Here is a 137,868-nt window from a genome sequence, read left to right as displayed (position 1 = left end):
TTCCTCTTCAGGAACTCAAACTGCGTCGAACCGCTTTGGGGAACGAGTACCAATGCTGCCAGACTACCAAACCCCTGCCTAGTGTGTATCCGAAGAGCACAGCTTAGGACTAGAGGACTGAAGCGCCTGGAGTGACTGGCATGTCTAAGCCATAGAATCTTGCAAAAGAGAAGGCGTGGACCACCCCGCAGCATTGGAGATGTCCACCTCCTAGGAAGGCCTTGGAGGCCGCCCGTGTGGAGTGAGCATTGGCTCCCGACAGCGGGGGACGACCAGAGGACTCATAGGTGGCGTTGATAGTCTCGACTATCCAACGACTAATAGTCTGCTTAGAAGCAGGAAAACCCCTCTTTGGGGGACCATAGCATAAAAGCAATTGGTCTGTTTTTATCCACAGGGCAGCTCTGTGGATGTATGCGTCCAGCGCTCGAACTGGACACATACAATTTAGCTTCTCTTGGTCGGGTTCCTGAAAGGGAGGAGGACAGAAGACCTGCAGCACTACAGGTTGTGGTGTGACAGAGGGAACCTTAGGAACATATCCTGCTCAAGGGTATATGAACGCTTTGGTCATGTCAGATGCAAAATTTAGATAGGTAGGGGCCACTGAGAGGGCCTGTAAATCTCCTACTCTCCTCAGAGAGGTAATGGCCAACAGAAAGGCGGTTTTAAGAGTCAGAGGTCGGTCTGAGATATCTCCAATCGGCTCGAATGGACATTTGCAAAGAGCCTCTAACACCACAACCAAGTCCCACGGGGGAATACGGGACCGTACTGGAGGTCTCAGCCTCAGCGCACCGCGGAGGAAACGTGTAACTAAGGGGTGTCTTCCCAAAGACTGACCATCAAGAAAGGCATGGTAGGTCACAATGGCCACCACATAAACCTTCAGCGTGGAGTGGGTCAACTCTGCAGAGAGCCTGGCCTGTAGAAACTCCAGAACTGTACCAACTGGGCAGTTTGCTGGGTCAAGCTGGCAGTCTCTGCACAATGAGGTGAAGAGTTTCCACCTCAGGGCGTACAGTTTCCTCATTGAGGGAGCTCTGGCTTGGAGGATGGTCTCAACAACTTCGGTTGAGAGACCGGATGCTATGAGCTGTGCCCCCTCAGGGGCCACACCCACAGCTTCCACAACTCTGGGCGAGGGTGAATTATCGTGCCCTGCACCTGTGAGAGTAGGTCTGTCCTGATCGGTATCTTCCATGGAGAGCCGTCGAGGAGCGAGACCAGATCAGCGAACCATACTCGGCCCGGTCAGAACGGGGCTACTAGCAACAGACGGACCCCGTCCCGGCGTACTCTCGCCAGAACTCCCGGGAGCAGAGCAATAGGGGGAAAGGCATACAGATGAAGCCTCGGCCAGGACTGTACCATAGCGTCCAGTCCCAGAGGAGCTGGATGAACTAGAGAGAACCAAAGGGGACATTGTGATGTCTCTTGAGGTGCAAAGAGCTCTACTTGAGCTCAGCCAAAAACTCTCCATAGCTGCTTTACCACCTCGGAAGTTTCCAAGGGAAAATCCCTTGGTCTTGAGCCACCACTGTAGGGGTCTCATGTACAGCAGGCCAAGAGGTATCACATTGGACGCAGCTTACATCAGAGCCAGCAGTCTAGAACTGCTTGACAGTGAGTGACTGGCCTTCTTTGACTCTCTTGACTGAGATGAGGATCAACTCGATACGAGCAGGGGACAATCGTGCCTGCATCGCGGTCGAATCCCATACTACGCCTAGATAGGTGGTTCTCTGAACTGGAGAAAGTACACTCTTCTTGGCATTCAGTCTCAAACCCAGCTCCCCCATATGTGCGAGAACATTTGACAGTAGTTTCCACACTGCTAAATAATCTACTAAGGGAATCAGACTGACCTCTGGTGTAAGAGGCCCCCGAAGGGGCGGCAAGCATCTCAGCTCCGCTACACACGCGGGCAGAAAATACTGAGGACATTGCTCGCTGGAGGCCGCTGCGACCTGGAACTCTGGCAGGGTTGGCATACCAGCCCCCCAGAGGGCGCTGAGGCAAGACGGGGCACCATGTAATGCGGTGTACGCCGCTCTACCCCAGTAGGGGCCGCCCTCTGCAGTCGTGACCGAAACGTGTCAGGACTTCTTAGCCGAGGGCCTCCCAGCCTGAAGTACAGCCCTCAGATCCGCCTTAGGCTGGGAAAACCCTGGTTTAGAGCGTTGCTTCAGCCTCCGGTTCCGACGCAGGGAAGCGCGGGCAGCAACGCTTTGACGATAGACTGAGAGGGCTGCTGCCGCCCAGCAGCCCCTCCAGTATATATAATCTCTCAGAGTGAGATAAATGTCATTATATTCCTCAGAATTTAATGCAAACAAACAATCAGACGAGTAAACACAGTCTGCCTTGTTGATATAATTCATATCTAACTTCTCATAGTCAGATATATACTGAATTTAATTTCTCAGAATTAATGCAGTTAACCAATCAGACGAGTAAAGATGGTCTGGTTTTGGTAAGATTCACATCAAAACTGAAAATGATGTAATACACGTGTTGACTCGGCAGCATGCGAGCCCCTTAGTCACACTGACAATATTAATCTCCTCGGAGATACGTAGCTGCAGCTGCGAGTTCACAGAGGGGCAAGGAACCGCTGCTCGTGCTTCCAAAACCTCGAGAACGAACTCTAGATCTAGGGAACACGGGTGGAGATAGGCAGAGCCGTCTTCAACCTGTCCCCAGATATGCGAGAAGCACAGTCAGCCCCCTTATTTTTCCCGAGAGCTGGCTGCGTGGGCTGCACTCCTCATTAATGCTGCTCGTTATAAAGTTAGGCATAATATGCTTGTGAAACTGATGCTTGTGCAACTGTTGTCTATGCAACTGATGTTTATGCAGCTTATGTTTGTGCAACTGCGAGCTCATCAACGACTTCTGTTTCAATCTCCTCTGAGAAAGAAAGGCGGTGTGTCACGGTCGTCACTCAGGGGGAAGGACCGCAACACTCGGGCATCCGAACCCGGAGATCGGGCAGATCTGGCAGGTGAGGTAGGAGATAGGGACGCGCCCGTCTCCATACCCTCCAGCAGATCTTATCTGCGAACCCAGCGAATGCAGGTGCCGCTCTGCCTCGGCGAAAGCGGGACCGACACCACGAGGAACGCTGGTGAAGACTCCCTCTCGAGAAGAGTCCTCCGGGATCGAAGCGTCCACACTGGCTTGTACCAGGTCAGGCAGTCGGCTCCCTCAAGAGCCGAAACAGCGTGCCTCGATCCCAGGCAGACCGCGCACAGACCGTGTATCCACACTCGTGATGTAGCGAGGAACACACACGATCTGGATTCGCCTTTCAGATGTCTCGTCTTAGCTTTGCTATTTGACAACTGCTTACTCTTTGAGGAGCTTATAGTGACAAACAACAATAAAGAAGACTGACAAGACAGAATGACATGCACACACAGAGCGCTTGCTGAAATACGCGAAGCTGACGCCAGCTGGATCACAAATGATTCGTACAAACATAGATGTATTTAGTTAGATCGAGGTTGCATTCCCTTTAAAAATAATCGCACTCTAATGCGTCTTTAGCGGCTCAGATGTTGGGAGTAAATGTCGACTGCTATGTGCATTATTACATCCAACAACAAAACACCTCAATCTCTTAGTCATTCTTGTCTACATCTGCTGGGATGGGCCTGTGCAGAATTACATTACTCTGCCACCTGAAAACACAAGAAGTGGGTTTGGATTAATCAAGATAAAACAAATAATCACTTGTAATTATAGGATGGTTGTGTACACACACTGCCAACACACGTATGTTCAAATAACAAGTAAAAGTGACATCCAACGACCCCTTTAAAGTGTTACGTTTGAAAGAGGAAAATTGTTAATCCTGCTGAAGTACAGGCAGTGAACTGCAGTTATTAAGGGTTCAATTATTTGTAAATCAATTTACATTCTGACAAGGAACACTCCACAATTTTTGGAAAATTTTCAACTCCCCTAGAGGTAAACAGTTGAGTTTTAACATTTTTGAATCCAGTGATATTATGCAGCACCTGAAAATAGTCCCTAGTAAATAAATATCACTGCGCCTGCTGCCGCCCATTATTATGCTGGAATGAAAGTATAGTTCCTAGCCATATCGGCCTAGAGAAACGCAACTTTTCATTTTCCATCAGTCTTAGCATAATGTAACTACAGAAGAGTCAATTTTTAAATAGGAAAAATACCAAAACTCTAACGCTAATGGTCTAATCTGATTCAATGATCTATGCTAAACTATGCTAAAAGTGCTACTGCCAGACACAGAGATAGACTGAATGGATTAAAAAACGGTAAGCTTAACAACCTTCTCTGCTTTCCCTATTAAAAAATTTAATTGTGCAAAAAATGTTCTTTATTATTATTATTATTATTTGGGTATCATTTTCATTTGTGTATTATCCACAAAATGGCCTATGTTTAGTTACGTTGAGGTTGAACTGGAATATCCTACATAAAAAAAAAGTCTGTGGCCGGCAATACAGATAGTGCTTCCCTTTTGTTCAAAAATGTTGCATCTGATTTGTAACAAGCATTAGTGACAGAATCATCAGCCAATCAAATTTTGATGTTCAATAACAGCACCCCCTCTGTGTCTAGCGAAGTTCTCATTGCTACCCCCAACCAGGGTTGCCAGGTTTTCTCAACAAAACCCACCCAGTCGCGTTTCGAGGGGGTCCATTGTTAAAAATCACGTTCCAGGAGTAAGATATCAGTGACAGAGATGTGTAAGATAGATGTGTAAGGGTGTGTAGTTTACAGCTGCCTACTGAAGGCCCTGACTGATACCCCACAGTACGCTACTGCTCTAGGGGAGTGGGAAAATGAGCCTTTTTCAAAAATAGTGCAGTGTTCCTTTAAATAATGTTGTGTCCTAGCTCACTGTAGTTGGCCAATTGTTATCAACCTTATAAATATGCAAATAAGTATCTATGTTTACCCTAGTGTGAAATCATGAACTTCTCTATTCAGGGTTAGAGGATAACACACAGAACAAGGCAACACAGGATTACAGTTTCTCAGACATTCGTTCTGTATTTCCCCTTAAACGTTCAACATAATGAGAGTAGACTATTTATCCCCTGGCTGCTGTGAGGGAGGTTTCAATATTAAATTCATACAGTGTGTTTATGAGTAATGCTGAGTCAGGGAAGATGATTCAGGTCATCTGGCTCCAGCTCACTGCTGCTTATTGTGTGATTTGTATTATCATAGTGTGCTCTAGATATAATAACCCCATGCTATTTGAGCCCAGGCAGGACAGACTCTTTGTGTCTGCTTCACAAGCTTTGAAGTTTGTTGATGACACATCACATGTGGCATCAGTCCACATTCCTGCCCTGTTTGGGTTATAATAAAAGAACAGACCCTGTCCTGCTCTGGTTTTATATTGTATTTTAATGTAATTAATTTTAAAAGCACCTAATTGTTTTATTTTCGGACAGCATTTGTTAGTTTTTGTCCCTTTTCAGTCTTTGAGAGGAGATGAGGAAGTCCATCCACTATTGTGCTTGTGATGTAGATTTGAGAAATAACTAGAAAATTCAATAATTTTTAATCTACATGCATCTATCTATAGAAACTATCTTTAATTATAGTAAAGCTTGATTACACTAGAAGCATCTGCATGAGTCACTTTTACAGGCCTCAACCGGCCTGTTTGTAAAGGTATAATAATACCATAATATCCATAACTCTAGTGCTCCATCTGCTGGGAAAAATGTATTATACAGAGACAACAAAGCACTATTTATTTTATCCCCAATTCCTATATAACAAAAAACCGATGGGATATCACCTACAAATAGTCATTTAATATATTTGAAAGCCATAATGTAAAACATTTAATAAGCCTACACTGCAAATCATACATTTCATTTTTTTTATAACTTTATAAACGTTATAAATAATTGTAAAAAGCACTAAACCTTTACAAAAAATATTTTTATATATATATTTTATATATATAATAAAACTATATAAATATATAATAAGTGTATAGTATACAGTACTAAAATATCACTGCATTAGCAAACGTTCCATGATTTTTGGACACAGTCTGAGAGGATCAAATATTTAGTCAATATTTCAGACTATAGCCTGGTTAAAAACAACAGAGTAGACTTGATGTAGACTAAAATAGCACAACTTGAGGCCATTTTTCTAAAAATAAAAATGTTTATTAATGTTGGATGATAATTTAATGCTCTCTCACTACAGCAGAGAGATAGATTATCAGGAAAGGCAAAAGGCACTTGCAACAATCACATAATTTTTCAGAAATAAGGGAAGGAAATATGATCTTATGTTAACAAGCAGAAACGATTGAATAAATTCCTTTCAGAACTGAAGAGGAAATAAGATTCTAACATGTCTAATACATGCAGAGAACAACATGGCAAATAAATATATTAAAAAGCACTCACCTTCTACTAATAACATGATTGTTAACCTGATGTTATTCATCTAACAAACAACAGTTCGAAAAATTGCATAAATATATAACATTATAAAACTCTTTATGAAAAATAAATCTTTATAAAACACACATGGTAAACTCATCTGACATTAAGTGCTTAAAAATCTCCTTCAGTCTTATGACACATGCCAACATGTCTACAAAATACTCTTTTAGCTTCAGAAATATCTGAGATCACTGGTTGATCATAGCTGACCAGTTTTGCTTGTGATTGATTAGATAAGCTTTTTGTAGCTTGTCTGTTTATTAAAAATGGCTTTAAAGAAATGTTTTCTCCTGGAGATGAAATGTTCATGTCGTTCAAGTCCCATACTTTCTTTTTGTTTAACACAAAATTAGATATTCTGACAAATCCTTTTATCCGAAGGAGCCCCAAACACGACATGCAGAGAAACACAACAAGATAACGGATTTAAAGGGGTCATATGACGATGCTAAAAATAACATTATTTTGTGTATTTGGTGTAATGCAATGTTTACGCAGTGACGCAGCTTAAAAAAACACATTATTCTCCACATATCGAACATTATTGTTTCTCCTCTATGCCCAGTCTTTCTGAAACGCGTCGATTTTTACAAAGCTCATCGGTCTGAAAAGCTGTGCTTTGATTGGCCAGCTATCCAGTGGGTTGTGATTGGCTGAGTTCCTCAAGCGTATGACGGAAATGTTACGCCCCTTACCATATTTGGAAACACACCGAATCTCCACGACAACAATACTACACCAAAAATTTAAGTTACACATCCTTTCTTTTCGTAAAAACATCTGTGTGTTGTTTATGCAAATCTCCCCACACAGTGATGTAGCTTTGTGGAGGCGTGAGACGTTTTATTAAAGAGTGGACGAGTATTAACTTTTATAAAGAATATCTCTTTGGGTTTAAGACTTTCAGATGTTATATATGCACAAACAGCTTGTTACACTCCAAAAACAAGGCAAACTTAAACTCGCATTACATGACCCCTTTAATAATGACTTCCTACCACTTATTCATCCACCCCCTCGTTTTAGATAAATTGCTGCTACATTTGTTTCCTCTCTTTGCTTGAAGGGTTAGTTCACCCCAAAATTAAAACTCTGTCATCATTTGTTGACCCTCATGCCGTTTCAAACCCTTATGAGCTTCTTCTTCTGTTGAAGATTGTAAGTAACCAAACAGTAGACGGTAAGCCATTGACTTCCAGTATTCTTCAGAACATCCTCTGTGTTCAACAGAGAACGAAACTCATACAGGTGTGTAACAACATGAGGGTGAGCAAATTAGTGTTCATTCTGTCAGCTACTTTCCATTTTAGTCTTAGCCTTAGTCCTATGTTAAAATCTCCTTGTTAGTTTTTATCATATTTAGTCAACCTTATCCTACTTAGTTTTAGTCAAGTTTTAGTTTAGTCAACATTTTAGTTTAGTTTTACTCTAAAGTACTTTAGTCAAGATTTAGTCTTATTTCGTCAACAAAACTGCATGTTGATATAGTCATAGTTATAATTTATTGACCTTAGTATCATCTCGTCTTTATCACGTCTTAGTCATGGGAAAAAAGCTGGTCAATGAACATTTTTCGTGATTGTCTTTGTTAACAAAATTAACACGAAAATTATGACAGAAGTTTCAGAATTTGCTCACTTGTGGCGATTTGCTCATTGCGACTCTCTGATTGGTTGAATTTTCTGTACAGTATCTTGGGTAATGTAGTTTCTCACCTGGGATTCCACCGTTAAACGTGATTATATAAAACATAAGTGATGGCTTCAACAATAGCATATAGCATCAATTAAAAACTTCTGAGCGTTAAATAGATCTCTCTTTGAAGGTTATACATTTTTGTTTAAATTCAGTTTCCCTATGGAGAACATGAATGGCTTTTTTGCTTCCAGAACCCGACTGTTGTGCTCTCTAGAATACAGGCTTGGCTGTAGTTGCACATTCAAACATGATCATTTGAGTATCCGAACCTCTGTCCAAGCTGCTGTGTGGGCAGAACATTTCGAGACTAAAAATCCAAAACACTGACATTTTGGGTGACTTGTATCTTTACATGTGTTGATGTTGTGGACTCATCAGTGGGAGGAGCTTCGGTTGTTGGACACATCCTGCAGGCGTCTGATTCTCCTGGCAGAGCCTTTTGGCGGGAGACTGCTGCTCTTCCTCCAGGGTGATACTTCGCTTCTTGGTGGGCGTCTCGCCCGTTCGGATCATGCTGTTAATCTCTCGCAGCCGCTGAGGGATAAAGTGAAAAATAGTTTAAGTACTACGTTTTGATGAATCTGAAGAGTGAATCTGAACAGGAAATGTTTTTATGATAGCATTTCAACCTGTCCTCCAACCAATACGCTCGTATCCACACTATTCCTACGCCCCATGACGTTTTGCGCGAATTATGGGCGCGACTTCCGGTGCGTACTGTAACTGAACCGGAACCGGCGTTTTCTATGGTTACGGTCATAAGCGGTAATTTAAACATGTGGGAACACAGCTTGTTACACCTCAAACAGAATAATGTTATTATACCTCTGCCTTCTACTGTTGAGGGATGGGAGGACGATCTGAAGAAGTGGCCTCAGATAACTTACACGAGTATATTTAGCTACTTTATTGACTCCGTTGCTACGGACGATGAAGCGATGAACAATCTGAAAAGCTCCGAGGCTTATCAGTACTTCCACAGCAACAAAGTCGGTCGCGTTTTGTTAAAGGAGGTGGGACACAATCTTGTCTATCTTAAAGCAGACGTAGAGCCTAGTCAGAGCCTTAAAGTTTCACATCACCAGGCCTGCGGGACCAGGGCGATCTTGCAGCCACGCAGCTGCAATACTTTGGAAGGTAAAATGTTGATACTTTGGATAGTTTTGTAATGTCAGTTACATCTTAATAAATTGTTATAACCTATTCGTTAATAAACATGTATTCATTACTTCAGTGAGCTCAGTTAGACATTTCATTTGACTAAAAATATATAATTTTTATTTTTCACACATGCTTCCAAGATTAGTGGATGATTTTGTTGCAAAGAAATTGAAGCTCTGCCCTAAATACCTGGATCTTTTGAAAATACAGTAAGCAGATGCCAGGTGTTATAACTTGTACATAGTACTGAGAACAGGCACGCTCAACTCCCAAATCATTTATGGGTGCGAGTTAAAGAAGTTATCAAATAAAGATCACACTCTCTAGTTATATCTCATATATTTATTTATACCATGTCCACACAGACACGTTTCAGCCTAAGCCATCATCAGTGTGTGGTATGAAACACCAAAAGGATTGCTTTTTAAACATCACAGGTGAACCCCATTAACATCATCAAATCATCTGCACCATCAGGTGCATCAGGTTACCAACATTGTAGAAACACACAAGGAATAACACAACAAACCAGGCCAGACTATGACCTACTAATAAACTACAATGTTGGTAACCTGATGCACCTGGCGGTGCAGATGATTGGATGATGTTGATGGGGTTCACCTGTGATGTTTAAAAAGCAATCCTTTTGGTGTTTCACACCACACACTGATGATGGCTTAGGCTGAAACGCGTCTGTGTGGACATGGTATAAATATATGAGATATAACTTGTACATAACACAAACATCAAGAGTACTGAATGAAAGCATCAATAGGAAAACAAAAATGTAGTTAAAATAAAAACAAGGAAAAAGTATTAAAAGCGCAAGGCATTAGAAAGGTTTATTACATGTGTTGGATACAAAAGTTAGATAATACATTGTACTGTATCATAAAAAAAAAAGTGAAATTAATGTGTGTGTGTGTGTGTGTGTGTGTGTGTGAGTGTGTGTGTGTGTTGGAGTGCAATAAAAAATGTCTTCTCGTTCTCACTTTTCACTTGAAATAAGCTCACCTCTTAAATTCACTAGACCAGCACAGATCTTGAGCATTTTATCAATTTTTGGGACCAAGCTAATTGGCACTGTTTGCGAAAGAATCTTGTACACCTTCAGACGCCTTATTACCCGTTCAACATGAATGCAGGCGTGAGCAATGCGCCGTGTATGCGTTAACTCCTCGTTGGTCAGCTGGCATCCTTTGCGTGTAAATGCTGGAATGATTAAGTTCACTCTACGCTCTTCCAGCAAATCCCTGATTGTGAAACCACGATCCCCCATCACCTCATCTCCAGCACGCAAATAGTCCAGAAACCCTGAGTTCTGTGTGATGTACCGATCACTGCATTTGCCACCATAAGCATCTGAAATGAACATGATTATTCCAGAGGGAGAAATTGCCACTAAATATTTCACAGTGTTGTTGGCATAGTAGTGGCTGTATGATTCACTTCTAGAGTTCAGGTTTTTGGCTTTCTGTAAGACAGTCTCTGAGCAGTCGATTACAGATTCCAACAGTCTTGCTGACCTGACCTTGCGATGTTTTAAATCTCCGTGCTAAATCAGCCATGACAAAGTTTTGCCTTAGTTTCATTAAGGTCAATAGGATTTGGTCCACAACAGGCATGGATGAAGAAGTAGGAGCAAATGGTTGTAGGCAGGTTACAAGGGTGTGAAACGCAATGAGTGGAATCCCTGTATACAAGAGGGAGTCTGCATCACTCTTCAAAATACTATCTGCAACAGGGCATGATAATTCTGGGGATGGTGTAGTACTCGCTCTGCAGGTGATGGTTGGCCCTTTTGAATAGGTGTGGTCCTCCATCTCTGGGTCTGACCACTGTGTTTGGGCATCACAGGAGGGCTTTAATGTAGAACATGGCTCCTCATCTCGATCCATCTCTTCTGACCCATCAAGCTCATCTGAGGGTAACGATACAGTTCACAGTTATTAGGGCATTAGAGATATAATCACTTGATCATTATTGAATTGTGCTGCTAACACATTCAGTTTTTATGATATGCATTTTAGCTTTAGTTTCTGAGAAGGGTAATTCTGTGTCAAATCAAACAAATTTCAGAAACTTCCCCCGCTAAATTTTTTGATATTGTATATATTTTTTTCTGAAGAAAGACAAAAACATAAATAGTGATTAAAGTCAAAATATTAAATGTCATAGAATTATATTTTCTGAATAATTCACTATTTTGTAGAGGGGGTAATTTTTATTTTATTTTGAAATCTGAGATTAGGAGCCAATTTACAGGGTTGTAAAAATGACTTTAGAAAGATGGCAGCATCATATCATTTTGACACAGATTAGTAGGTCGATTAATTAAATAAATAACAGTGAAACTAGAATTGTTTCTTGTTTCTCTCTATCAAAACTCCATCAGCGTTTTTATTACACTTAAAAAACTGTGTACTGTAAACATACTGCCCTGCAATCCGTTCCATAAGCTGCTTTACATTTTAAGATGTACAGAAAGTAGTCAAACTAACTTGTTGCCATCAACATTAACGTTACCGGACAAGCACTACAATGCTGTGTCCTCCCTACATCTGAAATCATACCTGATGTTCTCGTGTTGTCAATCCTTTTGAGGATCCGACGTCTCTTTTCTGATGGTCTTTCGTAGCCCAACCACAAAGTAGGATGTGGGTTTTCCTCCGTTGGCGTTTTGTCGACAAAATGAAATGAACACACATACAGTGTTTTGGGTGGTCTCTTCAAGTTTAGGTTTTTCAGCCAGATTTTTTTGCATTCCTCGTCTGTTGGTAGGCGATGGAAACTGTACCGTTTGTCACAAAAACATTCTCTTTGTTCTGGGTACATGTTCAACACACTGTTGTTGAAGCCACAGATTTAGCTTAGTCTGGTTGTTAGTACAGCCGCGAACAGCGCACCAGGTACCAGAGCTCCGCAACGACATTGTAAAATAATACAACACAAAATAATAAACACAAAATAATAAAAATAAAATAAAACAGTAACGTTATTTCTCAAATTGCAGTTATTTTTTTACTCTAGAAAGACTTACTTCACGCAGCACAGCCACTGGGACTAACTAGCTTACTTCTGCTTCCGCTATCTAACCGGAAGTTTCACCCATAATCATTTCTACAGCAGCGCCCCCAGGAATAAGGTGGATAGGTCGTTTGTCCAAATCCCTGAAATACGACCCATAAGAGCGTATACTACAATTGCGCCCCTATCGGCAAAACGTCGTTTTCATATTAATGTTTTGTATTCTTTTATTTGCACTCTGGTTTGTGTTTCGTGTAGCTCAGTTGGTAGATTATTGCGTTATACCTTGATATGTAATCATGCTATCATGGGTTCGATCCCACGGAACGGATATGCACGAAAATGTATATGCTCAATAAATCACGACCTGCTACGATAAATGCTACGACCTATATGGTCGTTTTTTGTTGGAGGACAGGCTCTAGCATGTTGTTCTTTTACGTTGGATGGGCTGGAGCTGATGTAGTAGAAGATCTTGTCTCGAGGAGTAATTGGGCTGCCGGTCTTGTGTGGAGAGATGTAGATGGAGTGATTGTGGGACAGGAGCACCCGGCGTGGAGAGCCAATGCGGAGGGACGGATACGGACATAGGGGCGGAGCTTCAGCCTGCAAACACACACACATCTGCAGATATAAATCTGAATCTACACTTAACTGACTGGAGAGGAATAATGACACTTGTCGTTTGACAGCTACTTTAAAGCAGAATTTGACTTTGTCTTTGAATTTGAAGAAGTTTGTGTTATTGATTCAGATATTTTCCTGTGAATCAGTCAATAGTTACCCCGTTTTTTAGCGAGTTGCTGGAGTAACGCAGAGCGAATTGTTTGATCTGTTTGATGTAGACCTGGTTATAGAAACGGATGAGGTCTCCCCTCTCCTCCTCCTGCTCTTGGGGGCCCCCAGGGGCCCGGGTCGGGGTGGATGGGGCACAGTTGGGCTGGGGAATGAGCAGAGTGCTGCTGGAGCTCATGGACACTGGACTGCTCTCACCGCTGGCTGCAAAACAGAAAAACAGGAAGTCATTGTAATGAATTCACAACCTGCAAACGATTTCAGCATCCCCGGGTCTGGTTGGACCTGCTGGTTTGTCAGCCTATAAAAGAGTCATCACTTAAATATTTTTTCAACTAAAACCAGGCTTTATCTTCTCATTAATGAGTAAATGTGCAAAAAAAAAAAAAAGGTTTTGAATGTTACCGTGTTATTAGGCTGTTATTACTACAGTTGCACATTTCTAATTCTTAAAATAATTGAGAAATTAATTTACATTTCTCATTTTACATGAATAAACTACAGAAATACCGCTGGGATGCAAGAAACCCGATGTATTAAATATGAAAATATGAAATTAATAAGACTATTCAATCTGAAAATTCCCAGTATCAATTTTGAAATCAGCTAATTTAATTTAATTACTTTGACTTATGTCACATGATTGATAAAAACACTCAAAATTTATGAAACCAACATATATATTTTCTAACAAAACAACATCAATATCACTCTGGGATGTTTTCAAACACAATATGTAATGTAATATGGTGTAACAATCAATAAATCAATACAAATAAATAAAATTTGTAATTTGTTTTTTTGCAATGGTTAGACATGTCATTCCACCAAAATAGCAGACTGTCCAGTGTCAAAAGCTCTAAATTATGTGTGTTACCTTGTTGTTGTCCTCCCTCTGTGTGTGAGCACTGTCTGCGGCTGTTTTCACTGTTTCCTGAGTGGCGTCTCTTCCTTCCAGAGATCAGCACACTCCTGTACACCTGAGATACTATCTTTATTAAAATCTTTGTCATGTTAACTTCTTCCTTACTGTTTGTACAGATGCACTGAAGATACACTTACGCTGCTGCTGGCCCGAGGTTGAGATCTGTAGCACTTCATGATGTTCTGAAAGGACTTATCCTCTTTTGTCACCTGAACAAATGGACAAAACAGTTAAAGCAGCCATTTTTCTTACTCTTTGATAAAAAGTTACGTGTGACACACTGTAGCATGCAACCTTGATTTCACACATGCGATTTTGACAGAGATTAAACTGTACTTTAATTTGTGGGACAAAAACTGCTACAGAAGTCTAGAACATGACCAATTACATATAAATACACATATGAATACCTATATAAATACCTATAAATAACGTTTAAATACCTTAGTCATGACATAGATGGCACACATGAGGAGCTGGTCCAGATGTCGGTCCATCATGAGATCGGTGCAGTGCACTAGCGAATACTCAAAACATGTCCAGATTTTCCTGCGCAGATCTGCGCTGATGTCCAGTTTAGCACATAAGTCTCTAAGGCGCACACTAGCAAGGTGATATACCTGATGGGGGAAAGAGGCATTATTTAGGATTGAATGACATCTATTATATTTTATATTTCTATTATGATAACCTCTGAACAGTTTAAGCATGTTGATAAATATGACAATGTGGTAACACTTTAAAATACGGATCCTTCGTTAATGAATAACTACACAGGAACAAATGAGTAACACAATGTTAACAATCTAGTAACTACAGTTAACTAACAAGTAACTCTGATTAACGAATTAATAAGTAATAGCACACAGATTTAAGTGGTAGTTCACTATTAACTAATCAATAACTACTATTTTTTAATACTTCAAAGAGAACTACTGATTTTTTTTACAGATTTAAGTGGTAGTTCACTAATAACTAATCAATAACTATTAATTCCTATAGAAGTATGTAGTAACACTTGAGTCATTACTAGTTAGTTAACATGGTCTTCACTTTAGAATACGGATCCAAATAATTTGTAAGTCCTATAAAATTATGCATTAACACTTGAGTCATTACTAGTTATCATGATTCCATGCTGTAGTTACTAATGAAGAGCCAACCCGAAAGGGTAGAATCATCTAATCATTCACAGGATATATATACACACACAAATATTTACATATATATATATATATATATATATATATATATATATATATATATATATATATATATATATATATATATATATATATATATATATATATATATGAACAAAGAGACATACATAAAAAAATTTTGAGAGGTAGGTTAAATAATTATTTATTATTTAGTTAGTTAATTAGTTATTCAAAGCCAGTCCAGAGGAATTCCGGAAAATCGGCCACAGGGTAAGTGTTCCAGACAAGTGCATTTATAAAAACAATTCTTAAAAACTATTTAGTTTATGAATAGTTCTCTAAAAGACAGCAGTGCATAGGCTAATTATTGACAGCTTTCCCAAATAATAAGTCTGCTACGCTAATACATATTGATAATTAGTGTACAGTATCTAGCAGTAATGTTAATCTAGTGCTAGTAATTTTTCCTGCATTAGTTATTAAGTTTTGCATGAATTGTGAATTTTTTTCATTATTTCTCTGGGAAGTATTAAAAAATTGTAGTTATTGATTAGTTATTAGTGAACTACCACTTAAATCTGTAAAACATTCAGTAGTTCTCTGTGAAGTATTACAAAAATAGTAGTTATTGATTAGGTAATAGTGAACTACCACTTAAATCTGTAAAACATTCAGTAGTTCTCTGTGAAGTATTACAAAAATAGTAGTTATTGATTAGGTAATAGTGAACTACCACTTAAATCTGTGTGCTATTACTTACTAATTCGTTAATCAGAGTTACTTGTTAGTTAACTGTAGTTACTAGATTGTTAACATTGTGTTACTCATTTGTTCCTGTTTAGTTATTTATTAACGAAGGATCCGTATTTTAAAGTTTTTCCACTTTGTTAATACATTTGGCTTTTGGAAGACTAGATTGGCTACACACTGCTGGACTTGCTACTGCTAATAGACACGCTGCTGTGAGCTTGTTAGATATACTGCCGCTGCATAAACAGTCACAAATAACTGCTTTAACAGATGTAGATAGGAGGTGCTGGGGAGGTGGAGGGTTTCAGAAGAACAGATCTTATTGTACCTTGCGGAAGAACAGACAAAGGGAGCCAGTCTTCTGTGCTCGTTTGGTGGGTGTTCCCTGATGAGGCCTCTCCCTGTCCGGTTTGGCAGGGCTTGGGCTGTTCAGCACTGTGGCTGTGGGCGTTTCTGTCAGCTGCTGTGTGGTCAGGGTGCCCTTCAGAGTCGGGGTACTGAGCGTTGGCAGTGCCCCCCCACTCTGACCCATCACGCTCACCTGCACTGGGATGAATGTGATGCCACCACTCACATTTGCTATTCCTGCAAACAGTGAAAACAAAGATGTAAAAAATATAAACTGTAATTGAAATACAATGTTTGCTAAATATATTCTGTATTTTTACTGTTAGAAATTAAATATTTATACATACTTTACAGATCAATAATTGTCAAATAATTTACAGAAATATATTTATTTTATTTGATAATTTCATACATGGACTCTGCTCCTTCTGCCAATGAGATTGATTTGTCAACATTTACATAGTCTGGCTCAGTGTTTGCTGTAAGCTGGTCATTATTCTGAAACCCTCCACCTCCCCCAGCACCACCTGTCTAGATCTGCTTAGAGATTTATATACTATATGCCTATGCACGAAGCAGCAGCATATCTTATGATCATAGCAATGTATAGATATGTGTGTTGTTTTTTACGGGTATTTTTTTTCTTTAAAGAATCAATGGGGGTTTTCTGTGGCATCACCTACTGAATGACAGATTCATAAAGGTACTAATGATAAACGGACTATTTTGTAGATAGTTTTGCACCTTGAACAGGTATGGTGACCGTCTGGCCATTGTTTGCTGTGACAGTAGCTGTTGCCATGGTGACCACAGTCTGTCCAGCTGGGATGGGGCTGACCAGAGACGGCTGAGCCACTTTGACAGGTTGAACAGACTCAGAGGTTGAATTTCTATCGACAAAGAGGCGGCGACAGGCCGTGCCTGTAGGGGGTGAGCTGTAGTGGTCATGGAGAGATTTAGGGGAGGGAGAACCACCTGCAGTTGAAAAAAGAAACAACATATATTAAAATATGCACATTCGGTTTGTTTCAATAAATGTACAGACATCATCTTGCATTTAGACACAGTGCTTGTTTCATTCATAGTAAGTCAGCTTTTCCTGCTCCGGTGATATTACTGCTGAACTCACTTTTGTTGGGAGTGTGTGTGGTGCTTCCTGAACTGTCCTCCAGGTGTTGAGGAGACATTACCTGTAATATATTTCACGCTAAAGTATATTCTTTTAAATCATATTATTTTTGTACAGTTTTAAAGTATCCTAAACTTTACTTCTTTTTCAAGAAAGTCACTGATCAAGTTAATGTGGTTATAAGCGGTTATATTGTTCTGACCTCCTGGCAGGCAGGAATGCAGTTCTTGGCCTCACGGATGCTTTCCCACAGTGGAGAGTTTCCATTCCATGCCAAAGATTCCAATACCTGCTCCTCAACATGGTTTAGATATTTAACTACTTCCTGACAAAGACCCTCCTCCGCCCTCACCAACACCTCAATCACCTGTGAACAAAATAGAGAGGCTTTGACTTTTATGAATGAATGCATACCATTTTATGTTTATTTTCTATCTCTATATTCGTCTACCTTATAAAAGTGATAAGCAGGGAGGTCAAAGATTTGCAGGACTCTGGGAAACTCTCCCGGTGGTCGATACGAGAAGGTGACGATCTCCAGGCAGCAGACGATCAGTGACCGGTGAAACACATCTCGCTCTAGAATGCCCTGAGACACGATATGACATTCAGCAGACGGAATACCGTAAAGTGTGCTGCTAATATTCAATAGTTTTGCATTCCTCATTGCTTAGTTAAGGCATATAGTTTGATTTGTGATGAAACATACAGACAGGTCCATATCTCCAAGTCGTTTCTTCTCCTGGTTGATGATCACTTCCAGTGATTTGTAATAAAGTGCCTCAGCCAAGCAAAAATACGTCACTGCAACATCTGTGAAAAGGGATGCCCCAATTTTTTTGGATCAATGAACAGATGACCATTGTTTGAATTGTGGAGAAAAGCCTTGAGCTACAAATTAAAGAAAAAAAAAAGAGAATAATATGACATAAGGAAGTATGAACATGCCTACCTCTAGCCAGAGTCTTGTAATCTTTTCCTGTTTCCTCATAATTCTTAAGAAAAATCTCTGACATCTCCTTCAGTCTGGCTGCTATGGACTCACTGGGGTCTCTTACACATGATCTGTTACACACAAACAGAAAACATCAATGATTCCTGGGCACAGAAAATTTCACTGTGACTTTAACAGTTCACTGGAATCACTGCAGCCACAATCACTAGAATCCCAGTTCATTGCAAACTTTAGTATCACATTTTACTTGAATTCCTGTAATCAGAAAATACTGGAATCGCTTTTGTCATATTTTTTTTTTCTGGAAACAGTGCTATCACATTTTACTGTGATCATGATTCAATTGAACAAATGTTTGTACTGGTATCACAATTCATTGGAATCACTGGAATCAGTTCATAGGTGGAATACTGGAATACACAGTTAACTAATCACTGCTAAAATATTTATATTGAAATAACTGGAATTACGTCAATTCATTGGACAAAAATCTTACTGGATTCACAGATTTACTAGACTCTTTGGAATTACAGATTTACTGGACTATCTGAAACACTGTTTATGGAAGAGTTTTACTTTACTCCCTGGAATCCCATTTAACTGGACTCTTGGGAATCACAGTTTTATTGGACTATCTGGAATCACATTGTAACAATATAAACTTCATAATCACAGGAAGGAGACGGGAACCGGCAAAAATTCAAATGAAAACTTTAATAATAAAATAAACACAAAAAAAAAAAAAACACAAACACAAAATAAAGCCCAGACCTGGTCCTCTCTCGTCCTTCTAAGAGGGAAGAATGCAGTTTTTGTAACATGGGAAATATGATTTTCAAAAGACAAATTGCTGTCTAATATAACACCCAGATTTCTGACTGTAGAGGAAGTAACAGTACATCCGTCTAGTTGCAGATTGTAATCTACAAGATTCTGTGTAGTGTTTTTTGGTCCAATAATTAATATCTATGTCTTATCCGAATTTAACAGGAGAAAATTATTGGTCATCCAATCTTTTACATTTTTAACACACTCTGTTAGCTTAGATAATTTAGAAGTTTCATCTGGTCTCGTTCAGATATATAGCTGAGTATCATCAGCATAACAGTGGAAACTAATCCCGTATTTTCTAATAATATTACCAAGGGGCAACATGTATATTGAAAATAGAAGGGGACCTAGGACGGATCCTTGTGGCCCTCAATATTTTACTGGTGATAAATAAGATGACTCCCGATTTAAATAAACAAAATGTTAGCGATCGGACAGGTAGGATCTAAACCATCTTAGAGCCTGCCCTCGAATACCTGTATAGGTTTGTAATCGATCTATGAGTATGTCATGATCTATGGTGTCGAACGCAGCACTAAGATCAAGTAAAACTAGAAATGATATGCAGCCTTCATCTGACGCAAAAAAAGGTCATTTGTAATTTTAACAAGAGCAGTTTCTGTGCTATGGTGGGGCCTGAAACCTGACTGAAATTCTTCATACAGATCATTTTTTTGCAGGAAGGATCTCAATTGAGCAGTTTTTTGGACTCTCTGGAGTCACCGTTTAACTGGACTCTCTGGAAATATAGTTGTACTGGATTCTCTGGTATCACCGTTTTACTGGACTCTCTGGAAATATAGTTGTACTGGATTCTCTGGTATCACCGTTTTACTGGACTCTCTGGAAATATAGTTGTACTGGATTCTCTGGTATCACCGTTTTACTGGACTCTCTGGAATTAAAGCTTGTTGGAATTACAGTGGAATCAATAAAAGGACCTTCCATCTGATTACAGTAAATGTGATTGTAGTGGTTCTAGTCAACCGACAGTAAGTACAGGTACTCTGCTTCTTGTATTTAAGTGTATGCAGCAGATTGTGAGTAACACAAAAGCTACCTTGGGCTCACCTGAATATGTCTCTGAGTCTAATGCTGGGTCTGTATTTGAATCCTGTCAGCACAGTGTGCAAACGGCCCGCACTCTGCATGGCCGTGGAAACAGGGGTACCCACACTGTTTTCTGGCACGTACCTCCTTCCTGTCAAAGGAGTGGACACTTTCAGAGCAGATGCCTGTGAAAAACCCCCCACAAGTTTATTGATATTTATTGATAACATGATTGTTAATCACTGAGAATTATTTTTAAGCATATTTATGTTTGTTGGACACACTTACTGTCATTGAGTTCTGGAGGGGGTTAGTCAGTCGTTCCTGGGCTGCCAATGTCTTCTCTGGCCGCTTCTCTCAGAAATACCCTCTCATCCAGAGAACCGGATGACAACACGTGTTCCTCATACACACAGTTCAGAGAAGCACTGAAGAAACAGAGAGAGCGAGGAGGCTGTAAACTATTTAATTAAGTATTTAATTGAAAAAAAATAATAATAAAAAAAAAAACACTCACAGACTGTCACCAAAATGTATTGGCTCCAAAAAACCTGTCAGCGTGTCTTCTTTCCCCCTCAAAAGAGAAAAGATGGGATATACCAAACAATTGCTTATACCAAACAATTTGAATACAATAAACAATAATAATAATAAATCAAACCACATCATAATAAAATTTCAAGACATAAAATATGATTTAACATGCCATAATCTGAATATTCCATAAGAAACAATGTTGGATGATATCATGTAAACTTTAAAATCTTTTGACTACCAGAATAATTTAAAGATTAATTTTAATAATTTAATTTAAATTGGTAATGTTTTTGTAATGTCTCTTATGCTCACTAAGGCTGAATTTACCTATTTGTTTATTCTTTTTTTTTAATCAAAAATCCAGTAAAAACTGTTATATTGTAAAATATTATTGCCATAAAAAAATAAAAAAAAATAAAAAGAAGTAATAATAATTATATATATATATATATATATATATATATATATATATAATTGTAATTTATTCTTGTGTGTCAGTGTGACAAAATCTTTCAGAAATCATTCTAAAATGCTGATTTGGTGAATATTTATTAGTACTCAGTTATTAATAATAGTTCTTATTATTATCCATGTTGGAGACAGTTTTTGCTCTTTGAAATGTTTGTGGAAACTATAATGATACTTTTTTCAGGATTTTTTGATGAACAAAAAATGCTTTTTTTCAAAGTATTTATTTTAAATCGAAATCTTGTGTAACATTATAAATGTCCCTTTTGGTAAATTACTCTAAAATCTGTGTATCACTCCACAAAAAAAATATTAACAACTGTTTTCAACATTGATAATAATCAGAAATGTTTTTCGAGCTGAAAATCAGAATGATTGAATGATTTCTGAAGGATCATGTGACACTAAAAAGAATGAAGACAGGAATAAACTACATTTTAAAGATATTGATTTAATAATAAACAACTATTTCTAAATTTCAATAGCTATTTCACTATATTATACTGCTTTTGCATATTGTTGTTTTAATATAATATTGATCATCTTGAAGGCCTTGGTGAGCCAAAAAGACTTCTTTCAAAAACATATTGACTGTAGTCTACATCATACTGTATGTCTGGTGTATTTCCAGTACTTTGCACTCAAAGAGTTTCTTAACGAAGGGTTTCCAGAAATGCTCCTTTGCTCCTTTGGCCTCCAGCACCACCCCATACATTAAAGAGGAGTAAAAAGGTGTTAAAAAGTATCAATAATATGATATGAGAGTTTCAGAGGTGGTTTTACAAGGATCTCTTATGACATTCGACTTAACACATTTTTGGTTCTGATTGGAAACTTTATACTAACTTTGGTATGAACTGAAACTAAACAATCTGTCAAACATATTACAGTAAAGTGCTGAGCAGGAAAACACTGCTGACCACACTGCAGACATACAGTATATCAATCAGACAGGTGGCCAACTTTACTGTAACAACAGGAAAAGTGTTCAAGAAACAACAACATGCTGTTAGGCCACAATGCCTGGATTTATCAATTACTGTTTAATTCATTTCAAGAGTTACAGTACCAGCGTGTACAATGCAAAGAAATCATTGAGTCGTTACAGCAATCTATATTCATAGAGGTGCTGTCAAACAATTAATCTTGATTAATCGCATCCAAAATAAAAGTTTTTGTTTACATAATATGTGTGTGTGTGTACTGTGTATATTTATTATGTATATATATAAATACACACACATGCATTTATTTCAGAAATTTTTTTTTATATATAAAATATATTTATTTATAATATAAGTTATATGGACATACATATAAACATGAAAATACTTAATTAAAATAATAATATTTTCAAAATAAATACTGTATGTGTGTGTATATATATATATATATATATATATATATATATATGTATATATATATATATATATAATTAATATACAGAGCACACATACATATATTATGTAAACAAAAACTTTTATTTTGGATGCGATTAATCGTGATTAATCGTTTGACAGCACTAATTCAAAGCAAATCTCAAGTGTTTGATTGCTTCCCAGGTTAGAAATTTAGGTTATAAAAACATTTTTGGAACATACTTTTGAAACACTGAAATATTCAGTTCCCCTTCAGGAACTCGAGCTGCATCGGTAAACACTGAGGGAATGCCCCCAGCATGACCACTGTCACGACCGGTGATACAAGGAAACCACGGAGAGAGAACCAATAGCAAGAAAGTCTTTTATTAAAGGGTAATCCAAATAGAGTAAACAGTCCAGGCAGGGGTCGAGACCAAAACATCCATCCAAACATAAACAAGACACGAACACAAGGCAAGGACAAGAGCTGACGGACATGAATTAAACATTCAACAAGGACTCCGTGACACATACTCAGACAGACCGGGTATAAATACACAGAAGGTAATGAGGGAACTGGAGACAGGTGGGGACTAATCAATTAACCCAAACAAGGAAGGTGACCAAATAAGGGAACAGACAGTTCATAAAGTGACAGACACCGTGGGAAAGGAGGACATCTAGTGGAAACCCAGGGAACACAACCCAGACACTGTGACAACCACGTTCTGAATCACATGTGTAATCAGTCCAATGGAAGGGCGAGACGTCATAGGCGGGTGACATAGCAACCCGGAAGCTATAAAAGCATGTGAGGTGGAACTTGCATCAGCTTTCTGTCATTCAGAGATGCATTCTGTGTTGTGTCAGTCAAAATCTCTGTTGTGAGTTGTGAGACAGTAGAAACAATTTCTAAGGCCACAGAGAAAACAAAGAATAAGGGTGAATGTGGACAGCATTTTAGGCTGTGTGTTCTTCCTTGCACTCGCTTCATCACAAGCAGGGGTACACACAGTCTGTGCGTTGTTTGCTTGGGAGTAAAGCATGCAGACTCAGCTCTTGAGGGAGCTGACTGCCCGCATGGCGAACATTTGTTACTGCCTTGCTTCACTCTCAGAAGGATCTCTTTGAGGAGGGATCCTTTACCGTCGTTTTTCCCGGTGCCATCCATGCTTTCGCCAAGGTGGAGCAGCGGCTGTGCTCGTGGGATTCGCATATGGATCCAGTGGAGGAAATGGAGTCGGGTGAGTACCTATCTTCTTCCTCACCCAGCAGATCCAGTGCCCGCTCTTGGGGTTTGGAAGCCCATGCTGCAGTTCTTTCCCCCAGTGAGAGGGCTCGACGCTCCGCCTGTCTTCCTCCGAGGAGGCTGATGTGGAGGGCATCAATGAGCTCGCCACCAGTTGTACAAGCGCCAGTTTCACAAGTATATTATGCCTAATATTATAATGAGAAGCATTATTGAATGAATTAATGAATGAATGAGACATTAGTTTAGCCCTTTTACTGTATATTGCTGTATATTATTACTGTACAGTGCTTTACAGTCGTGTGAGGGGAGCAGAGCTTGCACAGTTAGCTCTCAAGTGGGCTGATTGAGCTTTTCCTCTTGCAAAACGCTCTATTCTCTCTATTCTGGGCACGCTCTGAGGTGTATGTCCATGCCTGTGTTCTTGCAGTTCTGATCCCGCTGCTGCTGAGACACAGTGGCGATTGAGATCACGGGCATCGCACATGATCTGGCAGATGGGTTGGAGACGTGCTCTCCCTATCTCCACCCACTTTCCTCAGATCTAGCGTTCCCTCTCAGGGTTCCGTTTCTCGGGGTTCACATTGTGGTTTCTTCCCCCTATGAGTGAGAGCTCACTGCTGCAGCTATTTTTCTCCAGGGACACTGATATTGCTTGCGTGACCATCGGCTCACGCGCTACCGAGGCAATGCGTATGTTACATCTTCCTCCGAGGAGGTTGAGGTTGTCAGCAGGGGCTTCTGGGCGGGAGCAGTCCCAACCTACCGTGTTCCATCTCCTATTTCTGGGAGTGTCACTTTTCGTATTCCCAAGAATTTAGAGTCAAAGTGGTGCTTCTAGCGGAGCGGAAGGCAGTTCTACAGACAGTCATTCTTGCTGGATAGTCTTCATCTAAAACATGATGCAATTCCATAGCCTCGAGTCATCTGATCTCCCCTCGCCTCTGGGGGTCAAGGCTCACTTAATTAGAAGTGTGGCGGCCTTTCTGGCAGGTGTGTCTATGCAGGACATCTCCAACACTGTGGGTTGGTCCACGCCCCTCTCGTTCATCAGGTTCTATGTAGTGATGGGAAGTTCAGATCATTTTATCGACTCAAGACTTTTGAGTCTCGTTCAGCAAAATGAACAAATCTTTTTCCGAGTCATTTCGTTCATGACGTTCATTTTAGCAAAATGTAAATAAAATGTTACGTTATCTCGCCAACACATCTAGTACTTACACAAACGTTGATCACACTACAAACAACACAAAACTAAAATGCTATAAGATACAGAAAAGATTAATTAATTCTTTACCTGGGTCTTCAGTCTGTGATTAGCTCACCTCACATCTTGTCTGACAAGTCTTCGGGTCGAGTCGTTCCTTAATCACGTGACAGACCCGTATGCTATTTCTGACATGTGTCACTGTTTTTGTTTCCGTATCTTGAGGATCTGTGGTGTGTTATCATTTTTTAAATAAATAAAACGCTGTTATAAATAAAGTATTGATTTTTAAAGATTAGAATCCATTGTAATCAACATACAAACAAACAAATTAAAGTGATTTTGCCATCATATGGACAAAATTTAAAGCATAACCAACTCTTTATTACCACATTCGGTACGGAAAAGTACCATCATCACAGAAATTAAAAGCAACAATTTCAAACCAGAAATGCATCACGTAACTGTAAGAGTAAATAATAAATATCATTAAAAAATAATAATAAGTACTATGCACCCATTTGTAAGGAAGGTTGTAAATTAATTAATAGCCAATGCTGTCACGTCATGGGACAAAATAACGAACAACCCGAAGACCCGAACTATGAACTAATCAATTCTCTTTCCGGCTCAGATTGCATTGGGTTTAGCATATGGGTCTGTCACGTGATTAAGGAACGAGTCAAAAACCCGAAGACCCGGACTATGAACTAATCAATTCTCTTTCCGGCTCAAGACTGCATTGACTGACAGGTGAATTACTACTAGCAGAATAGAACCTATCGAATATTGCGCATGCGCGACTGAACGAATCACTCCCCGAGACAACTCATTCTTCTTGAGTCACATTAAAGATTCATTCAAAATTAACGAATCACTCAAGAATGACACATCACTACTATGGCCTAGATATGCAAACCACTCCAGACTCTTCTGTTCTCTTGGCCTAGCTTCCACACTGGGCAGGGATTTTTAAGACTGGCAGTGTGGGCATACTCATTCCCATAGCGTTTTGACGCTATGGGAAGTTCCCAAAGGGGAACGTCTCCAGGTTAAGTATGTAACTATGGTTCCCCGAAGGAAACGAGACACTTCCGGCATCCCTGCGAGCGCTTGCTTCATTCCTAGAAGCTGATGCCGGTTCCACCTTACATGCTTTTATAGCTTCCTGGTTGCTACAGTATGTCACCTGCCTATGACGTCTCGTCCTTCCATTGGACTGATTACACATGTGATTCAAAGCGTGGTCATGCTGGGGACGTTCCCTTAGTGTTTACTGACGCAGCGTCTCGTTCCCTTCGGGGAACCATGGTTACATACGTAACCTGGAGATGTTTTCTTATCATAGTAAAAATGTTATTTAAAGGTTACAAAAATGTTTCTTAGAATATACATTAAGTACAAATGACATCTTAAGTGTGTTACGAGAAAGTTGTTCTACAAACATTAAGTTTTAAGATTGTTCTTTAAGTAAAAATGATGGTTATGCTTTATTTTAAGGACCAATTCACACTATTAGCATGCACTTTACTAACATATTGGCTGTTTATTAGTATTTATAAAGCACATATTAATAGTGCTGGGCGGTTTGACCAAAAATCTATATACCGTTTTTTTTTAAAATTATACCGGTTTTCCGGTTTATGACGTTTTTTATTTTTATTTTTTATGCATAATCAGGTGTACAATGCATTTTCTGCTGATTGATATTCCAAGAAGTGCTTGCGGCTAAGGTGCTGGAGCAAATTGCTCGTGTTGCCGCCTTTGGCGACAATTTTAGCCCGACAGCACTTGCATAAAATGGATATTATATATGCATAATCTGCCTGCGGTGCATATGCAGTCCACAGCACGGACTCATTGTGCTTTCACACAGGACGTGTTTGCAGTCCTCTACTGATCCGCGTCTGTTTAGTCCACAAACACAACATTTTCTATTATAGACCAATGGAACTCAATTGAAACAAGTGGAGCCCATTTTTAGCGATTTTTAGCACTTCCGTTTCTGACGCGCAGACTCAAACTAAGCTTGATGACGTCAGCAACCTGTCTGACAGATGTAAATCTTCTAGTAGCTGTTCGTGCAAACTGCCATCGTTAATCTTGCAGAGACGGCGAGCTTGAGCGGGGAGTTCTTTGGCGTGAGTGAGCAGGAGTAAGTATTCTGATTAATTATTTTGTATAGTATTTTAAAATGTAACGCCAGGGCTTGTATCTATGGGCTTCTCTCTTGATGTCTCCCCGACAGTGTTGCCAGATTGGGCGGCTTCCCGCCCAATTGGGCGGTTTTGAATTTGATTGTGCGGGTAAAAATTGTCTTGGGCGGGTGGACAAAATTTGGGCTGGTTTGGGGTCTGTTTGGCGGTTTTCAAAAATATAAATTGTATAGGCTAATTGGCTAACAAACAAGCTCAAGTGTGCATATACTGCATCCGAACAGTCATCACGTTGTTATAAACTGCAGTGCAGAGGTGCTGATGCTGATGTGGACGTCGCGGCCGTACTTTTAGCCAATCACTAGTGATCTACAGACACACGTGATGATTCATGAGCAATAACGGATTTAATTTTAAATGTATGAACTGTATGAGTGATCATAATGCCTAAATATATGTTACATTGATGGTAAAGAGTGGGAGAGTGTTTAACCTAACACTCAAAACGCGAATTACACCTGTTGAGGGAAAGATGACACCAAGACTCTAATATTACTGCAACTCCTAAAATAGAGCATAATTAAATTATTTAATTTATAACATAATCTATTTATATCTAATCTATATCTAAACGATCTTGTCTTTTATCTTTTAAACAGTACAGATTGGTATATCTTCTTAGTTTTGACTGTGCAAATGTAATGTTCTACAATATGAACTTCACAAAAGACTAAAGCCCCTATTAGGGCGGTATTGTTTCTCATGTGGACCGCTGTGAAAATAAATTTACATAACACCTCAGTGATAAACTCATGGATTCGGATGGCGATTATTATTGTTGTTGTTAATTTTCATACAGTATTTATCAATGAATGACAACACAGTTTTGACTGTATATGTGTGCATAAACAAGTGTGAAATACCTAATTTTTGTGCTTTTTCCTATCACTTATATTGGACACTTATGCATTTAAATTCTGACTGTTGACATTGAAAATAATGCATATGTTTTTTCGAGGGTATCTGTAAATCAATTGTAAATCAATCAAATGTTTTGACGGTGACTGCTTGCATAACCTATTTTAATCATATTCGGTAATTGTCTTTAATGTATTTGCCACCATTTGATACATGGGAAATTTATCTAACGTTATTATTTATTATTTAGTTTTGAGGAGTTAAAATGGCTCTTAACACCTTTGACTGACATGTTGTATCACATTATTTTGTTAGTTAAAGTTTTGGGCGGTTTTTTGTTGGAGTGGGCGGGTTTTTGTGAGCTTTTGGGCTGGAAATCGTCCATCCAATCTGGCAACACTGCTCCCCGATTTCCTGCGAGCTCCTCCTCTTGTCTGTACGGTAATTTCTCTACTGTGCGACAGAGAGTCGAGTGGTTATGACGCAATCGTTAGCCTATTTATTCAAAAACTGTTTCTACGGGGCCATAATGTAACATAGAAGGTAATGGAGCCCTTTATACATTGTCGTGTATCTTTAGAAATAAATAATGGACAAATGGAGTCTTTAAACGCCTCAGATGTAAAGTTATTCGCTGTCAAAGTGACGCCAAAATGAATGGGAGTCAATGGGATGCTAACGCAAGTGAAGTTCTGCTACAAGATGGCGGCACGCGGCCCACTTCAACTTCCGGTCGACTTCCTTCCCGCCTGGTCAATCCATGTTCATTTTTCCCGCGAACAATGTGTTTTCACTTTAATTCAGCGCCTGCAGCACAGCAAAAATAGACTCAGTACATTAACAATCGCTGCACTGCTGCAGAGCACCGCTCCTTGAACACACTGATGGACCGCAACCTCATGCAGCTGGAATCCGTTAATACGACTGTGTGAAACAGTGTTTCGTGGCCGTGGCGAAAGCATAACGTTTGTTCCGAACGCTGAGTAATTAAATACACCGGTATGGCGGTATATTCAAAATTAACATCGTAACGAAAATATACACCGGTTTTCGGTATGAACCGGTTTACCGCCCAGCACTACATATTAATGACCTATTCTGCATAACCATATTTTAGCTCTCTTAACCCACTGCATGCCTAAACTTAACTACTACCTTACTGATATTAATGAGCAGCAAATGAGAATGCTCTTCTAAGAATATTTTCTCTCAACGTTATCAGAATGTATATCAAATATTGATGAAATTATAAGAACGTTCCATCAACATTAAATGTAATGTCCTGACATTTATATAACCTAAAATAGTTGTTAGAACATTCACTGTTAGCTGGGTGGTCTATATACAAAATATGAACTCTACTTCTGTTCAGCTCTAACCTAATAATCATGAAAATTATGTGTATTTTAAAAAGCACTATACAAATACATTTGACTTGCCTTGTAATTACAGTGCTTAAAAACAACAATGCAATGCATTCAATGCAATACTTTCAATTTCCATTGTGATTTGACTGAATTGCTAAGACACAGTTTTTACAAATAATCAAACAAACAAATATGCCAGCCTTTTTAACTTCCCAAATATTACTTTAAATGTCACTCACTTGAATGCATGCTGCTGTACCTGCAGGCCAGAAAACATGCACTATGCACCTTTCACATCTATATGTTTTAGATTTCCATTACACAACATCAAGTTAAGCTGAATTAAGTCTGCTGCACTTGGTACTTACATGCATTTTCTTATTTTATTCCCCAGATAACATGACTTTGCATCTTTAACCAGCAGCAGGCTCTTTTCCCTGCATTGAGTTCAGCAGAATGAGGGATTTTGCTCCATGATGACAGAATATAGAGGGACACAGATCAGCCTCAGTGACCTGCTGATCTTTACTCAAACACAGACAAGTCCTGACTTGTCATCTGGGCCGGTTGCATTGTTAAGTGACTCACGCAGCACAAGAGGAAGTAAAGCACTCAGCTGTCATACTCTTGCTCTGCTGAGCTAGGCTTTTTAGGCTTGAATTTCACAATTTACTTATAAAATATTTTCTCAGAATATACCTGTGTAGAAAAGAATGTGTGCTCTATTTAGATTTGAAGGATTATGAATTGCTCAAAAGATTACATGAAAAAAAAAAAAAATATATATATATATGTATATATATATATATATATATATATATATATATATATATATTAGTGCTGTCAATCGATTAAAAACTTTAACTAGATTAATCACACATTTTTTCTGTGATTAATCGCAATTAATCGCAATAAAAAAAGAAATGTTTTTGTACATTTTTTAATATATTTTTTAATGTAATAATTTCACAGTTAAATTTAAATACTTGTTTAAATGACATCTTTTTATGAATGAAGGCCAGTATTACTGATATTAATACAGCTACTGATTTTTTTTTTTTTTTTTACATTTATTATTAGGCTTCAAAAATATAACAGTTTTTAATTTAAGTAAACTTAAAACAATGCTAACATAAACCCATAATAAATGTCATGTTTACTCCTGCCCTTCCTGTCTTAACAGTTAGGAAATATACAGAAATGTAATAAAGTTATCAAAGTTATATGCAGTCTGCACTGCATAAACTATAAATTAAATAGTTAATCCTTATTAAAGCTACAAAAGTTATTTAGTCAAGAGCAGCGAGTCATTTTCTCTGTTCCCTTTGTTCTTTAACTTTACTGACAGGAAGCTTTATTGGCTGCTGTCCCTTTAAGAGCAGACAGACACGCGGATCTCACCGTTTATATACTGTCTATGGATCTCGCCTCATTCTCTCACAACTCTTTTTGTTCATTTTAGACTTTATATAAATCATTTAAGATTGCTCTTATGAGGATAATCGACAAAACTGGCACTTTGGGATGTTTATTGTTAGTTCAAGCGCTTAAGAGAACTGGATTCTGGCGCCCTGTCTATGCATTGTGTGTGTGTGTGTGTGTGTGTGTGTCACATAAGGGCATTCACAGACAGCGCATTCTCTTTTGTCTTGCCGCGCTTGAAATGTTTAAAAGCATTTAAATGAATAAGAGCGTGATCATATAATGTAAAGCTAGCCAACGGATGGCAGAAAATACGGATGCTGCGTTAATTGCGTTAAATATTTTGACACGTTAAACCAGACAAAAATTAATCGCATGCGTTAACGCGTTAACGTTGACAGCACTAATATATATATATATATATATATATATATATATATATATATATATATATATATATATATATATATATATATATATATATATATATATATATTCGAACATCTGAATCTGACATCCTGTACTGTTTTGGCCAGATTGCAGTTGAAAAACAGGATCTAGGTAAATGTCTCTGAATAAAAGTGTTTATTTGCTTCTGAAGATGAAGTGAAGACAAATTCAGCAGAAACATTTGTATTAGCTAAAAAAAAATAAAAGTTAATATATAAGTGGAAGTGGAAATATTACAAATCGTGTGAATCTTATGAAACCATTTAACACCATATCCAGGCAATATTTCAAGAAATTTGAAATGTTATTTTCAATAATTAAAAGCAATACTTAATAATAATAACTATTTTAGTATTAATGTGTGTGTGTGTGTGTGTGTGTGTGTGTGTGTGTGTGTGTGTGATGTTTACAATATTGTAAAAATGAAAATAATACACTCAAATAATTGTATCAATATCAGTTCTTTAATCTGAATATTGATTTTTAGACTGTGCTGTTTCAGTTAAATAAAACTTCACCACACATTATAGTGTGCCTCCTGTCTAATCACAATTAGATTTTATATATTATAAAGCACAATGTAATTTCTAACTCTTTCTCTTTTGATTTTCACCATGTTTTCTACTTGATTACCTTCAACCTCTGATGAAATTATGCAGCATGGCTGATCTTGCAGCTCAACACAAACAACTACACTATCCCTGTTCAACAAGCCAAACTCACCCGCAGCATTACCCCAGTGACTCTGCAGATGAGATGGGATTGTGTGTTCATGTGTGTGTGAGCCTGCTGGCCTCTGACCGAATCAAACATGCCTGCACATGCCCACATAATGAGCACAGGTCACATGATCAAGCTGTCTGCACTCTCAGCCAATGACGGCCTGCCCTTCTGTCAGACACTGACCCTCTGCTCCTGCTAATCTCTTCAGTATCGCTCTTCTCCTTCTGTCCAGCCTTTCTACCCTCAGTCCACTGTTCTTTAGCAATGACTCATTACAGCATAAAAGTCTTGCTCTTATGAAATCAACAATTGCTGCACTATGCAGACATGATCTAACTTTCACAAAACTCCCTCTCCAATGCATTCAAATGATTTCTGAAACAAAACAAATCAAGCACCTGATTAAAATGCTTTATGATGATGACATTACTACAAGCTCATTAACATTTTTTTGTAATTATAAATTTTAGGTGCATTTTAAGTGCGTCTTTAGCCCTGTTGTACCCTATATACTGTATATATATATATATATATATATATATATATATATATATATATATAAAACACACATATAACACTCTAATTCGTTGTCCATGCTTTGTTTTTTTTTGATAGTTTTTTTTAAATGGCATTTTTCATATATTTTACCACTGTTTCCAGGCAGGTTTTATGTAAATGTTAGGGTTCACGATATCACAAACCAAGGAAGAAGCTTGCTGTAGTCCCTTTTGTTGTAGGCCTTAAAAAGCTAATCCTGTACAAGAAAATATCTCACTTTGCATTGAACTTTGCAGATGTTGTTTACGCTCAAACAGGAACATTACACATTAAGTTAAAAAAGTGAAATCATAATCAAGAACCCCTGAGATTTTATAAGTGTCACATTTGCATGTTCACAGTTCAGTTCCTTTACAAACCCCAGTTTGGGAAACTTTGATGTAATATTATGTTTAATACACTTCATGTTGTTAATTACAATAAATGGTATATATTTTCTTACTCTTTCTATTTTTAAGGTTATCTTATTAAAATCAATGTGATAAATAATTTACGACAAAGGTAATCTGAAAGTGATCAAAAAGTAGTCTGATTACCTAAAATATGTAGTGTAATGGATATACACTCACCTAAAGGATTATTAGGAACACCCGTTCAGTTTCTCATTAATTCAATTATCTAATCAACCAATCATATGGCAGTTGCTTCAGTGCATTTTAACTCCAAACTGAATGTCAGAATGGGAAAGAAAGGTGATTTATGCAATTTTGAGCGTGGCATGGTTGTTGGTGCCAGACGGGCCGGTCTGAGTATTTCACAATCTGCTCAGTTACTGGGATTTTCACACACAACCATTTCTAGGGTTTACAAAGAATGGCGTGAAAAGGGAAAAACATCCAGTATGCGGCAGTCCTGTGGGCGAAAATGCCTTGTTGATGCTAGAGGTCAGAGGAGAATGGGCCGACTTTGCAAACTTTGACTGAAATAACAACCGAGGTATGCAGCAAAGCATTTGTGAAGCCACAACACGCACAGCCTTGAGGCGGATGGGCTACAACAGCCGAAGACCCCACTACCCTTACGAAAATTAACCATGGTTTTACTACAAATAAAACCAAAAAACCATGGTTACTATAGTTAAACCATGGTAACCAAAAATTAACCATGGTTTTGCTATATTGTCAATGTCAATGTCAATGTCACCTTTATTTATATAGCGCTTTAAACAAAATACATTGCGTCAAAGCAACTGTACAACATTCATTAGGAAAACAGTGTCAATAATGCAAAAATGATAGTTAAAGGCAGTTCATCATTGGATTCAGTTATGTCACCTCTGTTCAGTTAAATAGTGTCTGTGCATTTATTTGCAATCAAGTCAACGATTAACCATGGTTTAACCATGGTATTTGTAGTAAATCTGTGGTTATACAAATGGTAGTGAACACGCCAAAAAACCATGGTTTACTACAGTTTTACTATAGTAAAACCATGGTTATTTTTCGTAAGGGTGGGTACCACTCATCTCCACTACAAACAGGAAAAAGAGGCTACAATGTGCACAAGCTCACCAAAATTGGACAGTTGAAAACTGGAAAAATGTTGCCTGGTCTGATGAGTCAGGATTTCTGTTGAGACCTTCAGATGGTAGAGTCAGAATTTGGTGTAAACAGAATGAGAACATGGATCCATCATGCCTTGTTACCACTGTGCGTGCTGCTGGTGGTGGTGTAATGGTGTGTGGGATGTTTTCTTGGCACACTTTAGGCCCCTTAGTGCCAATTGGGCATCGTTTAAATGCCACGGCCTACCTGAGCATTGTTTCTGACCATGTCCACCCTTTATGACCACCATGTACCCATCCACTGCTGGTTACTTCCAGCAGGATAATGCACCATGTCACAAAGCTCGAATCATTTCAAATTGGTTTCTTGAACATGACAATGAGTTCACTGTACTAAAATGTACCCCACAGTCACCAGATCTCAACCCAATAGAGCATTTTTGGGATGTGGTGGAACGGGAGCTTCGTGCCCTGGATGTGCATCCCACAAATCTCCATCAACTGCAAGATGCTATCCTATCAATATGGACCAACATTTCAAAAGAATGCTTTCAGCACCTTGTTGAATCAATGCTGCGTAGAATGCCCAGCATGCTTTGCATATGGCTGGATATGGAGAGTAAATTGTAAAATTAAATGCTGTTTTATGTTTTTGAGTGAAGGGAAGCATCTATTAATGTTTACTGTTCAGTTATGTTTGACATTTGAAAGAGTTTCTGTTACACTGAAGTTTCAAGAGTAGAGCTTGTGGTTATGGATACTAAACCTTGTTTAATGAGCAGTAGCTTTGCTAGCACTAGTGCAGTACTTTCCAGTATTTGTCAAGTATTTTCCTACTTGAGCTGATTGGCTGTATACAGTCTTTTCAAATGTATAAAATAACTCAAGTCAAACACAAATAGACCTCATTCAAAATCACAGACTTTTGAGAATCAATTTAAAATAAATTTAAAGCACATTTCACTAATTATATTAAATTCATTGTGTCATAGATTCATTAATTTAGGAGATTTCACATGATTTATTCAGGAAGATTCCAATAAAAAAAATCAAGCCTGAAAAACTATTTAAAAATATGTGTAATATTGTTACCTTAATTTGTTTTTAAGTAATTAACTCATTAATTTGTTTTACAGTGAAACAGTTAATCTGGCCGTTAATTGTAATAATCCAGTGAGCTTGGTGTCTGACAGCAGCCAGTGCTCCACACAGAGATCTGATCTGATCATCATCAGTCTGTCTGGAGTGACTTACAATCTGAGAGAGAAGAAATCCAGAAGAACTGTGACAACGAGATGATTCAAGAAACATACTCTTTAATTCAATAGCAAATGTTCATTTAGCAATCAGAAACAAGACATACCTTTGGAAGTTGAAACAGAAGACTTTATTGATTTTAAAAGAATTCATAACTTTGAATGTCAAACGCATTCAGAACAACCACAACATTCCTCTAGGGGGCAGTAACACTGGAGACTCTATGGAAGGCTGCGCAAGTATGGGGTTATATTTCAGTCAGAATTCTGCGCGCGCACGATCACATTTTGAGCATGCAAAATGGCATTTCGCACGCGCGTGAACTGAGTTGTGCGGAGAAATTTTCGTCTCGCAAATAAGAAAATATTACGAGCGAACGAAAATCAGTTTTGTATTTAAAATGAGTATTTGTATGTGCGCGGACGTTCTCTTTCGCCTGTGCAAAGTTTCACTTTCTTGCTCCAGTGATACCAGCCGTGCGTTGGCTGGCTTGAAAACCAATCACAAGACTGCCTGCATCACCGACTGCGGAAAAGGAAGCCCCCCACACACACAACACGAGAACCAGCTAGAACGTGTGCTGAAAAGGAGAGTTTAATTTTAATGTGCTAATTTAAAAAAAAGAAGAAAAGGAGAGAGACGATCTAATAAAATCCAACCAGGAGGGTAATACACCGCAGCGCCAAGTGAGTTGTTGGTTTGTTTACTATTGGGTAACGTTAGCTAGCTGTCTAGTTAAGTTAGCAGATGAGTAACGTTACTGCGATTTTTATGATTAGCTTATAGTATCCTGTTAGCTGCTATATCTTTCAACTTGTAATGATCAATTTTTTTTCGGCAGTTATGGAACATTTGGTAATACTTTACAATACGGTGTTCAGTAGTTAACGGTAACGTTACATTAGTTAGCATGAACTAATAATAAACTGCACTTATACAGCATTTATTAACCTTTGTTAATGTTAATTTCAACATTTACTAATAACGTTACTTTAATTAAATATGGTTAACATTAATGTACCGTAAACTTACATGAAAAAAAACAACGAACAGCTGTATTTATATTAACTAACGTTAACAAATATGAACAAATACAGTAACTAATGGATTTTTCATGGTTAGTTCATGTTAGTTACTACATGAACTAATGTTAAATAATTAACTGTATTGTAAAGTGTTACCGAACATTTTGTTGCATAATTTTAATATAATGGTCAATCTAACTGTTTATAGTTGCTCTGATTTGGATAAAAGCTTCATCTAAAGACATGCAATTGATGCAAATGCTTCAATTTATTCAAAATGATTTAGGGTTTTGGAGAAATCGAGTCAGCAGCAAGGAACCTCGTGTCGTTGCTACTCAACTCAGTGAGCTCTGACATGCAGGCAGCAGAACCTGAGAGACCAGGCCAAAGTGTGACAGTGCAGAGACCAGGCCCAAGTGTGACAGTGCAGAGACCAGGCCCAAGTGAGACAGTGCAGAGACCAGGCCCAAGTGAGACAGTGCAGAGACCAGGCCCAAGTGAGACAGTGCAGAGACCAGGCCCAAGTGAGACAGTGCAGAGACCAGGCCCAAGTGTGACAGTGCAGGAGGAGATGGCTAGGTTCATGCTCACACTTTGTTCTGAAGGGATATTATGAGCTTAGTCAACATTGCGTTTAGTTTCTGCAGAGAGAATTAACTTTAGAAGTCCCACTGAAGTTTAAGCTTTACTTGAAAGGAAAGGAATATTTCATAACCTAATTTAGTAAACAATGTTTTAATGTTTAGAAACATGGTTATGCTTTTCCAATTTGATATTGGATCTATTAGACTGTAATTCACATTATTTTCATGTCTTCTTGCAACATTGACAATGTATATTTGCACTTCCTCATGTATTTTCCTTCCTCAGGTCTTTTCCGGGATATTTTAGGCCGGGCATAAAGCGGGCCAAAAAGAGAGCATTATCTTTCCCTAAGCAAAGTAAATTAAGTAAGGTGATTTCACTAAATTTTTACCTGCTACCAAAAAACACTTCAATTACACCACTGCCAAATGAGGAGCTTGAACTCTTGCAAGCAGGGATGGGAAGACGGACCGTTTCCATTTCTGAAGACAGTGACCATGCAGAGGTACAGTTTACTAAAATGCTTTGAGACATTGTGGGACATTAAATGTAATGCCTCATAAATTAAAGCAACCTTTAATCCTGTTATATTCCTTTGACCTCTTTTATATTGTTTGCAATTATTCAAGATCTCAAGAATACTAACTCAAACATATCCAAAGATGGAGGGCCTTTCTGGAGGGTGGCTTTTACACAAGGCAACAGGTGTGCAAGATTTTAGCTGGTCTAACATGGTATCCTCCTAGCCAGTATGTACAGGTAATTTTTTTTTTTAAAGGTGGTAGTGGTAGAAGAAAGCTGGTGATCATTCCTCCAGAGGCAGAGGGATACTCTGCAAAAACATTAAAGTCTGTGTCCTCTGGAGGGAAAGCCATATTCTATATTGTGCCACTCCAGGAGTCATTAGACACCTCTCCTCTAGCTCCTGACTCGCCTCACTTTTCAAAAATGCCTAAGACGACCTGCTAGTGAGGAGATGCCACTGCAAATGTTAGCAGTGCACATAAAAACCTGCATTGGAAAATTGTCCTCTGATGAGGATCAGGTGAGAACAACTAAAGTAACCTCTTTTTTTAATTTTTGTTACTGGCAACAGATTTTTAGTGTAAGAATTGTCTTTAATCCTGCAGACCTCCGAAGATGTATGGGTAGTTGAGGACGAGAGTAAGGTAATCTCAACACATTGACCTCCAGTTTTACAGACAATGCTTAAGCTAGTCCCAGACAAAATTTAATGTTTGAGATGTTTTAACTGATATAATCTAAAAAATATATCAGTAATGTTTTTATCTAAGGCATGTTTATAAAAGCTACTTAATGGAATAGTTCCACCATAAATGAAGCTTCTGTCATTTACTCACTCTCATGTTTTTCCAAACATGAATGAATCTCTTCTGCTGAAAACAAAACATGGTATCTTGAAGAATATGGACAACCACCCAAGGTTGTGTTGACCTCCAAACTATGGGGATAATAATATGGAAGTCAATGGAAGTGCATTAATGGTTTGCTCAAAGAAATGTTTAAAACATATAATCTTTTGTGTTCAACAGAAGAAAGAAACTCGGTGAAACTTTCGGTGAACTATCCCTTTAAATGCCCTATGAACTAAGGCCTAATCCTGGCTTAATCTAAGCCCTGTCTGTGAAAAATGGCCCAATAGTATTAAAAGTGAAGTTTTTTTATTTGGGCCAGTATTCTCAAGTCTGTCATTGTTTGTAATGCATTGCTTTTTTTTATTTGTTTTTATGGGAAACCATTCAGGTGTCTTGTCCAATTTGCTACAGAGAATTCCTGAAAGAGGATATTACACTCCATGCAAGTGTCTGTGGAGAGAGGTGATTTGCATTGTGGTGTTTTATGTAACATGTTTGTATGTATGCCTGCCTAAATTAATTTACGAATGTATTTTTGCATTTGGTTTTATGTAGTTTGTGTACAGTGACTTCTGCAGCAACTTGCGCTGATGAAGTTATTACAGTGCACACACCTGCATATACACCAAAAAGGTAAGAGGTTTTGTAAATTGCCATGTCTTTCCTTTCATTGAAGAAAAAAGTTAGGCTGTTAATCAATGCATTATACACTAATATTACATAAGTAACCATATTTTTAATAACTCCAAATACACATCATTTGATTTACATTTAGAAATGTGTAATTGGTCTAATATTATGTTCTTCACAGCCTTGAAGAGGTTCTGACGCTCCTTAAAGACAGAGTTGACACAACAACCGAATTCAAGTTGTGTGTCGACAGAGATTGTCTTCCAGAGAGAGGCATCGCTCAATGGAAGAGAAAAAAACAAGCATCTCCTGTCAGTCTGCTCAAGGTAGTCTTTATAGGAGAGTCAGGGATTGATACTGGGGCTCTCAGAAAGGAATTTCTTACTGGTGAGTTATTTTCTTATTTTCTATATTTTTATCTGATGTAACAAAGCAATTAACAAAAAGATTTCTCTTTGCTTAAGACATGATTTCAGGTATTGAAACACGGTTCTTTGAGGGAGCTGGCAGCCAGGGGAAAAATCCCAAATACTCGTTAACTGACCTTGATGATGAAAATTTCAGGTGGGTAACAGTCTTTTATTAGAGTTAATTTAACACATTGTAAAGATGAAACGGGTTTTGTAGTTTTATAATTGGTTCTTTTGGTTTTTCTTTTAAAAACAGAATAGTTGGAGAAATATTTTGTGTCAGTCTTGCACAAGGGGGCCCTGCTCCTGCATTCCTGAGGGAGTGGTGCTACAACTTCCTTTGTGCAGGAGAAGTTAACTTCAGATGTCTGAGCAAGGAGGATGTAATGGATCTGGAATCTTCTCTTCTCATCTGTAGGGTAAGTAATCATTTGTTGAGTGTGTGTCAGGTTAATATTATATTTATGAATCTTAACCATCTCTTCCACTGTTGAATTTTGCAGGTTGAAGATGCTGCAGATACAGAATCTCTAATGATGTTGGCTGATGAAATTGTTAGTTGTGGGTACACTAGTCCGATCAATCATGAACAGAAAGAGAGCATCATTCGGTGAGGTTTTATTATTATTATTATTTTTTTTTTTTGGTAATTTATTAGTTTTTAAAAACTGTTTATCTGTTTTCTTTAAAGGGCTATTGTCTTACACTCTACAACAAGGCTAATTCCAATTCTCCAGCAGCTTCAGAGTGGCATGCAATTGTATGGCCTGGTGGCTCAATTGAGTAAAAACCTTGATTTATGCAAACCACTGTTTGTTCCGGGAGAGATAACACAAGTATTTAACCTTTTTTTTATTGTTTCAATTCCAGTACAATTTTCTGTATTTATAGAAAAGTAATAACCAATTTTTATTTGTATAGCCTGATGCAGACTTCATCATGATGAACTGTCAGCCATTATACAGTGAGAAGGGAACGTCAAAAGAAAGAATTGAGAGGAAGGTGACTAACTTCCTTCAAGACTTCCTGCAAGAGCTTGAAGTGGCAGGTAATTAGTTTAATTAGTAAGTAGTTGCTGTACTTTTCTAGCAGAATGATCTTATGTACTGATTTCTTTATGTAAAACGAGGTTAGACACTACTTTTATCAAAGCTGTACTGCTTTGTTTGAAGACCTAAAACAAGAACTTTGTTCCGATTTTCTATTTGAAGTTGATGCGTCCATTGCTGATGATGGAGATACAGTTCTGGGTGACACACAACTGCTCTCTGTCCAAAAGGTGCTCCAGTGGATGACAGGGCAGTCCCACATTCCCATCCTTCCAGATGAAAAGAGACGGTTTAAAATAGCATGTCATTTTGATCATGATTGCATAGAAAGACTAGGAAGTCACTCTGTATGTTATCCAGTTGTTAGTGCCTGCACTTGTACAGTAACATTTCCTGTTAAACACCTGAGCACATACGAGGAGTTTAAAAGAATTATGAGTGATGCTGTTAGATATGGAGGAGGATTCTTCAGAGTTTAAAGCATAGTCAGACAGATCTATCAACACAGCTCATTGTTTACTAAATTTATTTTATTTTATGCTGTTTAAAAGCAGCACTTAGACGATGTTGCACTTTTTCCTGTTTCTATAACATTTCCTGTTAAACACGAATTATGAGTAATGCTGTTTGATATTGAGGATTTTTCAAAGTTTAAAGCATAGTAGTCAAAACAGATCTCTCAACACAGCTCATTGTTTACAGCATTTTATTTTATTTTTTGCTGTTTAAAAACAGCACTTTAGACAATGTTGCACTTTTTCCTGTTTCTGTAACATTTCCTGCTGAGCACATACCAGGAGTTTAGAAGAATTATGAGTAATGCTGTTAGATATTGAGGATTTTTCAGAGTTTACAGCGTAGGCAGACAGATCCATCAACACCGCTCATTGTTTACAGCATTTCTTTTTTGCTTTTTAAAGCATTTCTTTTTTGCTGTTAAAAAAACAAAAAAGCAATTTAGACAATGTTGCACTTTATCCTGTTTCTGTGGTTAATACAATAATAGGTCTTTGGAGATGTGCATTGCTGGAGATTTGCATTACTTAAATCTCTGCAAATTAGACCTGCTCTAACTATATACATTCATGTGCCTTGACCAAAACTATTTAGGTCTGTAAACTCTTTTCTTTTTTTACAACTGTTTTCAAATGACCACTATTGAGAAGTCTTTTTGAACAAAAAGTAAACAGTGTTTGTATGAAAAAAGTGTGTAGTAGTTCCTTATTGACCTATACTATTGAGAAATTGGATGTACAAGTCTCGACCATGTGAAGGAGAGGGAGAAAGAGGATCAACAACTCTTTGCAGCTCGGTCAATGCTTGCTCGTCAAGTGGGCATTCAATTTCAGGGACCACAACTGCACCAGTAGCATTCTCTTGCAGTATGGCACTTTCCCAGTCTATGCCTGGATCTTGAAGATCCTATAAATTCATAGAAAAATAGAGTAATATTATAGTTCACTGATGGTTAAAGACTCAACTACTTCTAGTCTGCTGATATGTAGCTTAAAAGCCTTACAATTGTGTGTCATATCACTTAAAAAAAAAATCAATTTAATTAGTTCAACTTCCCAAAAAAAAAAAATCTAAATTCTATAATTTACTCACTCTCAAGTTGTTCCAAACCTGCATGTTTTTTTCTTTTTGTTGAAAACTTGTGACTTATACATTAGGAGAAAATAAAATACTATGGAAGTCAATGGCTACTATCAACTGTCTGTCTGGTTACCAAGATAATTTAAAATAACCAAAAAAAAAACTCATTTAGGTTTGGAACAACTTAAGGGTGGGTAAATTACAATTTTAATTGTTGGGTTAACCAAGTAAAAACAAAATATAGAAAATTTGGGACCTGAAGTCTTTCCTCTTCCAGATCTTGTGCATCTCCCAATAGCCATAGTTGTTCAGGAGAGAGATGTCCTTCTGTCCGCAGAGGGTGGTTGTTCCATCCTTCAATGAAGCAATGAAGGTCTAACCTAATGCGGGGAAGAAAGATGTAATGTACCCCAAACAGGTGGAAGATGTCCGAGATGTCCAGCAGCCCGTCCTCCTCAAGAGTGTGCAGGACATCATAGTACTTGCTTGTGACAGCCACCCAGACATCTCGCCAAAGGCGCTCGATACTAAAATTAAATGAATTTATTGAAATTAGATTTTAGGGAAGGACTGTTTGAAATTCCTAATGCTAATAATACAAATCTGAATTTGTCAAGGCCAATAATTTAAAGGATGCAAAAAAATACAGCTGATTGTGAACGCTCTTTCCAGAAATAAAGTTTGCCCTTCCTGTTCCACGTGTGGAAAACATGTAGTGAGCAATGTCAACATTTTCCACTCCCTGATCTCCCCTAACCCTACAAAACAGAAACTAGTAAGGAAGAATTTTGGGTGCAGTATACAAAAAAGCCATTAATGCTGGTTTTATGACTATAAAACTATGTAAATCTGTGACTTTATTTATATTTTATAATTTCAATTATGTTTCTGAACTGAGCCAAATACCTTAATGGCAAACCATGGAGGTGTACAGATTTCAGGAAAAATGAGAGTGCTGTTGAAGCTTTATTATTCGTAGCAGCGTCCAGGTACATAATCTGCAGTTATATAACAAATGAAAAGTGGCAAAGTTTACTCAGCCTTGTGTTTCAAATCTATGACTTATTTTCCTATTTGAAACACAATTGAGGTGGATTTCGAAGGCCCTGAGGGCCCTAATGAAATAATCTTAAAAAACAGTAATGGACTTAAAAATTTAACAATCAAATCATGAATGCTTACCTTCCGTGAGTAGCCATCTACTCCACCAAATACAACAATATTGTACCTACATGGGATGAAAATAAGAATAAATTAATTATTAGGCAAAAGTTTAGTCCTTTGATTTTTAACTAGACTTGACTAGCCGTAGCCTCTAATTTTCCACCACCAGTAAAATACAATATTACACTCAAAGACTTAAGATGTATTATGCCCTCAACATCTACTTCATACATTACTGTTTACATTGGAATTATACTATACCTTATCAGTTTATGATTGGTATCAATATGGACCAAGGAAAGGGGGCCTCGCGGACACGGTGTCCCATTGAAACCAGATGTCCCTGAACCATGCGGTAACCAGCATTTGGCATCTGAGACTTGATGTATGATATTACATTATCTAGCTCAGGGTCTGTGATGGAGCTGTATGTTCCTCTAACAGAAAGATCATATTCTTTCATTCTCCTTTGAACTGTACTTGTAGAAACACCAAGGCATTTGGCAATGCAAGAAACAGGTAGATGTGTATCCAGCAAATCCTTAAGATTTTCTCTCTCAATTAAAATTTTTGGGCATCCAGCACCTGGACCAACCACTCTTTCCACTTCCACAATTGGCACACATCTGGCTTCAATCTCAGACCTTACCAGGTGATAAAGATTTCGTACTCCATCTATAATCTCTGGGGGAATGTCTATCTGTCCAGAAAATGATTCAAGTATAACAAGCTCATGGTGGCTCATGAACTCTAAGTAATCAAGGTTAAGTGGTTGCTGACTTATTGCAGATTGCAATTTGTTTAAAAGTCTCTCAAGAAACTGCTGTTTCAGAATATCCTGTGAAATAAAGGTCAAATTATGTTTGTCAAATTACATTTGCCTTAAAAATTACACGTGTATATTTGTCATATAATACTCAAAATAGCAAACATGACAATGTAAACAATTAGCTGCCCGGTTTTGCATTAATTGTGTATATTAGTCTACTGTAAAAAAAATAGACTGGATTAGTAATCTTAAATACTATTTAGTATGCACATTGGGATGCAGGCTTATTCTCCCTCACTGCAAAACAATTTATAAAACCCCTCACTAATATTAATTACATAAATTGAAGCTTATGTCTCGGACATGCCATTATGTACAGCAATAGTACGATTAGATTTTGATTTAAAAATAAAGAATTAAGCTACTTACGTGTGGTCTTCGAATGGTAGACATTTTAACTTAAATTGAATTGATGAAAGTTATCAAACAAACATCTCTTCCACCCATAGACATATATCTCTTCCACAGGCATTTACCCTCTTCCGCAGTCGGTGATGCAGGCAGTCTTGTGATTGGTTTTCAAGCCAGCCAATCAGAATTTAGCAGTCTCATCTCTGATTGGCTGGAATTATGACATATTGTAACGCTGGGTTTGTGTTGAGCAAGCGAGCCGTCTGCGCTTGGAGAGCGCGCACGGCTGGTATGACTGGAGCAAGAAAGTGAAACTTTGCACAGGCGAAAGAGAACGTCCGCGCACATACAAATACTCATTTTAAATACAAAACTGATTTTCGTTCGCTCGTAATATTTTCTTATTTGCGAGACGAAAATTTCTCCGCACAACTCAGTTCACGCGCGTGCGAAATGCCATTTTGCATGCTCAAAATGTGATCGTGCGCGCGCAGAATTCTGACTGAAATATAACCCCATACGCAAGTGATTTCTGAAAGTCAATAGCGTAACTTCTGCATCACTTTTGACAATGGAAACTACCGCTCAATTTTCCATAAGAAATCTGTAACAAGTCACAGCCTTTATAGCTGAAATAGAAGATTGTATGTATTTAAAACAAAATTATGTATTGGTAACTACTCCAGTTCTGTGGCTAAAACCACCATCAAAATGTTCTTCTAGAAACCACTAACAATGAGATGGATTTGAGAAAGATAACTTCATGCATTTTACATTTATTTATTAAAAGGGTTTAAATTAATTCAATAGTATGCATTACGATTTACATATGATAGTAAAAGATGGATGTAAATAATTCTTTGAACAAGTAACAAGACACACCCCTTGACGTTTACATATCAAACTCTATGCATTCTAAAATTTTTTCAACTTCTGAATGTCAAACTTGGTCAAGACAAGTGCAGTATCTTCTTCGAGGGGGCGGTAAACTGCACACTCATTGTAATGCTTTGCAAGCTTTTTTAATAGTATGTTCCTTCAAAATCGGAGGCTGCAGTTTTTGGACCCCGGCTATAGGACCCTAGTTTTTTGTGACAGCACCACCTACCGAACTGGATGATAAAGCAACGGTTGCAGTTTCAGGACCGCAGTTATAGGACCCAGGTGGTTTAGTTTTTACATACATAGTTCAAAAGACATTTAAGAGTATATTTATTATATTTTATAAAATGTGTTTTTTATTCAAAATCCATCAGAGGTTAATTTTAAATTTAAACAAATTATTTCACACAAAATAAATTAAAAATGTATATCAATCTTTAAACAACTGAAAAAGTGGAGTAAGTCTTAATTATACTGTATATTGGTTTACCTCCTTAAGTTTAACTAATTAGCTTATTATCAGGTAAACTAAAGATGGAATCAGCATATGCAGTCACTAAATGATATAGCCAGATATTGTAATGGTTGTAGAGAGGCAAGACAAAACTCGAGAATGATTAAAGAATGAATTTATATATATATATATATATATATATATATATATATATATATATATATATATATATATATATAATAATTTGTGCAAGAACAAAAGCATCAAAAAGCCCCCTTTTCCATCAGCTGCTGCACAGACAGAATGGCTGTAGGCTTCAACTGAGAGAGAGAGAGAATTAAATAAGAAACATTTTTTAACATGTTCAACTGAAATATATATCTTTGATTTCACACATATGAAATGTTGGAGATGTAGAGAGAGAAAGTCAAATAGAATGTTCATGTTACTGACATCTAATTCCAAACTCCAAATGTGTAAATATATAAGAGCAATACCCACCAATTGAATGGTCTCCCTTCTTTCCTCAATTGTTTTTCAGTTTGCCTTTTAAATTCTTCCACTTCACTGAAATAGTTATCAGAGAACAATCACTGTTGTGTTAACATAAATATCAGTAACAAAAGGGTGCACGGGGCATTGCTCAAAAATCATTAATAATCTACTCTGACCTGCAATGATAATCCAGACCTGAAAGGAAGATGTGCTCAGCCTCCTGTACTGAACAGCAAGCCATTATACAGTAGTGCTAGCATCCAGTTTATGCAGTACATTGTGACCGCAGGAGCAGGACACACAACACACATTACATGGTTCGGCATACCTCTGGAAAAAGAACTGCACTTCATCTGTGACACTCAATTGTGTTGGTATCCTATCCACCTCTCCTCTCAGATATGAAGACAAGATGTCCTGTTGTTCCTCACTGTCTTCCTCACTATCGTTTTTTTCATCATTTGTCCTACAATGATCCTAACTAAATCCATAAAATTCATATTGGCCATGCAGAACATCACAGAAACTAACACATGATAACCATGGACTGTGTGTGTCGTAGACCGTAGAGATTAGGCTAAATTCTTACAGACTGTTAATAATGATGATTACATTATTTTAAATGAGTCCACCCCCCAAGATTACTGTTATAAACATGAGCCACGTCTAAAAGGCAAAGGTGGAGGTGTTGCTTCAATTTATAACAACGTTTTCAGGATTTCTCAGAGGGCAGGCTTCAAGTATAACTCGTTTGAAGTAATGGTACTTCATATAACATTATCCAGAGAAACAAATGTTAATGATAAATCCCCTGTTATGTTTGTACTGGCTACTGTATACAGGCCACCAGGGCACCATACAGACTTTATTAAAGAGTTTGGTGATTTTACATCCGAGTTAGTTCTGGCTGCAGATAAAGTTTAATAGTTGGTGATTTTAATATCCATGTTGATAATGAAAACGATGCATTGGGATCAGCATTTATAGACATTCTGAACTCTATTGGTGTTAGACAACACGTTTCAGGACCTACTCATTGTCGAAATCATTTATTTAATACTGTCACATGGAATTGATGTTGATGGTGTTGAAATTATTCAGCCAAGTGATGATATCTCAGATCATTATTTAGTTCTTTGCAAAATTCATATAGCCAAAATTGTAAATTCTACTTCTTGTTACAAGTATGGAAGAACCATCACTTCTAACACAAAAGACTGCTTTTTAAGTTATCTTCCTGATGTAACAAAATTCCTTAGCATATCCAAAACCTCAAAACAACTTGATGATGTAACAGAAACTATGGACTCTCTCTTTTCTAGCACTTTAAATAAAGTTGCTCCTTTACGCTTAAGGAAGGTTAAGGAAAACAGTTTGACACCATGGTATAATGAGCATACTCGCACCCTAAAGAGAGCAGCCCGAAAAATGGAGCGCAGCTGGAGGAAAACAAAACTAGAGGTATTTCGTATTGCTTGGCGGGAAAGTAACATATCCTACAGAAAAGCATTAAAAACTGCTAGATCCGATTACTTTTCTTCTCTTTTAGAAGAAAACAAACATAACCCCAGGTATTTATTCAATACAGTGGCTAAATTAACGAAAAATAAAGCCTCAACAAGTGTTGACATTTCCCAACACCACAGCAGTAATGACTTTATGAACTACTTTACTTCTAAAATCAATACTATTAGAGATAAAATTGCAACCATTCAGCCGTCAGCTACAGTATCACATCAGACAGTGCACTATAGACCCCCTGAGGAACAGTTCCACTCATTCTCTACTATAGGAGAGGAAGAATTGCATAAACTTGTTAAATCATCTAAACCAACAACATGTATGTTAGACCCTATACCATCTAAGCTCCTGAAAGAGGTGCTTCCAGAAGTCATAGATCCTCTTCTGACTATTATTAATTCCTCATTGTCATTAGGACATGTCCCCAAAACCTTCAAACTGGCTGTTATTAAGCCTCTCATCAAAAAACCACAACTTGACCCCAAAGAACTAGTTAATTATAGACCAATCTCGAATCTCCCTTTTCTGTCCAAGATACTAGAAAAGGTGGTATCCACACAATTATATTTCTTCTTAGAGAAAAATGGTATATGTGAGGATTTCCAGTCAGGATTTAGACCGTATCATAGTACTGAGACTGCTCTTCTTAGAGTTACAAATGATCTGCTCTTATCATCTGATCGTGGGTGTATCTCTCTATTAGTTTTATTGGATCTTAGTGCTGCGTTTGACACAATTGACCACAACATTCTTTTGCATAGACTTGAATACTTTGTTGGCATCAGTGGAAGTGCATTAGCATGGTTTAAATCGTACTTATATGACCGCCATCAGTTCGTAGCAGTGAATGAAGATGTATCCTATCGATCACAAGTGCAGTATGGAGTACCTCAAGGCTCAGTACTAGGGCCGCTACTCTTCACGCTTTATATGTTACCCTTGGGAGATATCATCAGGAAACATGGTGTTAGCTTTCACTGTTATGCTGTTGATACTCAGCTCTATATTTCTTCGCAGCCCGGTGAAACACACCAATTTGAAAAACTAATGGATTGCATAGTCGATATAAAAAACTGGATGACGAGTAATTTCTTACTGCTAAATTCTGAAAAAACAGAGGTGTTAATTATAGGACCTAAAAACTCTGCTTGTAATAACCTAGAACACTGTCTAAGACTTGATGGTTGCTCTGTCAATTCTTCGTCATCAGTTAGGAACCTAGGTGTGCTACTTGATCGCAATCTTTCCTTAGAAAGCCACATTTCTAGCATTTGTAAAACTGCATTTTTCCATCTCAAAAATATATCTAAATTACGGCCTATGCTCTCAATGTCAAATGCAGAAATGTTAATCCATGCATTTATGACCTCAAGGTTAGATTATTGTAATGCTTTATTGGGTGGTTGTTCTGCACGCTTAGTAAACAAACTACAGCTAGTCCAAAATGCAGCAGCAAGAGTTCTCACTAGAACCAGGAAGTATGACCATATTAGCCCGGTCCTGTCAACACTGCACTGGCTCCCTATCAAGCATCGCATAGATTTTAAAATATTGCTTATTACTTATAAAGCCCTGAATGGTTTAGCACCTCAGTATTTGAATGAGCTCCTTTTACATTATAATCCTCTACGTCCGCTACGTTCTCAAAACTCAGGCAATTTGATAATACCTAGAATATCAAAATCAACTGCAGGCGGCAGATCCTTTTCCTATTTGGCGCCCAAACTCTGGAATAACCTACCTAACATTGTTCGGGAGGCAGACACACTCTTGCAGTTTAAATCTAGATTAAAGACCCATCTCTTTAACCTGGCATACACATAACATACTAATATGTTTTTATTATCCAAATCCGTTAAAGGATTTTTAGGCTGCATTAATTAGGCAAACCGGAACCGGAAACACTTCCCATAACAACCTATGTACTTGCTACATCATTAGAAGAATGGCATCTACGCTAATATTTGTCTGTTTCTCTCTTGTTCCGAGGTCACCGTGGCCACCAGATCCAGTCTGTGTCCAGATCAGAGGGTCACTGCAGTCACCCGGATCCAGTACGTATCCAGACCAGATGGTGGATCAGCACCTAGAAAGGACCTCTACATCCCTGAAAGACAGCGGAGACCAGGACAACTAGAGCCCCAGATACAGATCCCCTGTAAAGACCTTGTCTCAGAGGAGCACCAGGACAAGACCACAGGAAACAGATGATTCTTCTGCACAATCTGACTTTGCTGCAGCCTGGAATTGAACTACTGGTTTCGTCTGGTCAGAGGAGAACTGGCCCCCCAACTGAGCCTGGTTTCTCCCAAGGTTTTTTTCTCCATTCTGTCACCGATGGAGTTTCGGTTCCTTGCCGCTGTCGCCTCTGGCTTGCTTAGTTGGGGACACTTCATCTACAGCGATATCGTTGACTTGATTGCAAATAAATGCACAGACACTATTTAACTGAACAGAGAGGACATAACTGAATCCAATGATGAACTGCCTTTAACTATCATTTTTGCATTATTGACACTGTTTTCCTAATGAATGTTGTTCAGTTGCTTTGACGCAATGTATTTTGTTTAAAGCGCTATATAAATAAAGGTGACATTGACATTGACATTGACATTGTTAAAACTGCCAAACAACTCATTCATGATTGCAAAACAATGCCAAAATGACAGGCTAATTTGTAGTACAACCAGGCAGTTGAATTATGAAAGGTATTTTATACTTAACTAATAAGGTAAAACAATGATTAAGCAAGTTTTCACACTAATACATTAAGCTAAATCTTACACATTTAACATTAGCATGCTTTCATGCTCATCTTTTAAGTTAAATGAATGTGCTGGCTAGATTTACTAATTATAAAACTCAACAAGGATTTATTAAATCATGGCCACGAATAAAGAACGTCGTAGTAATTAATATATCTAGAACATGGATTCTGAATTCGTGGGAATAGTTATTAATTCATAGTTAGCAGCTCTCACTTTGGCCACGTAACTTTTCTCCGTATAAACGTATTATAATAAAAGTTAAAATTATATGGGTACTCACTGTCTGATTGTCCATGTCATCCATCTTAAATTAGTGTTGTTGGTGATGCAGTTCGGTAGGTTTCACTGTCACAAAAAACTAGGGTCCTATAACCAGGGTCCTAAAACTGCAGCCTCCGATTGTGCAGGAATACCCTACTCAGCTTTTTCTCAATCGGTACATTTCAATATCTTTTGTTGTGCTACAATTCTGTGAATAACAGCTAAATGTTCTTTTATGAACACATAATAAGTCTCACCCCTTTGATTTGAGATTTATTATTCATACATTTCACAAGTAAAGCATTTAGATGGAATAATTGTGCAAAGCTTCTGGCTTTGCTACCGTTCGCAGGTTCTAGCTTACTGCTCTGCGCTATGCTTCTTATTTCTGTACTTTTCTCAGATTTTTCTAAGATTTCTACATCAGCAGATCAGCACAGTGCTCAAAAAACAGATTTTTGGACAAATGCTAAAACTAAAAACCCTTTGGGACTGGAATAATACTACAAAAAGAAGACTTTGCCTCCCACTGCCAGCAGCTAACATTCCGGAGACGGGAAAACAACTGCCTACATTCAAACAGAAGAGAGAAAAAATGCCTCCTGTTGGATCTACTTGTTGCATGAACTGCTGCAAACTTCTACAAAGGATTGTGATTCTTGAAACAAAGTTACTTGCTGGACTTCCAAAACAGACGGAACACTTAGAGCAGTGAACACACACACACACACTGTGAGCACACACCCGGAGCAGTGGGCAGCCATTTATGCTGCGGCGCCCGGGGAGCAGTTGGGGGTTCGATGCCTTGCTCAATACCACGACTTAGGTGCCCTTGAGCAAGGCATCGAACCCCCAACTGCTCCCCGGGCGCCGCAGCATAAATGGCTACCCACTGCTCCGGGTGTGTGTTCACAGTGTGTGTGTGTTCACTGCTCTGTGTGTGTGCATTTCGGATGGGTTAAATGCAGAGCACAAATTCTGAGTATGGGTCACCATACTTGGCTGAATGTCACTTCACTTAGCAGACTGTCGTCATGGACCCTCTCAGCATACAGCCGGTGAGTCCCATGAATCTTTTCTTAATCTCAACAGTTTATACCAAGTGTAGAGGAACAAGCCGAAACAGGGAGCAAGACCCAAAGGAACACGAGACATCAGATTGTTACAAGTTTCTCGTATTGCTGCTGTAGCTTCCTCTACCCCAAATTTGATTATGACAAGGCTTGTGAATACTGGCATTCAACCACCCCTATACATCTTGAGAACAGATTTGAAGCATTAATGAATGTGGGTGAGTAATCCCGAAATGTGATTAAACATCTATTGGATCAGCCAGCAGCTAACACTGCTACTAACAGGCGCTCAAGGACGAGCAGACAGTGGCATTCAGCTCAGAGCGCAGCCGAGCCAAGGACTCTGAAAGTGGGTGACTCTGTTATCAGAAACATCCATAGCAGGACTACAACAACATGCTGCCTTCCTCAAGCAACGGTCTTTGATGTGAACAAGGAACTTCAGATTATTCTGATGAAGCACAAGACTGCAAATCGAATCATCATCCATGTGGGGAAGAATGATATTCGGAAAGAGCCGTCAGAACTTCTTAAGAAGGACTTCAGTGAACTCTTTGAAACACTTCGAAGACTCAAAGTTCAGTCGTTCATCAGTGGACCACTCCCAGCAAGGAGAAATAATGTTTTCACGGTTGATTGGGCTAAACACATGGCTACAAAGATCTTGTAATATAAAAAGAGTGAATTTCATTGACAACTTCAATCTTTTCTGGGGCCATAGACAATTGTTTAAACCGGATGGCCTCCACCCAAACAAACTTGGTGCTAGAGTGTTTAAGGACAATATCTACTTTTCCCTCCGTAATCCTTCAGCAGAGTGTGTCAATCCATTCAGCACACACACACCGGGTCCGAGTCATCATGTGGTTGACATATCCCACAAGGACAGTGATAACACCATGCAGCCAAAACAAGCACTGCTTATAGACACTATCCCGGCTGAGCCCTGCCCCACAGAGCTCCTCACAGACAGACTGTGATGTTTCAAAACAGCTACAAGATTCAGCACGCAGGGATGACTTTCTGAAAAACAGCCAGGGAAGCCAGGACAACATATCACAGCCACCGGAAACACCAGAGACACAGCCCATCTCACCAGACACATTATCCCTTTCTCTAGCATCTCCACTTCTGTGTTTTTCACAGAAAATGGAGGAATTGGTGTATGCTGGGACTAAACTCTCTCACTCATTTGCTGCAAGCCCGCATATATCAACAAAAAAATGGGGGGCCCCACAACCACCAAAGCCTGTGGTCCCTGCTCCTGCGAGAGCTCTTCGACCACTGCCACAACGCCAGGGCTCAAACCCTCTATCTGCTAAAGGTGAACCAAAAACAACTGATAGCAGCTCTCAGTGATATGTGTCGGGGCCCACTATAATAACAGCAAAATTCATAAATGCTTACAGAACAAGCGGGAACCCAGTGTGCCTGTAGCTTTTTCTATTTCAGTTTTATCACGTGATAGAAAGTCTAAGGCCATCTCAAGCCGAAGGGCAAACTCATCTAATCTGCGGCCTATTATGCATCAAACTAAGATTAATGTAAAGACACAAAGCACAGCCATCAAGTTAGCATCTTTAAACATTCGCTCACTAAAAAATAAATCATTTCTAATCAATGACTTTATAACCACAAACAATCTGGATTTTATGTTTCTAAACGAAACATGGCTTGAAGACAGCTGCAATGCAACAGTCCTTAATGAAGCAGCCCCTCCTAACTTCACTTACATGAGTGTCTGCAGGACTGTTAGGAGAGGTGGGGGTGTAGATGCTCTATTTAAAGATGTCTATCAATGCAAGCAAGTGTAATTTGGTCAGTACTTGTCTTTTGAATATCTAGGGATTGTGCTGAAAGGTGCTCCACGCATTCTGTTTATTATTATTTACAGGCTTACAAAATACTCTCCAGCCTTTGTTGAAGAGGTCACAGAAATGTTACACAGAAATTTCCTCAGAGTTTGACCGTTTTGCTATTGCAGGGGATTTTAATATTCACATAGATAATGCAGAAAACAAAACTACAAAAGAAATGATAACGGTTCTAAACACCATTGACTTGACTCAGCATGTGCATGGACCCACACACAAAGGTGGACACACTCTAGACTTAATCATCAGTAGGGGTCTAAACATTTCATCCATTGTTATTAAGGACATGGCACTATCTGATCACTTCTGTATTTTCTTTGATATTTTGATGTCTGCTACAACTGAATCTAGATCGGTCTCTGTCAGAAGGAGATGCATAAACGAGAACACAAGTGTACTATTTATGGAGGCTATATCTTTAACACCAAGCATTTCTGCAGACTCTGTTGATATTCTCCTTGATTCCTTCAACTCAAAAGTTAAGAATGTTATTGATGATATTGCTCCAATAATAGTCAGTAAGAAAACAAACAGACAGAAATCAGTTTGGAGAAGATCAACAGCAGTTCAGACTATGAAAAGACAATGCAGAAAAGCAGAGAGGATGTGGCGGAAGACAAAACTTGAAATTCACTATAGCATCTATAAAGACAGCCTTCATACTTTTAATGTGAAACTAGCCACAGCTAGACAACATTTCTTCTCAAACCTTATAAACAGTAACTTAAATAACACTCGTACTCTTTTTGCCACTGTTGAGAGACTGACAAACCCCCCCCCCCCCCCCCCCCAAGTCAGATTCCCAGTGAAATGCTCTCAGACAGCAAATGCAATGAGTTTGCATCCTTCTTTTCTAAGAATAGCATCAATATCAGGAAGGCGTTTAGCACATCCTCAAGTAATGCAGAGGTCAGACAGATTAGGCCACAATATCAAAAAGATACTATGTCTATTTTTGAAGCAATTGATAGCAAAATTCTGGAAGACATAGTGCAGCACCTAAAATCGTCAACCCCCTATCTTGACACACTTCTCACATCTTTTTTCTAAAGTGTGCTTAACTGCTTAGAAGCAGATCTTTTAGAAGTGGTGAACGCCTCACTTCTTTCTGGGACATTTCCAAACTTCTTAAAAACTGCAGTTGTTAAGCCCCTCCTGAAAAAGAGCAATCTTGATAACACCATTTTGAGCAATTTAGACCAACATCTAATCTTTCTATTTATAGGCAAAATTATAGAAAAGGTAGTTTTTAATCAGCTGAACAAATACTTAAACTCAAATGAATACGTGGAAAAATTTCAATCTGGTCTTCGACCGCATCACAGCACAGAGACAGCACTCATTAAGATAATAAATGATATTCGCTTAAATTGTGACTCTGGCAAAATATCGGTGCTGGTATTGCTAGATCTCAGTGCTGCGTTTGACACTGTCGATCATAACATACTACTAGAGAGACTGAAAAACTGGGTCGGGCTTTCTGGGATGGTACTCAAATGGTTCAGGTCATACTTAGAAGGGAGAGGCTATTATGTGAGTATAGGAGAGCATAAGCATAAGTGGACGTCCATGACATGCGGAGTCCCACAAGGGTCAATTCTTGCACCGCTCTTGTTTAGCCTGTATATGCTCCCACTAAGTCAAATAATGAGAAAGAACCAAATTGCCTATCACAGCTATGCTGATGATACCCAGATTTACCTAGCCTTATCTCCACATGACTACAGCCCCATCAACTCCCTCTGCCAATGCATTGATGAAATTAATAGTTGGATGTGCCAGAACTTTCTTCAGTTAAACAAGGAAAAAACTGAAGTCATTGCATTTGGAAACAAAGATGAAGTGTTCAAGGTGAATGCATACCTTGACTCTAGGGGTCAAACAACTAAAAATCAAGTCAGGAATCTTGGTGTGATTCTGGAGACAGACCTTAGTTTCAGTAGTCATGTCAAAGCAGTAGCTAAATCAGCATACTATCATTTACAAAACATTGCAAGAATTAGATGTTTTGTTTCAAGTCAAGAATGCTGCTGCCAGGATTCTGACTAGAACCAGAAAATCTGAGCATATCACACCAGTCCTCAGGTCCTTACACTGGCTTCCAGTTACATCTAGGATTGATTTTAAAGTACTTTTACTCGTATATAAGTCACTAAATGATCTGGGACCGAAATATATTTCAGATATGCTCACTGAATATAAGCCTAACAGACCACTCAGATCATTAGGATCGAGTCAGTTAGAAATACCAAGGGTTCACTCAAAACAAGGGGAGTCCGCCTTCAGTTACTATGCCGGCCGCAGTTGGAATCAGCTTCCAGAAGAGATCAGATGTGCTAAAACACTAGTCACATTTAAATCTAGACTTAAAACTCATCTGTTTAGCTCATCTGTTAAGCACTTTGAATTACCATTGTGTACGAAATGTGCTATATAAATAAACTTGCCTTGCCTTTTTTCTCTTCGTTTTGCACTTTGCTGACAGTCCTTGTCATGCACTTTTACACTATAAGGTCTATCAGTTATAATTCCTTAAGGCAGATTAAAACCAATAAAACACAATGTGTGTTCTCTTCAACATTTGAAAACAATTACAACACAGCGTGTTTCTGGTCATTGTGCTAAATCATGAAAGAATTATTGAAGATTTCTGAGGCTGAATCTCTGTCAAATTTCAAACGTTGAACCAACTTTATTTCAGTCGTTATCAGATCTTATTCATGTATCAGTATGGATGCAAGTATCAAGTACACAAGTATCAAATGGTAAAGCCTCGCTACTTTGATATATAACATGTTCATGTTCATATGTGGTAATATTTACTTATGATATTAATATCATAACACATGTCCAAAGTGAACATTAATACCATTGTATCAGTTGTTGTTTAAAGTTTTAATAAAAGTAATGTACTATAATTCATATTTCCACATGTGAGTTCTATTTGCTGTGTTTGATTTCAGTCTGAATGATGAGACAGCTGGAGATATTCCTGTGAAAGACATCACTGTCTGGCCACTGCCTGGTCAGTATTAAAACAAAAGTACCATTATAACTGACAATCATTGCTTTAGTGAAGGGCAGGTAAATGAGTAATCCTGTTTGAAACTGTTTGAATACGTTTTTAGAGGCTCTGCTGTCCCAGAATGCCAGAGAGAGGCAGAATGTGTCCAGGTTCAGCAGAGAGGACCCGGAGGACGAAGTTGTACGGCTGCAGTATGAAAACCTCACACTTAAACAACACACATGCAAACAAGAAGACAGGATCCACAGGTTTAATCCACCATTAGATTCTAAACATGCAGATTATCTGGTTTATTTGTATTCTTCTCAAAAATGGATGAGTAATGTTGGAAACTCTGCCCCTGCAGAGTTTTCCTCCCAGTTCTTTGATTCGTCAAATGATAAACTGGAGACTTGTATATAGTTAAGAAAATCTTTTAATAAAGAATCAGAATTGTCTTTTCTGAGCTCAGGATTACAGTCTACCAAAGATATAACATCTGGGCAGTCCAGAATGTTTTTACAAAGCATAAGCAGTTCAATATATATTCTTGCTTCACAGTAGCTCCTCCTTGGGTACTTTTCCACTGTGCAGGGCGCTGACATTCACAGGTGTCTTTCTGATATTTTCTAGCCTTGCAGTTTCTGCTGAAGTTAGACAGAGAGAAAGAGAACAACACCTACACACATTCTTCTAAAAGACAGTTTGTTCATTTTATATTTTTACAATTTAATACATAGACACAATAATATTTTCCACAATTCCCTCTCTTGATCTCCTACTAGAGATCACCTAACATTTCTACCACCTCTTCGTCTTCTTCGCTCTCCTCACTCCTTTCTGCAGCTAGTAAGGGCATCTGGTATGGCGGAGGATCTTTTTTCTCTATTGCTGTTGTAATTAACCTGTTCATCATGCTTCTCATACAAGGGATACAACAACACCCACAGGTCACCAGGATCCCCAGGAATATTCCCATAGATGTTAGTATAGATATTATTACTCCTTTCCAGGCCCCAAACATGTCTTCCATCCACCTAGTTACAGCATTATCCACCCCTGAATTCTCTTTCATTTCTTCAGAGAGTGCTCTCAACCCATCTAAAGCCTTAGACACGGAACCATCAGGGGCAGTGTTGTTAGGTATTGCTGTACAGCAGGTGTCTTTGAACATGGAACACACTCCTCCCTTCTCTGTCATGAGCATGTCCAGTGCTTACCTGTTCTGGATGGTCATCAAAGAGGTTGCTGCCAACTGGGCCCGTAATCCTTCTACAGCATCTCTGGTGAAGTTTGATAGTCTCTGTACATTGTAATGAATGTAGTTAATTCTGTCTATATTTTTGTTTGGGGTAATTGGAAATATGGCAGAGATTATGGGTATGTTTTCAAAGCCTGCAGCTATATTGTCTGCTATTTTAAACTCATCAGGTACCCCTCTTGGTATCCCTATAGCATCTATGTAAGTGGGGGTATTTTTGGTGAGGTCAAAATCAGCTATGGCCCTCCTTTTTCGGGTACCAATCTCAGGGGCCTTCCTGTTTCCTATTAGAATCATAGGTACTGCTACTCTGATCATGGCGCAAAGGCCCTCCATATTGGAGTATATTCTTACTATGGTTATTTTCTTCCCACAGGCATAATAGAGTCCCTCTCTCGGTATGGGACCGATTTTTTCATGCCCCCCTTGTTCAATTTTTGTACACCATTTTTCATTGAATTTTCCTACCAAAATCTTGGTTGTTTGCTAAAATCTTGCTAGTTTGGGAAGTAAAGTTGAAACAGGTGTAATTAGCTTTCTGTCTGATTAGTGGCACTCCCAGAGATGACCTATTCCCAGTAATGGGGTATATTTGGGTTAGAGCGGAGCAGTTAGTAGGATTTTTCTCTTGTGTTAATTTCAACATGCATTTATATCCCCATTCATCGTTCTGATGGAGAGGACCTGGTTCCGTGTTTAATTGTGGTCTACCAGCAGCACAGGCTATACATCCTTCAAACCCTAAATCGGCAGCTGCACTATATACCCAATCTAACCAGAGGTTGGACTCATGGTATCCTGTTTCCATGGTCATTAGATCTAAAGGAGTGATTGTACTATAATCTAATGCTTTTATTACCCTTTCTCTTTTAGTCAAATCAATTATGTTGCTACCCTTAGTGGGCGTGACTCCATCATTTGTCACTATTCTTATCAAATGCAGGGGGTCAGTCATTCTGATGTCTACTCCCAGAGTGAAGTATTCTTCGTAATTCCCTCCTCTGTAATTTTTTAGGGTTATTATCAGTCTATTTATTGTGCTTTTTGTCTGGCCTACTCTAGTTATTTTTAGTGGTACTTTTAACATGTTTTTTAATTGTCCTAATACTACCCCATCTCCCATTTTACTTTGCCCTACATTCTTTGAGGTCCAAGTTACATTATTCCAACTGGGACACCATGCTTCGGTTGGCGGTTTCTCTTTTGCCCAGTAACATCCATACACTATATATCCCAGCCACCCCTTTTCTCCATCCCCTCCCCTACAGTCTATAATTTTACACAGGTCCACTTCCCAGTACCCATCTTTCCCTTTCAATTTTTCTAGGGTCATTCTTACCCCAGAAGACCCTCCCTCCCATATTTTGTTCCTTTTTTGTCTTTTCATACCCACCATGTGATACCCCACAATTACTATGCAAGCTATAACCGCCACTCCCCATACACATACTGCCACATTTATTTTCCTCATTCTTGCACAATTACCACTATTTGTATGGTCTCTTTTTCAAACACCCTCTCTAGGATGCTTCTAACCTTTGTAAAGTCCAGTTTGTCTAGCCCACAGCCTAATTTGGGAATGGCTAGTACTTCAATTTTGTCTTTGCTACACTGTTCCTTTAAATTTCTCAGGCAGCTTTCTAATGTTTCATAAGTGGGTAGGTCCCTACACCACAATTTGGTCACTAAATGGTAGATGTGTTTCCTACCATGCTCTGTTCTTATGCACTGACCTGGTCTGCTTACTGTTGCATTTAGCTGCTGGACTCCGTATTTTTCCCTAATCTGTCTGGCTACTCCTGCTCCTAATGCATAATCTGCGCTTATGCAGTGGGCAATGGGTATGTCCTCGGGAATTTCCAACAAGTCCCCTTTCCTGAGTAAAAGTCTTGGGCTTGTTTTTGTTTCTGTCAGGGTTAGCTGGTTTGGAGCTGTGTTAGTTGCATTGGTCTGACTCTGTCCTTCCTCTGCTTCCTCTGTTTCACGCTGCTCCTGTTCCTGCTCCTCCACGTCTCCCTCTCTTTGACCTTCCAAAAGGTAAATTCTGGTGTCTGCTAGGGTCCTAGAAGGAGGGTCACAGAACATGCATGCAGACAAATGAAACCATGTTTTACCTTTTCCAGCTACCTGTACACAGTGGGAGGTTCGTGCTGTCACTTTCAGCGGTTCTGACCACCTGGGAGATGACCATTTTCGTTTTAGCTGTTTCAATCGTACCCACTGGTTGTCAGATATTTCCTTCGGGGCTGGATCTGTGCCAGAGGAGTCAGGCCAATTTTTCTGTGGGCAAAACATGTTAATAACCACATTCACTTTAGTAGCAAAAGCAATTGGTTTGTCAGTTTGCCCCTCCGTACAGAGGGGAGCCCATGGGCCAGGAAATTGTCTGCCAGTGGTCAGTTCAAATGGTGTAAACCCTGTGGTTCTATTGATTGAGCATCTGACAGACATTAATGCCATAGGCAGAGCTTCAACCCAATTCATGTTCGTATATGCACATATTTTTGCCAATTAGTTTTTTAGTGTTAGGTTTAGCCTTTCCACCTTCCCCTGGCTTTGGGGGTGGTATACTGCCCCATACACATGTTTCAAACCCAATTGTTTTTCTACCATCTGTAGGTGTTCGTTTTTAAAGTGTGAGCCATTATCAGACCTGATTAATTTTGGGAAACCATGTTTTGTTATGTACTGATTGACCAGGCACTTCACCACAGACGTGGCATCCTCCTTTCTGCATGGAAATGCTTCAGGCCACCCACTGAACTGGTCCACCATCACCAACAGGTACCTTTTCTTGTTCACTGGTATCAACATATCAGTAAAATCAATCACCACTGTGTGCCCTGGGCCCCTGTCTGTGGGGAAGTGTCCAGCCTCAGGCCTAGCAGTAGGTCTCACATTGAATTTTACACATGTCTCACAGTTAGCAATTGTATTACTGATCAAATGAGGCATAAAAGGGTGCCACCATGCCTTCATGCGTTTTGTCATGTCTTTCTCACTACTCTGTGCCAATGAGTGTGCTTCTGTTAATATGTGAGCTGCTGTGTTTGCAGGTAGTACCTGTCGTCCATCAGGTCCCACCCAAAGCCCTGTGTCAGCCATTGTTTCTCCCTTGCTTACCCAACTACTACGTTCCTCAGGAGAGGCTGCCGTCTGTCCCTGTCTGATGTACTCAGTGGTTATTGCTGGTTCTAATTCCATCAGTTCATCTGTTGCTGTGACTACCATCTGCAATGTAAGGTATCCAGCTGCCTGTTTTGCTGCCTGGTCTGCTGCATCATTCCCTTTTGAGACACTGTCCTGACCTTTTGTATGTGCTGTACATTTTATGATAGCCAATTCTTTGGGTAGCATGATAGCCTCTAATAACTCAGAGGCTTCTTGTGAGTGTTTTATGGGTTTTCCTGTAGATGTTACAAACCCTACCCTGGCCCACCCGGTTAGTTCTATCGTTGCAGCTGTTACTGTATAAGCTGAGTCTGAGTAGATCTAAGTAAAAAGGTAATGCATGGTTGGGAGTTTGCAATGTGGCAGCAGTAGCCATGTCAGTTTTCAGGTTCATGAAAACCTGTTCTTTCTGTACTGTCCACTGCAGTACAGCCTTACTGTTTTTCATGCCTACTTCTTATTTAGAGAAAAATCAGCTGGGTTGTTTTGGTCTTAAAATCATTGCTCTGTTTTGGTTACTCTTACTTAGCAGGCCAATAAGAGAAGCAGAGCACCATCCCTGCCTCCACTCAAGCACCACTCTCTCTCTTACTGTGCAAAATATTCGTTATTTATTTATTTAGACAATTTTCGCCAAACTTTAACTTAGACTATAATATCAATTTTATTACAACATATAACCCTTAATCATTCAAATAGGTTAAAATGTCAAAGTTTCTATATCTCAAATCTCAGTTTAGACTGTTTAAAATACATAATGCTAGGAGCATTTCTTTAAAATTATTTTTACCTTACATGCTTAATTCCCTTAACCTTTGTTATCTAAACCATCTCTTGATTAAGCAAAAGTAGTCTTCATTTTTAGCCACCACCATATCTTGTAATCATCTTATGCTATTCCTAATTACCTGCATGAGTAAAGGCTATGATATAGACATATTAGTTCAATATTGTTTTAGCCACATAAGAAATTTTGTCTCAAAATAATGTCTGTCATCACATGGTCTCAGATGGTTCTTGACAGCCCATTGCCATTAACTCTTTATAAATAAGCCTCTTTTCCTCAGGGTCTGATCCCCTGGCATAGTTGCATCAAGTTGTGGACGCTTGTCACAACAAGCAATCAAGGAATGTGGTTGCTGGTGATCAGGTCTGGAGGAGCTCACGTTTTTGAGGCAGATTGCTGTACTTTCTACAGTTCCCCTCTTAATGATGCTCTAGGCCTATCAAGCATCCGCTCAACTCCACTACCATCTCACATATAACACCTCCCTTCTGGGCAGGTGCCCAGTGGCGGTGACCCCCTGCCTTAGGTTGTCCCCTATTGGCCAAAAGAGGATCTTACCCGTCATTGAGAAATCACCTCATGCACACTGGTAACCACTCTTTCCCGTTGCAACATCCTCGACAGTCTTCTTCCAGAATCCAGTATTTCCTGCAGCTTAGGAAAGGTACACTCAAGAACCATGAGAGCCATTGACAGCACCTACTAGTGTTAAAACATTGAGACAGGTTAATCAAACTAATATTTAATCGCTAAAATCAATTGGATGCCTCCAAACTATCATGCTGAGATTACTCAGTGAATTTATTTTTCACACCCGTCCATTCATTGTAATTTTCTGTTGCTTCTGTAGCTGCAGCCATCAGGCCCTGTATGATGGTGGAGACTAAAAATAAGACAGATAAGTTACTGGTCATAGAACAAATAGCAATACAACTGTTTAACTATTCAAAATTATTACCTCTATAGCTCAGGGTCTGTATCATTATTTTAAAGACCTCATGTCTCTTCAACAATTGCTCCTAAATTGTTATTCATTATTTTTAAAATCTCTTATTTCTTAAATGCACTGGGCAGTTGAACATTTAACTACCAATTGCCCTCTTAATGCATTAAATCTGAACTCTTTTTGTCATGTCCTTTAGCATCTCAGTGCCTATGATTTGACTGAAACACTGTGCTGTACTATAAATAGCTTATCACTTAAACACAGGCTCAGATAACGGCATCTTAGCTTACTTTGAATGAGAGAGAGAACTCTGAGGGATTCAGGACTCGTAACAATGCATTTTCATTCATTTTTAACATAATTTCATCGTACTATCATTTTACTCTAGCCCAGTTTAAAACTTGTCAGAAATTATATGCATTTTAAAAATAAACATCTTTATATTTTTATATTTACTTTATTTTCGCAACTCAAATGTTTCTCAAAGTTCTTTGCAGTCATTGTCATTACTTTTACATCAAATTTGTATTTATTCATTCACTTAATTCTGGCCATGGCTTCGGAATTTACTCAGCACAGCATTCATGTCAGAATGGCCCCACGGTTTGTATTCTGGATAGTTGCCATTAACCCTCATCAGTGGCATTTGATATTTTGAACTTTTTCGTCTTACGTCGGATAATGCTTATAAAGAGGTGGTAAACCTGGGGCAGGACAGGTGAGCCCCATCTTCTGCCATTACACTGTGGTGGGTTTCCCCATAAAAATGTGGTATGGTTTGTTCATATGGTTCAAACTCACTCCTGATCTCATCCTCTTGTTTTAGTTTTCTCTGGTTCCAATCAATGTCTAAGTCATATCCTGTGATGGTTAAGCTATCTTTATTATCTCCTACCATTCTGACTGTGGTGCCCCCTGGAGACATTCCTCTTATGCTGCCTTCCCCTACGCTGCTCTTCCTTTTACCACCTTCCCTCAATGGTATACTTCCTCTCTGCAAACTTTCTCCCTGTATTTCCTTCATTATATTCTGTACTTCTTCCAATCCCTCCTCTATTTCTCCTTGCAATTGACTTATGTTTTCTCTTTTTTTATTGCATCTTTTACTTTCTGTTTCACTTCTTGTACCTTTATTTCATACTGTTGTAACTGGTGTTCTCGTTCTTTTTCTTCCCTATCTCTCTCACTGAGAGTTACATCTATTTGCCCTTTCGTGATTTTAAAAGTACCGTCACTTTTTGCTGTTTTAGTTGTGGTTTTAACCACCCCTTCATTTATTTCAAACAATGGCATTTGCTTTGGGGCTGATGCCGTTACTTTATTTGTGGGCGGGGCATAAGGGGGTGGACTCCGATCTTTCTCCTCTGCCCATGTAGCACTTTTTACCCTGGCTGCCATAGCAGCCGCTATTCTGCTCCATTTTCTCAATTCTGCCTCCTTCTCTGCTATGAGATATATATATATTTTTTTTTACCATACAGAGCCCGTTTCACCCTTCTTTCGCGTTATTTCTAGTTCACCGTTGGTTCTTTTCTCCTCCTCTAAGATTGCCTTTAGCAACTTCCCTCCATTTTTTGTATCTCTTTCCCACCCATATAGGCTACTCAGCTTCTCCCATGCCTTTCCGAGTTGTTTTCCTATTTTATCTCTGTCTTTTGGCTCTGAGTGTTTAAGCATTTGTTTACATAATCCCTCCCACGATTCCCCGTATGTAGCCATCCTAATAGGGGTACTGTTTCCCTATCTGAATCACACCTTTCACAATACTTACCATGCCCTAGTAATCTACACAGCAAATTGCTTGGGGGTAATTTGACTCTTTCTCTGTTACTCGGTAACAATAGTTCTTTAAATGATATGTGTCTTTCAGCCATCAGCCACTCATTCACCCGTGTTTTATTTCTTTCACACTTATCCCTTTATACGAGGGCTTATCTTTCAGTTTCTCTCTCTGGGCCACCAGAGTACTGCGTCCGTTCCTACCAGGGCACACTTAAGTGACGGTCCAGAGAAGGTGCGCAGCACTCTGACCTCCCAAATACGAGTTATATTTTCATGCAATCACACATACACATACATCAGACCAATCCTAGTATTTAAAACAGTCAACCACGCCGCGGGATTTTCTCAAAGGTTTCTTGAATTTTACATACAATATATAGTAAAACCACGCCAGGTTATTCTCACCCTTAAACCATGCCAGGATTTTCACAACAGTTTAAAATATTTTATTTTACCTTTTTAGTCCAATTCTGACTCTTTTTGTTTTAATTAAAATACTGATATTCACCTCTTCCTCAGTCTATAAATTTGGTAATTGCCAATATGCAGTACTTTTGTTAAAAAGGTGTCTGCTTACCTTTGTTAGTAGTTTTCCAGCTGGTTGACTGAGAAAGAGATGTCCTTCAGCGTCCAGTCTCGTGACGAATCCGGGTGCCCCCTCCAAATTGTTGGAAACTCTGCCCCTGCAGAGTTTTCCTCCCAGTTCGTTGATTCGTCAAATGATAAACTGGAGACTTGTATATAGTTAAGAAAATCTTTTAATAAAGACACAGAATTGTCTTTTCTGAGCTCAGGATTACAGTCTACCAAAGATATAACATCTGGGCAGTCCAGAATGTTTTTACAAAGCATAAGCAGTCCATTATATATTCTTGCTTCACAGTAGCTCCTCCTTGGGTACTTTTCCACTGTGCAGGGCGCTGACATTCACAGGTGTCTTTCTGATATTTTCTAGCCTTGCAGTTTCTGCTGAAGTTAGACAGAGAGAAAGAGAACAACACCTACACACATTCTTCTAAAAGACAGTTTGTTCATTTGATTTGTTACAATTTAAAACATAGACACAATAATATTTTCCACAGTAAGAAGAACAGTGCAGTAAGTTTACAGATGTCTTTGTTGTTTCAGGATGTTCACCAAGTTGATTGGTCTGATGAAGGACCGAGAGCAGAGCGAGGGCACTCGAGACGATGGAGGAGCTGCAGGAGAACAGAGCATCCCACCACAGACTCAGAGACAGAATCACCACCACACACTCCCAAAGCAGGTACAGAATATTCTATTCTATTCTATTCTATTCTATTCTGCAATGTATATTGTTATGCTCTGTTATTGTTGTTTGATCTCTATTCTATTCCAGTATATTCTAGAATCTAAATTATCTTTCATTTCCATTTTGCAAACTATTGTGTTCAATTGTAATTCTACTCCATTATGTTCTGTCCATTCTATTGCGTTCTATTCTGTTATGTCATTTAAATAGCATTATGTTGGTATATTCCGTTTACTGTTAAATTCTACTCTGTTTTATTGTTGTTTATTGTTCTCTTTTCCATTCTATTATAGAATATACATTCTATGTTCTATTTTATTTGTACAGTCCTTTATTCTTGTCTGTAATCCATGTTTTCTTTTCTATTCTTAAAACTACAGTATGTCTTCTATTGTAATTCTATTATATTAATTTGTCAGTTTATATGATATTCTGTTCTGTCCCCTCTGTTGTTCTATTCTATTCTATAATTGAAACTGTGTTATTTTGTTATATTCTATTCTATGTATTCTGTTTTGTTGTCTTTGTTCTCTATTCTATTCTGTTTTATTCTATTCTCATCTTTAATCTATCTGTTATGTTGTTTTCTGTTCTACCAAGTGCCAACTATGCTGTGTTCTATTGTAATTCTACTCTGTTCTCTTCGACAAGTTCTATTCTATTCTATTCTATTCTATTCTGTATTTAAAATGATATTATTTTCTGTGTTATCAATCAATTCTAGTCAAATGTAGTAATTACTTTGTCGGGGGTTAGAGTGTTTTCATAACTTCTAAATATATTCTCAAAGTGTCTATTTTTAGTATTTAGTGCTATCTAGGATGTGTAAAAACAGAGGTACTGGAGAAAATTCTGAAGACTTCTATTTAACCCCAGGGTTTGTTGCCCCGCTGTGGACACAGTCTGCTGGATGAGGCCCATGCTGAAATCCAGAACCTGTGAGTGCTGACAAACACACAACACTCGTAGAATGGATGGCATTACATCTGTTCAGCCTGTTTTATCTGATGACAGAGAGAATGTGATTGAGAGCCAGCAAGCTCAGATGGAGAGATCAACTGAACAGGAAAGAGAGAGAGCTTGAGGAATCACTCCTCCAGATGAGAGAGACAGAGGTGCTGCTCGCTCGTTTTATTAAACTCATATTAAACTGCTGTAATGATTACAGCAGAGTTTGAACTTTAAACCCTCTTGTACTCATGAGATATGTGTGTTGTGCAGGTTAACTTTAAAGGATAATGTGGAGATGACCAAACTACAGAAGCTGCAGTCTGAGAAAGCAAACACACTCACAGTGCTGGAGGGCAGATTTCTATAGCATCAGGAGGTACGACTGACCGCCAGCGACGCCAGTGACAAAAACAGTAGAGTATAACCAATAGTTTATCCGTTGCTATAACTGTGGAGTGTGTTCTCTGCTGTTTCCTGGATTCGCACCTCTATACTGTCTGACACGTTGCATTTATATTTTTGTCACGGTTGGTAAACCGTGATCTCTAGGTTTTGCACTTTGTGGGTGAAGTCTGTGTGTTACGCGTCAGCACTGATTAGTTTGTGGGCGTCTCCGTTAATTATCATCAGCAACAGCTGTCACTCATTACTCATCCCTATATATTGGCTTGTCTAGCGTCTTGTGTTCGTGAGAGCGTTGTTTCATGTTTGTAACCTATGCCTTGCTTTCTTGTGTGTTTCTGCGTTGGATGTCCGTGTCTCCCCGGAACCCCGTCCACTCTACGCAAAACCACTTACCTTTGGCTCGCTTCCCCGCAGTTCCTGTGTCACCCTCTCCTGCTGCCAACTCACCTCCGCATTCCGGATTCGTCATTCCTCACCACCATCTTGGACTGTGCATTCCTCCCAGCGTTATTTGTGTCTCAGTTTTGTATTGTCTCTTTGTCTTCATTAAATTTTATTAATCTCGCACTTGCTTCCTGCCACTCCTTCACCCAGTCGTTACAATTTTTACATTTACATTAGTCATGTAGAGGCCAAAGTACAATTCATAGTAATGTGAATAAGAATTGATGTTAAAAAGGTAAATAATTTCATTAAGAAGTTCATGTAATGGTTAAAATGTTAAATACTACTTAAAAGGTTAAAAGCATCTTAGAATTCATGTGTTTATAGGATTTGGTACATATTTGTAAATAGTGTACTGCCTCTTTAAGAAAAGGCCAAATATGATTCTCATTATGTTATTCAGATCTTGAGAGCTGTGGAAGCGAACGGTTTTCTTACCTGCTAACTGCTAACTTCTAGATACTTTAATTAGTAATCTTATATTTAATCTTTTTTGTAAATTTGAAACCAAGGAATAAAACCGGAGATTTTCATCTTTTATTTCAACAACGTTTCTGAAGTGGATTTATTGAACTGTGTTGCTGGGCTGACAATGGACACTACAAATGGGATTAGCTGCTTGGAATAATATTAGACAGTTATTAGTGTAAGCCATTGCATATCTCAAGATTTCAAACCTCTATATTAGTAAGAAAACCTGCTTGACATTGGACAACGAGCCTTTGAAGAGGTTTGCGGAAAGTGGAACATGAATGAAAGTTCAATGAAGGGCTAACTTTCTCGACTAGCCTGATCATGTGCTGTACTCGTGGCTGGTGAGTGCTAAGTGGATTGTTAACGTCTCAAGGAGTTCGTCGTTGCTGCTGGGCGACTGTTGCAAGTGGAATCTGTAAACAAACGGACTGACTATCAAAGCAATCATGACGGAGACAGGATCAGAAGCAACGGTAAGCCTAACTGAGAAAAAACGAGTGGTTAAGCCAACACTTAAAGCATTGGAGTATAATCTGCAAACGAAAATAAGCTCCAGAAAAGCCATACTAGGACAACTTACTGAGAAAAAGAACGAATTGCATGGTTTAATGGATGATGATGCAAATGTGGAAATCATAGCAAAGGAGTTGTTGGCCAAGTATGAAACACTGATAAAGGAATTCAGTAAAATAAATTATGACGTTAAAGACATATTCTGCCAGATGGAATGCATAGAGAATTTGAACACAGATCAAAGGGATTGGTTTGAGCCAAGAAATAACGAGCACAGACCAGTTGTGCAAGAAGTGACCGCATGGATACAGAATGCAATACTACGCAGAGAAGAGGCAAACAAGGTTAGGCTAACTCATTTCCTTCGAGTTCAACTTCAGAACATGACGGGGTTTCGTTTTCAGCGGTGTCTGCACCACTAACGCCTGTTTTGTCCGTCTGCATCTTTCTTGTGATTTTAGCGCCAGTTTGCCCTCCTGCCCATTATGCCGTAGTTTCCAGGGAGCAATTTATTTTTTTTATTTTATTTTTTTTTACTCAGTAATTAATGTGTTTTAAAATGTAGCGAAGTACAATACTTCAAACAAAATATACTTAAGTATAAGTAAAATTACAGATTAAAAAAATTACTTTAAAAAGTATTAGTACACAAAAAAGCTACTCAATTACAGTAACGCGAGTAAATGTAATTCGTTACTTTCCACCTCTGAATATGATACATCCAGTTACAGTTCAGAAAACTAAACAATTATAATACGTATGGTACATTTTAAATTTTACAACTTTTAAAAAATAAACAAAAAATTTTAAAACAATTTGGATGATTTTATATCACATTGATGCCTGAATCTGATGCTGTTCTCTTAAGGAAAGTGAAATAGATGCAGCTGAACTCAGTGAAGCCCTGGTGTTTATAAAGGTAAATCCAAACTACCAAACTACAGTATATGCAAATTACTCACAATTTATGTATAAATGAATTAACAATTTACTACCACTCAAACGTTTGGAGTCAGTAAGATTAGCAAAATACTTAATTATAAGTGAAGGCACAAGACATATATTATGTTACAAAATATTTTTATTTCAAATATACCGGTATGTTGTTCTTTTGAACTTTCAAGTCATCACAGAATCATGAAAAAAATAATTATTGCAGTTTCCACAAAAATGTTTTCAACATTCGTAATAATAAGAAAAGTTTCTTGAACAAATCAGCATATCAAAATGAATTCTGAAAGATCATGGGACACTGAAAACATCTATTTTGAATTGTTATAATATTTCACAATATTACTGGTTTTACTGTAGCTTTGATAAAATAAATGCAGCCTTAGTGATCAGAAGATATTGAAAAGAGAACATTTTGAGTTCATGCAACATGAACTCAAAATGTACCTTCTTTCATTCATTAAAGGGATAGTTCACCCAAAAATAAAAATTATCCCATAATTTACTCACCCTCAAGACATTCTAGATGTATATGTCTTCCCTTTTTAAAAACGAATCCAATCAGTATTGATTTAAAAAATGTCCTGGCTCTTCCAAGCTTTATAATGCCAGTAAATGGGTGTTATTTTTCAATAGTCCAAAAGTAGTCCAATAAAGCGCATCCATCTATAATAAAACTTGCCTAGAGCCCCATTCAAACCAAGAACACTAACTATAATAAGTCCACAGCTATAATGACAGAGAAACTATATCGTTGGAATCACTTTCAAAACACTTTTAAAAACACTGACACAAAAACATAATCAATTCTACTGTCACGAGTTTGAGAATTTAGCATGCATATGGTTAAAACAAACAGAAGATATCATCCACTAGTGTGGACACTAATATCGTTATCTTTATATTTATCGTTCTTGGTGTGAATGGGCCTTAACACAGTTCCGGAGGGTGAATAAAGGCCTCCTGTAATGAATCGATGTGTTTTAGTTAGAAAAAAATATCCAGATTTAAAATGTTAGAAACAATAATCTCTAACTTTCGCTAACTGTTGTATGCACGTTCACAATAGAACGCCATTCCAGGTGGATGATGTAGGAATTATGCATCGCATTTCGATATAAGCCAAGAGGAGACTGGTTTTCTTTTGCTAAAGTAAGAAAACTTTGCTTCCTTTGCTCATGTAAACAAATGTTGGTTTTCACGAGACTAGCATATTCTCACTGAAATTTACGCTACATCCTTCGTAAACTCCAGTTGGATTAATCTGAAAGACAAAAGAATAAAGTCATATACACCTAGGATGGCTTGAGTTTTAGAACTCAAAACTTTCTTGTTAGTCTAAAAACAGCTTATATTGAAACCAGTCTGTCAAAAACATCAGCTTGTGGAATGTGCCACTCTATAATGTAATAGTGTGGATAAGCACTGCCTCCACAGAAGATGATCAACGCCTGCTTCTGCAGCACTGCCTGTTTAGCCCCGCCCACCGATTCTACATCACTGCCTGTTTAGCCCCCCCACCGATTCTACATCACTTCCTGTTTAGCCCTGCCCACTTATTGTACATCTCTGCCTGTTTAGCCCCGCCCACCTATTCTACTTCAATACCTGTGTAGCCCCACCCACCGATTCTACATTACTGCCTGCCTAATCCCGCCCACCGATTCTACAGCACTGCCTGTTTAGCCCTGCCCACCGATTCGCACACGTAAAAGGTAAATGAAAAAAGCGGCAAATGCAGGTCTACACAGAAACCAAATGATACTCTTCATTTGATAAATATTTTTATGAAGTGCCAGACAAAGTCAGTAAGAACTCGGTCCTTTGTTCACTTCATTTTACTACAGATTCCTTTACAAACAAGGCACAATGTGATGCAGGATTTTCAGAAAGATTGAAACTAAAATAATATGCTGTGCTGACTATATTGGATTCGAAAGTAATGTCGCAACACACAAGTCTGAGTAAAATTTTATTATTGTATTTTTTTGTTTTTAACGATATCACTATTACTTTGTCTGATATATAGTTTGAAATGTTTTTAACCTAAACCAAGAGCAGCATACACAACTATTAGCCAATCATATTAGTGGGCATTTACTTCCGAGTCTACAATCCTCCACGCGTAGTCAAACATAGCGTTTTGATAAGGGGGGGGGGGGGGGGGGTGGAGGGGGTTAGAAACAGGACAGAAAATACAGGTGCTGGTCATATAATTAGAATATCATCAAAAAGTTTATTTATTTCACTAATTCAAAAAGTGAAACTTGGATATTATATTCATTCATTACACACAGACTGATATATTTCAAATGTTTAATTATTTTAATATTGATGATTATAACTGACAACTAAGGAAAATCCCAAATTCAGTATCTCAGAAAATTTGAATATAACTTAAGACCAATACAAAGAAAGGATTTTTAGAAATATTGGCCAACTAAAGTATGTACATGAAACGTTTGAACATGTACAGCACTCAATACTTAGTTGGGGCTCCTTTTCCCTGAATTACTGCAGCAATGCGGCGTGGCATGGAGTCGATCAGTCTGTGGCACTGCTCAGGTGTTATGAGAGCGCAGGTTGCTCTGATAGTGGCCTTCAGCTCTTCTGCATTCTTGGGTCTGGCATATCGCATCTTCCTCTTCACAATACCCCGTAGATTTTTCTATGGGGTTAAGGTCAGGCGAGTTTGCTGGCCAATTAAGGACATGGATACTTTGGTCCTTAAACCAGATACTGGAAGCTTTGGCACTGTGTGCAGGTGTCAAGTCCTGTTGGAAAATGAAATCTGCATCTCCATAAAGTTGGTCAGCAGCAGGAAACATGAAGTGCTTTAAAAACTTCCTGGTATACGGCTGCGTTGACCTTGGACCTCAGAAAACACAGTGGACCAACACCAGCAGATGACATAGCAGCGCAAACAATCATTGGTTTACACTGGACCTCAAGCAACGTGGATTGTGTGCTTCTCCTCTCTTCCTCCAGACTCTGGGACCCTGATTTCCAAAGGAAATACAAAATGTACTTTCATCATAGAACATAACTTTGGACCACTCAGCAGCAGTCCAGTACTTTTTGAAGCGAGACGCTTCTGATGCTGTCTGTTGTTCAAGAGTGGCTTGACACAAGCAATGCGACAGCTGAAACCCATGTCTTGCATCTGTCTGTGTGTAGTGGTTCTTGAAGCACTGACTCCAGCTGCAGTCCACTCTTTGTGAATCTCCAGGGTGCGGTTATCCCTATTGCTTGTACACTTTTTTCTACCACATCTTTTCCTTCCCTTTGCCTCTCTATTAATGTGCTTGGACACAGAGCTCTGTGAACAGCCAGCCTCTTTTGCAATGACCTTTTGTGTCTTGCCCTCCTTGTGTTAGAGGTCAATGGTCGTCTTTTGGACAATTGTCAAGTCAGCAGTCTTCTCCATGATTGTGTAGCCTACAGAACTAGACTGAAAGAACATTTAAAGGCATTTGCAGGTATTTTGAGTTTATTAGCTGATTAGAGTGTGGCACCAGGTGTCTTCAATATTGAACCTTTTCACAATATTCTAATTTTCTGAGATACTGAATTTGAGATTTTCCTTAGTTGTCAGTTATAATCATCAAAATTAAAAGAAATAAACATTTGAAATATACCAGTCATGTGTAATTAATGAATATAATATACAAGTTTCACTTTTTGAATGGGATTAGTGAAATAAACTTTTTGATGATAAATAAAAGTGTTTTTAATCCATTTGCAGGTGTAACAGATGAGATCCAGGTGTTTGGTGCTCTAGAGTACTGGCTCAAACTCAGGGTTCCTATGGAACAAGCCATTGGTCTTTATAAAGAGTGAGTTAAAGCACTTGGTTACCTCAACACAAGCATGAGGGACAGCCAGGTACTGTTTACAACCCCATCTAGGGCACCATTTCCTGCTTTGAAAATGCTAAAATTACTTGACCATTGTTATTTTCCATTCAGACTTCATCAGGACTGGTCCCCAGTTCTTTATTATTGATGGACGGTGATCTAAATTAACTAAACGTCAGCATACACCACTGCTGTGATCTCAGATCCAGATGTCCTCACACCCAACCTAGCCACTACAAACTCTACCACTTCCCTGAACATGATACTCCAATCATATCCTCCACCAATGAGTCGCAGTTTGAAGATCACATGGTCTTTCCAGTGGCCATGAACTCTGATCTCAGTCACAGTGTCTGGTCTGTGTTTCCCTGGGTGTCCACTAGTGGTCTTACTTCCCCATAGAGTCATCCCACTGCAGAAACTACATTTCCCACAAGTCTTTGTCCCATTCATCACTTTTAATTGCACACCTGTTAATTGCACTCAGCTGTCCCCACTCTGTTTCATGGAGTCCTTGTTTCATGTCACCCTGCTTTCTCGTGTTCCCCAGTGTTTTTCATGTTTCTTGTTTTTGGACTGCTTTCGTTGTTATTGACCTCTTGCCTGTTTTGGATTTGATTTTTGGATTTAAACACTGCAACTGGATCCCTCGTTTTGTGTGTGCATTCGTAACAGTTCCTGAATTCAGAGGCTCTGGTGTTGTATGTGTTTGATGATCTGGATGTCAAGAAGCAGCTGTATCTGGGCAAGGCTAGAGTACTGGCTCACGATAAAACCATCACTGGTGAGGACAAACACTTGTCTTCTAGTGAATTCTAGGAACATTGGGAAGAAAATTGAAGAAAACCATTAAAGGACCCATTCTTCGTGATCCCATGTTTTAAACTTTAGTTAGCGTGTAATGTTGTTGTTAGAGTATAAATAATATCTGTAAAATTCTAAAGCTCAAAGTTCAATGCCAAGCGAGATATTTTATTTAACAGAATTCGCCTACAACGAACGACCGGTTTGGACTACATCCCTCTACTTTCTGCAGTAATGACGTCACTTAAACAGTTTTTTGACTAACCTCCGCCCACAGGAATACACAAAAAAGGGGCGTGGCCTTTTGTTGTGCTCCGAGGGAGAAGAGGAAGAGCTGCGTTTGTGTTTGTCGCCATGTCGTCGAAACGCTGTTATTTTCATCTCTGAGTCCCGTCACCTTTGTTTAGGCTTCCCAGGGACGCTGTACTCAGAGACCAATGGTTACAATTTATGTAACCATAGATGTTAGGGCTGTGCAACAAAATAGAATGCGATTTTCATGCGCATCTTGTCAGTAAAGGTGTTCTGTGATTATAAGTACATCTCCAGCACGTGCGTTCAGATCAGGATTGCCAGTTTTTCAAAACAAATCCTGCCCACTTGCTTCTCAAAACTACCTCAAAACTAGCCCAATCGCGTTTCCAGGAGGGCGGCGCACGCTCAGCTGGTGTCGAATCACAATACAGGAACCGCTGGCACAATCAGAACTCGTTACGTATTTCTGAAGGAGGGACTTCATAGAACAAGGAAGTCATCAGCCCGTTTTTATGACAGTGAAAACAGCAGTATACAGATAGGTGAATTGTGTGAAAAATACTGTTTTTTTACACGCGAAACATGAACACAAGTTATATTAAACACTGTAAACACAATCAAAGCTTCAAAAAAGCACAAAGAACGGGACCTTTAATATTGACCTAATATTTTGAGGATATACTTTTTTCTGAAAAGAGTTGCTCTACCAACACAATTTGGATTTATTATTATTATTATTATTATTATAAAAAATTAGAGAGGCTTAGAGACACCTTTTTCATATTGGTATTTATCTTGTGATTTGTGTTTTTTTTTTAAGATATGTTTTGAGCTCACAGACCCCGAGGGACTTCCAAGTGGCCAAATCAGTGTGACTCTGAAATGGACGTTCATGTACTTCCCTCCAGCATCCTCGGCTATCACCGCACAACAGATCGAGATGGACGACACCGGAGAGAATGATGTCTCAAGACAAGGAGAAAACACAGACAGAGACACAACCGATGACCAAAGACTCTCCACTAATACCTCAACCAACTCTTTCTGAGGTAATGGCATCCCTAAAACACCTTCGCATCCAGGACCATATAGAGGGTTTTCACTGACGTCACGTTCTGGGTGGTAACCCGGATGCGCGGCCATTGTGGAGGCACTCGGTGTAAAAAAATGAACGGAGTACAATGGAGTATAGTGCGCTTTGGATACTTTAAGTGAATGTAGCCATGTCTAAACAACCGAAAAGTTCATCAAAACGTGCCCAAGATGCAAAGGCATATAGGGAAGGACTTGGACCACAAGAAAAGGCGCGATATTTCGAGAAATTACGATTTATTGGCGGTGCAGATCCCTACGAGTTAGCTCCCTCTTCTTGGATCCGTGACGACCCGGTGATTCTTCCTTAAGTTGCATATCCCAATATAGTCAACTACCTGGTTTTCTCGCCGAGCCCATACACAGTGGAAGACCTTAAATCCTACAAGGGTTTGGAGGCCTATAACCAGATGGTGTGTGGATGGGTGAGAGAGACGCAGTACCAAGTTATCAACGACCGTTGTATTGTGAAGGCCAAAGTAAGTAATGCAATAACGTCTTTAATCAACCTATACTTAACTGTATGATATCATTGCGATACTCAAGGTGTAGCCAAGTGACTCTCAATCATGGTTTTTTTTTCATTTCAAAGACTCCCAGTTTGCTATCTACACTTTACACTATCTGAGTTAGTTTCATAGTATTTTATTCTATCATATAAATGCACATGTACATTCTGACACCCCAATAAATGCACATGTACAATCTGACACCCCAAAAAACCACACACTATTAATTATATTGAAAAAGAGTAGGCTGAAGCTATCAAGCTTATATGTGCCTACCCTTCAGTTAAAGACACCTGGGGGCCTCAAACTGAATCAGTGATGCAGATAAGCCTACATGTTATTTATTGATTTTTTTTTTTAAATAAGTGGTGAGAAACTATTTTGTTATTCTTAGAGTCTTATATTTGGTTTTCTTGTCTTTTATTCAGGTACTCCATTCCCAATCAATCCGAGAAACACCCCTCAAACCCTGGATAATCGCTGAGAAGTCTGGTCGTATACTTGGAGCCCACTGCACATGTATGGCTGTCCTCGGAGAGACATGCACACATGTTGCTGCATTATTGTTTCTCATTGAAGAAACAGTGAAGTTGAGGGACTCAAAGGCAGTGACGCAAGAAAAGGCATATTGGCTGTTTCCCACTGCACTGTCGAAGGTGGAATACAGGGAATGCCAGAAGATTGACTTCACTGTGACAAAGAGATCTCAAGTAAAAGCTGGCAAGATGAATTATGCTGCTCATGGACAGTCTCTTGAGGAACAAAGTGCTAGTGATATTTCTACTGATACAGTTAGGAAAACACAACCACCAACCAGTGATGAACTGTCATCATTATTCAGTGCTCTTAGTGCAACTGGATCAAAGTCTGCTATTTTGTCCCTGATTGAACTTTACTCTGACAGTTTTATCCCCAAAGTGATTGGAGAAAACTTCCCTCCTGTGTTGACTGAATTGAGAAAGGATGAAGCAGTTCACGTGGACTATAGTGATCTGTTGTCCATGTGCAAAGATGTTGACATTTCAGTATCAGAGGAGCAAGCAAAGGCAGTTGAAGCCGCTACAAGGGATCAAGCCTCCTCTAAACTGTGGTTTCGATTTCGTGCTGGTCGCATTACAGCATCTAAAATGAAAACTGCATGTTGCACTGATCCAAAACAACAATCACAAAGCTTTTTCAAAAGTGTGTGCTATCCTGAGTCATACAAATTCACATCAAAAACCACTACCTGGGGATGTAATCATGAGAAATTAGCATGTGACATGTTTATAGATGTACATAAGGAATCTCATGAAAATGTTAAAGTACACGACACTTTTTTATTTGGATTTGGTTTCTTCATATATCCAAGTGTGCCATTCTTGGGTGCTTCTCCTGATGGCTTTGTTTCTTGTGATTGTTGTGGTGTTAGTGTAATTGAAGTGGAATGTCCATTCTGCGTGAAAAGTGACAAGTTAGAGAGTGTATCTTACTTGGAGAAGGACAGTGAAGGGAAACTGACACTTAACCGAAAACACCATTTCTACCAGGTGCAAACTCAACTTGGGGTGTGCAGACTGGAATCTGCCTATTTTGTTGTTTGGACCGAAAAGGATTTGCGTGTTAAACAAATTTTATTTGATGAAGAGTTCTGGGGTATGATATGCCAGAAAAGCAAGAAAATTTTCGACACAGCCATTATGCCAGAGTTAGTTGGCAAGTTTTACACAAGGCTTTCTTCTACCATGGCCACTGTGTCATCACAACCTGGAAAATTTACCTCAGCTGAATCACATGGCTCTGATTGTGCTGCAAGTGCCAGTGACCAAGAAAAAACCTGGTGTTTCTGTGGCCAGGTTGAGTTTGGAAAGATGATTCTATGTGATAATGCAAAATGTCATATTAAGTGGTTTCACTACTCGTGCATTAATGTTAAGATTGCACCAAAGGGAAAATGGTATTGCCCACAGTGCCAAAAGCTACCCCAGTCTCTGCAAAAAAAAGGAGAGAAACATCCAAAGTAATAAAACAAACCTTTTTTTAGTTGGCTGCTGTGAAGTTTTGCACTTCATGCACTTTGTTTTAATGTAGGTCTGATGACGCGCTGTGATAACCCTCTATAGACCCCGAAGCCGCCGCCAGACGCCGCCATTTGCGCCATTTAGAATTTCAGCCGCCGCCAGCCAATAATTTCCTAAGGCAAATTGAGCCGCCATCTGATAAAGTTTGGCTGAGCCGGCTAGTATTATTTGCATCAAATAATAATTCATTAATAATTCATAATCACATAGAGACATACACACACACAAAATATATAAACAATACACAAGATCTATTTTCCCACTGGTTTCATAACAGCACCGTCTTGTGCTCGTTGCTACGATACACAGACTCAGAGTGAATTGACGACCAATTAAAATTGCTCGTTTTCCATGCAGAAGAAGCGATGCATTTTTTTTCTCGCACTGAGGTGAAATGGCGGAAAGAAGCAAGGTAATTTTGATCTCACTTCTCACATACTTTCCTAATTCCTACGTACTTTTTTTTTACTTAGGCCTAACCAGACTTTTGTTAAATCTTCAGGGCACGGTTGCACAAACACCTAAATCAAAGATTGATGTTATGAGCCAAATATTCTGGAACGGAGAGATTTATAGCACTGAACGTGATAACAAACCACCGTTTCCACATTGCTAATTCACGACGCATGCTTCAGTGTACATTGAAGTGAAATGTGCAAAACTTTGTCCAAAATAATACTGATAACAGTGTGTGTTTATATTAAGGCGAGACACGGCAGGCAAAAACTCAATTTTGAGATTTTTGGATATTTGTCTTTAATAACATATCTTCTTTCAGACTTGTGGTGAAAAAAAGTCCGAAATACACATTTAGGTCTTTATTTTACTACACTTCGTCTGTTTGCGTCTGTAGATTTCTCATAAATTCAACAAAAGTTTGCGTTTTTAATCAACATATTTCTCCGCGATCTCTGCCGTCACCCTCTCATCACATGCACCGTTTAGCTCTCTCTCTTCTGTACAGTCCTGTTGGATCCAAATATGGTCATTTCCTTTTTATCAGCAACCAATCGTGAAAGTAAAAAGACTGAATGCGCGATCTCATTGGCTGATGATAAATCGTACTCGGTTACTAAACGTAACCTCGGTTCTCTCTAGAAGAGCGAACGAGTACTGCGTCTTAGCTAAGACGCTACGGGAAAAGTCTCTTTTCACGAAATACTGAAGCAAAAAATTATCCTTAATTTTGTATTTTTGTAAAGCGCATTTGCAGCAGTACACAGCCATAGGCGAGACGGCTCGTTCGCTCATTGGCTTGTACTGCGGCAACTGCACAGCCTATCGAGCGCGGGCTGATGCAACATCAGACAAATAAGGGCGCTTCGCGCCCTTCTTGCCACTTCCCGCCGAAACGGGTGTGGCCCAACCTATAAAAGGAGCTCGAAAAGGCTGACTCACCTGATTTATTTCATCGCCGAAGCGAACCAGAGTGAATCGTGCGCACTGCAGAGAACGCAGTACTCGTTCGCTCTTCTAGAAAGAACCGAGGTTACTTTTAGTAACCGAGTACGTTCTCTTACGAGAGCTCTCTCGTACTGCGTCTTAGCTAAGACGCTACGGGAACCCAATGTAAAACGCCGTGCGCGCAGGGATCACACACCAATAAACCTGAAGCAACGCCCAGGATTTACAGTGCACAGTCACCTGAGGGACTCACAGAGAGTCCAGGACAGAAAAGGGAAAAAGCCCTCCGTCCTATATCTAGCAGCATCTGTAGATGCGGCAATATGACATCACACAGCCGAGGCAAGGCCTGACCAATGTGGCAATGCGGTTCTTACGCAATACTGCCCATATAACAGTCGGCAGCGCATAGCGCCCGTGAACTCAGAATTCCCCTCAGGGCCCTGATTCGACTATACCAACAACAGCCTTGCTTGCAAGGCGGGGACCACCAGGTTATAGAACCTGATAAATGTAGACGGCGAGGCCCAACCTGCCGCCATACATATATCCTGCAAGGAGATCCCAGTAGACCACACCCACGACGAGGCGACGCCTCTTGTGGAGTGTGCTCTGACGCCAAACGGGCACTGAAGGCCCCTGGAAGCGTAAGCTAACGCTATGGCGTCAACTATCCATCTGGATAGAGTCTGTCTCGAAACAGCCATTCCCTTGGAACGACCACCGAACGAGACAAACAGCTGCTCCGTCTGCCGAAAGGCAGCAGAGCGAGACACATAAGCTCTTAAAACCCTGACAGGGCAAAGAAGACTCGAGTCTCCATCCTCCCCTGACACCGGCAGGGCAGACAGGGCAATAACCTGAGCCTGAAACGGTGTGTTGAGGGATTTCGACACATAACCGTGCCTAGGTTTGAGTATGACCCTTGAGTCATTGGGCCCAAACTCCAAGCACGACTGGCCTCACCGAGAGCGCGTGCAAATCACCCACACGCTTCACAGAAGCGAGAGCCAACAAGAATACTGTCTTGAACGACAGATGCTGAAGGCTAACCGATTGGATAGGCTCAAAAGGGGGACCCTTCAAGGCCTCCAAAACCGCCGCGAGGTCCCACATAGGGACTGACGGAGGTCTGGGAGGATTCAGCCTCCTAGCTCCTCTGAGGAACCGGATGACTAAATCGTTCCTTCCTATTGACTGACCGGACGGCATTTCAGAAAACGCCGCGATGGCCGCCACATAAACTTTGAGCGTGGATGGGGCTCTGCCCTTATCCAACAGCTCCTGTAGGAAGGAGAGGACCTCCGTCACCTCACAACTAAGGGGTGAATAACCTCAAGCTGTGGACCAGCTGGAGAACACCGACCACTTCGAGGCATACAGACGTCGTGTCGACGGAGCTCTAGCCTGAGTGATGGTATTTAGCACTCCCACTGCGAGATCAGCGGGTAACCGTTGAGCGCCCACACATGGAGGGACCACAACTCCGGTTGAGGGTGCCAAATCGAGCCCCTGGCCTGCGAGAGGAGGTCCCTCCTCAACGGTACGTGCCACGGGGCGACATCTGCTAACTGCATCAAATCTGGGAACCATGGTTGGTTCTTCCAAAGAGGTGCTACAAGCAGTATTGAACATCTCGTCTCTCTCACCCATTCTATCACCTGCGGAAGGAGGGAGACGGGAGGGAACGCATAAAGCGGGCAGCACGGCCATCTCCGTGACAGCGCGCTTTCGTTCTTGGAAAAGAACATGGGGCAGTGAGCGTTTTCGTGGGACGCAAAGAGGTCCACCTCCGCCATGCCAAATCTCTCCCACAACAGCCGGACTGTTTGCGGGTGTAGAGACCATTCGCCCGTAGGAACATTGCCTCTGAACAGCCTGTCTGGACCCAGATTCTGCAGTCCAGGCACATGCACTGCTCTCAGCGAGCGCACGTTACGCTGAGCCCAAACCAGGAGGCGTTCCATCAGCCTGCACAGGTTTCGGGACCCGAGACCGCCCTGGCGATTTATGTAGGGCACCACGGACATGTTGTCCGCATGGACTACGACGTGGTGATCCTTGATATGGGGACAAACGCGCGTTAGCGCGTTCTCCACTGCCAGCATTTCCAGGCAGTTGATAAGATGGAGCTTTTCCCGTTCTGACCATAGGCCAAAGGACGGTCTGCCTTCGAGCAGCGCTCCCCATCCCGAAGTGGAGGCGTCCGTCGACACCATTTTCACACTCGGGGAAGTCCCCAGGCTTACACCTGATCGGTACCAGCCGTTTGCTGTCCAAGGTGCTAGAGCAGCTCTGATCGACCTTGAAATGCAGCCGGCCAGACGCCCACGCTCTGCGCGGCACCCGAGCCTTCAGCCAGAACTGCAGGGGGCGCATGCGGAGCAGGCCCAGCCGCAGAACCGGAGATGCTGAGGCCATGAGACCCAGCATCTTTTGACAGTGTTTGAGCGACACGGTCGCGCCGCAGCGGAAAGAACTCGCTGCGCGCTGAATGCCCATCGCGCGGTGTGGTGACAGCCGCGCCGTCATGGAACACGAGTTCAGAACTATACCCAGAAACAGGATCGTCTGACTGGGGTTCAGCGAACTCTTCGCCCAATTGACACTGAGGCCGAGCTTCTCGAGGTGATTGAGTAAAACGGCCCTGTGGTCCACGAGCTCCGCTCGTGATCGGGCCAGAACCAGCCAGTCGTCCAAATAATTCAGCACTCGTATGCCTCTGAGTCTGAGAGGAGCGAGCGCTGCATCCATGCACCTCGTAAACGTACGAGGAGTCACGGAGGACTGTAAACTGGTATGCCTGGCCCTCGAAGGCGAATCTCAAATATCGCCTGTGGTTTGACGCTATCTGTATTTGAAAATACGCGTCCCTCAGATCTATTGACATGAACCAGTCCCCTCTGCAAATCTGCGCGAGGAGTTTCCTGGTCGTAAGCATTTTGAAACTGCGTTTCATCAATGCCTTGTTCAGCTGTCTTAGATCCAGTATGGGTCTGAGACCCCCGTCTCTCTTGGGCACCAGAAAGTATCTGCTGTACAGCCCCCCCTCGCTTTGAGCTTGAGACACAGGCTCTACAGCCCCTTTGCTCAACAGTTTTGATATTTCGGCCCGAAGTATGTGTGCTACTTCTGTTTTGACCGTAGTTTCGACGCGCGCAGAAAAGCGTCGAGGGCGTCGAAAAAAACTGTAGCGAGTAGCCTCTCTTTATAATGCCTAGCACCCAATCCGAAACCCCTGGAAGCGCTGACCATGCATCTGCATGAATGGCTAAGGGCTGGATGCGAAGCGCACTCTGTTGACCGGGCAACGGTGGCGCTCGGGTGTGCTGCGCATTTGAGGCGGGGAGCGCGCTGATCACAGCGGGCAGATCGCTCCTCCTCGACCCCGTTCCGGCGCTTAACCGACTGGGGGAAGGCTGAGCAGGTCCCGTGGGACTCGATATGTCTGCGAGTGACTGTGGGCTGCATATACCACTTTCAACTCGCTGTCTGCCTGTGCAGAGCGTACGTGCACGGGCCTCGTTTTTACAGAAGCCATGCGCCGTATGTGACATAGTGTATGTGGGCACTGGGGAGTGGGCACGTTTACTATGCGGCGCGCTCGACCGATCTGTGTCGATCTTATGTGCGCGAGCCCTGTGTGCAGGGCTGTGCTTACATGTGGAGATGGGCACTGAGGAGTGGGCATCGTCACTGCATTTATAGCACCATCGGCCGTGGCCGGACGAGCGTGCACGGGTTTTTTTTTTTTTTTACAGAAACCACATGACGCGTGTGACATAGTAATTGTGGGCACTGAGGGGTGGGTACGCTTACTGTGCAGTGTGCGCGATCGACTTGAGTCGCTTTTATGGGCGCAGGCCCTGTGTGCAGGGCTGTGCTTACATGTGGAGATGGGCACTGAGGAGTGGGCATCGTCACTACATTTATAGCACCATCGGCCGTGGCCGGACGAACGTGCACGGGTTTCGTTTTTACAGAAACCACATGACGCGTGTGACATTTTATTTATTTTATTTTATTTAACCCATATTTTACCAGGAATAATCCTTTGAGATAAAAATCTCTTCTATCAGGGAGTCCTGGCCAAAATGGCAGCATACAAAATTTTACACATAAAATATTACAAGACAAGCATTAAAGGAAAACAAAACAAAAACAAAAAATCCTGTCACAAAAATGTCCAGCACTCAAGATTAATGTAATATATAAATGTTAAGTAAAACAGGAACATGATTCTTTCAAATGTGACGTCAAAAGGTTTCTAAAAATATTTAACGATGGCAGCATGTTTAGCTTCAAAGTACTCTGCATTTCATTCCATAGTCTGGGCGCATAAAAGGGAAAAGGCAGTTTTACCAAACTCGGTGTATGATCGAGGCACAGTTAAAAGTAATTTAAAAGACGATCTAGTTTTATAGCTACCAGAACAATAAGATAGGAGACTACAGATATACAGAGGCAGTTTACCTATTAGAGCTTTGGCAATAAACATCAACATATGCATTTTTCTCCTCTGATACAAGGAGGGCCAGCCAACCAAATCAAACAAAGTGCAATGATGGGTACATGTAGGAGCATTTGTCACAAATCGTATTGCAGCATGGTATATGCAATCTAATTTTTTTAGTGAAGATAAATTAGCATGCATATAAATCACATCGCCATAGTCCAGCACAGAGAAAAAACAACTTTGAATAATTCACTTTTTGGCTTCAGATGGAAAACATTTCTTTAAACGAAAAAGAAACCCCAATTTGGGTCTGAGTTTTTTTTGAAAGATTGTCAATATGAATATTAAAACCTAACCTTTCATCAAGCCATATGCCCAGGTATTTATAGGTATTTACTCTTTCTACACAGTCCCCTTCCAAAGTTAAAATGGGTGGAATCACGAGTGTGTTACGAGAGCGAGTAAACAGCATATATGTAGTTTTCTTAATATTTAAAACCAATTTTAAATTTAACAATGAAGATTGCAATACCTGGAAAGAATCTTGTAATAGCTCAACAGCTTTTTTTATGGACTGTGCAGACGTATAAATAATTGTATCATCGGCATATAAATGCAGTTTAGCTGAAGTTATATCTTGACCCAAACCATTTATATAAATTGAAAATAAAATTGGTGCTAAAATGGATCCCTGAGGAACACCTTTCTTGATTTCTAGTTTTTTTTAAATGTAATTTTCAACTGAGACACACTGCGATCTTTCGGATAAATAATTTTTAAACCAATTTATACTCATTTTACTAAAACCTAAGGACCTGAGTCTTTTTAAAAGAATTTTGTGATCTACAGAATCAAAAGCTTTAGAGAGATCTACAAATAAAGCAGCACAGTAATATTTATTATCTAAAGAAGTAATAATATCATTTGTGACAAGAGTTGCCGCTGTTACAGTACTATGGGCTGACCTAAACCCCGATTGAAACTCATTTAAAATATTATTTTCTGTTAAAAACTGTTTAACCTGATCATTTACAAAAGACTCAAAAACTTTTGCCATAACTGATAACCTTGAAATAGGACGATAGTTATCCAGTTCATGAGGGTCACCCCCTTTTAACAAAGGAAGAACCATGGCTGATTTCCATGCAAAGGGAATTACATTTGAGGTTAAACTTAAATTAAAAATAGAAGTAATAGGTTCTGCTATAAAATCTGCTGCAATTTTAAAAAAATAAGGTTCAATATTATCAGGTCCTGTTGACTTTTTACAATCTAAATTTAGTAGGGCTTTATGAACTTGATGATAACGTGATACTAAAACAGGGTTAAATGTAAAAAGCTGAGTAGAGCGATATATTTCAGTTTCACCATTCCCTTTTATTATATCGTTGGTTAAATGACTAGGGTCAGGGGCTGAACCCGCAGTAATGAAAAAATTATTAAAAACCTCAACAATAATTTCTTTCCCTTTTATAATTTTTTTCTTTACTTTTAAATAATCAGGTAAACTCATAGAGGGTTTTAGACCAGAAACTGATTTGCACAACTTCCAAAATTTGGAGGGATCATTCAAATTTCCACTTATTGCATTTAAATAATATTCACATTTAGCTTTTTTTTTACCAATTTTGTACTATTATTTCTTAATGTCCTGTAATGTACCCAGTCCTGAAGATTATTTGTTTTCTTTGCTTTAACCCATGCCGCATCACGTTCTTTGATACGTGAGGAAATTAACTCCGTAAACCAGGGGTTATCTCTCCCTCTTACTCTGAATTTTTTAAAAGGAGCATGTTTATCACATATACTTAAAAAAGTACATTTGAAATGCTCCTATGCTAAATCTACATCAGGTATCAAAGAAACCACATGTAAACCACTATCATAAATATCTTGTAAAAAAGCTTGTTCGTTAAAATGCTTAAAATAACGTCTTGAAATAATACGTGGTTTGCTTTTTGGGGTCTTACAATTTCTCACACATACTATAACACAATGGTCACTTATATCATTACAGAAAACTCCAGAAGCAGAAAATCTATGAGAAACATTAGTTAAAATGACATCAATTAATGAAGATTTGCTTGGGTCTTTTTGATTCAACCGTGTTGGAGATTTTATCAATTGCTCCAAACAAAGAGAGTCACAAATTTCCTTGAATGGATCAGACAATTTTGATGACCAGTGATTGTGGGCACTGAGGAGTGGGCACGTCTACTATGTAGTGCGCGTGATCGACTTGAGTCGCTTTTATGGGTGCGAGCCCTGTGTGAAGGGCTGTGCTTATATGTGGAGATGGGCACTGAGCAGTGGGCATCGGTCACTACATTTATAGCACCATCGGCCGTGGCCGGGACACCAGAAATTATACCTTTTCCGGGAAATATCTGGGTAGCCGTGATAACGGTTTTCGTGTGCAGGCAAGCGGGCAACCGTACAGGCTTGCACATTGCTAAAAACGCTGAAACAGTCACAATCTCTGGAACTGAAACAGCGGCGCGCTTAGGTGAGAGCCCGGCCACAGCGGAACTTGTACACCGGCGCTTCGATGAAGCAGCCATCGTGTGTAGTGCCGACGCAGCGTCATGCAGCATGCGTAGATGGCTTTCCTAGGATGGCTTTGGGGCTCCCGGCCTCACCGTAATCCTCTGCTGCGGTCCCCGCAGCGCGGGGCGACGGCCGGTAGAGCGAGAACGGGGGTCTCGAGCTGCGTTGCTGAAGCTGTTGTGATAACGGCTTTTGTGTGCAGGCAAGCGGGCAACTGTGCAGGCTTGCGCATTGCAGAAAACGCTGAGACAGTCACAATTCCTGGAACTGAAACAGCGGCACGCTTGGGTGAGAGCTCGGCCACAGCGGAACTCGTACACCTGCGCTTCGATGAAGCAGCCATCGTTAGTAGTGCCGACACAGCGTCACACAGCAGGCTTTAGATGGCAACACCGCTTTTGCCGCTGTCCAGCAGAGGGGGGACAAAGGTGCGTCGCTATCGCCTGTTCCACTGGCGGAAGTGAGTGGTAGTTCCTGTTTTTAGCATCATCAGTGTGGAGAATGCTAGTGAGACAGACGAACGAGTTCGCGCTGAATATGGAGCGTTCCAAGCCTTCGCCACCTCTTCGTGAAGCTCAGGAAGAAATGAGGCGGGCTTTGAGAAGTACGCTCATCCGAAAGGGAAATACCATCCAGCCGGGAACGAGAGGGGGGGTGCTGGTGCAAACCACTCGCGGCCGAGACTCATCGCGGCCAACACGAGCATTCGCCCCGGCTCCTTCTCGATGTCAGCTCGTCTGCTGGGCTTCTGAGCAGAAGGCGCGAGATCCTCGGAGCTAGCCCAGCCCTCACTGCCCGAAGCTAGCAGAGAGCGCGTGTCCTCTTCCTCCGACGCGGCCCTGAGATCGACTTCCTCGGATGATACGCGGGCAAACAGCGGGCGCTGCCCACCGGGAGGCGATGCAGGGGGGGGAGTGGGGGGGGGGGGCGGTGAAGCAGGGCGAACCGGCGAGCTCGGTTGAGCTGAAGACGGTTCCGGAATCCGCTGGAAGCGATGCTTTTACGGCGCCTTAGCGCAGCGGAGAATGCAAGCTCAGAGAAAACCGCCAGGCGAGTCCTCAGAGTCACCATGGCAACAGCTCGCAGTGGGGGCATCCGCCGTCAGCGAGCGCGAGCGCTGCATGATCTTCACCCAGGCAGGAGACACAGATGACGTACCGGTCTCCCTCGCTGAGTGGGGCTCTGACAAGCCGCAGGAAGGCATCTTAAAAAAGACGCGAGCTCTTTTACGAGTGTGTGTCGCAGGGCGAACACTCACACACACATAAAGCTTGGATATAACAGTTTTATTGGATCTTAGTGCTGCGTTTGACACAATTGACCACAACATTCTTTTGCATAGACTTGAATACTTTGTTGGCATCAGTGGAAGTGCATTAGCATGGTTTAAATCGTACTTATATGACCGCCATCAGTTCGTAGCAGTGAATGAAGATGTATCCTATCGATCACAAGTGCAGTATGGAGTACCTCAAGGCTCAGTACTAGGGCCGCTACTCTTCACGCTTTATATGTTACCCTTGGGAGATATCATCAGGAAACATGGTGTTAGCTTTCACTGTTATGCTGATGATACTCAGCTCTATATTTCTTCGCAGCCCAGTGAAACACACCAATTTGAAAAACTAATGGATTGCATAGTCGATATAAAAAACTGGATGACGAGTAATTTCTTACTGCTAAATTCTGAAAAAACAGAGGTGTTGATTATAGGACCTAAAAACTCTGCTTGTAATAACCTAGAACACTGTCTAAGACTTGATGGTTGCTCTGTCAATTCTTCGTCATCAGTTAGGAACCTAGGTGTGCTACTTGATCGCAATCTTTCCTTAGAAAGCCACGTTTCTAGCATTTGTAAAACTGCATTTTTCCATCTCAAAAATATATCTAAATTACGGCCTATGCTCTCAATGTCAAATGCAGAAATGTTAATCCATGCATTTATGACCTCAAGGTTAGATTATTGTAATGCTTTATTGGGTGGTTGTTCTGCACGCTTAGTAAACAAACTACAGCTAGTCCAAAATGCAGCAGCAAGAGTTCTTACTAGAACCAGGAAGTATGACCATATTAGCCCGGTCCTGTCAACACTGCACTGGCTCCCTATCAAGCATCGCATAGATTTTAAAATATTGCTTATTACTTATAAAGCCCTGAATGGTTTAGCACCTCAGTATTTGAATGAGCTCCTTTTACATTATAATCCTCTACGTCCGCTACGTTCTCAAAACTCAGGCAATTTGATAATACCTAGAATATCAAAATCCACTGCAGGCGGCAGATCCTTTTCCTATTTGGCGCCCAAACTCTGGAATAACCTACCTAACATTGTTCGGGAGGCAGACACACTCTTGCAGTTTAAATCTAGATTAAAGACCCATCTCTTTAACCTGGCATACACATAACATACTAATATGCTTTTATTATCCAAATCCGTTAAAGGATTTTTAGGCTGCATTAATTAGGTAAACCGGAACCGGAAACACTTCCCATAACAACCTATGTACTTGCTACATCATTAGAAGAATGGCATCTACGCTAATATTTGTCTGTTTCTCTCTCGTTCCGAGGTCACCGTGGCCACCAGATCCAGTCTGTGTCCAGATCAGAGGGTCACTGCAGTCACCCGGATCCAGTACGTATCCAGACCAGATGCTGGATCAGCACCTAGAAAGGACCTCTACATCCCTGAAAGACAGTGGAGACCAGGACAACTAGAGCCCCAGATACAGATCCCCTGTAAAGACCTTGTCTCAGAGGAGCACCAGGACAAGACCACAGGAAACAGATGATTCTTCTGCACAATCTGACTTTGCTGCAGCCTGGAATTGAACTACTGGTTTCGTCTGGTCAGAGGAGAACTGGCCCCCCAACTGAGCCTGGTTTCTCCCAAGGTTTTTTTTCTCCATTCTGTCACCGATGGAGTTTCGGTTCCTTGCCGCTGTCGCCTCTGGCTTGCTTAGTTGGGGACACTTCATCTACAGCGATATCGTTGACTTGATTGCAAATAAATGCACAGACACTATTTAACTGAACAGAGATGACATAACTGAATCCAATGATGAACTGCCTTTAACTATCATTTTTGCATTATTGACACTGTTTTCCTAATGAATGTTGTTCAGTTGCTTTGACGCAATGTATTTTGTTTAAAGCGCTATATAAATAAAGGTGACATTGACATTGACATTGACATTAACAGAATTGAAAGGATATAGGCGCCGGATAGCACAGCAGGAACGGCAGTGGAAGGCGGCGATGCCAGCAGCTTCAGAATGGCTCGTCCTGCTGATGTGCTTTCTCAGACGGCGCTTGCTTCCTCCGTGATCCAGCGATGCGTGAGCTTCGCTGAAGAGATGAAAAATCAAGTGAGTCAGCCTTTTCGAGCTCCTTTTATAGGTTGGGCCACACCCGTTTCGGCGGGAAGTGGCAAGAAGGGCGCGATTTCTCAAAATGACCTTTCTCTCATACACCAAGTCCGAAATCTCCACTTCAGTAGTACCTAGTTATATTATGAAGACATTTACAGAGGGATTTGTAAATATATTATTCCTAGCCTGATATATAACATTTTATTCCAAAAAACATGGCGAAAATCATTTTTTTAAGGCTATTGACACAGTATATTCTGATTTACAGGATAACAAAAGTAGATATCCATAAATCCCTCTATAATTTTTTTCCCATCAATTTTAGGCTATTTGAAAATGTTTAGTAGCATACAGACTACAAAATAAATATTTGCATACGTTGTGAAAGTAAAATCTGGTGTTTTCTTTATTACATTGTATTGCATTTTGTAGAAATATAGTGTAAGCCATGCAATGCTTGGAAAGATGGAGATCTAGATAATCAGTATAACATAGACATCTGTAGACATGAAGTGGCAGCTTCAGCCATTTGCAGCTATGAAAAGTTTGGCGGCTGCAGCAGCCATTTAGTTTTTGGCTGAGCCGGCTAGCCAGCCAATAACTTCATCAGCCATCCATTATTCTCAAAACAAATGGCTTCGGGCTGTAGGTCCATACAGTACATAAATCAGTCCTCAATTATTTATATTTTATTTATTTCTTTTATAACTTTTTCCTCTTTGTACTATAGACCTCACTGCCCAAACCCAGACAGCGAACTCTACCAAAATCAACTTCTAAAAGAGTTTATTTTTTGGATGTCACAGAGCTTGAAAAACAGCTAAAAGAAAAGTCTGCTCTTGTTTAGTGATGTTTATGAAGTCAAGCATCGCTTTTATTGCTCGATTTAAGGCTTTAATTAACCCTGCAACCTGAATTCTGTGAGACCAGGTTGAACCCTGAGTATTATCCTGTACCATTTGTGCACTTCTGTATGTGGTGTTATGATTATGTATTTTGCGTGGTTGTATTAATAATCACAAGATGGAGCCGACTTCAGCCGCTGATAATGAAGAGCCATCATCATCTGTGACCCCTGCATCAAGGTTAAACCATATGAAGTTTACTATTTAAATAAGGAATTCAATAGTCATGTAAAAAATGGGAGATTTCTGAGGAGCTGCAAGAGCCACCAACAGGTGTGTGTTTGGACTCGGAGTTATGGTATAATATTCGGCCAGAAATAAAGTTTTTGTTTTATTTATTGGTATTTGATTTGTCTATGCATGCCAGGCTATGATAATTTGGTTGAATTTTTATTGGTTTCCCTGCCCTGATTAATTGTTGAGTGACATTTTTTTTTTTGTGTGATGAGTAATGTGATGAGTATGATTTAAGTATTTAAGCATTTTAGTTTATTAATTAATTAGTATATTATTAAAACTAATTAGGTGCTAAATTAATGCTGAAATATTTTTTTTATTTATTTATTTTTTATTTATTTATTTATTTATTTATTTATTTTATTTTATTTTATTTTTTTTTTTTCACCCTGATATCATTCCAACCCCACACTGTTCCTTTTTGATAGATAAATAACTATATATAGAAAATTCAATATGTTGGTTATTTGCTATTTTTTTAATAATGTTTAATAATTTTTTATAACTATAATTTTTCAAGCTCCAGCATTTTGTCCACAGTTCAGATTCATTGTTTGGAAAAGAGCAGCTTGAACATAATTCAAAACATCTAATTTTGTGTTTAAATTCATATATGTTCGGAAAGACATGAAGGTGACTAAATATTGACTATTGATTGTTTTTTATAAAGTTCAGTGTTAAAGTTAAACTCTAATTGGATGCAATATGACCACAAACTTAAGGTGCTTCTATTATATAAAAATAAAAGTTTGTGTTATTGTGGGCAGGAAGGCCCCTGTGCTTTAGCCCTGAGTAGAACTTGTATTCAGTACAGCAACATATGATTTTTTTTGGCAAACCAATACTTATTGCTGAGCGTTAGTATTCAGTTTTATATGAGGAAACAACTGTGCTATTGTTTTACGAATGAGATGAGAATCATTAATATTTCATTCACTGCTGCCAATAATCTGATGTGTTTCCTGTTGACAACCAACAACATAAATGTTAATGTGTGTTGACCTTGGCCAAGAGGCTGTCTTTAAAGTGTTAATCTCTAACATCTCTCTCTCTGCGAGCCACTTGAGACCAAAGAAAGATGGACGACATGAAAGTAAACAGCCCAAACTGGTCACCAACAACTTCCATATTCAATTCAAGTTCATTTGTATAGCGCTTTTTACAATACAAATCATTACAAAGCAACTTTACAGAAAATTACGTTTCTACAATATTTAGTAGTAGCTTATAAGTGGTGACTGTTAGTTTGTGCACGTATGACAGGATTTTTCAGAAAAATGAATACAAGACGTAGTCAGCCAGACGATGAACATTATTAACAGCAATTATGATGCAGTCACACTTGTAGCAATATTTGTTAGTTATGTTTGTTGATTCAGGGTTAGCATCATCTGGGGTCCTCTGAGGTGTTGGCATCATCTCTTCTCAGGTGTTCTGCATCCAGACTGGAGCTTGTGTAAATCCTAGTTACCACGGGATGTAAATCCCATGGCAAAACATAGAAACAAATAGAGACATCATTAGCATAGCTGCTGTTCCAACAAAGTAAAATTAATTAGTTTAACCCAAGCTAAAGAAGAAGAATGCACATTTGATCAGATGCAACTACACTCACAATTTAAGAGATGCATTATTAATGCTTGGCGAAAGAGATGTGTTTTTAATCTAGATTTAAAAAGAGAGTGTGTATCTGAACCCCGAACATTATCAGGAAGGCTATTCCAGAGTTTGTGAGCCAAATGTTAAAAAGCTCTACCTCCTTTAGTGGACTTTACTATCCTAGGAACTATCAAAAGTCCAGCATTTTGTGACCTTAGGCAGCGTGATGGATTGTAACATGGTATACGGCTAGTTAGGTACACAGGAGCTAAACCATTTAGGGCCTTATAGGGAAGTTATGATAATTTGTAACTGATACGGAACTTAATTGGTAGCCAGTGCAGAGACTGTGAAATTGGGGTAATATGATCATATTTTCTTGACCTGGTAAGGATTTTGGTCTACCTGTAGCTTGTTTATTGAAGATGCAGGACAACCACCTAGAGGTGCATTACAATAGTCCAGTCTAGAGGTCATGAATGCACGAACTAGCTTTTCTGTATCAGAAACAGGTAACATGTTTCTTAGCTTGGCAAGCTTCTAAGATGGAAGAATGCAGTTTTTGTAACATTTTTCAAAAGACAAGTTGCTGTCTAATATAACACCCAGATTTTTGACTGTAGAGGAAGTAGCAGTGCATCTGTCTAGTTGCAAATTGTAATCTACAAGTGTAATGATAAAGACCTTCATATTCGGAAGAAGGAGGCGGGAACCGGCGGACAATCAACATGAAACTTTAATTACAAAAATAAACACAAAACCGCGCACCAGCCCCTCACGGATGACTGGTGCGCTCAAATAAAAACCAAAACACAACTAAAAGCCCAGGCCTGGTCCTCTCTCGTCCTTCACTGTCGTCGCTCCAGTTTTATATCCTTCCATCTCCTCCGTGGGCCTCGAGACCGGTGGGTCGAATAGGTGTAACTCATCTCCAATCATTCCACCAGGCCTCGCTCCCATGTCCCTCGGCCCCGCCCCACTCGTCACAACAAGATTCTGTGTACTGTTTTTTGGTCCAATAATTAATATCTCTGTCTTATCCGAATTTAATAAGAGAAAATTATTGGTCATCCAATCTTTTACATTTTTAACACACTCTGTTAGCTTAGATAATTTAGAAGTTTCATCTGGTCTCGTTCAGATATATAGCTGAGTATCATCAGCATAACAGTGGAAACTAATCCCGTATTTTCTAATAATATTACCAATGGGCAACATGTATATTGAAAATAGAAGGGGACCTAGGACGGATCCTTGTGGCACTCCAATTTTTACTGGTGATAAATGAGATGACTCCCCATTTAAATAAACAAAATGGTAGCGATCACACAGGTAGGATCTAAACCATCTTAGAGCCTGCCCTTGAATACCTGTATAGGTTTGTAATCTATCTGTGAGTATGTCATCATCTATGGTGTCGAACACAGCACTAAGATCAAGTAAAACTAGCAATGAGATGCAGCCTTGATCTGACGCAAAAAGCAGGTCATTTGTAATTTTAACAAGTGCAGTTTCTGTGCTATGGTGGGGCCAGAAACCTGAAATTCTCCATACAGATCATTTTTTTTTGCAGGAAGGATCTCAATTGAGCAGACACAACTTTTTCTAAAATTTTAGACATAAATGGAAGATTTGAAATAGGCCTATAATTTGCCAGTACACTAGGATCTAGTTTTGGTTTCTTAATAAGAGGCTTGATAACTGCCAGCTTGAATGGTTTTGGGACGTGACCTAAAGATAACGACGAGTTAATGATATTGAGAAGCGGTTCTTCGGCTACAGGTAACAACTCTTTCAGTAATTTAGTGGGTACAGGATCTAATAAACATGTTGTTGGTTTAGATACAGTGATAAGTTTATTTAGCTCTTCCTGTCCTATAGTTGTAAAGCACTGCAGTTTGAAATAAGAACTAGGAATGATCCATCTAATGATCTACTAGTGCTTTACTTCTGTATTATCAACTGATCATAATACAGAAGATGCAAGCATTATTCCTGCTCAGAGCTCAAAGCATAAAAGAAAAACAGGTGTGTTCTATCACTTTGCATCTGTCCATGTTTTACAAATGAACTGTGCTTGACCGATATATTAAATAGTTAATATTAATTTCTGGATTTTTGATCAAACAAATGCAGCAATGATGATCACAAGAAACATCTTTACTTGGTATCTCTGACCAATCTATGGAAAGTATAGTCTCAAATAAAGTTGACATCCTCAACAAAGGACAAAAAATAAATCACTGGGTCTCAGGAGAATATTGTATTTTTTTCTTCCTTGCTGATAAAAGTTCATTTTAAATATATTTTTGTGATTCATTTAGCCTACAACTTAGCGATGTGCATTCAGAGAGTTAAACAGTCAGCTTAGTGTTCTTCCTAAGAGGATTGTAGAATGCAACAGAGATCTACTGTCAGCACAAGCGTAATGGCCTAAACACTCCAACAATGTGGACGGCATGTTTGACAGATTGAATCCAATGATACATGGAGAGACAAAGCATCTCCAACTCCCATCATTATCAGAGAGCTGTGCCTTGTAGGTTACACGTCTACATCAGGAAAGAGAGTTTTTCCATCATCCGTCACTTCATACGGTGGAATAATCTTCACGGATGTCCTGTCAGATGTAGAGAGTGATTGGAGTCCCTGAAGATGCACAGCGAGTCTCAACATGTCAGTTGTTGTGAGGTTGCATGTCAGTTGTGATAAGGTCATGTGATGCCTTGCTCCACCAGCCGTCCGAGTGCATTCGTGTGGAGATCATTTCTCTGAGTCTGAAGCTAGGCTCAAGAGTGGCAGAAGACAGTGGAATCATCCAGTTGTTTGTGGAGTACTGTTTCCTGGGCCTGCCATCAGTCAAGACCCCGCTGTCCCTGAAGAAGCCTCTGGATACAGCATCTCCTACAACTTCAGCAATGGTGAACAACCACATTCATACTAATCTCCATGAAGATTTTTCTGCTTTAGTATCTATGGCAGCATATTGAATCTTATGGTATAAAGTTGTGAAAATTGGTGCATTGACTTTTTTCTGACCAGTTTTAGGTTCTACACCTCAAACCTTCTAAAGCCACCATAGACTCAAAATTGCACTTCTCTGCTTTGGTCTACAATAGTGGTTCTGGTCCTGGAGAACCCCCACCACAGCATGTTTTGATGTCCCACTTATCTGACACACACATTTGATGGCTTGGAGTCTTTTCTAATGAGCTGATGAGTTGAATCAGATGTGTTTGACTAGGAAGACATCTAACATGTGCAGTATTGGGGGTCCTCCAGGATTGGGATCCAATGGACTACAACAGGGATGTCAAGTCCTTCTCCTGGAGGGCCACTATCCTGCAGAGTTTAGCTCTATTGCCCATTTAGTCACTCCTGAACCAGCTAATCAAGGTCTTCTAGAAGCTTCCAAGTCTGCTTGATATTGACGGTTTAATGCCAAGCTCATGAAACTTAGTGGTTTCAGTTTTTGACCAACTAGAAAACATGGGTGAGTTGAAAGCAGTCTCTCTAGAAGCAGTCCTGCTTCTAGAGAGAGCTACTGTCCTACTAATGTCCTGCAGACTTCAGTTCCATCTCTGCTCCAACACACTTGCCTGAACTGATCAAGTAGCCCTGGACACCTTGATTAACTGGTTTAGGTGTGCTTGATTGGGATTGGAGCTGAAATTTGCAGGACTGTAGCTTTCCAGAGCAGGACTGGAGACCCCTGATTTAAATTAATGACTCCATTTAGATTAATTGGCTAATCCAATGTTTTCCAACCCTATTCCTGGAGGCACCCCAACACTACACTATTTTTGATCTCTTCCTATTCAAACACATCTAAATCAACTCATCGGATAATTAAGACCTGAAATGGATGGGAGAGATAAGGGAGGCATCCAAAACGAGTAGTGTTGGGGGCTTGAAGGAACAGGTTTGAGATATACTAGGGTAATCCAAAGTACTTTTATCAACCACATTGACTGCCCACCATTTTGATTTTTATACTCTTCAATACCTTGCTTGGCCACATAATTGGTTCTTGTAGCTGAATTAGTTTACTAAACAACGGCAGATAAACATTCTTCTTTGGTAATTCATCAAATTAAAGAAAGAGACCCGAACAACATACAATGTTCTGACAGTGATCCATGTGGATAAGGAGAGTAAGCAACACAGGCGGCAAACTCAGAGGGCAGTGCTGGAGGGCCAGAACAAATAACTTGAGCAGTGAGACACTTTCTGATCTATAATCAGGTTTCTTTGTGGCTCATTTATTTGTCATGTAAAGTATATTGTTGTAACATACACTACACTGTGTTATCTAACTCATATAAGCAGCTAACCATTTCATTGGCTGTGACAGTATAAAGTTCACAGTGTTGAGCGACCCTCCTGAAGAGGAGGAGCAGGATGAGGAGTGCGAGGATGTGGGCATGGCCTCTCTGCGTATCATCAATATCATGAAGAAATGCACAGACATGAAGGTCATCAGTGTTTTTTTAATTGCTATCATGCAATTATTGTCACAACAAAAGTTTTGAAATTAGTGTGAATATTAGAGTGGTGCTTGTTTATGGTATCTTAAATATTGGATTACTTAGTCATCTCCATAAATAGGATATTAAATAGGACCTTGAACACTCTGTTTTCAACAAGTTATCAGTGTTGATTGTCCACCTCAGATGGTCAAACTATATACATTACATGATTTGGTTTATTTTAGATGAATTTTATATGGGATTTGCTTTTTTCTCCTTCAACCCTGTTACCAAATTTTGAGAGACAGTTTAACCCAATATTCTTTATATATTTATACATTCGTATTTATTATATAAACATGAAAAAGTAAATTAAATTTATAAGAAAGATGCCAAAGCATTGTAGGTTTGCAAGTAACAGTGTTGAAAATATTGCTTGCCAGGGTCTAGGTTGTTTGGGAAGAAAGTTTGTAAAACATTGATAAACTTTTTCATAGTTTCGTAATTTTTCTTAAATTGAAGAAAAATATTTATAATAAAAATATTTGTATTTTTAATGTAAGTTTAGCAACAGGGTTGAATGGGTGAGCTTAATGAATACAATTTATGTAAAAACTAATCTAATTTATGTCACATCCAGGGTGTCAAATTTTATTTTTATTTTTTTCATGGGTAACGGTGGCATTCAAATTTTTTCAAACACATAAATTTAGAATTTTTGGTAATTGGTAAAACTAATTCGTATTAATTTTTAATTGAATGCGGATTAAACAGACTATAAATAGCCTATTATTACGGTGTGATATACATTTTTTCATATGCCAAATACATTTAATGTTTTTTTTTTGGTTGTTGTTTTTCATTTCATATTATATATTAGTTTATCTACCATATGTAGTAGTATTTTCTCCAAAAACATGATATTCATGCCTTTTTCAATAATGATAAAACAATTTGTATCATATTAATGGAAAGTGCCATGTGCTGACCATAAAAACTTTCTGTGTTTTTCTGTCCCTCACTGTAGTTGTGGACGTTCAGGACAGCAGTGTAGTTATCAGCCATCTAGTTGTTACTGTCGAAGCTCTGGAGGCTCTAACATCCATCATGAAAGATCCAGAGTGTGATCGTCCACTAACTACAGTTGCTTAATTTACCAAAACCAATGATTTACTTTTTCCAATAAGCAATATTAAATGTCCCCTAAATCATTTTTGTATATAATTAGATACACTGAAATGAAGTGAAATGTAATGCATGGGGCGGTCGGTTTGGTTTTAAACATATGGGAATAAAACAGTCCTTTATGTAAACACCATCACGCGGCTTTGATCCCTTACAGTGTGAAATCATCTCCTAATGTTTCTCTTTATGGCCTCCAGTGTTGCGTTTGATGGAGTGCTGATGTTTAGACCTTTAATAACTTTGCTTAATGAAAAGGCTGTTAAGCCTCATTAGGCAGCGCTGTGGCAGGCGGCGATATTTTATTGAAGGTGCGAAATGAAATCTAACTGGATTTAATGGGATTAAATCAAGCTCTTTAAAATGCTAATGCAGATTTTCACACGTGTCGAGCTGTGGCGCTCACGCATCCACTTCTTCTGTTTTGGTGTGTGCGATTGAGTGTGAAGTGTTGCTGTTATCTGCACTGGAGATTATTTGATATTTCTGTATTGGTCTGCATAAGAGAGTACAATTCAGATTTAGTATCTTTTGTTGAGATATAGATGCTTTATTTTGAATGCACTGCAAACCTTTGTAGACAGCCTTATAAATGTTTTATATTCATGTACATTTCAGAGTAATGTATTAAAGAGTTTTAGTGGTACTTCATTTTGTTTTCAGATTTTCTTAAAACCAAGAAGTTGAAGTTGAAACTGCATTTAGAATCCATTAGAATTGTATAGTGACTGACTTTCATTCTGCTAAATACAAAATATATTCTGAATAACTTTGGACCCATTGAGTTTTATAGTATGGACCAAACACAGTAGTAGAGCCACGTGGGGTGGAGTAAATGTTGACAAAATATGCATATTTGAGAGTTTGCCGAAACCAAGTGCAGATACTATGTAGCCGTTAGCATTTATCTCAATGGTAGTTGCTTTGGCTGGCACATACTGTACATGGCAGGAGTATGTCTTCCATTATTTTGAGCCAATCACCTGAGTGTGGTACTAAGAACATGAACCAGTCAAACTTTGACCCCCTAATAGAATGCAAAAGTCACGTTCTGGAACTAAAAATGCCATTCATGTTCTACATAGAGAAAATTATTTTTAATTATAATTTATAAACCTTCAAAGACAGAGCTACTGTGAGCTCTGAGGTTGTTAATTGATGGTATATGCATTTGTTGAGTCTCTCCATGATCTCAAAACACTTAAACATTTGAACATATTTAATATGCATGTTTTGCAATAAACTTGAATATATTATTTATATCACCATCTTTACATGGATACTTTTATGTTTCTCTATTGTTTTAATTTAATTGTAATTTGTGATGGTCCATGGGATTGTAGTTTTTATCCCTCATTAAATCTGTCTTAAATACTTTGTCATTTGTCTGATTTTCAATTGCATAAAAAGTTAGTACTGCTGTGATTCTCCACGTATCGGTTTGGTAGGGTTCATGGCTTATAAGGATTTAATAAATACTTTTAAAAAATCCCAATTCAAAAAGGGAATGGAGAATTAAAAAAAAGTCCTCATGTTTTGATGAACGAAGACAACCTTTTTTTAATAATATTATAGTAAGAAGGACAATAAGAAGGAACATGTACTAAAAACGACAATAAAGTCCAAAGCTAACAAACCAACTCATGCTAACAACGCAAAATAATTTGTATCTTTCTCCAGAAACATTTTGACAGAGCTTTCAGTGAGGCTGAGCTACTTTACATCAGTATTGGATCTTGGATGGCTAATGATCTCTCTAACGGGGTTCATGTGTTCAGCCAGGCAGCATCATTAGCCGAGCACATGACTTGATCAATATTATCGGTCGATACGAGCACTGCCGTCCAGTTCTGTCAGCTTTTCCTCTCTTTCGCATGTTCCCTCTCACCACTATCATGCAAATGACCCTGCCACCTGAAAAGAGGACAAGAAAAGGTGTCCCACGGGGTCTCATTAGCCATTCAGAGTTAAGATGTGGGGCGGGTCGTGTTGTCATGTGAAGATGATTGGAGCGCAGCCCTTTGACAGCTGTGACAGGCGGGTGGGTGGCCCCCAGCCCCCCCTTTCCACTCTTGGCCCATCTGTCAAATCACCGCTGAGCATTCTGGGAAATGATACAGGGCCGCTCCTCAATTAGATGTGTTAGGACAAGAGGGAAGTGTCATTTTGGTGACAAGGATAACCTGAGCCCACAAAGGCCACTTACCACCGGCAGATACTAAATGAATCTAGAGTGGAGCGAGTCGCAGAAATATCAACCTAACTGTCTCTCGGAGGGCACCTTGCACTTACATTTAGTTAAACCTGAAGCTTTATAATTGATATGACACGATAAAAGTGCTAACGTTGTGATAGGAACGGTGTTGAAGACTTTGACTTTAGCACTTAACTAAAGGAAAATACAGTTTCTGTCACAATTTAAAGTAGTTTAAATAGTTAAGTGATCCTTTTAGCTACCTAAAAAAGAACATCCCCATTTTTTTAGTATTTAGTTCCCATTTGGTTATTTTTATGGGAACCAAATAAAAGTTTTAGAAACATTCTCACGTTTGCGCTAGGCTAGTTAGGCTTATTGATAGGTTTTACTTTTTTTACGAAGGTTTTTTGCTGGTTTCAATCAAAAAGCACAAACTTCAGCTAATTGCATCTAATATAAATTTAAACTATAATATATTTTATTTAATTGAAATTAAACATGCAATCATGTGTCTTATAAAACTAAATGTAGTTTTTGCCCCTAAGTATATCATTTGATAAGTACTCATTTTAAAAGTATGCTAAAGGATTTCTTTTTCACAAGAGCACAGTAAGAAATTTGCAACCAAAACTTGCTAACTGTGTTAGCTGCTTATTCATCAAGTGTATAGCCTACTTTTCTTTGAGAGTTAATAAAGTCTGAGTCCTTATGTTACAATAGTTTAAAGCAGTTAATGTCATTTTTACATTTTTCAAACTTTTCGGAATTCACATTTGACGTAATTACGCTCCATAATTCTGTCTATTACTCGTCATAAATTTGAAAACATTTGGGAAAAAAAAAATAATTTGAAAAATAATTTCCCAGGTCCAAACTGTATTTCATTAATTATCAAGTATGTTTCGACTGTCTGTGATTGTTACATTTTTCCAGACATCGACGAAAGTCAATTTACTTGTCGCTGGTGTTTTGGTGCAGATGCATATATAATACTCTGGTGGTTTGACTGTCAGGACTTTTCTTAAACCTTTCATGAATTGCTAATGGTGTCATTTAAAGCTCAAACACGTGTCCAAATGGCCAGCGCTTTGCATGTCTGAGACAGACAGACCCACTTCGGTCACTGAGGCGTGATGTTTGCTCTCGCCGTTGTCTCTCCAGTTCCTCACCTTTGACTCGGCTCTGTATTTGGTGGAAGTGCTCTGGTTCGGGACGGCTGTATCGCCGGGCCTGTCGGTGGGTTTCATTACACTCACTCAAGTTCCTGCCCAGCAGCCCGTTCCAGTGCCGCAGGCCTGTCAACCGCATGATCAGGGGTGCATGAAGACAGGAGCCTCTATCACACTGCCTCTTTTTTAATGTAGGCAGATTTCTCTTTCTGTAGTGGAAGTGTATTTAGAAGATGAAGAGAAGAGAGTTATAGAGAAAGAGAATGTTGTTTGGACCGGTTCCTATCTGGTTTTGATGGGTAGTGCTGGTCTGTTACTGGCACAAACTGGTTAGTGTTGCAGGCCAGCCAAGCTAACCAGTGTGCCATGCTGAATGATCAACCGAAACCAGCATGAGACTAAAAAAAACTCACCTGATCATACTGGTCATCATGATTGAGCTCTTATAGCTGGTGACCAGCTTCAGTTCCAGTTAAAACTAGGTTTTAGGATCGATTTTTCAGGTTTGTTGGAAACAGGAATACATTTATTATAATTTACTAGAACAATGTAAAGCAATTAAAAGGTACAGCAGCAGTACTAGGACACAGTGATGGTAATAACACAGTAATAACTTAATAATAAATTATTTTATTTTACAGTCCATACTAGGTACTTATTATAGTAATTACAATAACTATGTAATAACTAGGTACTAACCCTGAACCTACCCCTAAACCTAACCCTACCCCATGTAGTTACCTTGTATTACCAGAACTTTCTTAGATAAATACATTGTAAGTACACTATAAGTACATGTTAGTACACGTACTGTAAAATAAAGTGCAACCTAACTTTTTTATTATTTGGCATAACTATGGTTCATGCCCAGAATTTTATGGAATTACTATCTTGCATGGCCAAAAACTATAAAAAAATGGCCATACTGTGGCCCAATGATGATATCAAATGGTAATAACATGATTACCTTAATAGTTATTAACTTAACTATTACCAAGTTCTTGGCATAACCATGGTATATGCCTAAAATTCTATGTAATTATTATCTTGCATATCTAAAAAAAAAGTATTTATATGGTATATCCCCAAAAATGCATTATTTAAATATTAATTCATTCAAATATGGTATCCAAATATTGTAATAACAAATATGATATTACAAAAATTTTACATTTTGTACAAATTTGTACATGCCCCATATGTATTACCATGGTCATTTAAAAAGAGTATTTCCATAATATACACTTAAAAACATGGTATTGCATTAGTACAGTGGTTCCCAACCCTGGTCCTTGAGGCACCCCAACACTGGTTGTCTCCATTTCTGTGACACACCAATTTCAGTTCTCTAGAAACTTCAGAGTCTCTACTAATGAGCTGATGACCTGAATCAGGTGTGTTTGATTAAGGAGACATGCACAATTTGAAGTGTTGGGGTGCCTCCAGGACCAGGGTTGGGAACCACTGCATTCATACATAAATAAAACATACATTTTATGCCATGATACACGCTAATGCCATGTCATGGTGCACACCCCAAAACTGAATATAAGGCCCCAAAAAGCACTGTATTGCCATGGTACTACTTGTAAAAAAAATATGGTATTGCTATCAAAATGTGGTACTTGCCCCTTAAATATATTACCCATAGCAAGTCTTCAAAAACACATGGTATTTCATAAGACATTACTATTTTTACCATGTGGTGTGTCTAAAAACTAGCATTACTGTGGAATGTGATCTACACTGTAACCGAAGTGGATAAGATTCATGGACAGTGCAGAGTCCACCACTAGGAGGCGTTATGGCACCATACTTTCCTAATTCATTAGAGATCCTGTCCTCCTCTCAGTCTTCTGCACTGAATGCTTTTTAATGGCATTTTTGTCACAAGACATATTGTAATGCCGACACCTCTTGCCCAGTGAACTCTCCCTAAAACCTGTTCCCTGCCCTGGTTTACTGTAATAATTAGCTGCAAGAGGAGCGTCACTTTGGTCAAGCCTTATGTGAGAACTGTGACATTCCTCTGGTTAAGAGAGGCACTCTCAGGTCATGTGTTCCTGGCCTTGTGTTTTCATTGGCTCTCTATTAACAACGCTTTAATGTATGCGTGGCATGTCACCTCTGGAATTACATTTTCAAATCAGCCCTGTCATGCTCCGTCTCACTGTTAATCGTTCACAGCATTTAAGCTACTGTACCCCTCTCAGCACTAACTCACTCCGCTGCTTGAGACCACGTGATCCATACTTTAACCCACACACACAAATCAACAAAACCCTTCACCAGTCAGTATTTAAGCTTATTGATTTAAACACAGACATAAAAAGACTCTTATCAAGAGCACCGTAAAAGCATTAGCATGTTATTGACTGCGCTTGCACTGTCAAAGCCATTAAACTCATTGGACTGTGTTCCTAATCTGTTTTTCACTCAATGCTTTTCTCACATAGAAGTCCTACAGTTAACGCCACAGACAGGGATACTGTTCAAGGCAAATTATTCACTTAACAGCCTGAAAAGAAAGTAGTCCTTAGAGACCACTGGCAAATAAAGTCTGAATGGATATATATATATAAGCAGTGCTTTGTAAATTGTTCTTTTTTTTTAATCCAGTGCCTTGGATAAAAAAAGAAACAAGTATTTGCCTCAGTGCCATACTATCATTAACACCTCAGCACACCCATGTGCTAATTTCAAAACAAAATAAAAAATGAAAAGCTTTTCATTATTATTATTATTATTTATTTTTTTTTTTTTCATTTACAATTTATTCAGCTCTGTTACTTTGGAAATCCATCTGTATTATTTCATTATTTTATAGTGCTAAGCATTAAAGCATTAATCTTAAAACATCAAATGAACAAAGTAAACCATTAAACTCTGTTTAATGTTTTTTAATGTGTGTTTTTTTCTTTAATTGTGTTTTTGGAAAATGTAAGTAGATCATCTAGTTTAAGCTACATTTAAACTTATTTTACTATATCACATACAAAAAATAAAAATAAATCTTGACATATGAATGCCCTGATCTTTATGATATCATATGATTTTCTAATGCCTAACATTAAATTAGCATAAAACATTGAGTAAATAACATTTATACAATTAAGAATGAGTAACAGGGTTGTAGATTTAATATAAATGAAGTGATCACTTTTATAGGATCTAATAAGCAAATGTTTTCCCAAATGATGGTTTATAGTTAGTAGGTGCCGTAAATTAATAAAACGTATGTATTTTTGTATTTTTTTTGATTATCACAGGGTTGACTGGTTAAACAATGACTTCAGTCGACATTACAATTTGATTAAAAATGACAAAATGGAATTTAAATTCCAATACCTTGTACTATATTATAAACTAAGCATTCAATTAGATGTTTAATTTCTATATTTTCTATATTAATTCCTATATTTTTGACACACTTTTTTTTAATACACATAGCATAAATTAAGCTCTCAATCATTATAGGCTAGTTAATTTGGAACCAAATGTTGGTTTCTAGTTAGTAAACATTAACAAATATTTGTTTCATAATTTTTCTTACAGTAGCTGATTTGAATAATTAAATATGAAAAATATAATCAACAATACAATTTGTGTAAAACTGACAAAATGGAAAGTGATTATTACTTTATAACATATATGTGTGTGTGTCTATATATATATATATATATATATATATATATATATATATATATATAGACCAGTGAGAGGGCCCAAATAGCACTTTATTTCTTTTGCCATAATTTCATAAAATGTTCCGGCAACACTTCATTTTGATGGTAACTTTTGATGGTGAATTTTGTTGACAATCAGTAACTTTACACCTACATGTCAACAAACTCCCATAAGAGTGTTAGTAGACTGTCTGATTAACAGACATTCTACTGACTATAAGTGACTTTTTAAGTAAAATGTCAACTTGTTCTAATTCTAACCCTACCAGTGTACTAATACTCAACTAACACTCTTAATGAGAGTGAGTAGACATGTAGGCACAGTGAAACATATAGTCAAAAGAATGAGCAAAACCAATGTTCCATTTTAATAGGGGGAAAAAATCATGCAGTAACAGGGTTGAACAGAAACAGACTTTTTTGGGGGGGGGGGGGGGGGGTTAAATAGAACTAATAACAAATTGATAATATTCTGTAATAATGTTAATACAGCTGAGAAAGTCAAGACCACTGAGACGGGTCCACCGCCTTATTTTACAGTCAGTATCTGTTTTTTTTCCATTGCATGAATACAGCAGAAATTAGAGGTACAGTCAGTGGTATTTTACTCATGCATGCAAATCTCCATGCACGTGTGTGATTCTCTGGCATCCGTGTTGATCAAGCATGTTTGAGTGATGCATTCATCAATGATCAAGAGCCGTGGATCTGTACAGCTTTCATCGGGCTGGAGGTTACAGCTGTGTTAAAGCTCCTGGAGTCCCCACAGGTACAGCACACACACACACACACAGAGACGCACAGACAGATCCATCTTTATATTAATGATCTCTACAGAGACAGATGAACTCTGCCCCATCCACATTTAAATTACCTGCCCATTGTCTGCTGGCCGCCGCCGCCGCTGGCAATCATTTCTCAAACGCCACCTGGGTTGGTTTAACCTGAGATTAACACTTTGAGTGGCTGTGTGTGCATGTGTGCATGTGTGTGCAAGTATGATATATGAACTGGAGATTTTGATACAAACTATGTTTTTATGATTGTGTCTATGATGTGAAGGTGAATAATGTATTTTCATCAAATATATAAAATATTATAGAGGAAACCAGGCCTAGTTTTCTCTCTTTTTACTTCAGTGAATATTTTGTGTGTCATTTTTTTAAATAAATTTTTCCACACATAATAATAATGAAAAAAAAAAAACTTGTATGCAAATAAATTAATAAAAAAATCTATATACAAATATAATAATGATAAATTATTTATTTTGAGACTGGATTCATCACTTAAATTATGACTTTATGTGAAAACCCACAGTTTGAATTTAACGACATATCTTCAGTCCAGTGGTTAATTGTTAATGCGTGCAACAGGAAGTGACACTAATGTTATTTTCATTTCAAAATCAAAACAATTCATTTGCATTATTTGATCATAACATTCAAAAGGTGTTTTTGCACCGAAGGGCGAAAATGCTCCTCAACTATATCACTAGCTCTGTGAATGAATGACCGATAGTTAGCATTATTATAGCGCTCGTGACGGTTACGTGCGTGAATAAGTATGCCTTTTCACACCTTAAGAGAATAAGCAGAATAAATTAAGGAGTCGGTTGCCTTTTGGGTTAGACATTAGACGTCTTTGGTTCGGACAAGAGGGTGTGAAATGTTAGTGATTAATTTCAACTGAATGTGGGCATGAATGTGTATGGCTTGCTTTGTTTAATGGTCCATCCATCTAACCTAGAACCTTCTCCAGGATACAAGACCTTGAGAAGTTACAGCTGAATACAGTAGAGCTTTGCTGCTGCGTAAACTGCGTAATACTGTTTATAGATATTTTTAGAGACTTTGGTGTATGGGTTATCTACAATATGTTTCCTATAACAGAGCTGAACTACAGAGCTTCACAGGGTTGATGTAAGTTTAATAATGGAAGCTAATTTGGAACTAAATGTTGGTTTATAGTTGATAAACAAAAAAAATGAACAACACATGTGTTTTACACAAAAGTTTGACTCGATGAGCACAGTCAATACTACAGTTTGTGTGAAATTAACAAAATTATTATAATTATTATTATTTTTTTAACCATTAATTCCACTTCCTGCCAATAAGAGAGGCCAAATATCACTTTATGGGTTTCACCATTTTATGAAATGTTAATGGGGAGAAATCGTGCAATTATAGGGTTACAAAAACAATGTAAAATTCTATTTTGAAACGTGTTTTTGTTTGTTGGTATAGAATGTTACAGGTTTGAATATCGGTGCAAATACAACTTGTAAAAACCTTATCTGGCAAAATTAGATTACAGATTACAGTCAGGGTTCTTCAAGAACAATATTTTATAAACATTGTTTTCCCCCTGTAACAGAGCTGAACATTGAGATTTACAGGGTTGACATCAGCGTAAACATAATGAGATGCCGGGAAAGACTGTAAGAGAAAGTTACCTCTTTTTGAAGCATGCGGCCAGAAAGACTTTGATAAGTTCAAATTCTAAAAATGTAAAATGGGGAAAGCTACAGTAATAGCGGTGTTGAACAAAGACAAATCATACATATCATTCCAATACACCACATTATTTTTTATTATTTTTAATAATTAATATTACAGTCAGCACTGTTGTGCAATTTATAGCCATTTATAAAAAAATAAATAAAGATAAATAAATAAAGAATTACAGTATAACAGGGTTGAAAAAGAAAATGGAAAATGGCATAGAAAGTAACAGTATGACATTTATCTTTCAGTAAAAGCAACACTTTTTGTCTATATAACCCATTAAAATGTAGCTTTAATTAAACATGAAAACATATTTTTTTTAAAACAAAGTTATCAAATGTTACAAAGTATGCCATGCTATTAATTGTATCAGTCAAATGCAACAATTTCTTGATGTAATATTAAATATCAGCACTGTCATCTAACTGATATCTTGCAGAGTCTCATATTGTCTGCTGACCTCTGACCCCTGAGACCCTAGCAAGCATCTGTGTGTGTATTTGTGTTCTCAGCACATTCCAGGAGTCCAGTAGCACCAGCCTTACATTTCTAGCGACTAGGAGGCAAATGAGCTTCAGGTTTGATGGAGGTGCTGTAGGTTCAGCCTTCAGTTTGTCACTGTGTTTGTCTGCGCTGACAGCTTTATGTGATCAGGGCGATTCTGGGACGGGTGTCAGGTAGGTAGTGTATATGACAGTTTAACTGAGTAAATACAGTGATCTGTCTGCCAGCTGCCAAACACACTCGAAATCTACTGCCATCCTCTGCGCAGGATGACGGAGGATTGAGCTGCAGTGCTGAAATATTTCTCAGAACAGTCTGTATGCCTGTCCTGACAGAAACTCACTCTTAAAACAAACCGCCTGAATGTGTTTGTCTTGTCTTACAGGTTCTGTCTCCTTCCCGTTTGTACAGAAGTAGCTACATGTGAAGTATGCTAGCAGACTTGTGTAATTCAGTTCAGCTTGTGTGTGATGACTTTGGTTTGGTTTGGAACAAGGTCACATCACACTTGAAATCTTCTAGTTACGTGTCTATGTTACTCTGCAAACCAGCTGTTCTATCCAGCTGGTAAATGTTTAATTACATTTCATTTGTGAATATGTTGAAATGTGTGTGTGTGTGTGTGTGTGTGTGTGTGTGTGTGTGTACTATATATATATATATATATATATATATATGCAGCTTGGGGTGAGGCACTGTAATGTGTCTTTTGCATTTCTTTTGATGTTTAAAAATCATGTATTTCTCTGAACTCCAAATTCATGTGTTACTTGTGTATTTTGTGTAGAGATTTATTCATAGCCAAGAGCATGGCTTATTTTTAATTTTTTTAATGAAATGTAGCACTTAACCTCCTGATGAAAATGAATAACAAAGCAAAATGCATCTTTCTTTATTTAATAAATCTACAGGTTAGATGTATAGCGGATAATATTGTGCTGTAGATAAGTGTTTGTTTTGGTTAGCCGCGGCAGCTAAGGTAGATCGGCAGACTATATCCTTGGCTAGAATGATTGATTGAACCTTTTGTTTCCATTTACCCTCGAGGGCAGAGAGTCAGTATATCCATTATTTATGGCTGTCTTAGTGTGGTGGGCCGCCCGCTTGGCCCTTGTGTTCTTCCTGCCTTTATGACATAAACCTCTACTGAGAGAATGTTACAACAGAGAGAAAATATAGCAACAGAATCAATCAAACGTAACCTGGTCAGGGGTTGACTCCACACCTCACCTACATGGGAATTGGCTTTTTTTTAAATTAACACTCTAAAGAGATTGTAATTATTGAAATTAATGATGGCAAATGACTGTTATGTATATACTGTTAATGTGTAGCTACATATTTACAAACAACTACGTTTCTTTCAACGAAAATGTTTTTTTTTTTCACAGAAATTTTTTTTTTCATCACAGTGTACAAAACTTTATTTAAAGTATGTGAGTAAGCACAAATGTATTATTGGTCTTCAGACTCTGTAGATCTGTTTTGAGCTTCATTTGTGTGCAAAGTCAGGTTTGCTGGTTGTTGCTCATTTGTTTTAGGCACTTGTCTGACAGACACGTGTTAATTGAGAGTGAGTGTTTGTTTGAGTCATCAGATGAACTCAGTCTCTCATACGCAGGAGTGCACGTGGCAGGGATTGATGTGGTGCTGTGCGCATGTCTGCTGCGCGAGGTTGTCCCGTCACTCTGACAGTTTTGACAGTTCTCCTGCCGAGATGTTGATGCCAGGAACGTCAAACTAATATTACAACATGATTGGCACTCCACAAATACAAACAAGCTCATGTGATGATATTCTCTGTAATTGATGTGTGCAGAGAAACAAGGATAAGCAATTCGAGTTGTCAGCCGTAATAAGGCTGTTTATAATGGACTGTTGCCTCTTCAGAAAGAGAGAAGGAAATTAGATATGCCTACAACAAAAAAAAAACTCTGAAGTTTATTTGCAAACCTTTCGTGGAATATACAGGTCCTTCTCAAAAAAATTGCATATTGTGATAAAGTTCATTATTTTCCATAATGTAATGATAAAAATTAAACTTTCATATATTTTAGATTCATTGCACACCAACTGAAATTTTTCAGGTCTTTTATTGTTTTAATACTGATGATTTTGGCATACAGCTCATGAAAACCCAAAATTCCTATCTCAAAAAATTAGCATATCATGAAAAGGTTCTCTAAACGAGCTATTAACCTAATCATCTGAATCAGCTAATTAACTCTAAACACCTGCAAAAGATTCCTGAGGCTTTTAAAAACTCCCAGCCTGGTTCATTACTCAAAACCGCAATCATGGGTAAGACTGCTGACCAGAAGGCCATCATTGACACCCTCAAGCGAGAGGGTAAGACACAGAAAGAAATTTCTGAACGAACAGGCTGTTCCCAGAGTGCTGTATCAAGGCACCTCAGTGGGAAGTCTGTGGGAAGGAAAAAGTGTGGTAAAAAACGAGAAGAGGTGACCGGACCCTGAGGAAGATTGTGGAGAAGGACCGATTCCAGACCTTGGGGGACCTGCGGAAGCAGTGGACTGAGTCTGGAGTAGAAACATCCAGAGCCACCGTGCACAGCGTGTGCAGGAAATGGGCTACAGGTGCCGCATTCCCCAGGTCAAGCCACTTTTGAACCAGAAACAGCGGCAGAAGCGCCTGACCTGGGCTACAGAGAAGCAGCACTGGACTTTTGGACAAATTTTGCATGTCATTCGGAAATCAAGGTGCCAGAGTCTGGAGGAAGACTGGGGAGAAGGAAATGCCAAAATGCCTGAAGTCCAGTGTCAAGTACCCACAGTCAGTGATGGTCTGGGGTGCCATGTCAGCTGCTGGTGTTGGTCCACTGTGTTTTATCAAGGGCAGGGTCAATGCAGCTAGCTATCAGGAGATTTTGGAGCACTTCATGCTTCCATCTGCTGAAAAGCTTTATGGAGATGAAGATTTCATTTTTCAGCACGACCTGGCACCTGCTCACAGTGCCAAAACCACTGGTAAATGGTTTACTGACCATGTATGTGCTCAATTGGCCTGCCAACTCTCCTGACCTGAACCCCATAGAGAATCTGTGGGATATTGTGAAGTGAAAGTTGAGAGACACAAGACCCAACACTCTGGATGAGCTTAAGGCCGCTATCGAAGCATCCTGGGCCTCCATAACACCTCAGCAGTGCCACAGGCTGATTGCCTCCATGCCACGCCGCATTGAAGCAGTCATTTCTGCAAAAGGATTCCCGACCCAAGTATTGAGTGCATAACTGAACATAATTATTTGAAGGTTGACTTTTTTTGTATTAAAAACACTTTTCTTTTATTGGTCTGATGAAATATGCTAATTTTAATAGTTTAATTTTTATCATTACATTATGGAAAATAATGAACTTTATCACAATATGCTAGTTTTTGAGAAGGACTTATATACCCTCATGAAACAACCCTGTAAAACTATCCTTGATAGGGGGCGCTATTCACTTAAATTTTGAGGTGATCACATGGGACCCTATCATATAGCAAATGCATTTGCACCCATGGGCATGCTGATCTAAAAAACAAAAGAGGTGTGTTCAGGCGCATTGTTGGCGCGTTACTATTTTGAGGAGCTGAAAATAGACTGCACCATAGACCAACTCAAACCTGGTCTGAAGTCTGGAGCAATATTTTTTCTTTGTTATTTTAAGAGCGTGTTAATAATGCACATATAGGCGGGTGCACAACATGCATATCCTTTGCATTTAAAAAAATGACAACTTACATTTTGCCATGTAAATAACGAATACGCCATGGCGCAAGCACATCTGGCTTTTAAAGGGGTTGGGAGATGAGACTCTGATTGGTTTATTGCATGTTACACCTAAAAAATAGAATAGGGACAGCCTGTTTAGACCATGCGCCCGGGCGTGGAGACCGTTTTCCCGTCATTAAACTAGCAAAAGTGGATCCGGACACGCTCTGAGTGCACCTGCGCCTTGCACTTTAGATAATTTGCTTAGATCGTTAAAATATGGCCCTTAGTTTCACTTAACCTTTCGAAAAACCTTTCGTTTTGAATTTATTTGACCATTTCAAAACAGATTTAACATTTCAAACATATAGAATGTTTAAAATGGTACAGAAATGAGTATAAAATGTCTCTTCGAAATTTTGTAAGTGTTTGATCAGCACTGATCAGACTCTCGCTGATGAGTTGCGAAGCCTCATAAAGCTCATTGAACACGGGCCTCATGACATGTGAATGAAGCAGCAGGAGGGCCGAGTGATATTCAGCTGTCCTGACCTCTGTGTCTGTCTGCTGACCTCTGCCGTGACACTCTCAAACACTGTCCTCTCATGACAGCCCATCACTGGCGACTTCTTTTGTCGCTGATGGAGATTGATACTCTGTGACTCTCTTGTTTTGTTGGCCAGCCTGATGGTTTCCTGAATAGCAGTCTACATGTCATTTGTATTGTGGGGAGTTTAATCAAGCAATTCAAGCATCACAGTGATTTTACCATGGTTAAGGGCTCTTATTAGGCACAATTCCTTATTTATCCACTGCCGGCTCTATAATTAATAATATAAGTCTACTCATTCAGTCAAGATGTAGGAAGGTTAGAGGTTAGTATTGGTTTCCATGGCAGTATCTAATGACAACAAACTTTCGGAATCTCACATTGTCCTTCTTTGTGATTCTTCAGAAAAGGCTCTATAAACTTCATTCACTCAACATCACTAACGCTTGTTGGACTGAAACCTGAACAGATTTTCTTTCCTAAGCACAAAAGGAGAAGAAGAGAGCTCTTCTTTAGGCAGCATATGGCAAAGCGTGAGGCCAACAGTTGGTTCAGTGAAAATCTTCAGAAGTGGACAAAGAGAAGTCCACTGCTCTCTGGCATCTCAAACAGGAGGCAGGAACAAGATGTTTAACTGCGCCAGTATGTTGATGAGCGACCACTGAGAGACACTTTTGTCTGTGCCTCCTTCAGCATTCTGAGGCATGTTTCTAAATGTTTTACACCTCATATAATGCTTTGAATGTGTCCGAGACACTTTGACACTGATGGAGCATTGAGTTTAGATTGTCTGCTGTTGGTGGAGATTCTTGTAATGCTGTACCATTGAAGTCAACACGAAACAATCCAAAACATCAAAAAATGTGGATGTATTTTTAAATGAAACAATTCAAAGGGACAAAATGTAGAACGGGACTTGATTTTGATGAAAAGTTAATGGAGGCAGGTGATTGAATTTTTTTTTTTTATATACTTGACTGGAATAATATGTCAGGTATCAACACTGTGCAGATACATTTTGATTTCCTTTTGTCTGTTATAAGTAAGCAGCCATAAAATGTGCAGGGATCTATTGTTTTAAAATAAATGTTTGGATGATTAGTCCTTTTTATAGGTAGCACTTAAGGTTCGAATTAATTAACATTAGTCAATGTGAACTAAAACATTTTTTTTTACAATTTGTAAATCTTTATGACATAAACATAATTTGTTTTAAATCTTGGTCAATATATTATATTAAATATATTATGGTTTTCATTAAACTTATTTTTTTCTTTTCACCCATGTGAAATAAAAATGTGTGTACTGTATGTGCACTTGTACTTAATTTTAAAAAGCATATTTTTATGTAACAGCAATAGATTGTTGTTTTCTTAACACACCTGAAGTAATTACACTTTTTGAAAAGTGCAAATCAATTTTTTGTTTTTTGTAAAACACATCTGTGATCATCGTTTTAATAATCTTTTGTCATGCTTTAAAGTACACTTATTTTGATGTGTTGACTACATACTAAAGCACATGTAAAGTGTTAGATCGTAACTAAATTGCACCTTCATCATTAAAATGTATTTACATATTTAAATACACACAAACAATCAAGTTTCAGTAAATGACATTAAAATATATTTTATTTTAACAAATGTTTTAGTACATTTGACAGAATACTTTAACCATATTCAAAGAGAATAGAAGCAAATTATTAAATTAAATATAAAGCAGGTTAAATTCAACTAAATGCATTTAATATAAATTCAATCTATAACTGAATTAACTGTGTTACTGATTTAACACTTTATAACTGATCATTTGATTGCATTTAACATGAAATTAAGTGTCCAGAAACATTTAGTGTGCCCTTATAAAGTATTTTACTTTAAAAAATGATAAAGTGTACTTTTTCGCCACAAAGGTATTCATTAAATTAACTAATGTAAAGCCCTTTAAGTAGTCATTAGCTTGATTAAACATATCCAAAGTTTATGTTGTTTTGATGTTTGGCATTTTGGTTGTACACACATAAATCCAAGAGTCCCAAACTAACACTCACCAAACGAGGAATACAAGTGAAAATGTCATTTTGCAAATACATATATTGTGAATTTATATACACAAATATTCAAGGTAAAAATGTGTTGCCATATAGACTTGGTTTATTTGAATGGCCGTTCTCTGAACCCGAACCTGGAGTCACAAAAGTTGCGTTTTTGTCGACACTAGAAGACAGGTATTGTCATCTGTCCATAAACACAATGTCTAAAGAGACCAGTGATGACAGAGGACATCTTAAGACCAATTCAGCCTCTGTTTTCTGTGAGCATGAGCAAGCGTTACTCAAAGCCTGTCAACAGCCTTATTGCGATGGTTCAAACATGTTTGGATGGGACGTGTGGTTCAAAGAAGGTTAAAATGCTGAGGTTTAAAACATCTGTTGACAAATCCTCCACTGAGCAGGTTTAGCAAGTCTAAAATGTAACACTTTTATTGTTTTTCCCCCTTAGTTTGCAATAATAAATTCTATCTTATCAATTATATTTTCTTATTGTATGAAATGTAAAGAACTTCTCTTATTTCAAGTTTCTTACTAAACTCAAATCTGATCTCATGGCAAACTGAACATATTTTACCCGATGTCTAATTCATAGGAATTTTTGCTTAATTGTACGTATTTTGAGGTTATACAAATTCTTAGAAATCAGCCACTGCATAAAATATGGACGAGTTGGTTGTGAGATAGAGCTGCAAACTCACAATGGTAGGCTATTCGATTTACGTCTACATATAAAAGTGGCAGAATTGAAATCTGAAATACAGATCTCAACCTTTGCGAAAGACCTTTGACTTTGTGTCTTTGTTTGGTCTAGTGACAGTACCTTTCACTATGGCCCACTTGCACCATGAAGTCTTGTGTGTGTGACCTTTGACCCCTGACCCTGGTTGACACCTCCACACCCACCCAGGAAATGACCTCACACTGACCTGCCAACATAAATCTTTGAATTGCCCAAGTTAAAGATGGCCGTCATCAGTGAGGGCGAGCGATCTGGAGGTGCAGTGGTGGGGGGCTATGTGGGCTTTTTTAAGATGGGCAATTACATGATAATGGGCATTTGAACTAAACGATGAGGGGCTTTAGCGCAGGCAGGGGGCAGGAGATGAGAGCTGAGGCAGAGAAGCACTGGTGGGCCACATTTGATAAATGAAGGGGCAATCCACATCCATCTGCTCCACCTTTTGTAGTGCATCACGCTAGCACGTTTGCTTTTTTATATTTCCTGCACCATCCCTCTTTTTTGATCACTTTTGCTTAGTCCATCACAAACTACACTTTTTCTTTGACTTAAAATGTGCATTTTAATATTGTTAAAATATTTTTTCTTTACCAGTATATTCAGAACATTACTGTTTAAGTATCTGAACAGACATGCAGAGCAACAGTGACTCAACCAATGGTGTAAGTTTGGGGCAGGGTGGTCTGTTTCACTGACCAATGGGAGACAAGATGAGTGGTGAGGAAATAGTTTGTAAACAATCTTTATTTTACAATTCTTTTTGGTGATGCTAATAGTGAAGAAATGGCGACACTTCGTCCTAAACTGTCTTTGAACTTGTTTGACTTTCTTTAATGAACAAATGAGAGAACATTAGAATATCATGCGAATATCATATCACAATATTGCAAATTTGCTGAGTTCGGTTTTTATACAGTTTTATCACTAGAGTTGCAAAATAATATATTCAAATAAAAGTGTTTCACTGTATTTTTACAACAGTAATACTGACAAAAAGACAAGTTTTACAATCATCATTTGTTATAGCTTGGTTGCAAAATAAAGATGAGTGCAGGATCTAAAAGTAGCAAATTTTTCGTTACTAAGTAAAAAAAACTAAAGAAGAGAATAACCAATTCACACATGACAAGAACAGATGACAAACAGAAGAAAACACACTGACACAAACCAATCAAACTGGTGCAGACACTAATCAAATCAATGAGTAACTGAGGTAACAGATTAGTGGCGGGAACATAGGAATAAAAGGAAACTAGTTCAAACAAGGAACACTTCAACAAAACAGAACAGAACATATATGTGACACTGTTCTGTCAAACACAATATGTCAGGAAAATCTTAAGAGTAGCTGATTGGTTCTTGTCACCTTTATTTATTTATATAGCGCTTTAAACAAAATACATTGCGTCAAAGCAACTGAACAACATTCATTAGGAAAACAGTGTCAATAATGCAAAATGATAGTTAAAGGCAGTTCATCATTGGATTCAGTTATGTCATCTCTGTTCAGTTAAATAGTGTCTGTGCATTTATTTGCAATCAAGTCAACGATATCGCTGTAGATGAAGTGTCCCCAACTAAGCAAGCCAGAGGCGACAGCGGCAAGGAACCGAAACTCCATCAGTGACAGAATGGAGAAAAATACCTTGGGAGAAACCAGGCTCAGTTGGGGGGCCAGTTCTCCTCTGACCAGACGAAACCAGTAGTTCAATTCCAGGCTGCAGCAAAGTCAGATTGTGCAGAAGAATCATCTGTTTCCTGTGGTCTTGTCCTGGTGCTCCTCTGAGACAAGGTCTTTACAGGGGATCTGTATCTGGGGCTCTAGTTGTCCTGGTCTCCGCTGTCTTTCAGGGATGTAGAGGTCCTTTCTAGGTGCTGATCCAGCGTATGCGTGCGTGTGATTCTTCTAAACCGTCAACACAACAAGTCGATATCTCCTTCTTGTCTCTTGTCTTACTTACATCCACCTGACCTGGGGTGCGTTTCCCAAAAGCAAGTATGGTTGCAAATTCTGTCATTATCAATAGTTCAATGGAACTTACCACCTTAATGCTCTTAATGAGGAGGTGAATAATGAGGAGGAAGGCTAAAATAAAACACCACCCTCTTTTCCATTGTCGATTTCAGTTGGAGATACATTACAATACTGAAGTTGGCGGCATCTTCCAGTTCTCACAGACTTTACTTATGGGAAGTATTAACTTTGCGAAAAGTTATGTTAATTTTATACAACCAAAGAGAGAGAAATATTTTCTAAACTTTGAAATGTCAAATGTATAATGTATAATGTCCAACCCAGACCAAAATGCATATTAGAATAATGAATTTGGTATTGGATTCCTTTGGTTAAAATAATGGAATCAAAACTTGTCATAAGCCAGACCTGAACTCCGGTATCCTGCATCAGTGCCACATCTGTTTAGAGCACATGCTAACCACTAGGCTACAGCTCCAACAAACCTGACTTATGAAGATATTTCATAATAATAGCTTGGGAGAAGATGAACAATTAATTTAAACAGCAAAACTACGACCCACACGTGATATACATTTTACAGACGGGCGTCCCGCACAGTTTGCGTTCAGCCAATCACACAACCCATGTGCAACATCTGTGAGCCACATCAGCGAGCCGTGTGTCATGGCCAGGCACACTATGTCATGGGACTGCAGATGGAATTTTATTGGTTTCGGTGAGCACGGTTTGACTTTAACCAAAGTGGACATGTGTGTAGAAACAATGATGGTAGGAGCTCTTAATTTCCCCTGGAAACGCCATCAATTATTCATGCTGATGCAGTTGGCGCTACGGCTGGCGTCTTCGCTCCATGAACCGCTGTTAATTACAACCTACAAGACTGTTACAGTTAATTTCAAGGCAAGCATATTGTCTCTTGGAGGCTGGTGAGCGGGTCATAAATTATCCTGAAGGTGAAGGAGAGCTCGAGGGAAACAGTTATGAAAATTTCATCAATCTCGTCCGCACACCACAGCTGGTCCTGTCAGCGGCCACATTGTGGAGGAGCAGTGCTGGGCGGAGGGTCAAAGCTGGGGATCGGCGAGGGCCGAGAGGGGCCTGTCACATCCTGCTACTGCTCTCTGTCACAGAGCAAACACACACACTGGCTATTATTGTAGCGCTGGGCAGAGAGCCACACGGGCAATCTTCAGCCTGTCCTACTCTATTAATTTATTTAAAGCGTGCTCTGTGGTCGGGACCTCTTCCTTTCTTCAGCTTGAGTGAACGTGTGTGAGTATGCGTGTGTGTGTGGGCGATCATTTCTAGCTTTAGTGCTCACTTTGTACCATATCATACTTCAGCACAAAGCTTCTGTGTGAGATTATAAATGTCTGTTTGCGGTTGTAAAAAAGTTTGGAAGTTCATGTTTAATGGAGATCTTTATATCTCATGTCAGCCCTGGGATCAGCCTACAAACTGAGACAGGCTGGACATCACGTTACTTTTTGACACCTTTGTAATGATGCTAACAGTGGAGAGAAAAGGAAAACATTGGGATCAAGGAATGTTGCAAGCCAGACTCAAACCTGCACCCCCATATGAACACCACACTAACACATCACAACATGTTACATTAGAGAAGCACACACCTTTCTTTCTTTCTTTCTTTCTTTCTTTCTTTCTTTCTTTCTTTCTTTCTTTCTTTCTTTCTTTCTTTCTTTCAGTGTTTGTTTGTACTTTCCTTTTACCTATTTTTATTAATTGTTATTTAAAATGAATCCTTTTTTCATTTTTTGTTCATTCTAAAGTTTTTTTAGTTCCCTTTTTTGTTGATGTTTTCTTTTTTACATTTTCATCTTTTTTGCGTTTGTTTACTCGTACAGATTTTTCTTTCTTTCTTTCTTGTAAATTTGTTGGTTCTATCATTTCTTCTGTTGTTCATCTGTTTGTTTTTTCTTTTGCTATTTTCTTCTATCTTTTGTTGTTTTCTACATTTGTTGTTTATTTTGTTTACTCTGAAAGGGTTTGTTTGTTATTTTTCTAATTCATATTTTCTTATATTCATTCTGTCAGTATATTTTAAAGTTTTTACATTAATTATTTTGTTCTTTCTGTTCTGTTCTTTTGTGTTTCATTTGTTTTAGATTTATTCATCCTTTTCTCATTTCTTCATAATTTTTTTCTTTATTCTTACGTTTATTACATTTGTTAACAATAGTTAACACAAACTAAAAATAAAAATACTTTTAAAGAATTTCTTATCTTGTTTTTATTATTAATAAGCTTAATATTAATTTAAAGTTTTTAAAATCAAAATTGTATTTTTACTTAATGGACTCGAGAGTACATAAATTAACAATTTACAGTCATTAACAAAGATTAACAAATACCGTAATTTTTTTTAAACATTTTTTTTAATGAATACTGTAACTCAATTACAGTTATTGTAGAATAATGCATTAAATGACATTAACCTTTTTGTGCTACCATTATTTCTTTTATAATTTGTTTGTTCATTCATTTGTCCATATTACATTTATTTCTTGCTTCTTTTATTAGTTTTTTTAATTCTTCTCCTTTCATATGTTCTTTTATTCATTCTTTCTTTGAATGTTTTGTTTATTCAATCAATCATTCTTTCTATTGTTTGTTCATACATTCTTCCTTTCATGTGCAAGTTTTCTGTCTTTCTTTCTTTCTTCTGCCGACAGCTGTGGCACCCATCCGCAGTCATACATCAGCACTCGTGCTCGTCCTCTCGCTGCAGTCACAGACGGACACTGAGGTGTGCGAGCGGCTCGTCTCGTCAGGTGTGAACACCGTCTTCCATCCTTCAATCTGTCAATTAGTGCGGCTGCAGATCAGAGGAGAGGGAGTGTGGGCCTTTGATAGTGGGCAGAACGGCCCGTCACACAAGAGAACGGGGCGGAACAGGGCTGACAAGGCTATTTTTTACTCTTTTGTGGGGGATTTTTTGAACGTTTTGGGATAAGACTGTGGGTAGTGAATATCTTTGAGTTTATTTGAATTTTTAAGCTAACCTGATGGCCTTATTACAGTATGTAACCTGTTATGCTCATGTCATATGCTTCCTGTTTGTCTCGTCATGGTGAAGTGTGTCTCTGTAAAAGCTGTCTATAAGATACCCATGTGTGATGTGAGATTTGGCGAATGACCTTCTGCGTTCGGGGCTCCGTCTGGGTCTTAGCGAAAGCCGTCTCCTCCAAAAGACTGGCACGTTTTGGCACCTCGGACAGACGCAGAAACAGATGCAGTCTCTGTTAGTAATGACAGGTGATTATATGTGGCAGCAGTGCCAAGGCAATTAAACGGCGGGCTGACGGCACCATTTGGCGCGCTGTTATCCTAGCGTTAAGGCTAATTGTGGCAGCACTTTCACTCCTGCCAGGACACTGCTTCGAACATCGTTAATTTTACACCAATACATGTCGTCTGGAGATGAATGCTGGCTCTCTGAGGGCTCTTCAATTCAGGGTGGGATCAGACACGGTGAAGTAATTACCCAGCGTTTCATGATTATAATCAGTCAAACTGTTCTCTGTGGCGATGTTCCTCTTCGCGTTTCGTTTCTCTCTGAGGCCGCTGCTCAAATTTGCAATGCAGTTTGAAAATATTGGAAAACAATTGAGCTTTGAGGCATCAATCATGCAGGGTGAAAGTGAAAAGTCAGGGTTACGTTCAAATTTGTTTCAAACAGTGTAATAATAATACTAATTAGAGTACATTTTAAATTTCTGCTTTAATTTTTTTCTTTGTGTGTATTGTGTTGATTAACATACTAAAGCACATCATAATTTTGGAAATTTTGAGCATGTTATTCAATATTACGTTTAAAGTTAAAATATTTGTAAATGTACTAAATTACAACTTGTCATTATAAACGAGTAATCACAAATGAATTTGAATACATGGCATACACGTTTCAATAGATGTTACATTAAAGTTTATTTAAGTTCAGGTATAAATCCTTTTTTTAAATGTACTACATTCGGCAGCACACTTTAAGCGAATCGATGCATTTTTGTAAGAAAATTAAATGTGTTCAAATAAACAACACTTGTTTCGATATTTTCTCTAATGCATTGACATTCTCGATAGGTGAGTAACATTGGTTTTGCTTTGCTTCACAGAACTATATGCTGGATTTGGCTTGAATATGCTCGTGTGTCATAATTGTTGCCTGGGTTGCGTACGTATGAAAAAAAGTAAGAAATTGCAAAACTGTGCAACTGCGGCATGCCAATAGTTAATGTGTTGAACTTCATCAATGGCTATTTACATAGATAATGTTAGAAATTTTGATCTAATGCATTGACGTACAAATATTTGGACTCTTAAGTCCTAAAAATTGGATTATCACAGACTGAATAGTCAGCTGTTGACTCACAGGCTAAATATACATGACTGAACTGATTTATTTAAAAGAGCTTAAGCTGGTGTTGTAGTAGTCATCTTCAGTCCGCTTTGCCAGATTACAGTAAAGCATCTCCGCCGGTGTAATGAGCTCTTGAGCCGGTCAGCATCAAATGTTTAAATGGCTCTTGCTTGGGCCACTGACCTGCCCAGCACATGATCTCATTGGCCGTCACAGAATGCAGCACGCTGTTATTCTTTAATTACTGAGGTCTTAGCTGTGAACAGCCTCCGCTAACGACTTTTAATCAACCAGGATTTGACACAGAATGATGGTCCAGTGTGAAATTACACAGCCGTGTACTCACAACCCCTCGCAGGCAGATTTTATCCAGAGCTTTAGACTACATGTGTCGGCGGAATTCAATTTGGATCGGACACAATAATGCGATTAGGAAGCTATGTGACCCAGGGTGTTTAACTATGGCAACTTTTGGACCTGTGGACGTAGAAACTCATTTGAAACACACTCTCACTATTTTAATTTGTCTACTAACCATCTTTATAAATATATCACACGAGAATCCTGTCATTTTTGTCTTTTGTTCTGGCCTTACAAATGTCTACAATGTGTGTTGATGTGTCAAAGTGGAAATGACATGAATGAAACAAAATGGCTGCCTCCTTTGTCTTGCTCATGCTAATTTCCTTGCTAGCATTATAAATGACTTTTATTGATTAATCAGATGTTTTTCACCAGCAAAAAGCTTCCAGCTCTTTTATATTGAGTAAGTGTCATATAAATGTGAATGAAATGTGTTTATTGCAGCACAGCGCTGGTTGTGTTTGCATTGGCAGAGGAGAAGGGTGTCAGATGGACTGTAATTAGGAGTCAGTGAACAGACTGTCCTCTCGCTGGGCTCAGTGCGTTTGATGCTGTAGGGACACAGTGCTGTCAGTTTGGCCAAATCCAACAAATTTTAAATATTGGGTCAAAGACACTTCCTGTGAGCTTCCTTAATCTGCCTGCACATATATGCCAAAGTCATTAACACACACTTTAACAGTTCCAAATGAGCATATGATTTTAGGGAAATATGGCATGTTTGTGTAGCATGAATATCTGATGTTTTGAGGCACAGTTTGGGGGCAATTATAACATGCTACATTTCTTCAATCACCAGTGATGACACTTATTCACACCACGCTTGGTGTTAACTTTTTAACAAAAGATGGTTTTGATATATACATTCCTGTTCATATTCTATATATATATATATATATATATATATATATATATATATATATATATATATATATATATATATATATATATATATATATATATACTACTCTTAATTTTTAAATGGCTTTGAAATGGTTTTATTTGATCTCAGCTAAGGTTGATGGTTGACCAAGATTTAACCAACTGATAATTACCAATATTTTATCATGGCTGTGTGGTAGTAAAAACTATTTAGTAATATCAATAGCGCTGTAAGTTAGTATAATGGTACATTTGAAGTGAGTTATAAATGAAAATGTTAAAACATTTCAGCGCAGCCCAGACTTTACTTTTGGATCCTTATTTTTGTAAATAAAATTTTATTAACTTTGGTCACAGATAATTTTAAGTGCATTTAATTCAAGTTCACTATAGTCCTACAATTATAGTAAACATTGCAATGGCTGTTCTATTTGTCATGGACATAAAACTCACAATACACCAAGTGACCCCAACTAAGCAAGCCAGAGGCGACTGAACAATACAATACAAAGCAACTGAACAATGGGTAATCATTTTTTGGTTAAAAATAGAATTTACAGAACTGTAAGATCTTATTTTTAATTTAAAGGTGTTTCTTGAAAAAAAAAAGTTTGTTAAATGCACTTGTGGTTGATTACATATTAATACAATGACATAAAAATACAATATGCCAGAATTCTCTATAACTCTGTAGACATTACAGTCATTAATACTGAAAATCACTGTACTAAATATAGACCTGACTGTACTGTACAAAGTCGATTTCTTAAATCGGTCTAGACAGATTTCATTCTTCATGTGAGTCTTTCACATCACAGAAGCCAACTGATCGCCATTTAAATTTCTCTACGTTCCACATTTGATATGAAACTCTCAAACTGATGTGCCTGAACTGCTGTCATAAATCTGCCCCATCTTCATGTATAAAGATGATATGACAGCTGTTTCAGAGGATAAAATGAAGGCGGCTATTAAAGTGTGTTAAACAATGAGAGATTTCATGATGGAGGCATTTAAACTTCCTGAATCCTCTTAAATCTGAAACACTCAAAGAAAAAGAGGAGCTGTCAAAGAAAGCAAGATGTATTGATGCTGTTGAATGCTCCATATGAAAAAAAAACAACCTTTGATTTGTTAGAACAGTTCACCAACAATTGAACATTTTGTCATTATTTAGTCACCCTCATAAAGTTCCAAATCTGTTCTTTGGAACACAGAAGCATAATTTGGAAAAAAAAAAATCTTTACCCAATCTTACAACAGTATTATAGCATGTTCCTTTATAGTAATTGCATGGCTTCTGAAGACTTGGACTATAGATCATATGGACTAACTTTATTTTTTCCATCGAGAGTAATTGACATCCAACACATTTATGAAATAACACTCCTGAGGAGAGATTTTTGAGCTTATTGGCATAAAATTGGAATAAAATATTAAAGCTGGTTAGTTTGTTAATACAGAAGTGCAGCAGGGGCTGTAAACACTGTAATTATACTGAAGTTAGTAAGTTAATTAGTGAACGTTAAGGAGCACCACTGGAGAGGGACGTAATAGAGTAATAAAATAGCTCCCCATTACCTTATCCGATGATCTATACACATCTGCACAGTGTAATTAAATCTAGGTCCAACAGCACAATAAGCGTAATGTAAAATCTGAATACTTCTATAAAAGTGCAACAAGGACAACAACTAATGAAATCTTTTTATGAAATAAAACTAAACCCTAGAAACTCTAAAATCTGATTGGATGACCTGTGTTTGAAATGTCCTATACCAACAGAACTAACAAAGAGCAAAGTCATTTCAATCACATAATGGGTAAATTATTATGGCTTAGTCGTGTGTCAGAGCATTAACCACTAGGCCAAAATTCTGAATACTTATTTGCTTTGGTTTACTTGACATAGCATTCAAGGTTTTTTCAAGGGGAAAGGTGCCTAAGACATCAACTAATCACCGGCATGCCTCTGGGCTCAGTGCTTGGCCCTTTTCTATTATCAATACACACAACTTCATTGGGCCCAAACATAAAGGCAAATGGTTTCTCCTATTTGTGAAGATTATAATCACCTTTGCCTGTCATTCCAGCATGATAACAATGGTTGATGTGACATTAGTTTTTCAGACCCATAGGTTTTCATATTTTTCAAATAACCCGTGAACCAAACCAACCAGCCAAGAGATGAATCACATCATGAAATATTATGAAAGACATTATTATAAAAATGACACTGACACATATGGCTTCTACAGAAGCATATATCATCACTTCCACATATACTTCATAGCTAAAAATCCATTTCTCCATGGAGAAACTGAATGAAATTTTTACTTCCGCAACCCTACTGGTACGCTCTGTTACTGTCAGAGTTCTCCATATTCTGCTTTCACAGGATAACCCTTTAGACCTTTTGATATTACATGTCTGGAGTTTGCAAAACACAAGCCTTTACGCTTCTATTGAAATGTTGGCTATTACATCCATTCAACTGAGGTCAGACACTCACCATTATTGAATGAGGTTTGATTCTTCCCCAATGAGAATCCGATGGCATTGATCACTCTGTAATATGAGCTCATTAGCAAACTGACTCAGGATCACTGTGTTTGGGAAACGAAGAAGCTGCTCATCTTGACCTTAGCTAACGTCTCCAATCGATTAACTCAGACTGGGAAAATAAGCCGCCGAGAGGTGAACACTGCTTTGTCTGAAACATGATTATAGTACTTTGGCCTCTTGGTTTTTAGCATTAGAGTAGAGTAACTAAATTAGCGCTTACTGATAGTATTAATAATGACTTGGGGCGACTGATTTACATTGATTCTTGTTGCGCGTGTTTCAAGAGCCGTATGGCACCACACACTTGATGTGTTTAAATTATATGAAAGTGCACGCTAAATTACTGTACTTGGAGATGATGGGAGGTAATATTGTTAATGACTTGGGTAAAAGATTCTATTAGATTCTTTAGGCATTTCAATTGAGTGTTACAGACCCTAGTCAAGTATATCTACTGCTGAATCTAGAGTAGGTACCTTAAAATATAGCTTTTTTTTTGTTTGTTTCTGTTTTTTAAGGTAAATGGTTTTATAAACATTAAGGTGATCATTAGCATTAGCTTAGTTGTTACGGTTCTTTGGCTTCAGTTTGAATTGTGGAAATTGGGTAGAGGGGTAGGTTAAGTTGTTCCAGTGGGTAAGCTGCGTCACTCCCTTAATCTAACAAACTGTGCACAATAATTGCCATATGGCCATATTTTTAGAAACAACACATCATAAACATCTGCCTGTGATTGGAAAAAAATACAAAATACAAAATGGTAGATTTGTTAGAGTGTCAGCATTGCAAATTTGTTTCACTGCCACCAAATATCTAGAATATTAAACCGTTTCTCAGCAAATAAATTAGTTGATAGTAGACATTGACTTTTGTGACTTTACCTCTAATTTTCATTTATTAAGAGACAGTTTGAATAAAAACATAATAGTAAAAAATCATTTAAACCGTCCATGTAGCAATTATAAAAAAAAAAAAACTAACAAAAATAATATTTTTTCTTCTTGAACCTCAGCTGTATACTCTAAACGACTGTTGACACCATTGAGCAGCATCTAATATAAATGGTTAATGGGTTGTGATGACCAACTACATGGTTGAAAGACCATGTAATCTCTCTTCAATTACAGAAAAGCACACACAGCTTTCTCTCTTCCAGCTGACACTGAAAGGCTGTGATGTGTAAAAATGAAGATCTGTGGTATAGAGGCTCTTGGAGGCACTAGGCATCTGTCTGGTTATTTGTGTTTTAGCACCATGTGTCAGTTTAAACCCCTCCAACACACAACAAACACACCTCTCAGATACTTCAGCTTAATTAGTGCTAAGGCAAGTATCATTATTGCTCAAACCTCTGACCTTTAGTATTAATCTTTGGCATGAAACTCATGTTGCACCATTTGTGCTTGGATATGATAGTTAAAATCATGCAGCTTGTTGTGGAGAGGTGTCCCATTACTTTTCTAAATGGTCTTAATTACAATTTTGCCTGACAGATGGTAAAATGGGTGAGAGAAATCATATAGTTGATTTCGAACTGCGTCCTCTAGGGGCCGCTATGGGTAACACCTCGTCGTGACCCGTGTCTGAAGCATACATTGAAAAAACACCAATTTGTTGGCCGGCTACAGCCTCTGACGTCACTACCGGCGCGACTATAAACCGGCACCGGGAGAACACGTCATTCTCTTCTTCGTCTTCACTGACTGTTCTGTTTGAAGCGTGCATCTGAAAGAACTGGTAAGAGCGATCTTTCTCTGTATATCATGGAGACTATTAGCAAGCGTTTAGACAATGCATCCATGTCGGCATTACACAAGCGATCCTTGCGTCATTTGTTTGGGTGAAGAGCACGCACCCGATGTCTTTGAGGAGGCAATCGGCGTGCTTTGTGAGTGTTTTTTCAAGGAAAAAGGCTCCGCTCTCGTTCGTCTCTCTTCCGATAAAAAGGCAGTCATCTGCTTCCCGCGGTTCAGGACCTGCCGCTGCTGAGGCATGGAGGAGAATGAGCTCGTGAGAATACAGGTCTGTTTGAATGTTTTAAAGAGGGATTTTCCCTTTTGCCCTCGTAATGCAGGCGGACGAGAGAGAGCCTCAGGAGGATGATGTTATATCTTTAACACTATCAGGTTAGTGCTCTGCTGGGTTTTTACCCAGGGAAAGCAGGAGTTATTTGAGGATGGTGAAGAAGCTTAGGCTGAGCCATCTCAATTCTCCTGCCCTACGTATGTAGAGCTGTTAGAGGTTATGGATCGCGCCACGGCAAAGTTGGACTTGCCATGAAAATGCACTAACAATATGACTATGTAAGGCCGTTAAAAAAATAAAGAAATAAAATAAAATAAAAAAATTTAAAAAAACCTCGATGAGTGTTTTCTTTCTGACCATAGCCCTCCAGCTCAGGTGAGCCTTCCATTTCTGCATGATCTCCATACAGATATCAAAAGAAACGAAAGAGGCCATTTTCCTCTCAAGTTCCTCGGTTTCGGCGTTAGAGTAAATCTGCTGACATCGAGGTGAAAGCGGCTATGAGAGGATGCCCCCTGTAGAAGGAGATAAAAAAAAATGGATGGTGATTTCTTTCTGCGGGGGAGACATCCTCTCTTAAGCTCCCTCCTTGCCATCTAAGCCCCTTCAGAAATTCATCTGGCTTAGATGGCAAGGCATACGCAGCAGCAGGTCAGGCTGTGGCTTTGTTACACACAATGATGGTGCTTCAAGCATATCAGGCTGATCTGCTAAGAGACCTGGATTAAGGCAAGGGCCTTTCTCCTGATCAGGTAGCCGCGTCGCACCACAGACCTCTCTCCATGCTACCAAGCAGCTCACCTCCGCCATGGGCGGAACTAGGGCATCCATGGTTGCAGTGGAGAGACGTCTGTGGATGAACCTGGCAGACATCGGGGAGAAGAAAGAAAAAGGTTTCTTCTCGATACTCAGGTTTCGCCTTCTGAACTTATCGGTATTTCCTTTGACACGGTGATCGAGAAGTTCAGGGAGATGAAGGCGCGCTCTGCTGCTTTCAGATCCTTCGTTCCTCGAAGGTCCAGGTCTGAGCTCGAACAACATAGGGGTCCTGGCCTGTCTCGATCTGAGGATCAAAGATGGGCACAGAAGGCTAGTGTCGTGACTCGCGCTCCTCCCTCACCTGTGGGCAGGGGTAAGAAGAATCGTGGGTCACGTGGAGGTAAGCAGATCCTAAGCGAAGTAATCCAGACGAGGCAGAGTTCTCGTCCGAATCAGTGTGAAACCGAGGAATCTACTCATTCCCTTCATGGATTTTTTACTTCTGCTTTTATCCTCCCCTTCCTAATTCCCCTGTAACCACCATCTCTCCACCTGATCGAGGTTAGGTGGAAACCTCTCGCATAACAGTCTCTTATACTGGACCTATAATGTTTTTGGTTGGTTTTATGTTCATAGCAACCACCTGACTGATGGTCCGGACTAAAAGGAGGTGCCCCTTGAGCAGGGCTCCAGCGCAGGAGGGTGGGTGAGTATGTAACCCTCTCTGTATATACTTATGTGTATTAAATTGCTGGTGGTTATGTGTCTACTAATAAATTATGTAAGTTTCCTTTGCAGTGCTCAATTACAGTGTTTACTAAACACTCGCCAGCACCAGCCATCCAGCTTCATGTTCCGGTATCAGGTGGCTGAGATCACAGGCTTCTGCGGGAGCCTCCTTGATCATCAGGCCTGGCACAGCACTGCAGGGAATTTCATGGATGTCCGGCCAGGTCACCATGAGGGGTCTCCTGGCCTCTTAGGGGTGCTGTCGCATCTAGTGGGAAGTGAAGGTGGCAGTTACAGAAGTCTTCTTGTATATGCTACCTCAGGTCATGCTCCCCTCACCTGAGGTTTGTAAAATTGAGCTTGTCTCTCCCGTGTAATTCATCACCTCTGCGATGCTTAGGAACCTTTAGGTACACACTCTAAGCTTTGTGTACTTTCTCAAAACCACATGGTGGTCAGTGTGCACGTGAACACTTAGCACAATTTTTAAAATCCACGTAAGTGGTAAGTGTGCACGCAAGACTCTGCGCACTTTCTGAAATCCTGTATGGTAAGGGTTTCAGGCTCCGCCTCATTCCCTTTCTTGAGATGATTAGACCTTGGTTCCTTGGGCCTCATTCAGCCAGTGTGTATTTATTTATACACACACAGGAGTTCTCCTCTCATATGAGACTGAGTTCTCTGTTTTTTTCCCCAGAGCACTCCAGTATTGTTTCCATAGATCGAGTTGATGACTCTCAATCATACTGTTTTGAGATGCAACATTCCATCTATGAGCTGCTCTATCAGAGTGCCACGAGAGCCCCTCCTTAGAACAGTATTTGAAAACCCATGCTATGGTAAGTGTGCACGTGAAGTCTTTGCACACTTTTTGAAATCCACACTGTGGTAAGTTCGCACGCTAGTATTGTGCGTTCTTTCTAAAATCCTATATGGTGAGGGCTTCGCGACAGCTCTTACAGCAACCTTATGCGCAAGCTAGCGGTAGCCACTGTGTGACAGGCAAGACTTGGTAGAAAATGCTAGGTTCTTAGCCGTGTCCCTTTAAAGGAATCTTTCCTGATTCCAAGCCTTCAGCTCTAACCTGGGCCAAGGCCCTGACGAGACACTGCACCATCTAGCTCCCTGCCATGCTTCGGATGCAAGCTTCAGATGAAAAAGTGAATGATGTGTTCTCAAGATGCCTGTTTATAGTCACACCGTTAGTGACATCAGAGGCTGTTGCCGGCCAACAAGTTTTTTTTTTTTTTTTTTTTTTAAATGTATGCTTCAGACACGGGTCACAACGAGGTGTTCCCCATAGCAGCCCCTAGAGGACGCAGTGTCTCGTTCTCTACTCAGGTATCCATGGTTACATTTGTAACCTGAGACGACATGATGGATTAGACTGTTGGAAATAAGTTCATTTAAATGTATTGAATGTTCACTTGTAGCATACTTCAGATCTTAAATGTAAGGCAACTTAAGTGTCAATAAAGTGAATACACTTCAGTATCTATTTATTACTTCCTAACTTGGTTTTGATATTATTATCTTTGTTTGAAATATTAAGGGAACATCTGCAAGATATGAAAAGCCCCCATTGTCTAAAATAAGGGCCCCAAACTTAAGAAAAAAGAACAATGATGCTTTTGGCCTGTTTTGATAAAGTGTCACATTTATTTATTTATATAGCGCTTTAAACAAAATACATTGCGTCAAAGCAACTGAACAACATTCATTAGGAAAACAGTGTCAATAATGCAAAAATGATAGTTAACGGCAGTTCATCATTGGATTCAGTTATGTCATCTCTGTTCAGTTAAATAGTGTCTGTGCATTTATTTGCAATCAAGTCAACGATATCGCTGTAGATGAAGTGTCCCCAACTAAGCAAGCCAGAGGCGACAGCGGCAAGGAACCGAAACTCCATCGGTGACAGAATGGAGAAAAAAACCTTGGGAGAAACCAGGCTCAGTTAGGGGGCCAGTTCTCCTCTGACCAGACGAAACCAGTAGTTCAATTCCAGGCTGCAGCAAAGTCAGATTGTGCAGAAGAATCATCTGTTTCCTGTGGTCTTGTCCTGGTGCTCCTCTGAGACAAGGTCTTTACAGGGGATCTGTATCTGGGGCTCTAGTTGTCCTGGTCTCCGCTGTCTTTCAGGGATGTAGAGGTCCTTTCTAGGTGCTGATCCAGCATCTGGTCTGGATACGTACTGGATCCGGGTGACTGCAGTGACCCTCTGATCTGGACACAGACTGGATCTGGTGGCCACGGTGACCTCGGAACAAGAGAGAAACAGACAAATATTAGCGTAGATGCCATTCTTCTAATGATGTAGCAAGTACATAGGTTGTTATGGGAAGTGTTTCCGGTTCCGGTTTACCTAATTAATGCAGCCTAAAAATCCTTTAACGGATTTGGATAATAAAAGCATATTAGTATGTTATGTGTATGCCAGTTTAAAGAGATGGGTCTTTAATCTAGATTTAAACTGCAAGAGTGTGTCTGCCTCCCGAACAATGTTAGGTAGGTTATTCCAGAGTTTGGGCGCCAAATAGGAAAAGGATCTGCCGCCTGCAGTTGATTTTGATATTCTAGGTATTATCAAATTGCCTGAGTTTTGAGAACGTAGCGGACGTAGAGGATTATAATGTAAAAGGAGCTCATTCAAATACTGAGGTGCTAAACCATTCAGGGCTTTATAAGTAATAAGCAATATTTTAAAATCTATGCGATACTTGATAGGGAGCCAGTGCAGTGTTGACAGGACCGGGCTAATATGGTCATACTTCCTGGTTCTAGTAAGAACTCTTGCTGCTGCATTTTGGACTAGCTGTAGTTTGTTTACTAAGCGTGCAGAACAACCACCCAATAAAGCATTACAATAATCTAACCTTGAGGTCATAAATGCATGGATTAACATTTCTGCATTTGACATTGAGAGCATAGGCCGTAATTTAGATATATTTTTGAGATGGAAAAATGCAGTTTTACAAATGCTAGAAACGTGGCTTTCTAAGGAAAGATTGCGATCAAGTAGCACACCTAGGTTCCTAACTGATGACGAAGAATTGACAGAGCAACCATCAAGTCTTAGACAGTGTTCTAGGTTATTACAAGCAGAGTTTTTAGGTCCTATAATTAACACCTCTGTTTTTTCAGAATTTAGCAGTAAGAAATTACTCGTCATCCAGTTTTTTATATCGACTATGCAATCCATTAGTTTTTCAAATTGGTGTGTTTCACCGGGCTGCGAAGAAATATAGAGCTGAGTATCATCAGCATAACAGTGAAAGCTAACACCATGTTTCCTGATGATATCTCCCAAGGGTAACATATAAAGCGTGAAGAGTAGCGGCCCTAGTACTGAGCCTTGAGGTACTCCATACTGCACTTGTGATCGATAGGATACATCTTCATTCACTGCTACGAACTGATGGCGGTCATATAAGTACGATTTAAACCATGCTAATGCACTTCCACTGATGCCAACAAAGTATTCAAGTCTATGCAAAAGAATGTTGTGGTCAATTGTGTCAAACGCAGCACTAAGATCCAATAAAACTAATAGAGAGATACACCCACGATCAGATGATAAGAGCAGATCATTTGTAACTCTAAGAAGAGCAGTCTCAGTACTATGATACGGTCTAAATCCTGACTGGAAATCCTCACATATACCATTTTTCTCTAAGAAGGAATATAATTGTGTGGATACCACCTTTTCTAGTATCTTGGACAGAAAAGGGAGATTCGAGATTGGTCTATAATTAACTAGTTCTTTGGGGTCAAGTTGTGGTTTTTTGATGAGAGGCTTAATAACAGCCAGTTTGAAGGTTTTGGGGACATGTCCTAATAACAATGAGGAATCAATAATTGTCAGAAGAGGATCTATGACTTCTGGAAGCACCTCTTTCAGGAGCTTAGATGGTATAGGGTCTAACATACATGTTGTTGGTTTAGATGATTTAACAAGTTTATACAATTCTTCCTCTCCTATGGTAGAGAATGAGTGGAACTGTTCCTCAGGGGGTCTATAGTGCACTGTCTGATGTGATACTGTAGCTGACGGCTGAATGGTTGCAATTTTATCTCTAATAGTATCGATTTTAGAAGTAAAGTAGTTCATAAACTCATTACTGCTGTGGTGTTGGGAAATGTCAACACTTGTTGAGGCTTTATTTTTCGTTAATTTAGCCACTGTATTGAATAAATACCTGGGGTTATGTTTGTTTTCTTCTAAAAGAGAAGAAAAGTAATCTGATCTAGCAGTTTTTAATGCTTTTCTGTAAGATATGTTACTTTCCCGCCAAGCAATACGAAATACCTCTAGTTTTGTTTTCCTCCAGCTGCGCTCCATTTTTCGGGCTGCTCTCTTTAGGGTGCAAGTATGCTCATTATACCATGGTGTCAAACTGTTTTCCTTAACCTTCCTTAAGCGTAAAGGAGCAACTTTATTTAAAGTGCTAGAAAAGAGAGAGTCCATAGTTTCTGTTACATCATCAAGATGTTCTGAGGTTTTGGATATGCTAAGGAATTTGGATACATCAGGAAGATAACTTAAAAAGCAGTCTTTTGTGTTAGAATTGATGGTTCTTCCATACTTGTAACAAGAAGTAGAATTTACAATTTTGGCTATATGAATTTTGCAAAGAACTAAATAATGATCTGAGATATCATCACTTGGCTGAATAATTTCAACACCATCAACATCAATTCCATGTGACAGTATTAAATCTAGAGTATGATTTCGACAATGAGTAGGTCCTGAAACGTGTTGTCTAACACCAATAGAGTTCAGAATGTCTATAAATGCTGATCCCAATGCATCGTTTTCATTATCAACATGGATATTAAAATCACCAACTATTAAAACTTTATCTGCAGCCAGAACTAACTCAGATGTAAAATCACCAAACTCTTTAATAAAGTCTGTATGGTGCCCTGGTGGCCTGTATACAGTAGCCAGTACAAACATAACAGGGGATTTATCATTAACATTTGTTTCTTTGGATAATGTTATATGAAGTACCATTACTTCAAACGAGTTATACTTGTAGCCTGCCCTCTGAGAAATCCTGAAAACGTTGTTATAAATTGAAGCAACACCTCCACCTTTGCCTTTTAGACGTGGCTCATGTTTATAACAGTAATCTTGGGGGGTGGACTCATTTAAAATAATGTAATCATCAGGTTTTAGCCAGGTTTCTGTCAAACAGAGTACATCTATATTATGATCAGTGATCATATTATTTACAAAAAGTGTTTTCGTAGAAAGGGATCTGATATTCAATAAGCCAAGCTTTATCATTTGTTTATCCATATTGCTTCTGTTTTTTACTTGTTGAACCTCAATTAAATTGTTAATCTTAACCTGGTTTGGACGTTTTTTGTTTTTTCTAGTTCGGGGAACAGACACAGTCTCTATAGTGTGATATCTAGGTGAAAAAGTCTCTATGTGCTGAGAATTAACTGACCTCTGTGACGGGAGGCAGCTAGCAGACGGTCGGTTTAGCCAGTCTGTCTGCTTCCTGACCTGGGCCCCAGTTAGTCAAGTATAAACACTAAGACTATTTGCCATATTTCTAAAGAGAAGAGTGGCGCCACCCCAGGAGGGATGAAGACCATCTCTTTTAAACAGGTCAGGTCTGCCCCAAAAGCTCGTCCAATTGTCTATGAAACCTATGTTATTCTGTCGGCACCACTTAGACATCCAGCCATTGAGTGATGACAATCTGCTATGCATCTCATCACCACGGTAAGCAGGGAGGGGACCAGAGCATATTACAGTGTCTGACATCGTGCTTGCAAGTTCACACACCTCTTTAATGTTATTTTTAGTGATCTCCGACTGGCGAAGTCGAACATCATTAGCGCCGGCATGAATAACAATCTTACTGTATTTACGTTTAGCATTAGCCAGCACTTTTAAATTTGCCAAGATGTCAGGCGCTCTGGCTCCCGGTAAACATTTGACTATGGTGGCTGGTGTCTTTATATTCACGTTCCGTACAATAGAATCACCAATAACTAGAGCACTTTCATCAGGTTTCTCAGTGGGTGCATCACTGAGTGGGGAGAACCTGTTTAATGTTTTGATCGTAACAGAAGAGCGGTGTTTTGACCCACGACTACGCTGCCTCACCGTCACCCAGTTGCCCTGCTGCTGGGGCTCTGTTTCCGGAACCGAACAATGTACAGGAATCCCTGAGCTAGACGCATCCAAAGCCGTATCTAGAGCCCTAACATTTTTACTATCCTCAATTAAAGTTTGGATGCGTGTCTCTAATTCTGAAATCTTCTCTGTCAGCCTAACTATTTCCCTGCATTTATCACATGTGAATCCCTCATCAGCGACAGAGATAGATAAACTGTACATGTGGCAAGAGGTGCAAGAAACAATGATAGGAGAAGCCATTACTCACCGTGCTTGATGAAAATTCTTACTGCGGTTGTTTGATGAACTTGTGAAAAACTGGAGCGAGGGAGTCAAAGTCAAAGTCACCTTTATTTATATAGCGCTTTAAACAAAATACCATTGCGTCAAAGCAACTGAACAACATTCATTAGGAAAACAGTGTCAATAATGCAAAAATGATAGTTAAAGGCAGTTCATCATTGGATTCAGTTATGTCATCTCTGTTCAGTTAAATACTGTCTGTGCATTTATTTGCAATCAAGTCAACGATATCTCTGTAGATGAAGTGTCCCCAACTAAGCAAGCCAGAGGCGACAGCGGCAAGGAACCGAAACTCCATCGGTGACAGATTGGAGAAAAAAACCTTGGGAGAAACCAGGCTCAGTTGGGGGGCCAGTTCTCCTCTGACCAGACGAAACCAGTAGTTCAATTCCAGGCTGCAGCAAAGTCAGATTGTGCAGAAGAATCATCTGTTTCCTGTGGTCTTGTACTGGTGCTCCTCTGAGACAAGGTCTTTACAGGGGATCTGTATCTGGGGCTCTAGTTGTCCTGGTCTCCACTGTCTTTCAGGGATGTAGAGGTCCTTTCTAGGTGCTGATCCAGCATCTGGTCTGGATACGTACTGGATCCGGGTGACTGCAGTGACCCTCTGATCTGGATACAGACTGGATCTGGTGGCCACGGTGACCTCGGAACAAGAGAGAAACAGACTAATATTAGCGTAGATGCCATTCTTCTAATGATGTAGCAAGTACATAGGGTGTTATGGGAAGTGTTTCCGGTTCCGGTTTACCTAATTAATGCAGCCTAAAAATCCTTTAACGGATTTGGATAATAAAAGCATATTAGTATGTTATGTGTATGCCAGGTTAAAGAGATGGGTCTTTAATCTAGATTTAAACTGCAAGAGTGTGTCTGGAAAAGGATCTGCCGCCTGCAGTTGATTTTGATATTCTAGGTATTATCAAATTGCCTGAGTTTTGAGAACGTAGCGGACGTAGAGGATTATAATGTAAAAGGAGCTCATTCAAATACTGAGGTGCTAAACCATTCAGGGCTTTATAAGTAATAAGCAATATTTTAAAATCTATGCGATGCTTGATAGGGAGCCAGTGCAGTGTTGACAGAACCGGGCTAATATGGTCATACTTCCTGGTTCTAGTAAGAACTCTTGCTGCTGCATTTTGGACTAGCTGTAGTTTGTTTACTAAGCGTGCAGAACAACCACCCAATAAAGCATTACAATAATCTAACCTTGAGGTCATAAATGCATGGATTAAAGGACTATCTGTTTTTGACTTGCTTTCCATATTGATTTGATTAAAGGGATTATATAGTTTAATGAGTTTTCTGCTTGAGTGCTCTGAGAGATGAGGTGAGATGCTCTTTCACTCTCTTCAGTTGATACATTTCAAGTACACTTCACACAATGTATTCTCTATCAAACACTACTAGAACACAAACACACACACACACAAACACACACAACAACAAAACAAAACTCACAAATAATAAAATTCAGTATCAATCAACCACAAATTTTGTAATATTTCGATCTCCCTCAGATCTAATAATTTAATAATAATTAAAAAAAAATAATAATTATTCACACAGACAATTATTAGGTTAATCTTTACCATGGTAAACGTATTACATTTCTGTATTAAATTTATTTTAAAATGAATTGACTGGTAAACATGTTAACATGCTAAGATAATAAAAAAATACATTAAAGACCTGGAAGAAATATTTCTCAAAGTAGTTCTGTTACATACTTCACGACTCCTTGTTCAAACTCTTGTTCTATCCAGGCTGGACTAATACAGTGCTCTCTTGGCAGGTCTTCCAGTCACATCTATCAACCCTCTACAATTATCCAATTAATTAATTAATTAATTGATTGTTTATCAATTTGCACTGGCTAAGGCATTAATGTTTGCCTACAAAACCACCACTGTCTTTGCACCCCTTTACCTAAGTCCATTACTTCAGAGTTATGTGCCCAGTAGAAGCTTGCATTCTGTAAATGAACGAGGCATTATTGTGCCATCTCAAAGAGGCACAAAATAATAACGAAAAACTGTTCCCTCCTCATGAAATGACCTGCCCAACTCAATCCAAGCAGCTGG

General features: G+C 39.0%; 2 pseudogenes; one reads left to right on the top strand and one right to left on the bottom strand.

Moving 5' to 3' along the window:
- Positions 1 to 8,533: 8,533 nt before the first annotated feature.
- Positions 8,534 to 30,232, bottom strand: LOC132124632 (retinoblastoma-like protein 2; annotated as a pseudogene).
- Positions 30,233 to 38,071: 7,839 nt separating this feature from the next.
- On the top strand, positions 38,072 to 99,164 carry LOC132125350 (protein fantom-like; annotated as a pseudogene).
- The last annotated feature ends 38,704 nt before the right edge of the window (positions 99,165 to 137,868 follow it).

This window comes from Carassius carassius, chromosome 43 (genome assembly GCF_963082965.1).
Source record: "Carassius carassius chromosome 43, fCarCar2.1, whole genome shotgun sequence".
Taxonomy (NCBI): domain Eukaryota; kingdom Metazoa; phylum Chordata; class Actinopteri; order Cypriniformes; family Cyprinidae; genus Carassius; species Carassius carassius.
The sequence above is the reverse complement of the archived record's forward strand: the minus strand, read 5'-3'. Positions and strand labels throughout refer to the sequence as shown.